The sequence below is a fragment of the Poecilia reticulata genome, linkage group LG15 (genome assembly GCF_000633615.1).
Source record: "Poecilia reticulata strain Guanapo linkage group LG15, Guppy_female_1.0+MT, whole genome shotgun sequence".
Classification (NCBI taxonomy): domain Eukaryota; kingdom Metazoa; phylum Chordata; class Actinopteri; order Cyprinodontiformes; family Poeciliidae; genus Poecilia; species Poecilia reticulata.
Genome location: NC_024345.1, coordinates 25,461,880 through 25,606,058, shown reverse-complemented (window position 1 = coordinate 25,606,058; position 144,179 = coordinate 25,461,880). Strand labels below are relative to the sequence as shown.

The 144,179-nt window shown below is 38.2% G+C and overlaps 5 protein-coding genes and 2 long non-coding RNA genes across 13 annotated transcripts in view; 4 read left to right on the top strand and 3 right to left on the bottom strand.

Moving 5' to 3' along the window:
• gng4 (G protein subunit gamma 4) overlaps positions 1–14,814 on the top strand; it is a 16,493-nt gene extending 1,679 nt beyond the window's left edge. Inside the window, exons 2-3 of the mRNA XM_008430249.2 lie at positions 2,042–2,147; positions 11,466–14,814. Of these exons, the coding sequence (XP_008428471.1) occupies positions 2,049–2,147; positions 11,466–11,594 (228 nt within the window). The 5' untranslated portion in view covers positions 2,042–2,048 and the 3' untranslated portion in view covers positions 11,595–14,814. The remainder of the gene's footprint in view (positions 1–2,041; positions 2,148–11,465) is intronic.
• A 7,291-nt stretch (positions 14,815–22,105) lies between these two features.
• Positions 22,106–36,225, top strand: b3galnt2 (beta-1,3-N-acetylgalactosaminyltransferase 2). Its single transcript, XM_008430250.2, has 12 exons — positions 22,106–22,382; positions 23,878–24,004; positions 24,425–24,525; positions 28,145–28,344; positions 28,504–28,599; positions 30,228–30,338; positions 30,431–30,509; positions 31,004–31,187; positions 32,200–32,325; positions 32,426–32,585; positions 33,254–33,310; positions 34,721–36,225. Exons 1-12 carry the CDS (start codon positions 22,262–22,264, stop codon positions 34,856–34,858), a joined length of 1,500 nt encoding a protein of 499 aa, XP_008428472.1. The 5' UTR covers positions 22,106–22,261; the 3' UTR covers positions 34,859–36,225.
• Positions 36,226–48,000: 11,775 nt separating this feature from the next.
• ggps1 (geranylgeranyl diphosphate synthase 1) lies at positions 48,001–70,619 on the bottom strand. Of its 2 annotated transcripts, none has more exons than XM_008430253.2 (4): positions 70,322–70,619; positions 66,318–66,416; positions 64,073–64,143; positions 48,001–49,403 (listed from the first exon to the last, which is right to left on the bottom strand). In XM_008430253.2, exons 2-4 carry the CDS (start codon positions 66,388–66,390, stop codon positions 48,600–48,602), a joined length of 948 nt encoding a protein of 315 aa, XP_008428475.1. In that variant the 5' UTR covers positions 66,391–66,416; positions 70,322–70,619; the 3' UTR covers positions 48,001–48,599. The 2 variants fall into 2 exon arrangements, with proteins under 2 accessions (XP_008428475.1, XP_008428476.1); XM_008430254.2 differs by having other exon boundaries at positions 70,350–70,619.
• Positions 70,620–71,078: 459 nt separating this feature from the next.
• arid4b (AT-rich interaction domain 4B) lies at positions 71,079–118,314 on the top strand. 6 transcript variants are annotated; one of them, XM_008430259.2, is made up of 24 exons: positions 71,079–71,257; positions 73,242–73,290; positions 88,217–88,327; positions 93,463–93,528; positions 93,838–93,928; positions 95,130–95,209; positions 95,523–95,614; positions 98,576–98,717; positions 99,776–99,855; positions 103,579–103,655; positions 104,234–104,382; positions 104,464–104,536; positions 104,619–104,713; positions 104,806–104,903; positions 105,473–105,671; positions 105,764–105,987; positions 110,562–110,744; positions 111,683–111,767; positions 111,865–112,060; positions 113,571–114,770; positions 115,339–115,449; positions 116,086–116,310; positions 117,565–117,711; positions 117,807–118,314. In XM_008430259.2, the coding sequence occupies exons 2-24, from the start codon at positions 73,285–73,287 to the stop codon at positions 117,950–117,952; spliced, it is 3,876 nt and encodes a 1,291-aa protein (XP_008428481.1). In that variant the 5' UTR covers positions 71,079–71,257; positions 73,242–73,284; the 3' UTR covers positions 117,953–118,314. The 6 variants fall into 6 exon arrangements, with proteins under 6 accessions (XP_008428481.1, XP_008428478.1, XP_008428482.1 ...); XM_008430256.2 differs by having other exon boundaries at positions 104,234–104,536; XM_008430260.2 differs by lacking the exon at positions 110,562–110,744 and having other exon boundaries at positions 71,080–71,257.
• On the bottom strand, positions 72,174–76,121 carry LOC103477263 (uncharacterized). Its single transcript, XR_535607.2, has 3 exons — positions 75,723–76,121; positions 75,534–75,599; positions 72,174–73,265 (listed from the first exon to the last, which is right to left on the bottom strand). It is a non-coding gene; the product is annotated as an uncharacterized LOC103477263 (long non-coding RNA).
• Positions 118,315–123,122: 4,808 nt separating the features above from the next.
• On the top strand, positions 123,123–126,884 carry tomm20a (translocase of outer mitochondrial membrane 20). The gene is made up of 5 exons (XM_008430261.2): positions 123,123–123,311; positions 123,612–123,658; positions 123,739–123,820; positions 126,013–126,155; positions 126,393–126,884. Exons 1-5 carry the CDS (start codon positions 123,188–123,190, stop codon positions 126,435–126,437), a joined length of 441 nt encoding a protein of 146 aa, XP_008428483.1. The 5' UTR covers positions 123,123–123,187; the 3' UTR covers positions 126,438–126,884.
• A 15,177-nt stretch (positions 126,885–142,061) lies between these two features.
• The window catches only part of LOC103477266 (uncharacterized), a 9,748-nt gene continuing 7,630 nt past the window's right edge, over positions 142,062–144,179 (bottom strand). Inside the window, exon 3 of the long non-coding RNA XR_535608.2 lies at positions 142,062–144,179. This exon is cut by the window's right edge and continues 1,519 nt beyond it. This is a non-coding gene — a long non-coding RNA (uncharacterized LOC103477266).

The window sequence follows — 144,179 nt, the reverse complement described above, 5'->3', positions numbered from 1 at the left end:
CAAACTATTTATAGAGCTGACAATAAATCTAATCTAATTGAACCTAATTACAATATAACAAAATGAGGCAAACATTTTTCCAAAGCAATTTCTTTCAATACAAAGAAGCTTATGACATTTTGGTGTGTGTCTGGTGAATGTTTGGCTAAAACAAGTTTGTTCTTCATTCAGTGGAGTTACTCACAGTGGGAAGAGGATCCAGAAATTTTACTCAAGTAATAGTATGAGTACTTCATAATAAAGTTACTCAAGCAAAAGTAAAAAGTGCAGCATAGTAAAATAACTCCTAAAAATACATTCTTTCTCCAAAAAGTTAATCAAGTAAATGTAATTCTGATTCATACTCTTTGATAAATAAATAAATTTAAAAAAAAAACTTTTTCTGTTTTTAGGCTGAGGAATCAGATTAATTGTTTTCTAAAGTTTTACAAATAATGTTGCATTCGCTCGTATGACTGCTTCATCCAGTGTCTATTCTTTTTTACAAAACAACTCAAGCTTAGTCAGATTGGACGAATAAAGCCAGTGAATATCAGTTTTTAAAATTAGTCAGAGATTCTCAGTAGAATCTAGGTCTGGACTTTGACTAGGCCATGCTAACACACAAGTAACCTCTCCATTGCAGCTCTTGCTGTAAGTTTAGGGGAAATCTAACGGGTTTTCATCCGGTATTGCTCTTTGTTATATCCATAACATATTTTATTAAAATTTTCTTATTCATGTTTTTATTTTCGTATTTAATGTTTAAGTTTTATTTTCCTCTTCTGTCTCCTGGTTTGATTTGAATTTGATTTGTGGAGGCTTGAGGATATTATATGTTTTTACAGTGTATGTTTGCATGTATACTTATGCTTTGTACCACTTCAAAACTATTCTACCTAACAAATTATAAATAAATACAAATGAATAAAGTAGACCAACCTATCTATCCTTACATCAACTCTGAACAGGTTTCCTGTTCTTGCTGAAGATAAAGCAGCCCACAGCATAATGCCACAACCGCCATGTTTCACTGTGAAAATGATGTGTTCAGGGTGTTGTGCAGTGTGAGTTTTGTTTCATGCAAAGTATTTTGGATAAAGATGTTTTTAGGGGTATCAGATTAAAGGAGGCTGAATTTAAATAAACTTTCACATTTTTTATTATAAAAAATGTTGAAACCATTTTTTTTCCTTTCCATTTCAGAATTATTTGTTAGCAGAACAGGTCGGCCAGCTGCATTAAGGCATGTTTTAAGGGGACCTATTATGGAAAATTAATATTTTAGCATTTTTTTGTACTTCCATTTGGGTATCAACTGTCTTAAACTGAGTCTTAAAAATAACTATCCAGCTGTTTTTTGGCAATAAGTTTGTATTTTTTGGTGCCTGGAAAACGAGCCGACTCAAAAACCTTGTGATTGTTGAATCACATTCCAATCCACCGTTACCTAGCAACCCCAACAAAGTCCAGATCATCACCTGGCAACCAAAGCTGAGCTCCAGGACGTTTGGATGCTGTATGTGCTGTACAATGGCCGTTAGAAATGACAAGTGTTTTGCTGCTGACTTACCATTCAGAAACCACTTGCTGGATTCTTCTTGGTTGTGCAAGAGGCTCCACTTCTGCTTTTCAAAGATGTGGGTGTTCATCTGTTTGCAGCCATTTTTATGTGCGGTGTTGAGCTGGGGGTCATGGCAGAAGTGAGCAGACTGAAAATTAATTATCTAAGAATGATTTTGTGCAAAGAAAATGTAAAGAACATGTTTTGTGTAGACCGTAGACAGATTCTAACTTGTTTACGGAAGCATAATAGGTCACCTTTAAGAGAAAACTGGACAGATTCCCTCCAATTGAGGCAGGATTGGGAACGTTACAAGCTTAAGTACTTTAAATACTTCAAATAAGTAGCAAATACTTAAAATTTAGCTGCTCAAAAATAAACTGCACTGCACAAAATCTCTTTTCCAAGGCGAATAAACAGGTTTGTCGGAACGGACTGCTGGAGACATGCAGAGAGTTTCCTGCTCACTTTCTTTTCTACCTCTGCTGTCTGTCACAGGCACAACATGAAGGACAGCATCGCCAACAACAGCACAGCCAGCATCTCCCAAGCCAGGAAAGCAGTGGAGCAGCTGAAGATGGAGGCCTGCATGGACAGGATAAAGGTACACTGGTTGTGTTTGGGTTCAGATTCAGCATTTGTGCAGGTTTTACTCTTCTTGGTTCAGATGCATGAAAGTCCTCTTGCACACTGAGTGTTAAAAATGATCTAGCTTTGTATCTGATACTTTTTGTAAGCATAGTACACTATAATGCACTCAGGTTATCATGTTGTGTCATTTGATGAGAGATTATCTACAAAGAACAGCCGTTTGCAGAATTGTCACTTTAATTTGCAGAAATCCGGTGGCGACAGCAGAGAGAATCAAAAGTTAGCTAATCTCAGAAGTAATCTCCAATAAAAGAAAACCATAAAGAAAAAAACAAAGTTCCTTTTAGAAACTCAAAGAGAAACAGCTAAACATGCAATCAATAAGCAAGAAATACTTATCATGGAAATAAAGTAAACAAAGTAAATGGCATCAGACAGGAATGACACTCAGCTAAATAAAGAATAAACGGACAGGAAGTACTTTGTATTTAAAGAAAACATTAGAAAGTACACAAAGTTAAGAGCAACAGTAGCTCTACAAATGACTTTGACTAGGAGAAGTTCAGAAAAATTACTCTAATACCTGATTATTAAAGCTAAATATTTGTTTTGCACTCAATTGACTACATTTCTAATGAGATGTTTGCACTATTCACCATCTGTCAGGTTAAAATTGTTGGGACTTGCAGAACAACAACAACAAACTGTTTTATTCTTTACTCTTCTCCAATTTTGCCTTATTTAACGTCAATTAGCCACTTTAATCAGACATTTGATTCACTAAGAGACACTTTTGACTTATCGTAGCACTCTAAGATATTCTTTTGTTGATTCCACATTCATTGTGTTATTTGTCATTCTAGTATTTAATTTGGTTATTTAAAATACTTTTTTGGGTTTAAATTATTAACAGGACCAATATAGAGAGAGGTTGCCTGGAAAAAAATGGCTGCTAATGAAAACGTAAGTTTGCTCTCTGACTGAAGGTAAACATTAGTATTGGTTGCCAGGCGGGGACGTTTTCATATCTAATCGCAGACACATTCTGCGCACATATGTCGATTTGTTTACACGTCTGAAGCTGTGGGTTGCTCCTCAGTTGGTTGGTCTGCAGACGCTGATGCCTACAAGTTTCCAGATTGCATGATGACAAGATTCACACTGTTCAGTTGTACCTGCCATATGGAGAGCTGAAAGAGCAAAGACCTGTGAGTCTCAGTCTTCTCCATGTTTGGATTTCCATAAAATGAAGCATGAGTATCGAGGACGATGATGTTTTTAGGTTTTAGTGGCAAGCTACTTTTAGCTCTGCCTTTATCAGGATCTATAATTTGCAGTATTCTTCCCAGAAGCATTTATTTGTGGGGAAATTTTACTGCCAGAAGTCAAGAGTGGATTTTTTTTCAGTTTTCAGCAAAGAGAATTTCATCTCTTTGCTCTCAAAACTTCTGCTCTCTTTCAAATATTCTCTGTCCTCCTCGTGCGCAAACTTTCCCTCTGCACAGAACAAATTTGTGCTTGCAAACCTCTCTGCAGGAGTACCGTCACCTAGCAACCATTCCAGCCAATAGAATGCCAGTGTTCCACTGGGGGCGCTTGATAAAATCTCCTGGTCGTGCTTCTGTGGCTACAACAGATAGCTGCATATCGTCTTCTGACGATTTAATTTTCTGCTCCTGTGGTTGTCGGGAAATCATGACATTTACAAAAGAGCATTTGTTTCTTTTTGTCAATTTAACTGTTTTCCATCTGGGCAAAACTTGAAGAAGGGTTTTTGGCCACATCGTTTGGTGCAATCGTTTGTCGTGTAAACACCAAACTGATATCATATCTGTGCTCTCTCTATAGCCTGTATCTGCTAAATCTATCTTAAACACCTGTTCCGCTTTTTATTGATACCGTTATAGACTACATTTCATGAGGCAAAAAAGGTTTTAGCCTGTCAACAACATGACTAACAAGAACAAAATCACTTCCTCTGAAGCAGATAAAGGTTTTTATAACTTGTGCCACATTACATTTTCTTTAGGTGAAATATTGCTACTAGTTGAGTCAGTTCCCCTCTTCATTTTCTTTTTGTATAAATTTTACTTCGTACATGTAAATATTATGAGCTTCGTTTATTTAGATATGGAGGTCGGCAATAATACAAATGCTTGAATTTTCTTTATATGTTATCATCCATAATTTGTACCTGTTTTATGCTGAAACGTTGGAGCTTTTATTCTTTACAGCCCCCAGATATTCTTCAACTTCAAATTAATTATATTAGTAGTAAAAACAAGATGAGTATTGAAGTGTGAAGAACCCTTAAAAAGTGGTTACAGAAATGTACTATATTTATACTGTTGAACATTGCATATGTCTTTGTAAATGTGTAATTTCAGATTAATAGTTTTATGATTTGTAAACATTTAGATTTTGGGCAGATTCTGCTATTTTTGGTGTTATTTGTAAAGTTACACAGTCAGAAATTAACAGCAACAGTTTGGTTAATTTAGTCTTTCATAGAGGAAAAAAATGTCAGTTAAAAACTAAATATTTCATTCACAAGCTAAATATTTAGCTAACTAAATATTTAGTGAGAGGTTATATAATTAGTTATTGATGGTAAACAACAAACAAAACCAACAGTATGAACAGGAAATGTTATTTTTTTCTACTTTCTCCACTTTTTGGTCCATGAGATCATGAATAAACATGAGAAAAATAGAAAATATTATTAAATTATGTTACAGGGTGACGTTTTTTAAGCCAAGAAACCGGTTTAAAATGGGAACGTTTTTCAAGAACAATACATTTGTATCATGTAGACAGTCATACCTATAAAAAGAGTAATACATAGTTGTTGTTTTTGTTGTTGTTATCACAATAGTATTGCAAAATATTAAATCATACCTATGCTGAAAATATTGAAATTGAAATGTTTTCCAAACTACTTCCAGCACTGTTTTTTTGTTTATGTTGGGACCATTTTGGGTTCTCCTCTTTTTGTATTTCCAAAGTTAAAACTTCCTACACAAAGCAAAAACACATGAATGCTTATAACGCAGTAGGGTTTTTTTTTTAAATTTCCCTCTTTAAAGTAAAGGTCAGTCTCATAACTGTGACATTTGAAATTTTGGTTTATTAGATAGAAGGTCTTAACATGTGTTATAAAGAGCTTGTTGTGCAGCTGAAATGACCGTGTCATCATGTCGCTCAGAAGCTCATCATGTGCTCCGGGAATCTTTTCCCCTCTTCCCCGAGGCTGACGGTGCAAACAGCGTCCTAGTTGAGCCGGGACGCATCCACAACTGTTTAAAAAACAGCAACAATATGAGAAATAGAGTTGAACTTTTGCTAGACTTGTGCGCCGAAGTGAAAACGAAGTGTTGATTAGACGGTGACGTGACGTGACTGTCGCCTGTCGGCTTGATGGGCCAGCTGCTTGTTTTGTCGTATTTTCACACATTGTGTTCGTGCCTGAAGTGAGTTACTGAATGAATTTGCACAACTGTGGTGAAGCTATTGCGTTGTAGCTGAAAAACATTTTGGTGAACCAAATTTAACAATGTTTTTTCCATTTCTGTGAAAGAAATACTATTTGGCTAGATCTAGTTTTAGCTCAGAATTCCTGTCTCTGTCGTACCTTAAGTGTATTAAAATGAAAGAACCTCAAAGTGAAATTTTATCACAGGTCAACTAACTTGGTTGCATCAGGGTGTTGGTGCTGTCAATCACTCTTGTGTACCCTTGTCACTCTCTGCTACGTTACAGCTGGTTGGTTCCCCACACCAAAACCAATGTTCAGTTTAGTTACCATGACAATAGAGGACGACAGATAAATAATTTTCCTGTATCAAAATGTTGTTTCTCCATTATTAACACACATTACTCTTGTGACAAATATGTGAAAAACATTATTTTTTATAAAAGTTACATACTGCAGCTTTAACGTAACCTGTCTACATTGGTGCCAGATGCAACCCTGACCCCCCATAGGGGTCAGGGTTGCATCTGGCACCAATGTAGACAGGTTACGTTAAAGCAATGTAGACAGGTTACGTTAAAGCTGCAGTATGTAACTTTTATAAAAAAATAATGTTTTTCACATATTTGTCACAAGAGTAATGTGTGTTAATAATGGAGAAACAACATTTTGATACAGGAAAATTATTTATCCGTGTCATGGTAACTAAACTGAACATTGGTTTTGGTGTGGGGAACCAGCTGTAACGTGGCAGAGAGTGACAAGGGTACACAAGAGTGATTGACAGCACCAAGACCCTCCTCCTAACACAAATGTGTAAAAAAAACAACATATATTTCTATGACAAAAGTTTCATACTGCAGTTTTAATAAATCTATGTTTACATAACCTTCCATCTGCAGGAGCATATCACCACTACACTCTTCACACTTGAGTTTCTTCAGCAAATCCCTCAATATTTGTTCCTCCGTAAAAACATCAAAATTACAGATTTTTACAACGAGCGTTTTGGCGATCTCTTAAACTTAATTAAGAGGTCTGATGAGAGGAGGTCGGTATCAGTGGAAGGAGCAGGGATCACCACTTTTTCATTAATTGCTCAGCCAGCCAAAGGAATGTGATCAGTGCTAATTAGAAGGACTCTCCCTCCATCATGGGGCTGAAGTGTAATTACAATCAGTCTGGGCCTAATGACACTCTCAGTGCAGTACCACTTTTCCTCCTGTGGGGCTCCTGCTCTCTGCAGTTTATATAATTACTGCATTTAGTTTCATTATGAAAATAATTGGGTTGGTTTTTTTTTTGGAGACGACTTTGTGAAAGTTCCACTTTGTGAAGGACTGAGCAGAGGTATTTCAGAAAGTAGACAGACGGCGACTTTAGCTTTATAGCTTTAGCTTAGAAATTCTTTATTGTCACTTTAAGCAATTGTACCCTTCGCTCACACAAATATAACTTGTGATTTCTGAGCTTTTTTTAGCTGCAGAGAAGTTGCAAACAGATCGCAGGTGTAGCATTGCAGACAGAAATAAAATAAAGCAGATCATCTGGAAGAAACTAGCGACGGTACTGTAGTTAGAACAGAAAAAAAAAACACAAGTGTGCAGATTATTAGCCATGCGTGATGATGATACAACCCTTGCAATCTGCTTCTTTGCAGTGAAATCTGTTTGGCTACCCAGTGGTAATTTGATGCCAGCAGCACTGTTTAAGTCATTGGGACGATGAGATCCTCACTGGTGGGCTGAGTCGCTTCTATAGTGGCTTTTAAAACTGTAAAAAAACTCCTGGTAACGTTGCAGGTTTTTAAGTGTTATACATTTGGCACCATCATATCTGTGACACATATCCCATAAAAGCAAACATTTGTGAGTTTCCAAGAACATGCTTAGAAAGTTTTCAGTTTTGAAAAATGTAATAAACACAGAAAAAAAACCACTTCTGAATTTCACGTAAACTCCTTCCTACTCCTAAAAACTGTGCCGTCAAACAGTTAAGCTTTTTCATGGGACTTTTTTTTTAAGGTTGAATGAGTCTGTTTGAAGAACGCTTTGCTTTCCGTTTTATAAATAAAAAGTATTGAGCTGTTTAAGTTCATAGTTCTGGCACAAATGTGGTATCACTTCTGGACCAGATCACTGAAGAGCAATTCAAAATCCATAAATACCAAGTAAGAGAGCGTGCACCGATCGAAGCAAGGCCAACTGGTAAAACGTTTACAGTCTATGAGCATGGAGAAAAAAAAAATCAATTAATCATTAAATAGATACAGAAACACTTCTTGTTTTCTTAAATGTCTAGCTTTGCTTAAGCGATGAACATATTTGTCTTAAGTAAACATCCCCTCTGCTACTTCCATCTTTTATTAAGCAGAATTTAAGCATGAATCATGTCTGACTTCTCACTAACCAGCTTTAATCTCATCCCAGAAATTCTTCATAAACAAACATCCATCATATTTATTATGTTTCCGTCAACATTTAGAGCTGGAAGATAAACAAGGGGAACTCAGGCAGAGAAAACCAGGAACTTCAGACTTTGTTCTGGATCTTATTTAGCTCATCTAGTTATGGTTTTGTGTACAGATGCAGGTTTTTAGTTTTTCAGAAAACAATACCGGCACACCAACAGATTGTTTTGCTGTAAGATTGTTGTATTTTGCGTGACAGAAACCCTAAGGTTTGTTTCTTTCATTTCAACTCTATATGTTGCAAAACTTCTTCAAATCGCTCAGGTTTGAGAACATCTCATCCACAGACGTCTTACGGGGTTTTTTTGTACTGTAGTTCTGAAATCAGTTTTACTTTTTCTTCCATGAAGTCATTTTTTGGAAAATTTAGATGTGTGCTTGTTTTCAAAATAATGCTGAAAAATAAATTTCTTTTTGATATCTAGATACTTGAAGGTTTTGGTCCAAAACTAAACAGAATAAAGAGGAAAAAATAAACATGTGTCACAGTCACATGTTTACCATATAAAACAAAAGAGATCCTATTTGCTAATTATATTGAGTTTAGTTGGAGAAAACGGAAAAGGAACAGGATTTATATCACTATTTCTTTGAATTGTATTTAGTCAAGTTTAATGAACTTAGAAAGATTTAGCTGCACCAAAGTCTGCAATTGAGTAAAGGTCACTGGGCAGATCTGTTCCTATACTGCAGTGGTCCCCAAACTATGGCCCGCGGGCCGGATCCGGCCTGCCTCCACATTTGGTCCGGTCCCCTGAACAATATCAGAGAGCATTTAGATTTTTTTTTATATATTGTATTTTCCGGTTTATATGTGGATTTTTCTTCAACCACCAGGGGGCTCTTTAGCAGGAAGTGTGTCCTGTAAACTGTGGGTGTTTTGTTTTGCATGGCGCATTGCTGCCATCTGTTGGACTTTTAGGGAACTGCTTGACTTTTATGTTATTTAATCAGTACTGTTGTTTGCTAGCGGTAGAGCAGATTAACACAAGTGTTTGTTATGAACGCCGCATTCCAGGTTGAGCGAGCCTTTATGGTAACATATGAGGAATTCATTTGTTAAAGTTACTTTCCCTCAATGGAATATATACTAGTCAGTCCCAGTGACCATTTCACTAACGGTTTTTGCCCATGTGCTTTCTGGGTAAAAATCAATCAGAAACAATCAGCGCAGGTGATAAACGTGTAACACTTTTTCTGTTACAAACTGACCCCCCACCAGAGAAGGGAAAAGTTATGTGGCCCTCACAGGAAAAAGTTTGGGGACCCCTTCTCTACTGGTTCAGAAATTTAAAAAAGCATAATTTACTGAAAGACAATTACTTTGTGTGTTACCTAATGTTTTATATTTATTTTGTCCTGTTGATTTTATTCAAAAGTAAAAAGCCTCAATAGCCAAGTTTTTATCATTCCTGAATTGCTGTTGGGGGCCGCACAAAATCAATCCGGGGGCCTCAAATGGCCCCCACGCCGCACTTTGGACACCCTACCTTGACAAATTACCCATAGTATACTAAAAGTAAATGCGTCTCTTTAAATCAGCGTTTTTAAGTGAGAAGATATGTCTGACATATAAATGCACATCAAATTATTCTTGAACATTTAAAGGAAACATCAACAATGGCTGTATTGATTTCTGAAGTCGTAACAGTTGCTGATCATATTTTTGGCTTTGTGCTGCATCGTTGTCGAAGTGAGTGCTTCACATGGCCGGATGATGAGCGTTGTGTGATGTATTCTCCCCTGAGAGCAGCAGTGGGTGAGGTGAAGTGGCAGGCGGGAGATCAGATGGCTCTCTGCTCCGTGCGGATCCCCGGGCCCCAGCCGTCCCTCCGCTGCAGCTGCTCCTCTGCTCTCCATTTGCCGCCCGCCTCCCCTCCTGTAACTCCCACTCCGCTCCCGAGTGGAAGCCTGCGCTCACATACAGTCTGGCTGTACTGTAAAAAGATCAGGGCTGCAGCTAACGATTAGCTTACTGAACGATTATTCTGGCAATTAATCGATTAATGGGATAAAGAAAAAAGGCACATTTTACAGGTTTTTCCTTTAAAGGAGCTGGTGTGTGTAACTTTTATAAAACTGTCACCATGTCGTGACTGTTTGTTATGAAACAGATAATCTGTGAAAAGATCGATTTCCTCCCTGAGCTTCTGTTAGTTCTGGATCTGTCTGATTGATTTTTTTTTCTTCTTTCAATCAGATCTGTTGCAGTAATCAATGCGACTAACGATGAACGCATGGATGAGTTTCTCTAGATCTTGACGTTAGTCCTTTAGTCCTGGAAATATTCTTCAGGTGATAGAGGGCTGACTTTGTAACTGTCTTTATGTGACTCTGAAGGTTCAGTTCTGTTTTTCAATATAGTTTAGTTTCATTTTGTTGTGACTTTTTGTTTGTCTAATTGAGTTAATTTAATTCGTTTTTAGAGTGTGTTAGTTGAATATTGTTTTGTTTCTGGTTAGTTTATATTAGTTATAGTAGCAGGTTTTAGTTTTTTCATACTTTGGTTAACAACATTTATTCAACAAACTGGTGTTTTCTGTCGCCAGGAGGAATATGAAATGCTGTAATTTGCCGACGGCTGATGTAAACTGTTTATGTGTTTAGTTCGAAATAAGTAGATTAATTAAATCTGTAATTTCAGTATGTTTTAGTTAGTTTAATAAACACACAATATAGTTCCAGTTAGTTGTAGTTTTCTTCATTAATTACCATTTTTATTTATTTCCATTAACATTCAGGATGTTCCACATCCATAAAAGTAGATGTAATCAGTCTAGCAATGTGGCTTTATTATTTATTTTAGATTATATTTTTGAAAGATGGTTTGTTGCAGTTTATTTAAATTTTTTTCTGGATTTTCTACCCAGTGAATAAAAAACAAACATTTTTTTAACTAGAAATTCACCAGACACAGACACACACCTGCAGTTTTGGCTAAAGATTCATAAATTTCTTATTGAAAGAGACTGATTTGTAAAATATTATTTTGCCTGATTAAAAAAAAAATTATATGAATTATTGTCATTTTGGTCCTTAAAATACTAACATTTCCATTTTAGTAATGGTTGATTTATGCTTTGGTCCGTCTGATGATGAAATCTTTAAATATTAAATGACTGTTTACTATTGAGTAATTTCTTGGATGGATACTTTTACTTTTACTTGAGAATATGAAATGCTGAAGCAGTGCTCTGGGTATTCTACTCACCTCTTGTATCAGCTGGTACTAAACCTCAGAGATCTGTTTTTGTATCAGAAGTGAAAAAAGTGGATTATTTTAACTGACTACTTGACAGTTAAAAAGTCAAATAGAAGATGGATTCCTGTAAATATGGAAACTCTTAACATTTTGATGAACATCTGTTCCCTTTACATCAACACCACAGGTCTCCAAAGCAGCTGCAGACCTGATGGCGTACTGCGACGCCCACACACGCGAGGACCCCCTCATCGTTCCCGTCCCCGCCTCTGAGAACCCGTTCCGGGAGAAGAAGTTCTTCTGCACCATCCTCTGATGAGCCGCCGCCGCCGCCGCTACGAGTGCAGGCTTGGCGTTGCCTGGCTTCTCTGTCTTCACCACACCTGAAGCTATTGGCCATCAAAGGCGTTGAGTTGAGTTTTGCCTGGTGGACACTCTGTTGTTGCTGGTCAGCTCTGTCTTAGTGGCTGAGGGTTTTGGGGGAGTCAGCCACTGAACTGGCAACCCAGTGAGCGTTACCATGTCTTGTTAAATAGGTTTGTTATTGCTTTGTTGTTAGAGAACAGCCTTGCTCAGTGCTTAATGAGATGAAAGATGTGTTTTTTTTCCCTTTTTCTTTTTAAATTTTCTTGTGCTAGATCGTAACTTGCCTCAGGAAACAGAAAATTTGCCCAGAGTTGAAACTTCTACATCATGTTTTCCCCTTTTACTTTATCCAGAGCAACGTTTACAAAGTTTTTAATTAATTTTCTAACGAGTGATGCAGTTTGATTTTATAGCACCATTGAAATTTAATTTGATGCCTCCTTTTAATCTGACAGGAGAGTCTCAGAAAGTTAACTTTCTTTTTTGGAGCCTCAAGCTGGCAAAAAGCAACTTCAAATATCATTTAAACTCGAGATTTGACTTGGACTCATTGACTGGGACTCAAGTCTGATTGGGATTCTTTATAATCAGAGGTTAAAACAAGCTGATATGACTGCAGTTCTGACACATAATACATTGTATTTGCATAATATTCCTATGAAAACATTAACTTGATTTATTAGCTCTGGTAGACCTTCACTCTAGCCACTTCCTGCTTATCAAAATAAAAGCATTTCCAACATTTTTATTCAAAAAATGTCAAAATACTTTTTTATCTACTCTTTCCACAGTGCCTAGGGCATAATGTTGTAATTTATACCTTACCTTGGAGCATATTTACCTTTTAGGCTTTACAAAACGGTTTTAAATCATTCAAATTGAGGTGGAGAAAAACTTGTAAACCCTACATAGTTCAGTATAGAGTTAAGGATTACATAACTTTAATGCAGGGAATGACAAAATAAAAGCATATGGTTTTATTCATTCACAAATTCAAAAATTTAAAGACGAGAGACCTGACGAACACTCTTCCTGTGACAATGTGACCTGATGTAGACATAAACTCTGAAAACTTGACTTAAACTCAAACCAAATCTGTTAGACATGGTTTGATTGGGAAGCTAAAACGCGACATTTGTTACATTTTTAGCTTTCACTAACTGAGTCAAACCGGTGCAAACCCTTTGAAGAACCTGTTCCCCATCTCACCTGTGGTGGCGCTGCACCAAGAACCTCTGAAGGAAATGACATGAAAACCTCTGAAGAAGACATTGTACGTAACCTCATTTTTCACAAAATATGAACAAAAAATGGAGTAGTGTCAGATTTTAGCAGTTGTAAGATTTCTCTCTTGTCTTTCGTAAAAGAACGCGAGTCATTTTTCCAGATAGCGCTAAACATTCAGGTTTGTTTTGGTTGTATTTACCCAGAATGCATTGCACATCCTGCGTCCTGCTTTTTGAGCGGTTTACAGTCCTCTTGCATTCAAACCGCAAAGAGCTCACTTTAATCAAACCGCTACCAAGCTTTTTAGGCCGACCAGAATTCATTTTTTTGGACAACATCAGAGTTTGATGACTTATTCACACTTCCATAAACAAACCAGACCTTGTAGACAAATAAGCTAGCGGACTTAACAGGGTTGCTATTACAGAGTCTCACTCTAAAGACTTTAGACTTTACTTAGTTCTGTGCTGAAAATACTGGAAAGAGTTGCGGTTTTAGACTTGAGTCTCTTTAACAATCTTTAACTCGTATAACAAAGCGATAATGTCACACGGCTCGGTTATAAGCCAGTGATATGCACCCGGGTGTTGATATTGTATAACTAAGTTCATCATCATAATAATGATCACTCAGGTGTCTCTCCAGCTGAATAAATATATTAAACATCATGTAGTTGATGAAAAAATTACTTTAGTTTTGAATTGAAACAAAATCCGTCCTTCACCCGTCAGGATTCGCCGAAAGCACAAAGAAACAGATTCCTGTAATAAATCATTTAATTTGCACTGAAAATAAGAGAGCGGAGACTGCAAATCAATTCTGTTGCAAGTAATTATATTGGATCAATTTATGAAAGGGCGCAATGACAACAATCAGGTGACTTTTTCAAGGTTATCACAACAAACACAAATTATTAATTTACTTTGGTGTTCTCTTTGATTCACTTCCAGTTTATTTCATCCCCTACAAATAAGAGACATTATGAGGTCATGTAGCTCCCAACTGCAGTATTATCTTTCAATTTGCAGGGGGAGTTTTCCTCCCTGTTTATTTTCTGGGCCTGTTTCCTGAGACTTGTTACTTTTATTTATTTATTTTTTGCCTGTCCGATAGAGTGAATGGCACGGCCTTTGACATTAATGCCGGACCAGAGGCCTGCATGTTTTCCCGCTCCTCCTCTTTTTGACAGCTTCCTCTCTTTCCGAGGGACTGTCGGTCTTTTAGAGTGTACAGTATGTTACAGTGCCAATTTCTGTGAGAGCAGCGTGATTCTCACCCTGCAGGCCCTGCAGCCCTTTCTTTCCCTTTTGTTCGTTTCGGCAGAGAAAGCACACTGTCGAAACGTTTCCTTTACATGGTAGTTGAATAGCATTTGCTAATTTTTACAATAACTTGTTATGATCGTTAATATTATTGTTATTATCAGTAGTAATATTGAATATTTGTTGCACAGCACTGACAGGTACATGACGTGTAGTGCTACTATAAGCTTGTATGAAGAAACAATTGTTTATAAATCATTGCAATTATTGATACTATCTCTGTATTTTTTAAGAACAACAATAAGGGTTGTTTACACGACATGATCCCTTTAGTGGTTCAGGCCTTTTTTTTTGCCTAATTTCTGTAAAATTGAGAGAAATTTCCTCCCTCCTGTTACTTGAATTTTACCTTCAAAATACGAATCACACCCCTGATGCAGGTTGTGTTTACGGTTTTATTTCATATGAAGATGGTGCCAAATCTACAACAAAGATTAAAACATCTAAAGATGAAACATGCATGGATTTGTTTCTGTCTACAACAGGGAGGACTGTTATAATGTAAAATGTTGCACCGTCATTGACTTCTATTGGTGTTTCAGCGCCAGATGTAATTATTGGTACCCCTGGTAAAAGATAATGTAGAAAGCATTAAAATCCAATAAATTTTTCAAAACAGAAGCTTTATCTCACACTGAATATTTGGGAAACTTTCAACCTTTAATTTTAGTACAAAAGAAAATCATGTTTTCATTAACATAATACAGATTGTTCAAATTATGCTGCAGGGCTCTTATTGGATATAGAATAAATGGCCAGAAAGTTCAAATGTTTTGGATCACTACTCCATAAAATGAAGCATTTTGTGCTTTTTCTATAGCAGAAAATGCTCTGCACTGCAATAACACAAAGCAATTTTGGTCAGTTTCTAGTGCAAATATATTAGTTCACTTAATACAAGACATAACTAACTTTTCAGCAAGACATAGGAGCTTAATAATTCCTTAATATTGATTAAAAAAATGTGTTCTATTGGAAGATAAATTCACTTATAATAAGACATTTTCCCATGTTATGAATGAAATAATCTGTCAATGGAACTAGTACTTTTTCATCAATATTAAGAAGTTACTGACTTAAAATAAACTCCTATTTCTTACTGAAAAGTTACTTGTAAGTTAGTTTTGTCTTATTTCAGGTGTATTAAGATATGTGCACTAGAAACCAACCAAAAATACTTTTGTGTTTTTGCAGTGTGCAACATGAAGCCAACCAGCTTCTTCATACGGTATGCCTAGAAAAATAAAAATAAAGCCAATAAATAAAAATAGCAAACCATTTTCAGCTAATGCAGATTTTATTTTTTACATTTCTTGGTATTTTGAGGAGCCGAAAATGCCATGCACTCTCAGAAGAAATGCAGGGCTGATTTTTAACAAAACAGACCTACAGCATTACAGAATCTCTATCACACTAGGTATGAAGTAAATTTTTTTTAATTATTGTCCTTTTCTATAAACCACATTTTAAAAAATCTTGGCCTAATCTGACCAAATCACACGTCTCCAGTTAAATTTGCAGAAGCATTTTGAAAATTCCCTGTTTACATTTATGATGGTAGGAAAGAAGACGTTTTTTTTTTATAACATGGCATGTGGATAACCTCTTCTTATTCTTACAAAGACTTGCTTATCCCAAGATGCCACTATTTTCTACACATTCACCTCACTTAAATGCCATGTTTTCTTGTTTTTACCATTTTGAAGAGTGGTTGGCAAAGAGACATTTGCTTTATTTTGTCATACCACATTCTTGAAAAATTTTATAAACTTTAAAAAAGAAATATTTGTTATTTGGGAATTATGCACCATAAAAAGAATTTTCTTTTAAGGAACTAATATCAAAAAGTTGGATTTTTCTAAATTTTTTAGTGGGATTAAAAAAAATGCTGCAATACGGGTTAAATTTTCTTTAAGGATATTTAAGCATCTTTACCAGCGGTGCCAATAAGTGCGGCTGGTGCTGTACTCTGCACAGTATGATCACGCTGGAGCCTGGATGTGTCAATAAAATGAGCAGCTGTATGAATGGTAATATGGAGGAAAAGCATTTAAATAGAAGGCTTTGTAAACCCTTTGAAGAATCAAATGAATTAAAGGAAAACGGTAACCCATTTGTGTCTCTCCGCTTCATGTCTCGCCTCTTTGAGGTTTCCAGCCAGTGTCTGATCACACTGGGAGCATTAAAGGCCAAATGGTTGAGTCTCACAGAGGAAACATGCTGCTGCTGTTGTGCAGTGGAGACCTCCTGTGGCTGAGCGGAGCCACAGGCCATCTGGATGCTCTCTACATCTGTTGTGACACTTTAAAAAAAAGTATATGATTCATTTAGACCTCAGTTAGTTTCCCCGCAAAAAGCACACAGAGGAGAAGATAATGCATGCAGAGCCTTTATTTGCATGAAGCATACATACCATAATACCCTTTTTTTATTATTATATGTTTATTTTGTAGCTGTTGTTTTTGTGTCCATTCATTCACAACCTCAGCTTATTTGAATAAAATAAACTCTTTCTACTAGTTTTGTTCATGTTATACCTCTTTCCACCCTCCTCAAAAAGTGATATTTTTTAGATATTCACTTTAAAAAGTCAAAACATTGTCATATGAATTCATTGCATAGTACTAAACTTCCAACTTTAGTAATTTTTATGATTATGTTCTTTTCTGTTCATTAATTTATTTTATTTTTTATCCACCTGCCTTGGTACGGAAATATATATATATATTTGTATTATTTTGTTTTGTTTATTTTTGCTTATTGTTTTGTCATTTACTGGTTCATATTTATTATTTTAATTACTCTGATGAGCTGACATCCTCCACAAGGAGTGTTAGGTCATTGCCAACACAGCTGGCTGTTCATTGAGCGCTGCATGATAACATAACATTTTAGGTGGTTGAAAAAATTTGGGAAAGCATCAGGGATAATGGTGCTTTCCCACCGCTAAGGATTTTTATACAGACATGTCACCCTGTGGAAAACTGTCTCAATACAGAAGGATAGAATAGAATAGAATAGAATAGAATAGAATAGAATAGAATAGAATAGAATAGAATAGAATAGAATAGAACATAATTCGTATACGTTTCTCCAACTTAAAATCAGTAAAGGTTTGTTGAAAGATTAAATAAAATAATTAAATAAAATGGACTCAATGAACGACTTTCACACAAAGTCAGTTAGAACATCTCTGATATTTATCTCAAAATTTCAGCATTTTTATTCAAGGAAATGTTTCACTTTCCAAACTCAAAAATGTCTCTATTTTTCCTATTAATGTTTTTAAGTTAATCTAAAAAATTATTGTGAGTTCTTTGCCAGAAATTTACTCCTTACAGTGGCTCTACTACATTGTCGTCCATAAAACATCAGTTTTATGCTGTTAAACTGAATTGCTCAAATAAATAAACCTCCACTGTACTTTCTCTCTCATTGAGATGCACCTGTGCATCACAGAAAAACATGAAAAAAAAAATAGAACCTGGATGCTGCAGCAGATTACGTTTGATGAAAACAGATAATTGCATGTGAGGGTTTTTGCATGATGATGCAAATCCTGGCATCTCTCATCGATTTCTCTCCTCTAATCTGAACGGATCAAGCTGTGGATAAAAACATGAGCAGCCATGAAGGAGGATTGTGAAGCCTTGGGACTGGCTGTGCTGCAGAGTGTCATCCATATATTTCTTTTAAATCAAAGGCAGCAGAAATACATTTTCTCTGTCAGCGCCTGACAATGAATGATGAGGTCCTGAATGAATACACTGTGTTCTGTGTGCAGCTGCTCACCGTTAGTAATATCTGATCAATCCACACCCACACAGTCGTGATGAAAGGGAATTTGGGTGCCGTTTCTCCAAACCAATAGTAATGTTTGTTGATGGATAATCCAAACCGAAGTAAAAAATACTCATAAATATTAAATTCAGATGACTAATTTACCTCAAAATGCAATGTTGTCTGAGTTTTTCCTTGCAGTCGACTGTGTCCCCAGACTGTTGGTTTTCTGAAACAGGGAGAAATATATATCCTGTGTGCCAAAAATAAATGTGAAATTCAAGAAATAGACTTGGTATTATGGGTAACATGAGTCTCAGCTGGGACTGGAATGAATAAAGAGAAATTTATAGAGAAAACAGCGAATTCTGGATGCTTGGAGCGCTGCAGAGTCGAGGGGAAAAGGGAGAAAACACACACACAGATACTCACACAAACTGAAACAGTGATGAGACCTTAGTGCATGCATATGGTGCAGTTTATGAATAAAATGTGAAGTGAAAGTAAAAGACATAGGGGACAAAAGTTGGATGCCACAGTAAAGTGGGGTGAAATCCTGACAGCGATACAACAGGCCTTTATCTTCAACTGCAAGAAAAGGAAATAAATCACTGGACTGAAGCTGCAAGGACAAAAACTAACTAAAAATCCTTTGCTACTGAAGTAAAATAATCCCACACTGAAAATTTAGAAAGCTTCCATTATTAATTTGCATATTCAGATCAACTTTTACTAAGTAATGGTCTTCTCTTCTCTTCTCTTCTCTTCTCTTCTCTTCTCTTCTCTTCTCTTCTCTTCTCTTCTCTTCTCTTCTCTTCTCTTCTCTTCTCTTCTCTTCTTTCTTTTTCTTTTATTTTAAATTAAATCACTGTTTCCAATCTAAATGACATCCTTAACGATTGCTATAAATATGCAACAAGACATTCATAAATATTTTTGATTGAATTTTTTTTTAATCTGATGAGAGTCACATAGGCACATTTTTACAACCACTTTTCAAAATGGGAAAAACAGGAGAACATGCTATTCAAGTACGATATTCTAAAACTGCAAGATAATTTATAAGATGCATTGCTTGTGGGATTAAAGGGGCAGTATTATGTAAAATTTACTTTTTTCAGCTTCGCATCATCTAATAATGTCATTGGTTCATCAAAAACACACCCAGACTGTTGCTTTGATTGTTTTAAGCATGTTTTAGAAATCCATTAACGTCCGTGGCAACCATTCAGCTGTGCAAAACGCCTGAGTGGACCTAGCCCCGCCTTCTAAGTGCAGCTCCTCTTCAGAGCTGCGGTTTCCAAACTTCCACTTCACAGAGCAGACTTCTCTGTGAAAAGTTACCACAGGGATAACTGTGGTAACTGAGCACCTTTCATTCTAGCCAGCAGCAATTAGCAAACACTTGATGGAACTGAACATCTGCTGAGCTCATTGTATGAGCCACATCTCTGTGCGACGCAGGGAAAAACCTTGTTAAAGAGTTAATAGTGGAGTAATATTGTGACGACTTCCTGCAGGTGTTGTTTCAGAAAGAGGGACAGTTTTAAAGAGACAGAGGCCCAATTTCAAAGTGCTAAATTTCAAAGTGATTTTATGTCATTGATTTTATGTCATATTTGAAATATATAGGAAATTTACAACTGAAGGTAATCTAGTTAGTTGATTGTACTATATAATGACATTATGTACCTAGAAAATATACAATACTGCCCCTTTAACTCCTCTTCACCAAAAGGATTGGTGATGACTCAGGCAAATTTGCAGTACCGTAATTCTGCCACACTTTGAGCTATCTGAAAAATTCCAATGGTTTCTGAAAGAGGAGACATTGCTCTTTCCAGCCAATATTGGGTTATTACGGTAATTTCACCCCCTGTAGCAGGGAGTGAAATCAATATGAGGGGCACTCAGATTGCAAAAATAGCTTGCTAGATTTTGAAAGTTCCAGTTGTTATGGAGAAATGGGCAAATATCTTTACACACAGGACTTTTAAAGAACTTCGTACAATGAAAATAAACAAAAATATTCAGGTGGGGATTTGAAAATTAGGTCTTAAAGGGTAAAGTAAAACATGAAATAATAAAATTTTGAGGATGAAGTATATGTTTCTCCTAACACATATTTGCAATATTTTCTGTTTTGTTTTGTTTTCTGTTATTCATGCAGCCCTCATCCCACTGGTTAATGCTGCCCTGGGCAACTGCCCATGTTGGTCACCTAGTAGGTCATCACTAAAAGCCTCCAGCAGTTTCAGGTGCTGCAGCAGATACACAGCAGGTACACAGAGGACACCCTTATTGATTTGCTCTGTGCTGCTGCCTGCTGCTGGATGTATGCACTAAAAGAGAATGAAATAACATATATATATGTTTTCACCTCTTGCACCTTGGAAACATAGTGGAAAAAACAAACAAAAATCTATCATTGCACGCTGAGACACACAAACCTACTACAAACATCAAGCTTTAAGAAAGCTTTCTAAACTAACAAAGTTTTATGCATCATACGCTCAAAGATTAACTAAGAAAAAATTAATTATTACATTTTCTCTGATGTACAGGTGACATAGAGGAATTGCATAAAATTTGGTGGCACCGCCTCACTTTTGAAAGTGAAGGAACTTCAAGTGCTTTTTGAGAGACGAGATTGAGATTGAGATTGAGATTGACTTTATGCCTGACGCAACATTAAGCTCAAACTCTTTTCTGTCCTCAATTTATCAATAACAGGGGAGAAAATAACAATACATATTTACCAGGGATGTCAATAAATGTTGTTTAAATTGCTAAGAAACCAAAGAGTTATTCTGAGAAAAACTTTTCTGGAAAAATAATTGTGTTTGTAAAATAAGGGCGTATATAGAATAAACTTAATTCATTTTATTTTTACTAACAACCACCGTATATTATTTTGAATCAGTTTCTCATTGATTTTACCCTATTACATTGTTATTCATCAATAGAAAAGGTGTTGAGTTTTTTTTAATCTGCCTTTTATGCAACACCAAATTTTATACAAATCAATACAAATAAAATCTGCTGCATCAAAGCTTTTCTTAAGGCTGCAGCCTCCCCTCCTCTGTATGAAAAACACTAATGCTTTCAGAGTCAGAGGAAATCATCTTCATGCATCCATCTCCATGCACAGAGGATTCTGCTTAAATGATTTATGGCTTGCACGAACAAAAGGGTTTGATAAAGTTCTCCTCTAAGCAAACCTAAATCTAAAACATGTCACTATGGGTTTTTTCCAAGATTAAAATGATTCATATTCTAATTTTGTATTCTGTTCACAGTGTTTTTCTGTTTTCATTAGATACTCGCAGAGCAAACTGAAGGGGAAAGAAGGGAAGCTGAATTAAGGAAACTGAAGGAAATTAAAGTGTTTTTATGCTATAAACACAAGAAGGCTGACTATAGTGCTTTAATTTATGAGATATCAAACTACCTATTTACTGTTCTTTATCAGAAAAAGATGTGATAGTAATAATTATAATAACAATTTTTTAAACTAAATTATTAAATTCTGATTAATCCCAGAGGGAAACTCAATGCTGTTATAATTTGTATTGTCCTGAAGAAGCCTCTGACTGAAGACACTCTTTTGCGTCACTATCTCATGAAGAAGATGCTTAAGGTTGTCTATTATGTTCGCCTTTTATATGGTACAATTCTAAAATTGCATTTTATTTTAGATGGCTAGCCTTCCATATTTTAAGATTAATCTCAGAAATTACTAAATAGAGAAGATTAATTTCAAAAATATTTTTTTTTCTAGAAAATATCTGAGATTAATCTAAAAAAAATTTCTAGCTAAGTTTTGACTTTTCTAATGGAAAAACGTCCAAGTTTTTTGGGGAAAGTTTCTGAGATTAATCTAAGAATTTGGGCGGAAACTAACTTTTTTTCTATCTACAATGTCCTTAGTATTCTGACGTAAGTGGGAGATTTATTACTTTAATTTAATTTTTATTTTATTTTATATAATATTTTATAGTTTCTTTTCTTTTCTTTTAATTTATTTTTTTGACTAGCTTCCTAGCTATACGCTCCAACTTCACTTCCCAGAATGCACCACGGCAGAATTCGCCGCCTCCCATTGGTCCAGCTCCCTGAGCAGCGGAGGCAGGACTAGAGGTAGTGCTGGGAGCCCGGCGGAGATCTGCGGAGCTGAAATGAAGCGCACACACGGAGCGGCTCACACCACGCAGCGCCGTGCGGCTCAGGAAGAGGCTCCACTCCGCTCCAGCTCAAGCCTGCTGCGGCTGAATGAAGGGCTCCGTCCATGCGGAGGCTAGCGCTCTTCCTGCTGCCCTGTGCTGTCGCCGTCCTGGTGCACTTGTGGTTGGCACAACGACCCTCCTTCTCCTTCTTCTTCACCCCGCTGGAGAACAGCACACGCTCGGGTACTTTTAATTTTTAGCCTCCCTATCCGGGCTTTACCTCTGCGAAGCCTCGGAACTTTTTTACGTGATAGCAGCTGGCTAACTTTGCCTGTTACCGCCCGGTGTGTTATTCAGTTTGTGTGCGAACAGGTAGTTAATGGCTAAGCTGCATAATAATGTGTGTTGTTCTGTGCGTTTTGTGGATAAATAATGTGAATATTCCAGTTCAGTAGTGCTGGGCGTTGCTGGGATAGTCAGGGAGCGCAGCATCTCAGCCTTTTATCCCCAGACTGTAGATAAAGACCCACTTTAGACCCTGGATTGTGTGTAATCTGGTTCTTTATGCTGTCTTTACACGGATTACCTCTTATAGAATCACGAGGAATCTTCTTTGACACTTGAGTATAAATAAAACTGCTCTTGATGGATGGATGGATGGATGGTTGATGAATAAATTATTTAATATAATTGAACAAACTAAATCTGTTATCTCTGCCTGCTTATATAAATATTTATAATTTGTCTATTTAATAATTTGTGCTTTGTTTTGGCTGTATTGTGTTCTAATCCTAATATTTGTTCATACATTTGCCTTTACTATTGTAAGAAAGGTAATTATTTTTTATTATATTATTATTATTTTTTAAATTGTTTTTCCAAAGAATTTAGACATGAAAATGTGCCTTGATTAGCATTAGTAAATTTGGTGACTGTCATATATGAAAACCTAGGTTATTAACGGATGCTAAGTTTAAGTTTGAGGAAATGGCACATTAAAAATGTGATATATTTAAATTATTTTAGAAAAGCATGTGTTAAATATGTACCTGTATTTTGCAAAAAAGATTAAATTAGAAATTAGCAATGATAAAACTAAGCTTGCATATGAAGTTACTGCCATTTATTACCCTGCTTGATACTTGTGTTTTTAATTAATTAATTAATTTATTTATTTATCTATTTCTCTGCATCATTCTTGGTTATTTTTTACAATGCAGTTATATTTGTTTTAATAAAGCTAGGTTTCCAGATCACTTTGTTTTGTTTTGTTTTATTTTATTTAGTTTTGTTTTAATTATTTGTGTTTAGTTAGCCATCATGTCATTTGTATTTAATGTTATTACACTTTTCTACCCACCTCAGTTGCCAGATCAGCTTGCAACAAAAAAGAAGTGACTGTTCAGCTGAATTTTGTGAAAACTGGAAACTCAAAAATACAGATTTCATAGCGTTTTCTGATATCTGAGCTGAGGATTCTGATATGTTGGGTTATTTATTTTCTAAGGAGTATAGCTTATAAAAGTGAATATGCTCTGCAGGATCTTTGATAGAGGCAGTCGCTTTCACTCTGACAGAAAATGAAGGAATTCCCAATATATCCTCAGGCCGATGCATTTATTTAGTTGCTGTTTGGGCTACGGACGATGCATTATGATCAATAGAAATGAATGAACAAATGGTATTAATCCTTAAACTTCAAACCGAACCTGTAAATATCTGTACATTTTCAATGCAGATGAGCGCTTGCCTTTCTTTGATGTTTTGGTGGGAGTTCTGTCCGCAAGGCACCATCATGACCTCCGGCAAGCAATAAGAGACACGTGGCTGGGCTACATTACAGATCACCCGCACTTTCAGCACAGGTTTGTTTGTGAGCCAACGCTCCAACTTCATCGCCCTTTCTCTCTCTCTCTCTCTCTCTCTCTGTTTTTTTTTTTAATATTTTCACTCTGAACTTGTATAGTGGAAATAAAGCCTCCAGCCGGCAACAGATGCCTGACTGTGGAATCCATCCTTTTATCTCCGCCTGACCAGTGGCCAATGTTGTTCTCTCTTTTCATTCTTCTCGTTCGGCGATCTGGGCACCGATAAGGTGTGGATGGCCTTTAAGCAACCCCCCGGTAACCATAGTAATGGAGGGTGGAGAGAGAGATGGACAGGCTTTTGAGATGTTTGTAGCTGGATGATGTTGCACGAAATAACAACAACAAAAAAATATCTAAATTATTATTATTATTATTTTTAAATGAACCGTGCTGCTGTGTTTCTGCTCGTTCTTCCAGAGTGGCGGTGAAGTTCATTGTGGGTCGACATGGCTGTCCCATCCCGGACGAGGACAGGGAGGATCCGTACTCTTGCTCCCTCCTGAACTTCAGCGAGCCAGGTGAGAGTAAAAGGTCGAGATCTGCGGACTGGCATTAACAAACACTCCTCTGCCTGCAGCGCGCTGTCAGAAGCAGCAGAGGCAAAACAACGGCAGAGGAGTTGGGAGAATGAAAAGAATGAGTATTCAGAAAAAAAAAAGAGGTGAAAAAGCGTTATTCATTCTCACCCACAGCTCAAGGACAACTTTCTTTTCTCCATCCAAGGCTTTTGCAGAAATGACTGACTGACTAAGTCTGCTGCAGATGAAACAAGAAACGGCTCACTAATATGAAAAGTAGAGCTTAGAAAATGAAGCTAGGCGCTGATTAATAAAACATCGCCCCTCCTCCACTTACTGCTGTGCACTGCTGCTCAGCTGGCCCACAAAAGGCTACTGAACTTCACTTACAAAATAGACAAATTACCTTTATCACCTCTAAGTTTCTCTGAACAGTGAACTCTAAGTTTTATTGAGCTCAATTTATCACATAAAAGTAAAGAAGAGCATTTCTTAATATTTTTGTTGCTTTTATTCAGAGGTAAATCTGAAATAAACACTTTAACTAAAGATTAAAAAGAATCAACGAGAACTGACTTCTGACACCAGCAGCATTTATTATTAATCACACTAAGCTTTGATTACTCATATCTAATCTCTACTGATTTAATTAAGCAACGATACTATATCCATTGCCACAGATTAAAGCAAAGTTTTAGATTATCAGTTAGTTACTTTTTGGTAGAAAAACAGAAAAGAGAAAAATGATAAAACATGCAGATTATGAGAATAATTACAATTTATTATGCGATTAATTGAAGGGAATTAGTGAGTTCAGATTGTTGGAATTACATTCTTTAGACTCAAAAACGTCGACAAGATATTATTTTGGACATAATACCATCTCAGAGCTCTGACTTTTTACACATTCAAAGATCCAGATATTCTCTCATTAACTGAATAAAAACACAAGTCCACACTCAATGTTTACCATATTAACAAACACTATGTAAAGTACTTTTTCTACTATTTCTGGATAATTTCAAAGCCTCTAAATGAGTAAATTCATATATTAGAAACTTTTTTAACTTAACAGCATACCAAATGGATATATTTGTCACATTTTTGAGATTTGGACGCCACCTGCATCAAATTAGAGGTTATCTGCAAGGACGTTTTTAATAAACCTGGAAAAAAAGCAGTTAATTTAAGTGAAATATCAGATGCACTAAAAAATATATATGCTTAAAAATGTTGCCACAGTAAATCAGTGGTGTTTTATTTATTTATTTATTTTTTATCAAGGTTATCCCTCCAGCTGTGCTCAGATGCACCATCTATCTATGCTGTAATTGGACAGAATCAATTGTCAGATTGGACGTCTGCAGTGATTGTTACCGTCTCTCACCTTCACAGAGTCGGTCCAGCTCCGTGTTTTCTGCTTGGCACAAAAACATAATTACTGCTCATCAGAATGGACTTTTTTTTTTCAGACGACAGCCTTTAAGGTCAGAGCAGCGTTTTATTTTCCCTCGCTCACCGCCGCCGTGTTAATGGCCACACGCATTGACGTGATTTGCCTCCGAATCGCAGGCTGCTTCAGTGTGAGGTGCTCAGTGTAATTGGAAGAGAAAAGAGAGACAGCGGCTGCTTTTAAAGACAGTTAGCCGCTGGACTCTGGATTCAGGTCAAAGCACAAGTTAATTTGTTGCTGAAACGTGTTTGTTTGTGCTGCATTTGTCTCAGGGACTACAATGAGATGAATGTTAATTAGCCCCTTAAAACTTTGCTCTAGTTTTTTTTAAATGAGCTTGTACTTTGCACGTAGCTCCTTCTGATATTCAGCTCGGGTAAATAATTACTCTGACCTACCAGGCTTTCAAGTTATATAGCAAAAGAACAAAATGCTATATTTTAAATCCTTAATTTTGTTAGAAAACGTTTTTTATTGTGAGGTAAAGCAGTTTTCATGGTTTATTTGAAAAGAAACCTGTTTCATACCTCAGTGTATCAATGAGACATGCTTAATAATGCTAATTATTTTCAGAACAAATGCTATTCTCTGCACTTTGGAAAAAACATGACGTTTAAGATTTTTTCCAGCTTTGGAAAAGAATGGAAAAAGAATGGAATAGAAATGGCATTTATTGCTGTGCAAAGGGGAGATTCAGGGTTAACAGCAGCAACAGATATAAAGCTTCACAAAAAAACTTAATTTTATAAACAATATGTAAAAAAAAAACAAAATTGACAAGAAAAAAATAAAGTATGAAAATGCTAAAAGGAGGAGAACATTATTTAAAATCAGCTATTTTATTTACAGATACTTCATAATCCATTTTTTTATGGTTTATACATGTACATATGTTGTTCATATATACTACACAGATGTACGCCAGTTTGCAAATCACATTTTATTTCAAAGTGCGCTATAAATAAAGCAGGTTTGGTCTTTGAAGTTCTGTGAGATAGACAAGCAGGATTACTATGTGAAAGTCTGCCTATTGTGTAACACTCACTTCATGCATTTCCCCTCTGTCACCACCGCTTAATTCAGGATGACTGTGCAGACGCTCTCTCCTCTGTCACACCAGGTGGATGTTGAGTGAACTTAGCGTTTGTTGCTTTTGCTGCTGCAGCTCTGTTGGCTCAGATGACATGAACCAGCGTTTCACTTAAAAAACATTAACTGTTGCTGATTTTTATTGCACAAATTCTCAACAAAACTCATCCAAACACACTCACCCAACAGACTTCAATTCTGATAATGCAGAATTGAAGTCTGTGTAGTTAATTATCATCGTAGAGTAGCAGGAAGAAAAAGTACATCTCTATGGTTCTACACTTTTGCTTCTTTCAAACTGCAGTAATAGTTTGGAAAGTCTTCAAATATCTGAACAAACTAACTTATGCTCATTTTTCTAAACAAACTATCAAAGCTAATGTTACTAAATACGCAGTAGGCTAATGCTAATAACACTACAGGACACGAATCATGCTCCAGCTGAATTGCTTCAAAACAAAAACAGATTCAAAAGTATCTAGTTGCCAAATCTAATTTAAATAAAATTACTGCAAATGATAATTAAGCTTTATTACTAATGTTACAGCGATTCTACAAATCACAAACAGGGCTTTGCAAGCAGGAGCTCCATTTGTTTTGAAAAGCTTGCACAGGCTAAGCTTTTGTATTTAATCAGCACAGAAACATCACCTACATCTTCAGATGCTGCAGTTCAATTCCAGTCTGTCAGGGAGAAAAACATTTGGTTTGATGAACCGCTGCTCACTCCCTGTGATTCCTCACCTCTAATTGCCTTTATTTTGGATGGAGCAGTGAAACTGGTGCAGATTGCATCTAAAGTGAAAACCCTGCTTCTCTTTAACAGCCTTGATCTTTCCATTGATCTCCCGAATAATAAACTTCTCTTTTTGTAATTAAGAAGCCACGCTGGTGAGCAGGAGCTCACTTTGAAGCAAGCAATCCAGAAAACCAGCTCCTCAGAGAGCTGCTAGTGTTGCTTTAAAGAGTTTTTTTTTCTCTTCCTTTAAAGATGCTGAGTGTTTATCACAGGAAAAAACACTGTGTGCATGTTAGTAATAAATATTAAATGCGTTTTTCCGACCACCTGTGATGCAGTGTCGGGTCAGGATGCGGAGATGGAGATCGTGACGGTGGCCGACCCCTCGCTGCTCGTCGCCGCCGACGTGTCGGCCATCGCTCTGGACTTTAAAGTCCTGCACCCGGTGGTGATCACCCGGCTCGGGGTGTTTTCCAGCGGGACGCGGCCGGAGCTGCATGGCAACGTGACGGTGAAGCTTCTGCAGCTGGACCAGGAGGTGATGGAGCGCTTTTATCTGTGAGGCTCGGTAGAAACTGAGCTTGGGGGCAGCTGGAGGACTCGGCTGACCTCGCTTTTAAAAAACTGATGCTTTCGTGTTTTGTTGTGGATCGCTCTTGATTCTTTAATAACTCCAGTTTTTCTTTTCTCTCTGCAGGAGGCTGTGGTTACAGCCCGCTTCAGCTCCATCAGCATGGGGACTTTGGTGAACTGGGTGTGGTACAAACCAGTGGAGCAGTTCATCTTGCCCAAGGTCAGTTTCTCCACTCAGGGTGCCGCACTTCAAAAAACCGGGGAAAAAAACCCTCAGGCTTGAGTCAAAAACATGGAATTTTTTTACAGATAGCTCATTCCTTGTTTTTTTTTTTTTATTGAAATTTTCTTTTAAATCCTAATATCTGCATATTTAATGTGAACAAAAATGATCCTGAGTGTTGTCAGGATTATATGCTATCTTTTTCCACTCTTTTTTCAATATATGTGTATTAATAAATAGCAATAAATAAAAAAAATGTTTAATGCAGTTATAGTGATTGAAATCATGCTTTATGTGTATTTCAAGAGCAGCCATATAGTTACCTAAAACAGTAATAGTTCTTACTGTCACTTTTCATTATCACAATATTACCACTAAATATTGTAATAAAACTTTTAAGTCCGCTCCTATTTTTAATTCAAGTCTGAAGCAGTGCTGCTCTGCATGCTGTAACATTTTAAACATTTTGTTTTACTCATTCCTCATTGAGAAAATCACTTTTTTTCACATGGCGGTGAAACCTCAAGAATGGAGTATCTAGGTTTTACATTAACCTTTAATGTAGTTTTGTTTGGAAAAATCTGAATCATACTAGATAACAAAGGTTTTTACCTTTAAAAAAAGCAAATTTGTGATATTTTATACACTACTAGACCAACACAATGTAGTGCAAATAAAAATATGAAACGTTCTTCATCACGTTAAATAAATACTTTGCTGGATTATTTCTTGCTGCAGTTATATGTCAGAGTTACAGCTGCATGCCATTTTGGGGTATTTCTCCACCAGCTTTGCATTTATAGAGATGATGGAAACATCCACACAACAGGCAAACAAAACCCAAGTCTTTTATTTTTATTGATTTCCAAGGAAGCAAATTTTACAGGACATACATCCACAATAACATAATGCCAATTTCAGTACTTAAGAAGAAAAGAAATGTAGACTTGTGCATCTTGATAAATAAAGCAGCTGTTATAAATTTGTTTTCCAGAGAAAGACTACAACATTCAAAGTTCAAAATAGAATAATGTAAGAGAAAAGAAAAAAAATTAAGTAAATAGTAACTAAAAATGAACAAACTAAGAATTATAAATAAATATATATTTTTTTAAATGTCTGTCTAAACAGACAGCTTTCCTGTTCTGGCCGAGTCCATGTCTGCATGTCGATGAATTTCTTTTAACTGTTTTTTCTTGAACTTAAGAGTTATTCAAGTAACTGATTCACACTGAATAAAAATTTGAATATAAACCTGACGTGATTGAGAAAAATGGGTGTCATTTTTGTATTTAGTGGTTCAGAATAGTCATAATTCAGTTGAAAAAACAAACAGACAAGATTGTAATCCAGTGTAACGGTTCAAAGGCAACTAAAAACAGGTGGGTTTTAGTCTTGATATAAAGAAACTCATTCGGCTATTTTGCAGTTTTCTGGAAGTTTGTTCCAGATTTGTGGTGCAAAGAAGCTGAATGCTGCTTCTGCATGTTTGGTTCTGGTTCTGGAGATGCAGTGCAAATACATGCAACCATATGACAAAATGTGTAAAAGTTAAGTCATTTGTTTTATTTAAATCATTGTAAAACCTGAACATCATGCACCTGAATGAATTAGTTTTTGTTTAGGGTTTTGAGGGGACGCTGGTTTGGGAGAGCCAGGACTCTGCTCCGCTCACCACCGTCAACTCCTCGTCCGTGGAGCTCAATGATGGCGGCGGTGTCCTCAAGATCTCCTCTGTAAGTATTTACGTCTCAAAGAAAGCCGCACCGGGAGAGATATTTACATATTTCAGAGTATAAAACCGTTGTTTTGCTCTTTGGAAATGTAGATTGCAGAAGGCGTCTTGCCTCACAGAAGTGCTCTTGGATTTCCCGGTTTGGCTGGAGGATTCACATTTACCATCTACGGTTAGTCCTGCGACAGCGTTGATTTAGCTGCACTTTTTATGAAAAGTGTTCAATCAGTATCCCTCCCAGAGCCATCTGTTATGAAAAAGATGATTCCAATCTAAAAGCTCCAAAAGACATCGCTCATTCTGGCAGGTTAAGAGATACCTGAAAGCTCCTGCGCTTATGCCAAATGGACACCTGTTGTTGTTGGATTATTGATTGTTACTCGTATGTGCTTACATCTGTTTCTGTCTGAGAATGAATTCGTAGCCATTTTGTGTTGAAAAAAAGTTAAATTAATCTTTCAGCATCTCTGAAAACAGACCTAATGATCCATTTTGTAACATGCTGCAGCTTTATCATTGTTTTGACAGCCAGTAATTAGCTATCATCTCTCAAGAATGCGCTTTTGTTGAAAATCTAGCAGAATAAATCCTTGCAGCATCTAAAAACTCTTGTCTTCTTCTATGGTTTTGCTCCCGATTACCTCCATGTGGGTACCTGGGTGTCAGATGAAGACGGATTGTCCGGGCTCCTGCGAGGCCGCGCTGCCAGGATGGAGAAGCACGCCTCAAGTTTGAGGCGGGAGGACGCCACTCTGCAGGAGGAAAGCCTCAGGCATGGCGATGTGGTGTTCGTAGACGTAGTGGACACCTACAGGAACGTGCCTTCCAAGTTGCTTCAGTTCTATAAATGGTATGCCAAGTGCTAATGACTCGATTCTCTGTCTCCAAATTGCCTGAGCCCTCGGAGGAAATCAGCAACCTGAAATGAAAGCATGCCGTCGCCTCAAAACGTCTTTGTGCTAAAATTACGGCTGCAATCAGTCAGTCGGAGAAGCTTCGCCGTTGTGAGTCATCAGATAGCAGAATGTACTCCCTGAGCGGTAGCGGGCTTTAAATTGACAGCTGCAGTGGGTCTAGAAAGTGTACGCATTCCTGTTTTTGAGATGCGATAAAACAGGAGTATAATAAATAATCTCCAACAGGTTAACTAAATCAACAAATCTGCAACAGCCTTAAACTGAAAGGTTGTTTAAGCATCTTCTGATTCCTCAGTATGGAAGATATCTTGCTGAAGCCTGCAGATCCTCTGCGAAGTAACAGTGCTACAGCCTTATTTCAGATTAATCAGATTGACTCTAATTGATGCCAGGAAGTACTAAATCTGCAGCAGGTTATGCAACATTTTTATTTATTTATTTTTTCTCTTCATTTCTGATCCCTGCTAGCAGCCATTAAACTCTCCTACAAACAATCATATCTGGATCTTCCATTCAGTTATTTATTTGACTCTATACATCGTTATATATTGTACAGTGTATAGATATTTGATGAAAATGTCCTTATGTTACTAATGCGCTCATGTTTCAAGTTTTCTGTGGGTTTTGTTTTAAATGGCTTCACTGCTGCTGTCGTGGCAACGACTTTCCTCAGGGGAGTAATAAAATATCTCCCCAACTATTTTTTATTTTATTTTTTTTGTCGAGTTGTGTGGGATTTATTGCACAAAACTATATTGGAAATTTTGTGTCATGGTCTCATTTTCTCTGGTATTTTACCAGGAGTGGGTGCTCTTTTAAGGTTATCTGCAGACTTCTTGTCCTCTTCTCTCTCTCGGTGGTATTTGAGAATAAATCTGCTCTGATATATTGCAAACAATCGAGTGCTTTTTTTTAATTAAAGTTGCAAATTCCCTTTTCTGACAGGTCTGTCGGAAACGCTGACTTTAATCTGCTGCTGAAGACGGATGATGATTGTTACATCGACGTGGACTCGGTGTTAATGAAAATTGACCACAAGGGTCTGAAGCGCAGAAACTTCTGGTGGGGGAAGTAAGGACAGCTCAGTGTCGGATCTTGATGATGATGATGTCTCTTTTTTTTTTTTCTTTCCTCGGTTCTGCCTTTGACTGTATATTACCTCCCGACCCAGTTTCAGGCAGAGCTGGGCCGTGGATCGGATCGGGAAGTGGCAGGAGCTGGAGTACGCCAGCCCGGCTTACCCGGCGTTCGCCTGCGGCTCGGGATACGTGGTTTCTCGTGACCTTGTCCAGTGGCTCGCCAGCAATGCAGAGAAGCTGAAAGCCTATCAGGTAGAGATAAAGTTATAAAGCTATAACTTTAGATGGAGATGGAAAAAAAAGAGCATATTTCTGCCAAAAAAAACCATGGAAATTTATGAGTTTGAAAAGTCAAAAAATTAGCTAGAAAACTGAGAAATTTTGAGATTAATCTCAGAAATTTTCTAGAAAAAACAGGAGAAATTTGAGGTTTGTAAAGTTGAAAATTTGCTACAAAGAACTCAGAAATTTTACGGAACAAAAGGGAGATTCCTGAGTTTTAAAGGCCAAAATATTTACTTTTGAAAGTAAGAAATTTTCCAAAAGCTTAAACAATTTGGCAAAAACCTCCAAATTTTGCAATTTCATTTGTGAAATTTTCTATAAAAAAAACAGTGAAATTTTTGTTTGAAAAGTTGAAAATTTGCTATTAGAAATTAATAAATTTTGAGATTAGTCCCAGACATTTAATAGAAAAAACATGGAAACTTATGATTAGACTTTTGAAACCCTAAAATGTGTGTTTTGTTTTTTTTAAGAAAATGTCTGAGATTAATCTCAAAATTTCTGAGTTTTTGGCTGAAATTCAGTCTTTTTTGCTTTTTATCTACAATCGCCCTGATAAGCCGTCATGCTTAGCGGCCGTGACAGATAATCATTACTAAAAAAATCAGCGACCCGTCGGGATTGTTTTGTTACAGGGAGAAGACGTGAGCATGGGGATATGGATGGCAGCCGTCGGGCCGCAGAAATATCAGGTGAAACAAATGAGATTCACATTTTCTGAGCTGCAAAACAACTAATCAGGCTTTTGATGCTCTACATTGTTGTGTCCGATGTTCACTGTACACCTTTATTACCACTGGATTCACAAAGGTCAGAGTTTGACATTAAGAGAGAAAAACTCAAGAAGGGAAATGAATAATGCATACAAATAATGTTTCCTCCAGAGGAAAGCAGCAGCATTTGCACGTAACATAAAATCAAAGCTGCATGAAAGAAAACTGACCTTTATACGTACATTTGTTTGTAAGTCATTATTTTACAGATACCATCTTCTTTCGTAAAGGAAATTGGAGCAGAAGTCATGTTTAATAACCTTTTATGATGTTATCAGTTTAATAAATTCAATTTCAATCAAATGCATTTCAGCAGAGTTGGAGGCAGAGCTTTGTTTCCCGTTAATCTAGCATGCTTCAACTAGTTTGCAGATATTTTTAAGTTGGAAAACAGCTGTGTAGTGCAAACAAGTTTTATAATACATTTATGTGGCATTTATTTTTGATGTCATTTAGCAACACACCGCTTCCTTCATTGACCCGCCTGGCAAAGATGTGTCAAAACTCTTAAAATAAATAAATCTGTTATACTAGTCTCTCAATCTCACATTGAAAATCTAGAAAAATCCCACCTTTAATTTGAATAAATCGAACAAATATTTGCTTATATCTTGTTAGTTTTGTCAAGATTAGGCCTGTCACATTAACAAATTTTGCTTGATGATAAATTGTCCCAGAAATTATTGAAATAAACAATAGTATTGTCACATTTTGAACAAAAATGTAATAATGGTTTATTGCTACACATGTATCCACTCAAAGATAAAAAAAATCATTTCTGAAAAACATTTAACAGTAGAAAATATTTAAATATCAAAAATTAAACAAAATGGAAACAACAATAAAGTCTCCTTAATTAAAATTGCACTTTAAATAATAATTATTCAGCTCAGACAGGGAAAACAGGCAAAAGTAGCAGGTAGTGCAAACTAATTACTTTGCACTGGGTGTCAAATGTTTGCTGTTTCTCAAAATGGCTTTTCAACAATTATAAAGGAGAACATTGTGATTAATTGATTTCATGCCATTAATTGGTTTACTGCTTATTGTAATCAAGATATTTGCACTAGAAACTAGAAGAAAAATTCTAGGTAAGATTTTGTTGTTTGTGCAGCAAAGAAATGGCTTAGAGAAATGAGACTCTAATCTTAAAAATATAACTTTTCTAATGTGGGATTGAAAAAATAACAATTTGATTTTGAGATTATACTCCGTCAACAAAAGATAAGTTCATTTTGAGGCATTTCTGAGTTGCGCATGTCCGTAACTAATCCACGCTCCATAATAACCAGAGTCTGTTGCAGATAATGAGTTGACATCTATCTGCAGGACGCCGGCTGGCTGTGTGAAAAGGAATGCTACCTGGACATGCTGTCGTCTCCACAGCACACGGCCAAGGAGCTGCGTGTCCTCTGGGACAGGAAGAGGACCTGCGGAGACCCCTGCGGGTGTCCCTGGGACCGCTGATCCTGGTCCGCTCCAGTGGCACTGTGGGTAAAAAGAAAACACTTCTTCACTCGTTCATTTTCTTAAAACGTCAAACTCAGCGGTGGTTCAATATTCTGCTACGATGCAAAGACTTGAAGTGATTTTCTTCTGAATTATAATGTTGAAAATATTAAAATAAACAATCTGCAGATAAAGGGTTTGTTTTAAAGATGCGGTATGTACCTTTTATAAAAAAAATATTTATATTTGTTGAAACAATCACTACGTGGTGACAGATAATCTGTGAACAAATCAAACTCCTCTGGCTTCTCCCAGTGCTCCCAGTGATAAGTAGAAACAACCAGTCAGAGTCTGGAGGTGCATCTTTGCGCTGCTCATCTTCCCTCTCCCTCCCGCCATTGCTATCTGCTATGCTGCAGCTAGCACAACCTGTCATGAATGCTCAGATTAGTGAGCATGATGGCAGAAAAACAATTTTCCTGAATATGTAAGTCGCTTCTGTGCCTTTAGCACATTTAGAAGCAAGAACACGAGGTTGATTGACAGCGCTAAGACCCTCCTCCTGGCTCTGATTGGTTGTTTTTGGTCAGGAGCAGTGGAGATGTTTTCACTGATTATCTGTCTCATAGCAAACTGCGATAACATGGTGACAGTTTTAATAGATATGTAAAAAAAAAACATATATTTTAATAAAAGTTGCATATTGCATCTTTAAACTCAGATTTACTTGTACTTTACTGTCAGTAATTCTTGTTAGTTTTAACAATTTTACAAAAGTTTTAGTGATGGAGAAGAATCATGTACAGAATTACTTCTAGAAGGCTTTAATAATGTGATCTAAAGGGAATATTTAATAGCATTTTAAAGACGAGTTGCTTTATTTTGTGAACATGTCACCCCCCCTTCAACGTTTGTAGATTTCTCACAAGCAGCAACTCTTTGTACTGTATCAGTTCTCGTGCAAATAGTGAGTGATGTGGCCTTACCGTGTTTGTTCGCCATCGTTCCGTACGTCTCAGACGTCTTGAGCGACTGAATCGGATGCTTCAACAAGCAGACGCTCTCAGAGGTGAACAAAGAACCCAAGAAGAGAGATGAAGACTTTGCTTGGTGTTTATTTCCGGCTGGAAACTCGACCTCTGCAAACATGAAGTCAGTAGACTTGAGTCTTCTTTAAAAGGAATAAGAAATCCTCCTCCAGTAATTGTGTTGAAGCGACAGGAAGCAGAAATCTGCTGGAAAATCTTTGAAGAACTGATCGATGTTGATCAGAAGACAGCAGATCGAAGCTGAGTTCCGACAGCTAAGATCCCCCCCAGGCTGTTTGTTTTCGTAAATAATGAAAGCTGATGCTTCATATTTTATTAAAGCAGAATTATACAACTGTTTTGTTTGGATTTTTATTTATTTTTCTCTGCCAACCAAGAGGTCCTGACATGGCAGCAGATATTCCTCTCTCCTCCTCTCATCCTTTCACTCGGCTTCACGATAACACATCCTGCCACATCCTGCATCTGTTCCACTCTCTCAGCTTAGATAAGCACGCCATTTTTTCCAGCCCATCAGCTTCTCCCTCTGATTTGGCTCGGAGCCCCTCGTCGTGAGCCGAGAGCGGCGTGGAAATGACACGGGAGATGAAAAATAATCTCGCTTTCTGTACGAGTGCCTCTGTAGATTATGGAGTTATTGATTTTTGTCTTAACTTTGATGAGCGATGTGGAAACGTTGTCACTCACTGACATATCCCAAATCCTCTAAATCCTTGATTTGCAGGCCTGCTCAGTCGTACATACAGATGATACCAGATGATGAAATCAGCTGAACTGGAACTGGGGACAAACTGGAGCATGTTTAGTTGCAGATTTGTGTAATGTATTGTGTTTGGATTCTCCTCAGGCTTCTCGAATAGAAAGTTTATCAGTCGCTATAAATGTATTCATACACTTTGAACTTCTTCACTTTTCCTCACGCTACAACTGTAGTGAAACTGTTTTTATGGGAGCATCACAAAGCAGCGTTACACTAGAAACAGCAGATTAACATCTGTAAAGATTGAACTACGACTAACGCGACGACTAACGCTGCGTTTACACTGCTGCCTGAAGTAACCCAATTACCTTTTTTTTTCGGTAATAAATTAATCTGATCTTTTCATGACAGTCGGAGCAACACAGGTCGGATTTTTTTTAATGCGACCCAGGCCGTTTGGATATCCCACACGTATCCCCATCATAAACCCCATAGCGTCCACGTCGCATTCATCCGACGTCATAGATGCTCGACAAACTTATTCTGCGCCCTGATGCACGCAAACGGGAATAAAAACATCCATCGCAGACAATAATGAGGACTAAGTTGTTAATATGTTGGCTTCAGTCGGACAACTTAAAAATCGTAAACTGTGCTACACCGTTAGCATTCACGTTTACTTCCGCAAACACTGAGCACTTCTTTTTTAAGGAGGTTGGCAAAACACTGAGCACGCTCTCTGTGTGACGTTATTGCGCCCTCTACTGCGCATGCGGGACAGTTAAAGCTTGTTTACAGTTCACACTGGAGCTCACGTACTAGTCGCATGTATTTGGAAGTGTGAACGGCCACGGCAAAATAATCCGATTTGACAAAAAATTAAATTGGGTCACTTTAGGCTGCAGTGTGAACGTACCCCAAGAGGAGTTGAAAAGGAGTCTGGAGAGAAGGAGGAAGTTCAAACTAAATCTTCCATCAATCATAATGGACGAGGATTAAATTAGGACTTAAACGATGACTGAAATAATTATCAACTAATTTAGTAATCGATTAATCACTAATTGGAGTATACAGATTCAAAGTAAGACAATTTGCTGAAAAAACACACTCAGAGCAGCAATCAAGCCAAAACTTTACAAAAAATACATAGATTTTCCATTTAAGATAAAAAAAACAAAACTTCTTTGTTCTATTGTAAAACTTCCTAAGTAACATTAAGTGACAGTTTTAGCTTTGTCTGGTTCAAAAATAAATCTATTAATTACCTTTTGCTCAGTTATTAATCAGTTAATCCAAAAAATAATGAACAGATCACCCCTACAGTGAACTGATGTTAGATTAAGCTTTTCACGTGTTGATGTTAGAAGTATTTTTTAACTACCGATGCATCTTTTGCTAAAAAGGAATAAAATGTCTATTTTTTTTTTACTTAAAAATAATTTAAATATTTATTAGCATCTTTTAATGTATTTCTAATTGTGTATATAAAAAAGCCTTAAATGAAAACTTTGCAGAAAGTGCACAATTTATTTTTTATCCGATTAATAGAATAATATAAAATAATTTTTAGTTTGCAGCCCTAGATTAGATTCTCGACTCTGTCTTTCTGCCGACTTTCTAACCAGATAGGGATTTGGAGAGGAGCAGCAAAAACAAATGAGGTGATTAGCAGCGTGTTTCATGATCCTGTGGAGTATCATCATCACTGCTGCTTGGATGGTTTTGAGGCAGGCTATTACCATTATGTTGGAAACTTTTCTTTTGTTTACATTATTTTCCCACAAATATCAGAATGTCTTTCTTAGATTTTAAACCTGAAAACAAATAAAATGGTAGATTTAAAAAAAAAAAAAGACCACAAATTTCCAACTGCAGATCATTAAACATTTTTAGTTGTCTTTTCACAAAAGTTCATGTCACATTTCTCACATTTTTGTCACAACTCTCTAAATGAGTTGCATTTGGCTGGACTGACGGCAAAAACGTCTATTTAAAGGTAAAGGTTACAGATCCCTGGCTTTGTCAAAGTCCAGGCTCTATTATAAATCCATGAGAGAATAAAAAAAATACATTTAAAGATGCTACAAACACGCCCTAATAGAGCTGCAGCTATGATTTCAGGTGTAAAATTAAACTCGGACAATCATTTTAAGTTCATTTTTAAAGATAAAATTTAAACTGCATCTTTTTCCTTTTATTTCATAATAATGCTCTACTTTACTTGTAATGTGTACTTGTAATGTGACAAAATTAATGCAATCTTTTCAGAGTTTCTGTGTCAAACCCCAGATGTAGATGCTAAAACGTTCCTAAACCGGCTTCAGATTGAAAAAACGTTTCTGAAGAATTCCGACAGATCAATAATCTGAACTAGTGGAGCTGTGCAGCTGTGAAACTGGGTTTAATGAAAAGATGTAATCTGGCTGACCCAGAATCCAATTCATCTCTGTTTGATCATTACAGACCCAGACCAGTTAAATTGCCTGTCCTCAAGCATATGTAGTTTTTCAAGAGAGCGAGAGAGAGAGAGAGCACATTGTCTAATTTTCACTCTATTAATATTTCCCAGAGAAAGTGCAATCATCAGTTTAGCATGAGGAAGGAACTGCCTGTAGAAAATAGAGGGGAGCATGCTGCGTTTAATTGTGTTTAGAAAATCCTTTTCATCTTGAGTCTCACTTCTTCCCCAAACTCATCTTCATGCTGCAGATTGAATAAAAGGGTTTGTTGGTGGTACAAATTTGAGTCCTGTTTTCTTTAATGGGTTTTGCAGACGCTCTATTATATGTTCTCTATATATGTAATTTTTCTTCGTTGAGGCATGAAATGGGTGCACAATTTTAAAGAAACTGCTAGATGTGCTGTGAGGCAATCAGCAGAGCTTTTTGATGTTTTTGTCTTTCCTTAAAGTTGAATTGTCCATCTTTACCTGTACCACATCCCCTAATATACAGTTAAAATCAGATTCTTTAGTTTCAGATTAGTTAGAATTACAAAAAATATTTTTATTTGCTAAATGCCAGAAAATCTAGTAGCAACGTTTTTTGTGCATTGTGTTCTCTTAACTTAACTTTGAAGTACGGAGGTGGCAGCATCTGCTTTTCTGCAGAAGAAACTGGTGCACTTCAAAAATATTGACGCAACATCTAAAGACATCAGCCAGAAAGTTAAAGCTTTGGTCTTCAAATGGGCAATAACCCTAAACATTCAGACAAAGTGGCTATAAAGTAGCATAAAGACAAAATTGATGTTTTGACACGGCTGTCAAAATCTTGGGAAAACGTCTGGGTAGATCTGAAGAGGTACGTATATAGACGAGGCAGCCTACAAATCTGTCTCGGTTCCACCAATTCTGTCAGAAGGAATGGACCAGAACTTCTGTAAACTATTAAACCCAAAAAAGTTTGACTCAAGTCGTACAACTTAAAAGACAGTTATCTTTAATACCGATCAGTTTTGAACTTCTAAATTCAAAGAAAGTTGCAGAAAACTTAACTGCAACTTTTTCTGCAACGTATTATCTGGAAAATATGTTCCTGCTTAGTTTTCTGGCATGTAGAAAATATAAATAATTTTGGTAATTCTGACTGACCTAAATCAGGGAAGGTTTGGTCTGATTTAATTTCTGAAATTGAGAAAAAAAAAATCTCTTTTTATTTGCTGTATGTGAACTTCTGGTTTCAGCTGTATCAAATTTTATTTATTTATTTTTACCATCTTAACATGTTATTTTCCCATCCTTTCATGCAGTTCTTTGTTTTAATATTAACTGTTTACTATCAAATAAGATCATTTTCATGTAAACTGAAAACATCAGCTTAACATATTTGCAGCATTTCACCATTTCATATCTTTAGCCTCATTTTCTAAACGACTCTCCTTTGTTCTGAAAAGATCCGCCTGACACAGGAGGCTTCACATCAACCAATGATTAAAACAAATTTTCCTTAATCTGCTCGAAGGAAATGCAGTTACGTGATTTTGATTAATAACGCCTACTAGCAGGAGGTCCCTCATTTTCTTTTTGAGCTGCTAGACTTTGTTGCAGTCTTTTGAAGTCCTCTTCGTAGTTCCCTCCATGCTCTCTGAAGCTCTTTTATAGGGTTTCTTTGATATTTTGCTTCATTTTTCTGGTCCGGCGGTACCTGACGACTTTCAGATGAATGTGTTTTTGTTAATTCACCGTTCTCTACCTTCAAATCCTTTGAGCTTTTCTACATTTTGTCGCAAGCCTTTCACGTTTTCTGTGGCAGAGCAACACAAAGTAGGGTTTAATTCTGACGAAGAGAGGAGTGTTTGGTAAAAAATCTGAAAGTGTGTAAACTGGTGTAAGCTCCCTTTTACAGTGCTGCTCTGTTATGCAAAATCAATTTTTTTTGTACTTCTAGTTGGGACTCTCCTGCTTCTAAAAACGGCTCAAGCGCTTATTTTTTAGCAATAAGTTTATTTCTGGAGTCTGGAAAAATTTCTTGATATAAGTGAAACAATCTGTCAGTGGAATTAATACTTTTTCATAAATATTAAGGAGTTATTGACTTAAAACAAGTTCTATAGCTTGCTGAAAAGTTACTTGTAAGTTAGTTTCATCTTACTAGAGGAAACTAGACCAAAATTACTTGCTAAGATTTTGTTTTTGCAGTGTAACATCCATTAATCCATTGTTTATCTCCGCTTATGTTTGGAGCATGGCTGCAAGTCAACAGTGCTACCAACTGCACCACCATTGTTGTTATACAGCATATAAATAAGGACAAAGGGAACTGAATCCTCATGCGAGGCACTGTATCATTCAGGAGGGAAAATAATGTCCCTATAAGCTCAAAAATGAACTTGTGTCTGTGGCTACACATAACTAACAACTTGGCAAAGAACTAGTGAATAAATAAATTGGAAATTGGGGCCCCTCTGGTACCAACAGTCTGTCTCAAAGCAACAATATGTTCCCATTTCTTCAGCTCAATCTCTAAAAAAATATATACCAAAGATAACAGTCTGACAGAGAGAAAATTGAATTTTTGCACAAACAAGCTGATTCTCAGAGCTGTTAGATGAAGACTTGGCATACGGTAGAGAGAACATCTCTGGTCCTGTTTCTGCTTTGTCTGATCTTTTTTTTTTATGTCTTAAAGACGCTGCTTATCAGATACTGCTCATGTGTTCTACGTGTTTTTGTTTTGAACCTGAATATTCTTCCTTTGTCTTAATCTTGTCCACTTTACCTTATGGACATGTTGTCCAGAGGTGGGTAGATAATGCAAAAATTGTAATCTAGTAAAAGTAGCACTACTTCAACATGTTTTTACTCAAGTAAGAGTAAAAAGTAGCCATTCAATGAATTACTCAGCAGTTTAAAAAAATATTTGATGAAAAGGCTAATCAAGTACTGAGTAATAAGTGATTTAAAATTTTTACATTTTTATGTGGAAATTATATTTCAAGACTAAAATGAAGAAATGTATAAACAACATAATTTCAAAATTTTAAGCCGAAGAACCACTTTTCTAAATCTCCTAATTTTTTTTAACACTCTTCAGGACAGATTTGTAAAAAGAGAAAACAAATACAACTTAAAAGGAGCTGAGATTTTCCAAAAGTGTAGATTCAGAAGAGCGACAATGGAAAGATGGATTTCAATTAAAGGTGTCATTTTGTGGAACAATCTTCACTGAGAGAGAGAAAAAAAACAATCTGAATCTGTCTGCGTTTAAAAGAAAGTTGTAAATCATTGTGATGAAGCAATATGGCATTGAACAAGCGGATGTTTTGTGTATTTTTGTGTTTTTTAAATATGTCTGCAGCAATCTGAGCTGAATACTTAATTTAAGTGAAAGAGGGCAGGTATTAGGAATTTATACTTCTTTCTGCTCCTTTTCATTCTTTTAGTTGACTATTCATATTTATTATTGAGTGAATGAAATAGAAAAAAAAAAAATCATGTAAAATTTGTTTAAACGTGACAATATGTGGCGTTTACTGAATATTCACTTGACCTCGAAAGTGACAACAGACTCGGTAGACAAAAACATAATGCAAAAACTTCTTTTTAACTAAAAAAAGTGAAGTGTTGATTATAAAATATGTTTGCGCTTTCTTCAGAATATACAGAAATGTTACTCAAGTAAGAGTAAAAAGTACTTTGTATAAAAACTACTCCTAAAAATGCTTTTTTTCCCTAAAACTTTACTCAAGTAAAAGTAGCTCGTACCCACCTCTGATGTTGTTGTAGACTAGGATGAGGACTGGAGAGATTAGAAACAAAAAAAGCATGACAAAGTATGAAAAATCAATCTGAGTGACCTTCAAGAATCAAAGGGAACCACTATCCAGTGACTGCAGATGCAAAACTCTTAATAAACAAAGTCTTTGTCAGTTAAACCTATTCTGTTTAATCAAGGCCACTTTTAAAGGATTTAAGGAGAATCTGAGTCCTTGGAAGCAAACTAGAAAACTCCCAGTCAAGTAGGAATTAAACACACGGTGCATTTAGAGGGAAATTGTGCTTCTGTCAGAGAGTAATGAAACGACGACAGAGCTCAGCCTTCCCAGAAAGGAAAAAAGGGAATTATGGAGCACCGTGCATCTGCATACTCATTCAAACAACTCCAGATTTTCCTCATGGAGTGCTACACATTCCTGTTAGTCAGCTCTTCCTCTGTGTGCACCAAACATTCAAAGAGGAAATCATTTATTCATGACAGCCAGCATCCAAAAGACCCACCATTTCTAACTGGTTCTGATTCACAGGATTCAAGGCGATATTATTAGACACACGGCTGGCTCTGTCCTACTGGGGCAAACAGTTTGAAATCCCTCCCACAGCTCCCAGTCTCATTTCCACAGCAGCGCCATTACGCTGGAGAGTGAGGTAAAAGGGCTGCCACTATCTGCAAACATTTGCAGAACACAGCTTTGGATCGTCTCCACGACACGTTTGGGTGAAAGGTCGGCTATTGGATGGTGGACGTAATTACACACTTTGAGGAAGTGAAGGAACCGCTGAGCGAGTTTCATAAGCCCACTTGACCCCTGCCGCAGGAACTTTGCAGATTTACTGCGATACTGTTTGTGAGAGATAATTAGCCCGGCCGTTACTGACAGTCATCCAGTCTGTGGAGGATCGTGAATTAGCTCGTCTGCCTGATGATGAGACTCCTGGAAACGGCTGCAGGGCCGTGTCTAGATTGTTTTTTTTCTTCGGGGGGCACAGACTGTAGAAGGGTGGCACACTACAGTGGCAATTTCATCTAAATGTTACGCTCGTCAGTCACCACTAGGACAAGTTATAGCCATCATGAGAACTAATACAATAAAAATTATAGTTATAAATTTCGCAGTTCCTAAACAGCAAAGAATTATTTTCTTATATATCCTGTGAACTTCAAATCATGTAATGATTATTCTACGCATTTCAGAATTATACTCATTTGTTCCTATCTACAAAGATTCTTAATATGTCATTGTAATGATCTTTATTTGCATGTAATAATATTAGTTAACGTGTAATGGCCCATTTTAAAAAAAATTTACTTGCAACAATTATGAACAAAAAAAATATTAATGGTGGCTGTAAAACGGCAAAAGCGGCATTTCTGTGGTGTGTTGACATGGAGTGTGGGCATAATGCTAATCTATGTACGGTATGAACAAACTGATTGATGGCTCCGCTAGGGGAGGACACTCAGGGTGGCGAGACGCTGCGGAGAAGAAATGTCATCGTGTCAAACGGACACAGTTGAGGGCTGGGGCCATTTGCCATTGCATTTGGTTGGGAGGTTTTCAAGTGATGGATTTGATGAAAAGAAAATTGATGCAGCAGACATAAGCCCTCTCCAAAAGCACTGGACCCTACATCTTCCCCTTAATGCACCCGGAGAGCATCTTTTATCAGACCTCTCCAACCCGGTGAACACTACTTCTTCAAAATCCCATTTCCCTGTTTTGAAACACAGGATTTCTGTCAGAGAAGTCTAAATCCCAGCTGAGATGAGACTGATGGTGCCATTAAGCTCCCCATCAGAGCCTCAAACAATAACACACATCTGTCCTGTTGTTTGTGTGCTCTAAAGCTCCCCATGGTGAATAATCTGAGCGTCACGGGTAAAATCTCGCTGTAACAAGACAGATTTATACACGTTACAGTAGCTGCAGGTGGGAAGTGTTTTGTTTTTCCTCTTCAAGCCTGATGGGACATGCAGACGCAGGGAGGGTCTTTGGGAGCTGGCAGAATTATGCATGAGAACATGTGTTGCTGTGGGAGCACCGACGACTCACAACAAGACCGACATGAATATTGCAAACTGAACCTCAGTTGTTTGATGAAATTTGAAGATGATTCTCTAAATAGTTGGTGATAGTTAAGTCGGAAAAATGTGTTGCGTGTAAAACATCAGTATTATAGGAGCTTAAATACGTCTCGATGTTGGAGGGGTTGCAGGTGGGAAATCACGTCTACATTTTTTGGTCCTGCACAAAAATTAAGACTTATTGGAAAGATTTTTTTTAAAAATATCTAATTTGGGATTTTAATTTCCAATAACCCACTTAGGAGCCATTCCTTATGCTGGGTTTCCTTATTTAGAAACCTTTTAAGCTACCTTGAATAATTAATTAACAATACTGTTCTGTTTGATAACTAGGATCAGTTGGAATGGATGTTTAAACTGAAATGCCATTGTGACGACATTAGTTGTGAATTGGTGCTATATAAGTAAACTAAATTGAATTGATGGATTGAAGATGAATGACAAATGAAGAAACTGAAAATACCTGTAATTATTATTTTGTTTGGTATGAACAGATGTATGACTTAATATCTACTCACGATAAGAAATTTAGACAAACTGGTAAGTGAAGAAAAAATATTTTTGGCCTCACTATGACAGAGCAGACCTGACTTCCTGTATTTATAATCCAAAGAACAATTTTTTTGACCCCAAATTTGCCTGACTAAAACTTTAGAGCTGCAAATATCACCCGACCTCTTGAAAAAAAAATAACATTTTAAATATCTACTACAGGGACTCCATTGTCATTTTTAAAGAAACACCATTTTATTTCTGATTTTTATAGCCGTCTCTGGCCCTAATCCATCCATTCTTCTCATCCCACCATCTTGAACTCTTCTGCTGACACAGAGTCTGACCCCCAGCAGCAGATCTCCACTCCTGCACGTTTTTGTTTTTTTTTTTGACATAAGTGTGACACATTTACTCATTAGCACGAGCTTGGGCATTGTGGGCTTATTTTGTCATCCCTGCTGGCTGTTATTGTCACTCACAAGTACCACCAATCTGCAGCCAGAAGATGCTTCCCAACAGTTTTTAATCTTCTGTTGCTGTGAAGCCGTCGTTCTGGCCCGAAAAGCCAATTTAAAAGAAAAGAAAAAAAAAAGGCTGTCACTGGACAAACGGCTTTATGATGAGAGCAAGAAGTAGATGGAAATCAGAGGTTCCTGAGGGATCAACCCCGCTGAACGCTGCACGCTGCATAATTGGATGCTCGCAGCAAACTAATAATTCTGTCATTTAAAGCGTATTTTATTCAGCTGCATTGACAGAACATGGTTTTAACTGGAAGCTGGTTTAATTGAAACCATTCAGCTGTCATGGACATGTTTTTCATATTTTCTCAGCCGGATTGAAGAGGAACACAATGCCCTGCCAGGAACAGCCCAGCAGTCCTTGATGGAAGGACGACTGTCTTTCTGCCAGCGTGGAGGTGTAAAAAAAACAAAACAAAACAAAAAAACACCTGTAAAAACTATGGCAACATCTCAGGACTTTAAAAGTGAAATTTCTCAACAAAAACACAGTAAAAACAAGACAAGTCTGTTTACACCCTCCAAATCAAGGTTGTTGTTTTGTTTTTTTTGTATCATTGTGGATCTGAGCGACGCAGCTCAGTGAGAAACAAACCAAAGCATGAGGGAGACGACGACTCTTCATACAAAAGCTATTCTGTTTGTTTCTCAAACACAACTCAAGACTCTGTGGGTGAAAAAAAAAATCAATCTCACCAAAGCAGAGAGGAGAAATGAAAGCCATGAGAGAGCTTTGATTTATGTCATGGACTTAAGTTTCTACAAAACCGACTTTATGCTTTTTCTTCTCCGTTTATCAAATCAGGCGTTCATTTGCATCGGGCTTTCCTGCGGCTCTTAACTTCTTAGCAGGGGCAAAGATTTTCAAGAAGTTGACATTTTGATGAATAGATGTGACGGCACAATGCAATCCAAAAAACACACATGATTAATTGAACCGCAGCTGTCAAGAGCTGGGGCTTCAGTGAGTCAACAGAGCTGTCTGGGGCAGATAGGCTTTATCAACAGGACTGTGTTTCCTTTCAGCAGCTGAGGGAGAAACTCAAATTAACGGAGACAGCAGATAATGCCGGATTTAGATGAATTGTAACCAACACAAGGACAAAAAATCCAAGAAAACCTCGGGGGGTCTTCATCTCTCTGCTCACTGGTAGTCAGAGCTCTTCAAACGGAGGTAGACGGCGAGCCGGCCGAGAAACAAAAACGGTTCTGGTCAGGAGGTTAAATCCACTCATCATAGGCGTGAATGTCATTGACTTTGGGTTTTTGGTGATTCATTTCAGCTGCTCTTTCTCGATTACAAAAAAAAAAAAAAACTGCTAGGATGTTTACAAGGCTGTTGAAAATATGGAATTTTTAAGACGTTTTCTAGATTTTGTGACGGTGTTGACATTTGTTTTCTCACTACAAATCGGGAGTTAATGCTGCTGGGTTTGATTAAATAGTTTTCATTTCAGGAAAGAAGCATTTTAATGTTTAATTTTGACGTTAGGACCAACTTAAATAATTTTAATTAGAAATATTGGATGATTATTAATTAAATCAGTTTTTTGATTAGCGAGTCATTTGTTACAAATAAAAAAAAAATTAGATGACAAGGATCCTCTATCCAGCTCATTTAGCTAGAAAATATCTGAATTTCCATATTTTTTCCTTTATTTTAAATTTGTGTTTAGACCATCGAAGAGTTGGACTAAAATTTCAAGATTTATCTATGTATAAATCACCAAAATATTCCAGTTTTTCAGAAAATCAGACTCATCTTTCAGATTACAAAATGAGAAATAAAGTCTGGAAACTCAATATTTAGATCTGCAAATTATAATTTATGAAGAAAAAAAGTCAGATCTATTTTAATTACATTTTTGTCATTCTGTTGTGGAACTCCAGTGTTATGATTTGTTGTATATATTTTTTTAAAAATGAATAATTTTTAGCCAACATTTTAGTGCAACAAATTCTATTTTCATACAGTTGACTAATATGTTAGGATGGTCCAGTCGTCAAAAGATGGCGCTGTTTTCCCAGAGTTTGAATAAACCAGACTAAAAGAAAAGCCAGTGAGAACAGATTTATAAATCAAAACACATAATTTAGATTTAAAAAATTTTTTATTCAAGAAATTCAAACAAGATCCTAGAATACAGCAGTGTCAATATATAAATATGTGAGCATCACAGTAGCTGTGAGGATTTGTGGTGTGAGACGACTGCATGGAAACAGTCACTAACATTGTTACAGAGCAATCAGAACAAACAGTCACACGGCTGTTTTTCTGCAGGGCTGAATCGACTCCCTGCTGTTTCAGCCATTATGGGACCTCAAATCACACGGACGCGGCTCCAGTTAGAGATTTAAATCAAAAACAACATTCACTTAATTAATTGGATTAACTGGAACTGACAAAAAGCACTTAGATCCACTGGAGTGTGCATCAGAAGAAAAGGCTTTCAAGATTTATGATTTTTTTTAAAAATAATCTTGTCAAGTGGTAAAGCAGAAACTGACTGTAGTTCTGCTGCTTAATTTCTATTCCTGAAAGCACTGCAGCACTTCAGATGTAAGAATTAGCTATGGGTACTATTTTAAGCCACACTTGGAGCTCGTCTGCCGTCACAACGGTTAGTTTGGAGCTTTTCAGGAATGTGCATCTTCTGCGTTCAGGAAAGCAGGAGTGTGAGGGAGTGTCTGTCAGTAGTTTTGGCTGGAGTGCGTCTCTCTGTTGGACTCTGCTGAGGCCTCTGCTTCATTATGCATGCGGCTGAGATGTTTGATCAGGCTCTCCAGCTGAGGGTTCCCTCCCAACTCCGTGATGAGGCGGTAAGCCTCCGCCTCCAGATCCCGCAGGGTCTGACGGGTGTATGCGAAAGATCCCACCTTCTCCAGGTAGTCCACGCAGTACTTCTTGATGTCCATGTTCTCTGTGCGCTGCCGCAGGATGTTCTGCACCTGGGTGCTCTCCGGGCGCGACCATATGGCGTGGATTGTGGGAAATGAGAATTTCCCCTCTGTCAGATCCTCGCAGAAGCTTTTGTTCTCGCTGTACTCGTCTGAGCTCAGGTTTGCGTAGTCGTCCCGGATCTGGAAGAACAGCCCCAGTGTGTCCAGAAGGGGCTTGAGGTCTTGCTTCCAGTCTGAAAAGAGCTGCATGAGCCCCACGGCCAAACCAAAGAGGCCCCCGGTCTTCTGCAGCACCATGTTACGATACTCCTCCTCCGTGGGACAGGTGTAGGTGTCCCTCCAGTGGATGTCCAGGCCCTGGCCGCGGTGCAGCTCCAGCAGCTGGCGGGTAAACACTCGTACGGCTTCTGGGTGCTCCAGGATCAGAACCTTCTCCAGCCCCAGGAAGTAAACATAGTTGGCAGAGTTGATCACCGAAGGAATGCCGTAGATGCTGTGAGCCACCGGGAAGCCTCGACGCAACTTGGAGTTGTCCTCGATGTCGTCTATCAGCAAGCTGGCGTTGTGCAGCATCTCCGTCACCTCAATGATCACCTGAGCAAGACACAAACATCTTTGTCGATTCATCTCAATATGTAAAAATCACCAGAGCAACAACAGAAAATATAATAATAAATAGTTCTCCCAAAATGGACCCTTACCAACTTACAATGGTCGATTAATGGTTTATTAGGTTAAAATGAGTTCCAACTGATTTATAACATCCATTTAGACCAGGAGTGCCCAAAGTCGGTCCTGCGGGGACGGCATCCTGCATGTTTTAGTTCTCTTCTTGGTTTAACGCACCTGGATCAAATGATGGCTCGTTAGAAGGCCTAAGAGGAACATTGACAAGCTGAAAAGGTTGTCAATGTTCCCACCAGTGAGGGAACTAAAACGTGCAGGACGCCAGGACAGACTTTGGGCACCCCTCATTTAGACCTTTTAGTGTTGTAGTTTTGGCCACCATCCAGCAGAGGGCACAGCCGGTCATCCTGAACCAGTTTATGCAGAAACAAAGATGGAGGAACAATACCAGAAGGAAAGAGAAATGGTCCAAATGTAAGAAAAATGTTTTTGTGTGTGTTTTTAAACATAAAAATCAGTTTCTATGTCACATAACATAGAAATTCATTTTTTAAGGATTCCCTTAAATAGTGAATCCTAATGCTAAGAAATGTATTATTGTAGAACATAATTTAGCAGCTTTGTAGTCTGCTATCGTTCTGTGTTTTTAATAAGGTTTTTTTTTATATACATTTGTTTTTCTTTTTAATAATTTCCTTGATTTTATTTTAATTTATTTCTGCATCTATGCCTAGTTTCTGATTTGTACATGAATGCTTGCATTACTATATGGTGGTTTGTACAAATCTTTCCAAATGGAGTGCAGTGTAGAAACTGCGCTTTATCCGTTTTGAAATATAAACACTCGACTAGCTCCTTAACTTTCACCTTAATAGCGCTCACTCAGCCGAGAAAAGCAGCGTCAACTTCTCATTTAAAAGTTACTGATGCATTATGGAGGTTAGGACGTGATGACTGAAAAGTAGAGATAACAGAGAAAGCAGAATGGGGAAAAAAAACATGATGGCAATGAGCAAGGTTGGTTTTGAGTTAATGCACTTTATGGAGCAAAGTTTTAACATTCCTTCAAGAGCAACCACAGTATGAACATTTCTCCATTCATGGGAAATTCAGTGTCTCGCATATTTTAATTATTTTCATCAACCCAAGAGGTTCCTGTTTGTTATATTTCATAAATATGTCTAAGTTTAATAACCTGAGAACCACAATTGTCTGCTTATTCAGTCAGTATTTAATACAGAGGCAAAATAGTGTTAAAATTAAATAATTTTGCTAAATTCATATAAAAAAAACAAGCCCTTTGTCCGATGAAAAGACAGTCAGCCCTCCTGATACAAAAGAAAACTCAGATTTTTTAATAAAATAGCTGCTTATAAATTGATAGTCGATGGGTAAGATAAACCAATTTTAGATCAACTCAATTGATAACTTTCATCCCTACCTCCTAACTGTTTAGAAACGGATTGTTTAAAATGTGCAGTACAGCTATGATACAGCAGATGGCGCCATATCTACATTTTTTGACACTGAATTTCAAGTAGAGCAACTAGAGCATCAAAAAGCTCAGCAAAGACCTACTGATGAGAGATTCCCATTAGATATCTAGCATCTAATGGGATGATGGACATCTAGCAGCAACTTTATTTGCTGTAAAGAGCCAAAACATCAGTCCTAGATTTAGACATTCGTTTTGCGAGTCTGAACAGCGTCTGCTGCCGGCAAACACCTAAAATCTGTAAAACCTTTTTCCATCTATCAGGAAGACATTCTACTTGTAAACTGTGTTGGACTCTGAGCACCATCAGGTTCCCGCTGTCCGCTCTGCTGTCTGAAAAGACGAGCGGCCTGTCCTGCTGGTGGAAGCTGCTAGGATGGGATCTGGCAGGACAAAGGCGAGACTCTGTACGTTGGGCAGATTGCCAAGGCCAAATCGGTCGAGTAGTTTATCCAAAAAGAAACAAAAACATGCCTCACGTTGGAAGCGTCCCAACATTTCTCCCTCCAGCATCAGTGAGCATAAAGCTACAATCTGCTGTTGAGTCAAAGAGCAAAAGGATCATTAAAGTACAACTGAATCTCCATGAAATCACAAAAGCAGGAACCAGATTTTTAAAACATTTTAGACTTAAAGCTGAGCTCCAACATCTAACCAACTTACTTCTTTATTTTATTGCCTCGATTTCCATCAAAGCTCCAGACCATAAGCACAGACTCACAATTTCTTCAAATGACACAAATCTGATTATTCCTCTATAATGGCCACAATTTCAATTCATATTCCATTATTTGGAACCAAATCTAAAACTTATTGGGTTATTTTTTTTTGTAATTCAAACTTTATTGATTTTCTGAATATTATTTCACACAAAACACAAATACAGAACAAAAGAGGAAAAAAGGCTGGTGCACCCCCCTCCCCCCCCAAACCCGGAGTACAGTCTTATATGTGTGTGTTACAGTGTTAATCCAAAAACATTTAGAAGTTGAGAGAAAGATAAATGTCCGGGAAAATCAAGCTTCATCCAGATCCATTACTAAGAGCCGCAGTCCTTTTCAATGAGTCCCAAAAGCTATCCCATTCCATGTCCCTGTTCCCTTTCATGTTGTTGAGCATGGCTTCATAAGAAGCTGTATCCGTCATTGCTTTAATCCACTCATTTAGCTCAGGACACTTTGTGGTCTTCCAATGTCTTAAGATGATCCTGCAGGCTGTCACCAGACCAACCATCACAACTGTGAAAGCTCTTCTTGGGGTGTTCGGCATTTGAGATCTGTCTCCCAGTAAACACAGTTCTGGGGCCTGAGGGATCTCTGAGCCAAGCCATGCTCCCAGGGCCTCCAAGATTTTAGTCCAAAATGGTGAAATCAGAGAGCAGTCCCAAAAACAATGCAAATATGTGCCCACTTCCTTCTTACATTTCCAGCACATATTGTTTGACATTATTTTCATTCTATGTAACCTAGTGGGCGTATGATAATACCTATGCAGCACCTTATACTGTATAAATTTACTTCTGGCCTCTTTCACATATTTACCACTCTCTGACAGTACACTCAACCATCTTTCTTTTGTATACTCTTTTTCCAGGTCTTTCTGCCAAAGAAGTTTAATATTTGAAGATTCACCACTCAGATTACCATTTAGCAGCTTATAAAATTGAGAGGCAGTGTGTTGTTCCCGCGGCATCTTAATATAATTCAATATATCATTTTCTGCAATCATTTTAAATTTTGAGGTAACACAATGTCTCATCTGTAGATATTTCCAAAAATTTGCTCTACCGTCCAAGTTAAATGTATGGATAAAGTCATTGAAGGACATGAATTGCCCATCTTTGTACAAATCACCAATGGTGCCTATGCCACGTGAATGCCACTGCCTCCAAAACACAGATGTTTTACCAATACATATAGCAGGATTATTCCAGAGAGATGCATATTTCTCCACTTGATGCGGAAGTTTTAACAATTTGTGTACTTTCGACCAAACATTACAAGAATGAACATAAACTGGGTTTGTTGTGTTGATCTTTTGAGACAATTTGTGTTTAGGGTCAAATGGCAAACAAATATCCCTTTCAATATATATCCATTCCTGCCTGTTCTCACCTTCCCAGTGTTTAACTAATTTTACCATCTCAAATGACAAACAGTAGAGCTTAGGATCTGGAAGTCCAAGGCCGCCCTTTTCTTTAGGAGCATACAATTTTTCTAGTTTTATTCTCGATCTTTTGCCTTCCCACAAAAATTGTTTAATTAAGTTTTCATACCTTTTAAAAATATCGAGTGGAATTGAAATAGGAAGCATCATAAGCACATAATTAAACTGAGGGGCTGTAATCATTTTTATAACATTAATCTTACCCCAAAGGGTTAAGTTTATCTTCTCCCACTTGTCAAAGTTTGTTTTAATTTTTGAGAGCACCGGATTAAAATTTAGTGAAGGTAACGCTTCCAACTCCCTGCTGAGTCTAATTCCAAGATACTTCATGCCTTCAGGTATCCATTTGAATTTGAAATCTTTGATCATGTGTGAATTACATAAAGAGGATAATGGCATGGCTTCCGATTTAGCCCAATTTATAGAGTACCCAGAGATCTTCGAATACATCTGTATAATGTCCATTAAGTGTGGCAGAGATGTAAGCGGGTGTGTTATAAGTGATAAAATATCATCCGCATATAAGAGCAGTTTATGTTCTTGTTGTCCCCATAATATCCCTTTTATGTCCTTATTTATCCTAATGCTCACTGCTAAAGTTTCAATAAACATGATGAATAACAATGGACTAAGAGAACAACCCTGMCGGGTCCCACGTGATAAATTAAAAAAGGATGAGATAGTACCATTAGTCMTGACAGCAGCCCTTGGTTCCCTATACAATATTTTGACCCATTTAATAAAAAAAGGCCCAAATCCAAAATTTGAGAGAGTTGAAAAGAGAAAGCTCCATTCCACCTTATCAAACGCCTTCTCCGCATCCAAGGAGATGGCAACAACTGGCTCCTCCTTTGACTGACTCAGCCACATCAAGTGCAACAATTTTCTAATGTTATCAGAGGAGGAGCGGGTTTTCATAAAGCCTGTCTGATTCTGGTGAATAATACTAGGAAGGACTTGTTGTAAACGCACAGCCAGCACCTTGGTTAATATTTTACAATCCACATTTAATAAACTAATTGGTCTATAATTTGCCGGATCTGTGCTGTCCCTATCTCTTTTGGGAATTAAGGATATCAGAGCTTCATTAAAAGTAGGRGGCAGCTGTCCTCTCTCGAAAATCTCTTGATACACCTTTTGCAACACTGGAGCAAGAATATCTATGTACTCCTTGTAGTATTCTGATGGAATACCATCACTACCGGGGGATTTCCCCACCTTCATCCCTGAAATTGCCTTCCTGATCTCCTCTTCTGTAATTGGTGCTTCCAACCCCTCTACATGCTCCTGAGATAGCCTTGGTAGATTGAGTTTAGAGAGGAAAGCATCACTTTCTCTTTGGTTTGTCTCGTTAAACACTGAAGATGTATATAATGTTTCGTAATATTGTTTGAAGCCATTGTTTATCTCTTTTGCTGAGGTTACCAAAGTATCTCCTTGTTTAATGGCAGGGATCGTGTTCAAAAAATCCTCTTTCTTAACTTGTCTTGCTAACAATTTTCCAGTTTTCTCCCCTCCCTCGTAGAATGAAGTTTTTAACCTAAATAGAGAATATTCCACTTTTTTGTTATAAATTCCATTTAACTGAAACTTAAGCTCACAAATATCTCGATAAAGTAAATCATCATAACACCTAGCCAGATTGTTTTCTTTAAGTTTGATTTCTCTTTCCAATTTACGAATTTTACATAAACTTTCTTTTTTCTTCCATGAGGTGTATGCTATAAGCTTACCTCTCAGGAATGCCTTAGAGGCCTCCCATGCAGATTGAACATACTCTGTACTGCCAATATTTATTTCGAAGAAGTATCTCATGTCCGTCCCCAACTGTTCTTTAAAGAGTTTGTCCTGTAAAATTGAGACATTCATTCTCCATCTTGAACCGCTTATATTCCCCAGTCCTAATCTTATGCATAATTCCGTAGCTGCATGGTCAGTAAGTGCAATAGTTTTAATATCACTGCTACGTACATTATTTACTATRAATTTTGAAATCAAAAACAGATCAATCCTAGAATAGGATTTATGACAATGAGAGTAAAATGTGTATTCTCTTTTAGATGGATTAATTAACCTCCAAACATCTACTAAACCCAAATCTTCCTTTAGCATATGAACTGCATCTCTTCCTKTAGAGCTAATTGGACCTTTTGATGTGCTTTTATCAAGAACAGGATCCATCACTTCATTAAAATCCCCTGCTAATATTATTTGTCCTTCCATATCCCCCAATATACTATTTGCTTTGTGGAAAAAGTTAGGTTCCTCCTTATTGGGTGCATATATGTTGCAGAGTATAACCTTTACACCTTCTACCATTGCTTCAATACAAACCATTCTTCCTTCTGTATCTTTAGCTTGTCTTATCAATGAAAACTGAATATTTTTCTTAATAAGAATAATTACACCATTGCGAGCACTTGAGTGAGAGCTATGAAAAATATGTCCTACCCAGCCCGTCTTGAACTTGGACTCTTCCCCTTCATTTAGGTGAGTTTCTTGGAGAAATATTATATCAGCTTGACTTGTCTTTAAATAAGCCAATATTTTCCGCCTTTTGGCGGGATTTCCGCATCCATTAATATTCCAAGATGTAAATTTTATATACTTCCCAGTCATAGAGGATTACAGATTGATACACATTTTAACCCTGTAATAAAACACTTTAAACAGATATATCTGTACCCCTGTCCCCTGAATCCCAACCTACTCTGTGAGTGCACCCGGCCAAAATGAAAACAATTTACGTGGGCAATAAACATTCCCATCATGTAAACGAATAAAAACAGCCTGAAAAAAAAAAAAAGGAAATATAACTTAAAACCTACTCTATTGCTGCTGTCTACAGCAGCTGAAGAGAAAAAGAATAACTAAGAGAAAAACCTTATCAGGTCCGTGGGTCCTACTTCGCTCTATTCGTGATGACAGGTGGCGAGGTCTGCCTCCCGACAATCTGACACAACATCTTCTATGGGGCTCCTAGTATCTATTCAGTTGAATTTGGGGCGTCCTTCCCCTGCTCGTTCTCCTCCTGGCTCTCCTCATTGAAAAACTTCTCTGCTGCTTTCGCAGAGCTGAAGCTTTTATTTTTACCCTTCCACCTCACACGCAGCGTGGCTGGARACGCCAGGGTGTATTTAGCGTTGTGCTCTTGCAGCTTCTTCTTCACTGCGGTGAAAGCCTTCCTTTTCTCCGCCAATTCTTTAGTCATGTCTGGAAACACTGATAGCCTGCATCCTTGCCACTCAAAACCGCGCTTCTCCTTAGCTGCCCTGATCACTTTATCCCTCGCTGATTGTCTCAGGAATCGGATAAGAACCGGTCTCGGGGCTCGATCCGGGTCGGGTAATGGTGCGAAGGCCCGGTGTGCTCGTTCAATCTCAAACTCCGCATCAACATGAACTCCAAGACCTTCAGTTAGCATCTTCCGTACACAGCTCAAAAGTGTCCCCTCAGTACCGATAGCCTCTTTCAGCCCAATGATTCTCACATTATTCCTCTTACTGTGGTTTTCAAGAGCTTGCATGCGGTCCAGCATGGCTTCCATTAGCTTGCTTCTCTCACCAACTGCAGTGTGCAGCCGCTCCGAAGTGTCCTCCAAGCGGGAGATGCGTGTTTCAGCCTCTGTTAGCCTTTCTTGGGTTGCAGCCACCACTGCATTCAGTTCCGACATTGCCTGCTTTATTGTGGAGACATCCGCAGCTACGCTCTGTAACATATTACTCATTTTGATTACTTCCGAGAACAAATTCGTTATATTAGGAGGAGATGTTTCCCCCCGTTCTTCCTCATGTGGAGGGCTGTTGCGGGTCGGCATGCGGCCTGTACTCTTCGAATATTTCGTTGCGGCCATTACAAGATTAAAGTGCTTTTTTCCCCAAAAAGAAGTCCACAAGCCTACACTGCTTCCTCACTTGCTGAGAACAGTATCAAAAAAGAGCCCCTTACTACAATATCGTCATCTAATTACATGTCGGAAAGGAGAGCCGTTAGCCAGCTGCCATCTTGTTCGCTTTCCCACGTGACTCTCGTCTTATTGGGTTATTTTTCAATGTCACAAAGCAAATATCTGATGAATATTCGCAATTTGTGAAAATGGATCACTTAGTGCAAAAACATCTGTATAAATTTGCATATAAAATTTGAGCCTCTCATAATAACCAATAAATCACATAATAAATTAAAACAAGCTCAATAGTTTTCATTTGCATGACTGATCGTTTTTCTCATATCTCCACCAAAGATTATATGAGAAAAATCCCTTTTTAAAAAGAGCAATTTTGTTCAGATTTCAGCATCTTTTTAAAATTATTTTGGATATTTAAAATGTCTTCTAACATTTGTTAGAAATTAAAGCTTATTGATCTTTGAGAGAGTGTACTTGCGTTATTATGCCAAGACCATTAGATTACTTGGAAATGGTCTCAAAACAACATCATTTATTGCAATTTTTTATCTAAGATTTGTCATTGTCGCAAGCCTACAGATTTATAATCTTTATCACAGGTGTCTTGTAATTTAGCTCATCTCAAAATGTTTTCATTTAAGAATACTATTTTGTCATCCAATCAAGCAATCAAATTTTATTTGTATAGCACATTTCAGCAGCAAGGCATTTCAAAGTGCTTTACATAATTAAAATAAAAACAGCATGTGACACTGAATAAACAGTGAGAAAGAGATTTTGAAAAATATTTAAAAAGATAAAAACATTAAAACCCGCACCCCTTTTAGAACTTCAATTAAACATTGTTTAACTGGGTCTCTATCCAGGCTCATAATGAACCAGAATATATAATTTAATGTCAATCAGGTACGCATGTAAACGCAGTAAAGCTCATCTAAACTTTCATTATTGTTGTTAGAGATACTTATGTAGGATGTTCCTCTGCAGCACCAAATAAAAACTTTTTACATCTCTAAAAACACCTTTTTTTTGTCCCAACTGTATCATCAAGTATTTTCAGGCAAACCAAACAGAGAGGATGTGAAGGAATGGACCCGCATCCAGTCTTAAGTCATCAACGCACCACAGCTGCAACAACCGATGACTCAAATACGACTTTCGGAGCATTAAAGTTTGGTTTATTAAGTGCTACAATTAGCAGACAGCTGTGTTGTGAACTTCTGTAGCGACTATTTTACGTTATTTTATGGGGTGTAGTCTTTACCCCATAAAATAACATTTAAAGAAAAGTTAATGAGAAGCTTGTTGGGTTCCTGTTCGTGCTGTGATCTGTTAATTAAACCAATCACAAGGCTGGAGCCGGTACTGCAAAGCGGGCTCAGAATAATCTGTCCAAACTAATAACCATTACATGCAGGATCAAGCTGGTCAGGGTCAAAACAGCGCAAATCAACTCCAGTCAACTGATGCGGTCTTTCTGTAAGGACTGCATGATTAGCTGCAAGCAGATTTAGAGAAATATGTTTTTCAAAACCAGAATCTGAAACAAAATATGTTTAAAATGAAGATGGAAAGAAGCAATTCAGGAAATGGAACAAGGCCAATGTTAATATAAAAAAAACAAGAAGTTTGACAGATAATGTGTCATACGTATTACAATTCCCTCATCATTATGCAGATGAGATTATTCCACTTTATACTTCCCTTTAACATCAGCAGCTTAGTGTTTTTTTTGTGTGAATCCATCTGCTTTATTTTCCTAAACCAAGTTGGTCATGGCAGGTGGCCATGCGCTGGTTCTGCTAGAGATTTCTTCTTGTTGCAGTGGAGGTTTTCCTCTCCACTGTCGCCACATGCTCATCCAGGAGAAGTGAAAGCTGATGCATTCTGCAGTTTCCCAAAATAGAACTGGAGATGATGAATGATTGGATTGAACAGACCTTTTGTTTTGAATGGTGTTATATAAATAAGCTGAATTGAATGAAACTTAATTATTTTTGATTGTTTAAACATTAAAACAGTGTTTGAGTTGTACATTTCTTCATCTGCAACAATAGTAGTGTCAAGCAAATGATCAAACAAAAAAAGCTAAAAAGACAAAATTTGGGATTTTGTATTTTAGTAACACAGTCATATTCAATAAATCTGAATATTATTGAAAAGTAAAATTAATGAAGCAACTTTGTTTACTATGCAACAATATTCAGATTAATTATATACAGGCTGATCCCTTTATTTCTATTCATTATGGTGATTGCAGCTCATAAAAACTAGACCTATAGGCGATTAACCAACACAAATATAAAAGAAACTTAGAATATGAGTAAATATTTGTCACTACATCCATTTTAACACATTTCAAGGGTGTAATTTTATCATGTGTTGCTACACAGCACAGAACATGTCTTAATGCGCCTCCTGCTTCCTACTTATTCACTAAAAGAAGCCACATGAGTTTCAGAAAAGCACAAAAACCTCTCATACCAAAGCAACAGATGCACTCATGTAGATATTTCAGAGTGAAAGAGCGCCATAAATAAACAACTACGCTTTTCAGAGAGAACCAAAGAAAAGCAAACGGCTTCAAAGCGCCGAACGAAACACGGGGAACATCCACGATCTGTGTCGTATCGGCACGAAAACCAGCGTCCCACTGTCGGTGCCCCGTCTATCTAAAGGCGCCGTTGTTTCCATGGCGGTGACTTCTTGGCAGCAGTGAACTAATGATGACAAGAGGAGAGCTCTCGGCCTGTGTGAAGGGTTCAGCTGGAGTTTACAGAGCTGTTACACAGATTTAAACCTCAGCTACCCGCTGTACCATGACAGCCAGCTTCTGCTGAAACTGGAGTTGCCACAAAAACACCAGTAGGTGTAAAGATATGACTAAGTCACCAGAGTAATTAGTTATCCTCGAAACGCTAAAAATAAAACATTTTAGCTTTAGGGAGTTGATGAAATCTTAAAATAGAAATGTTGACATGTTGTGTTTTTATATTTAGTGTGGAAGATGTGATTAAATGCAAAGGAATCCTGCAGTAAGATGTCCAATAATTCATCTGAACACACACACATTCCTACCCGAAAGCTCTTTCTGCTGATCGGATAATAAAATGGCTACAGGAGGCAACAGTGATGGCTGACCGAAACAGACCGAGTCAAAAGTTAGCATTCAGGACTATTTAAGATGAGTCATTTTCATTTTGCACCATATCAAGATCACAAATGTCCTAAAGGGCTGGTTGTGCCAGAATGTATTGATGAAATCCATTAACAAAACTTAAAATATGAATAAGGAGCTGTCTCTGCATTTGATAAGTACTTCTAAAAAATAAATACTTGACATCTTTTCACACTGATTTGTTTGCAATCAAAATCATAGATTTTATTGGTGCTAATGTAGAATCACTAGAAAATAATTTTTTTATATTTGCACTTATGTATGATAAATGTGACTTTGTTACTCGCTGTATTGATCAAGGACCATCAGTGTTGAAAAGGTAAGAAATACTGCCATCTGGAGGCACGTAATTTAAGGTAAATAAAACGTAAAAACTGATTAAAACCGTCAATCTCTTTGCCAATGTGCATACCTCCTTTTTGATAAGCAGCAATAGGTCAAAAGTGTAAACTACCAAACCAAGAAAAAAAAATGGCTGATTTGATTTATTCTTCCTGTAAAAAACAGTAATGTCAATAAAGCTGCGTCAGCAGGTCTGCTGCCCTCTAATCGGCCCCATCCAGAGTTTATCGATGCTGATGTGGATTAGGAGATTTGTCAGGATTCCTATGTGTTACGGAGAATCAGGATCAGCTGTTATTCTCTCTCTCTACAGCAAATAAACAGCCTGGGTCAACAACCTTTTCTACATATTCAATACATTGTAAAGACAGACAACTGGCTGAATACAAATATTCCAATGAAATAGGAACTAAAACAGTTCAGGCTTTTTTAAAAGTATTAATTAGGCTTACGACTGTTTGGTAGCAGTTCAGTAAAATGTCAAGGTTAAATTCCAGGTTTAATTTCTTTTAAACAGAAATCAAATCCAACATAGATGGTGAGTGTTTTAATTTGGCCATAGCTAATAAAATATTTTACAAATATTTCTTATTGTGGAGCTTCGTTTTAATCAATCACATTTATCTATTTCATAATGATGTTTTATTTTGTGACACTTATTTTTTCTGAGACTTTTTAACTTCACTCTTTATTTTATGTTCTTATATTTAAATTAAGGGGGTTTGGTCAAAGTACGGCAAACTTCAGTGACAGCAAAGTCAGAGTAAAACAGTACGGAGCCCTCCAGGGGACATGGGGAATATTTTTTCTTTAGCGTTCCCTCGCAAAAGGTTTTGCGTTCCCTCACAATACTTTTGCGTTCCCTCGCAAAAGGTTTTGCGTTCCCTCGCTATAATCTACTGAAAAGTTCATGCGGCATAATTGATACTGTAAGCCTTTTTTACGGTGGCCGCCGTACTTTCTGCTTTAATATAAGCTTATATGGTTTTTCCATGGACTATTGAGTTATTATTGCGGGGTAATAAGTCATCTGATTAGGTCTCTGTTGTGTTCGTAGTCTGAATGGTTTAAAGGGCTGCTTTCAGTGCCGTTCCATCTTAGCCTTAACAGACATAAACATGCAGTAAATGAATCGATTTTCAATCAGTTTTTGCACCAAAGAGTTAATAATAATAAACACGTTTTCACTAAGCCTCTTAGAGCCATATGAATGAAATAAGTAATTATTGATGTGCCAGGAGCAGCGGCTTTGACACCTGGTGGTGGGCGTGTCGATGTGGGCGTGGCTGTCATCAAGTATGAATGGGAAGGTTACTGGCTGCTGGCTTTGCGTGTATGAGGAAGCGGATGAACGGGGTGGTCAGTCCTCGCAAGGTTTGGAGCATGATAATAAAAATTTAATAAATCGATAATTGTGACAGAACAAAGAAGAGGTTTGGAGTTGATTGATACACGGACAGATGAGATTCTCCGAGTTAACCCAGTGCTGCCCTCTACCACCACTAGTTTTCTGTGTTTTATAATAATAAAACGTGTTTATTTTTATTAACGCTTTGGTGCAAAAAACTGATTGAAAATCGATTTACTGCATGTTTATGTCTGTTAAGGCTAAGATGGAACGGCACTGAAAGCAGCCCTTTAAACCATTCAGACTACGAACACAACAGACACAATCGGATGACTTATTACCCCGCGATAATAACTCAATAGTCCATGGAAAAACCTTATAAGCTTGTATTAAAGCAGAAAGTACGGCGGCCACCGTAAAAATGGCTTACAGTATCAATTATGCAGCATGAATTGATCAGTAGATTATTGCGAGGGGACGCAAAAGTATTGCGAGGTAACGCAAAAGAAAAAAAAAAATTCCTCATGTCCCCTGGAGGGCTCCATAAACCAAACCAACTGCAAAATATCAGCGGAGAAAAAAATGTCTTTTGCTGCTCATTATTGCATCTCTTAAGTCTGAGATGCTTTTATCAGACATTTTAAATTAGTTCAATAAATGTAGGAAATTCTGCAACATTCAAAAAAAGTTAGGCAAAAATTGTCAGCATTTTGTTTCTTCAAAAAATAATAAAAAAATGATTTTTTTCAGTAATTTACCTGATAATGACTGGGAAATGTCTGATTTCAGTCACTGGGTGGTTGATTATTGCAATGTAACTACTGAATGTCTGTTTACTGACTAAGAATAACAAAAAAAACTTTTGGTAACACTTTATTTGACGGGGTGTGCATAAGACTGACATGACACTGTCATAAACATGAAATAACACCTGTCATGAATATGAAGGAGTCTTTATGAATGTTGTCATGAAGTTTCATTCGGTAAAAAATGACACTTTTAATGCAAAGTTGCTTTAAAAGTTGCCTTCAAAGTCCATTGAAAGTCTCAACTTTGCATTATTTGGAAATAATGACACTTTAATGCAAAGTTTGCACTTTTAATGGACATTCAAGGCAACTTTTAAAGCAACTTTGCATTAAAAGTGTCATTTTTTACAGAATGACATGATAACATTCATAAAGACTCCTTCATATTCATGACAGGTGTTATTTCATGTTTATGACAGTGTCATGTTAGTCTTGCGCACACCCCGTCAAATAAAGTGTTACCAAAAGTTTTATAACACTTCTTAATTTAAAAAAATTTATTAAACTACAGAGGGCACAAAAAAGTGAAGTGGAAGATAGCAGCTTAATTCTCTATATGTTAGCTTTGATAAACTTTAAAATTTACATCCAAAACATTTGAAACAAGATAAAAATACACAACCGCCATCAGAAAACAAATGCACAACCACACACAGGTTGTGTGGTTGTGCATTTGTTTTAGATAAAAAAACAAATGCAAATAAAAAAAATTACTTATTGTCTTGTACAAAATCACAACAGTACCAAAACACCTCACCTTGCAAGGGGTAACTGATGTGAATCCAATATACTAAAATTATATTATATGCTTATTATATTAAGTAATGCCATAAAGTAGCTGTTTCAGTATTTTATTTTCTTTAGCAGAAAACAAATAACACTTCAAATTAAAAAAGTAAAGCGTTAAATATTAAATAAAGCTTAGTGCTAAAAGAATGTATTGAAGAGATTATGAAGGGTTTAAACAGAGACTTACTCAACACAGAGGCAGGTCATCAATGAAAGAGAGGAGCTCATTATTGGATCTTTAACCAGATTTCCTCCAGACTAGTTGAACAAGTTCAGACAAGTGTCACAAAAACTAACGCGCCCTGATCCAGCCCGATGTGAAGCCAGCAGGCCTCCCTGCTTGTTGCTCATCACCAGAGCAACATAAATGTTTGCAGCACAAAAAAAAAGTGTGAAATGAGCTTCAAATCAAATGTGTGAAAACGAGACAAATTCTGCATTTTAGTCGTGAAACCTCACAAGAACCTCTAAAAAAGTCACTACATGTCATGTAAACATAAATGGAGCAGTGATACATCAACAATCAACTACATCATCTTCCCACCTTCCGCTGAGACTCGCCTGCAACAGAGCAGCAGCACTTCAAATGTGCCGTTTCTCACCTGCAGTTTGTCTTCTGGTACATTGAGCCAGTGGTTAAATGCTTGGGCAAGTTTTGTCCTCACTTGTTTTCCTGCAGAGAGAACAAAGAAACATGTTGTTTAACTAGTCCGAAGTTAAAACTACATTTTACTTACAGCTTCACGAGTGATGCTTGTTGCAAATATGTGCAAGTACTCCTCACGCCTTGCTGACAATTTTCACATTCGACTTTGTTGAATTTTAGCTGAGCGTGACGGTTCGTCAAATCTTCAGTTTGGCTGCTTTTGACTTCACTCAAGACGTTTAACAACAGGCTCATGATTCAGGAGGTTGTACTGCTTCAGCAGCTTCCTGTCTGTCACCAGTCGTTAAATTTAAATATTTAAAAAATAAAGCCCCTCTTTATTTAGCAAAACAACTTTGTGTAAGTTGTGTGTGTACAGAATCAACTAAAACTTAAATTTAATGTGTTACAAACTGAATTATCAACAAGTTATAACACAGCAGACAGTAAACAGTCAAGTTAATTCCAGGGCCTAATTACTTAGATATTATTACATGTTAATCTAAAGTTATATATTGACAAAACAAGCTATATTTTCATTTCAAAACCCCCTTTTGCTGCTAATTTATTGAACAAATAGACACATGATCACAACAAACATATTTATTGTTTTTAGTTCATTATTTAGGTTATTTGACCATCAGATTGATGCAAAGTGCTGTTATACCCATTCAGCATTAAAGTGTTTTATCTGATCATTCATGCGACTTCTTTAAAATAATCCTTCTTAGAAATGCAAACTGAGGACGCCGACATTAGTTGAGGACGTCTGCGCTGCTTCAACATGTTTAGCATTCAGATGCCATTTTAGGCTTGAGTAGCTAAAATATAATCTAAATCCAAAATCCTTAAAAAGTCAGGATATATATTTTTAAATATCAGTTCCTTCAGAATGTTGGAATATTTCTTTGTGATTGTTGCAACCTAAAATTACAGAAGTTGTGATTAAAAAAATAAGGTAAATGTTGCTGTGTAGCACCACACATGCTTTGATCTTGCAGGTTAGGCTTTCAGGAGACATTGCTAAACAGGAAGCCAAATTAAATGGAGGCTAAAGTAAATGGTCAAAATTCAGCTAAGTTGCAGTGATTGGCCAGAAATGAAGGAAATACGGAAATCATTATTATGATTGGTTGCATTTGCGAAGAATTTCAAGTTTTCAACAAACTTTCCAATATGCATTAATTGTTGAAATTACAACTCCCTGGAGGGACTGAAACAAACTGAATGGACCTTCAGAAACTCCTGGGATAAAAACGGCAGCAGATATTCTTTGAAAGCCACAGACAACCCGACTATTTACCCAAATAACCATGTTACACTGGCAGCCTTGTCATTTAAATGAACAAACAATGCTGAAAACATCTATTTGTGCAACATCTTGCTTCAGAATCAAAACTTGCCATGCCAGTTGCATCAGCAGTAATAACTGTTTTACTGAGTTATAGAAGCATCTTATTATGGGATGTTCTAGAGAAGGGTGTCAAACTCATTTTCATTTTGGGCCAAATCCAGATCATAAATGCTCTTAAAGGGCCAGATGTGCCAGAATGTATTAAAAACACCTGTTAAACTGTTAAAAATATTAATGAATTCTTAAAATTAAATAATATTGAACATCTTTTCAGTCCCTCCAGAATTTTAATTGTTTTTGTGATTTGTTTGCAATAGAAATCAAAATGTTTGTAGTACTAATTTGGAAATATTTGCACTCATTTCTGACAGTAAATCATGGACTATAATCTGACATCACTGAAGGCTGTGGCAGCTGCTTAGTACCAGTCAGAAAGTTTTTGACAATTTTTGAGAAAAATTCACAATAAACTCCCAATTATATATTAGCACAAAAAAGTACATGGATTTGTTGATTGCTTGAATTTCCATGATAATTTGCAAGAAACTGGAGGGACTGATTAATATAATTTGACAGTAAACAGATAAAACTACATTCACTTGATAGATAATATAACATTTAACCAAACTTAATGTTTAGTATAGAATCTAGAGGGCCACATGAAAAACTAAAGCGGGCCAGATTTGGCCCACGTTCCTTGAGTTTGACACATATTCTAGAAAAACTAAATACACAAACTGGCTTGAAATCAAATGAGCTGCGGAGGATTCTTCAGCAAACTACAGTGTTTTTGGTCCTTTTATTAATTTCTTTTCTTCACATTTCCCAAAAAAACAAAAGGACTTACCTGGCAGCTGCAATAAGTACTTGTACGGTTCCAGCAGAATTCGGTCCGAGGCGGGTTGAGAGGAACCATCCATCGCTTCCTGATAACTCTCCCTTAAAACTGGAAGACAACAAAAGCAAAGAAAGGAAAATAAAACAAGCTGAAGTAGATGGCTGTGTGTTCTTTTTTTTTTAAGCACTGCAGGCTAATATGATTCATCTGTGTATATTTATCACAGTCGGAATAAACATAACCCAGATAAACAGACAGTTTGGGAGCAAATTGTTTTACCATAAAAACATTGACAATGTGCTTTAAATTAGTAATGCTCTTCAGTGATTGTTCAATATTTTAGGTAGTTAGATGTAGTTGATAAAAAATATATATATTTTAGAATTTTTTTTATTTAATTCTTGTTCTAGCAACTAATTTAGGTGGAACATGCTTTTGGGTGTTTTTTTTTTTCCTGATCTCAAAAATATTGTATAAATTCACAGAAAATTGTAAATAAAAGAAAAAAGCTTTTTGTCTTCTGGATTAATAACAGGAAGTTACTTTTCAGAAAAATGAGACATTGAGCGCCACTCATCGGGGTGAGAGCTCACTGATTCAGGGTACAAGTGACTTTTTAATGTGATACAGAAAATCAGATGACGCACGTTCAAGCCTCATTATCCTCAAAGTGTGCAGGTTAGATGAGACACTACAGAAATAAAGGTGAAATTATTACACTTTTTTTCCAAATCTAGTCGTTTTCCACTATTGCGCATAAATACACATGATTTGACCTTTGACCTTTGTGTTTATCTTCAGTGATCTTTGGTTTCTCAGCACAAAACTCTCAGCAAGTTTATTTGCATAGCATATTTCAGCAACAAAGTTTTAAAGTGCTTTAAATTATAAAAGCATAAACAAAGAAACATTGAAATATGCTGGCATAATAAAGGAAAGTGATGAAAAGTTGGAATACAGATTAAATCAATTATGTTACAGTTATTAAAGGCAAATCTAAACAGGTGGGTTTTCAGCCATGATTTAAAGGATGTCGGGGTTTCTACATTTTTCTGGACATTTGCTCCAGATTAGGAGAGGATAAAAACTGAATGCTGCTTCTCCAATGTTTGGTTTTCTGGTTCTGGTGTGCATCAGAACCAGAAAACCTGAGAGATCTGGAAGGTTGACGCCATGACAGATCTTTAATATATTTTAATGCCAAGAAGTTCAGTATTTATAAACTAACAAAAGTGTATGGACTTACTACTGGGATGATGTACTAGTTCTAGTGAAAATTGTTTAATTTTGTAGGCAGACGCATGGATGAGTTTCTCTAGATCTTGTTGGGACATCTGTCCTTTAATCCTGGAAATGTTCTTTAAGAAATCACAACTATCACAGCTTAAGTTATAGAAGACTGACTTTGTAACTGTCTTTATATCTTTATATCAGGTCAGAGTCATCACTAAAAACAGATTTCAGGATTGATCACCAGTTTCTAGCTGTAATAACTGAAGCTGTCTGACTCTTGATTGTTCTTCTTTAAGTCCAAAAATAATATAAAGTTACTGATTGTTCTCTTCGTCTATTCAATGCTTGAGTGGATCCATTGTCACCTGTTGAGATTTTAAATATAAAGCTTTGTATCATCTGCATACTATGATAACTTATCTTGTTTGTGCAATAATCTGAGATAGTGGGAGCATGTAGATAACGAATTATTCATCTGTTTTCCATTTGTGATTAATAAACTATTTTGAAATTGAATTATGAAAAATTTTAGACATGGGGTAAAAGTCAAAAGTGTTTGCACGAAAGAAACTCACTTTATAAAGGTTCACTTTAGGCATATGATTGCTTATCGTGGTCAACTTGTTCATTTTTAACCACATTTACAGTTGCTCTGGTTCTTCTGACAAATTTTACAATCAAAAAAACATAACTTTGACCACAGATGTGACACTGAATGTAGCCAAGTAAAAATCCCCACAGCAATATCAAATGTTAACCAACTTTCTCTAATAACCAGCTTGCATGATGCCAACAAGACATTTTTCCACTCGCGCAGCAGAGAGGGTCAATGGTAGACGGCAAACATTGTTATCTTAAAGTGTTTTGTTTTCAGTTTTAATGGTTCACTTCACTAATACACTAAAAAGTGAAATATATTGACAACATATTTTACTATCACAGTTATTTTGACACTGTGTGACCACACGCTTCACCTCACAACCACATGTGAAGGAAGAAATAGAATAAGAAACGTGTTGCTGCTGTCAAGTTCATGATTGTGTCGATCTGATATATAATAAGGTGAGAAAACATTCTGCAAGTATGCAACTCCATGCATCAAATCACCTACTGGTTTCTTACTTTTGGATGTGATGTTAGCCTAGGTGACAGGAATCAGCCCATTATACACTTTGCATCTACTTACTACACAGATAATTAAACACTTAGTAAAGCTAATCATTCTAATTATTAGTAAAATACACTTTGTTTTGAAAAATAAATCCCTGTTCAACAGTGGAGTTTTGCATGGATGGGAGGCTGTGCATCACATAAATAATGACCGATCATAGCAAAGGCTTCGTATGGCTTTTATAGTTGCTACAAATGCAAGAATGATTTAAATATCCAACAGTAAATCCAAGCATTTTCCTCTCAAATAGTTGAACAACAGTTTTATTTACAAAGACGTGTTATAGAAATACTTTGTGTTGTGATGTCTATTGAAATATGATGAGGTCACCTCCTACTCACAATACATTACTAAACATTTTGCCATATTGACAGAGGTTGAAAGAATGTCGAACATAAAGGCAGCGCTTGAGGGAAACAAAGCTGTAAAAACTAGTTATTAAAGTTTGAAAAGTTTTCAATAAACCAAACAAGTTACCAAGAATAGTGAAGTGGAGCTGTGCCATTTCATGCATAAATTACAATTTCATGAGGGAAACTGATGGGAAATGCCATTTTTATCTTCAGCTAAGACTATTTATACAGCTATATTAGGTTGTGTGATTGTTAAGATACAATTTCACCATGATTTGGCTTCAAAAGATCTTAAAACACCACCATGCAGTTCTTTCAGGGAGTATTGAGCAGCATTACACATAAATATTAGCCATTTTACATGAAAGCATGACGGTGTACCACAAACTATATGTACACTGAATATAGAACTGTACTGGGCCAGTTATTTGCTCAATTTAAAGCCAAGATCTAGAAGAACAAAGCTTTTTGTTCCATCCGATGATAGAACTTTATCAAATAGATAAAAACAGTTTTATCTTTTCTTGTCGTTAGTAATGTGACTGTCAGGACTATTTACAGAGTGAAAGTTTCCGTTTTATTGCTTGAAACATACAACCGGATGTCAGGACATGTAAAACCCAACAAACTGGAAATATAGGTCAAAAGCATAAGTACGTAACTAACTGTATTCTGCTCCATAATGAACTGCAAGTTATAATTTGTCTTGTAAAGGACGTAAAGAGATACTCTGTAATACTTTAGTTGGGTTTTAGTTACACAGATAGCCAAGTCCTATAATCCAGAAGATTTTGCTGCATTTGTAGGTTTCCTTTGATAAAAAAAAAGAAACAGCCCTCTGCTTTTGGATCATTTGTGGGGGGGAAACTGTTTAATTTAACATTTTATAGTTTTGTTTTAAATTAATTTCAAAAGCAGAAAACGGTGAGGGAGTTTTGATAATTTCTTTAAAAAAATGTATCCAGTAGACCAGTTTTTCACAAAAATAGATGATAAATTTGCCTCAAAAACCTTTAAAATGCAACAGTTTGTGGTCATTTGTGGGAGTTTAAAGGATTTCTATAACCCCACAATATACTAAATGTCAAAAATTAGATTTCACTTCGCAAGGAATTTAGTAGGCAATTCGTTAAAAACACCGTTTAATATTCTTGTTGCAAGTTTTGTTGGCATATTATATCCAATAAGATAATTTAAAACAGTTTTACCGACTTTATATATATATATATTTATTAACAGTTCCCAACCCCACCCACCTTAGCTGCCGTGTGTCGGTCTGCTCACCAGGCGTCCCCGAATTCCGGTTAGCCAGTCTGCTAATTACTTAGCGGAAGCAGGCTAACATAAACGCGTCGAAGACCCAGTTGAGTATTCCTTTCTTTCCTTTCCCAGAATTAAACCTCGCACTTCCACGCTGGGGCATATAAGGCACACGATATGACTTTCAGTACAAGACTTTTAAACCATTATAGCTCCGGGTGCTCATGTCTACTTCGAACGATGCTATGCTAAGCAGCACTGCTTATGTTACGCACCGTTCCGTGAACAGTCAAGCCTTAAAAGAGCCAGCTTTGATGAACTCAATATATAACCTTCGGCCACGTTAAAGCGCACGCGCAGAACTTATTGAGAAATAAATGTCATTTGATAGGTGTTGGATTTATTCCTTGATGTTGCCCTGTTAACACTTTTTGCTGTTTGCAAATGGGTAAGAGCACTCATATCACTATCGGGACGTCCTGCTTCATATATCAAACAAACCTATTCGTTAGCAGTGGGAGTTGTAGTCTTTTAGAATTTTTTTCCTTGTATTGTGACAACCACCCAGTAGGATTACATCAAACTCTTTACTGTGCATATTTTTCTCCCTGATCAACCAATCCTGTGTCACGAAGGCGTATGGTTTTATGGTGTCCTCCAATGGGCAGTCGTGCTTTTGAAGAGAGGCGGGATTATTCTCGACGTCAATCATTCTCAGAAGGCGGAGGATCACAGAAAGAGCTAGGTTAGAGCAGCTACTCAACAAGGCAAACAGCAGCTCGGAGCGAAAACCACTTTTACCAGTCCGCATCCAACATCCACCGGGATTCAACGGACGTTAAAGCCTGTCATTCTTTCCACATAAATGTCCCTATGGATTACTAATACATTATCGTCGAAGAGCAAACGCGTTCCTCAGCTTGACAGCAAAGGTAAGTGTTGCTTTTGTTCGCCAAAGCGGTCGCTATTTTGAACATTTTACTGGCATGCTTCCCTGCTGGTACTAAGCCAACCGTGACTGTAGCTAACTTGTTAACTAATGGTGTGTTGCACTTTAGCAGGGGGCGGCTTGAGGGGGAAATGAATGAGAGAACGGACAACTTGATGATAAAGTTCTGTTGTGGTGAGCACAAATTAGGCTGATGAGCGCAGTGAAAGGTTATGCTCCTTCGAGGTTGAATAGTTTCCAGGGTTTCTGGACGTGGCTAACCGTAGCGTTGTATTGCTGCTGAGCGGAGGAATCCTCGGAGAGGCTTCAGTCGAGCAGTGCCTGTCACGGACGTTGGAAAGTGATATTACTCGAAACAATCAGGGGGGACTCGTTGAAGGTGGGTTTTTTTTTATGTGTGTGTGTATTTGACATGGCTGCGGGACGCGAGTCGTCGACCAGCGATCCAACGGCGTAGTTTAACAGGTAAACTGCACTGTCAGGAGATTCTTTTGTGCCATCGGTGTCGTTAGCTTCTCACGACCGACTTGTCCCGGTGTAGGCTTGGAGCAGATGGGCTGCCTCGTTGTATCGAGGAACCCCGATCTGATGCGATCCCGTTTCGGAAGGGGAGAAGTCCCAGTGTTGTGTGCGTGATAAACAATGTGTGGGGGGAAAAAGGGAATCAATCAGTAATCGGGTTTAAACGGACATGTTTCTGGACTAGCTGCGCTGTCGGCGGCGGTCAGTCATTCTCTCGTTGAACTGTCTGGGGCGGATGATCTCGTATCCTCCGCGACCATTCCCGAGCCACAGAAATGCGGGGCTGCTGCCGACCTTGGCTCTTGTCTCAACAATAAAACGTCGGAAGACTCGAAGATGTGAGTCTTCTTTTTTTGTTGTTTTTGTATTTTTTTTTCCTTCCTCGGGCTTGACCTTGCTGCAAACCGCTCCGTCGACTTGTTTCTTTGTCAGCTCAATCAAAAAAACAGTCAGCGAAATGTCGGAGCTGTCGATAAAGAAAACATTTTCAGAGCGAGCAAAGTGAGTTTTCACATGCCTCTCACTTTGTTTAACTCAACGCTGTCGCTGTGTTGCGGTTTAACGACGTGACATGTTTATATAAAGGGTTTGTGACTGTGTTTCACGGAGTTATTATCGCTCAATTTTTTATTTATTTATTTTTTTGCTGTCGCGTGTACTCTGCAGAGAGCAAGCAGCGAGACGAGAGAGGGAGAGAGAGAGAGCGAAAATGAACAGTTAAAAAAAGACAAAAGAGATTTGTGTCGGAGGGGGAAATTGTGTTTAAGCATTTGCTAGCTGAAAATTGCGTGTACGGTCCCAGCAATTTTTTTTTAGCTCTGGTGTTCCTCCTTTCTGTCCGACTGTCAGCTACAGAAATGGCGTCATCCCTCTGCTGTACTGTTGGTAGAGTCAGTGCGGTGCAGACGGTGGAGGCAGAGCACCGTGAGGCTCTCAGCGAGTATTAAACGACCACATTATCCGTGTTATCTGTGCCGAGCGACGAAAGGCAGGGAGGACTTCCATGTTGCACAGCGAGTAGTTACTTTGTGTTCTTCGGAGCCAGAGAGCCGAGTCTGACTGACTTGACTGGCAACAGAACACCAGGCGTTACATAAACGGCTTTAAGCACTATGCGAACGAGAGAGTGATCAGCCTGCCACGGCTTTACTTTCTGAATGTGACTCGAATGCCCAAGCACACACACACACACACACACACACACACACTCACTCACACACCCATCCCTGGTCCTCCCGCAACAGATCAGTGGCTAAATCAGGATGTTTAATAATAATAGAGATAAAAATTTAAAAAACCACAGCAAATGAGGCGGTTTTTATTATTTTTTTCGTGCACCACTGTAGCAAAAGAAGTGATGTCATCATAACATAACCGTGTCTTGTTGTGCTAGACTGAAGTTGGCCACCCTCTGTAATGCATAATCTCCATCCTCCCTTTTGCAGCCTCGGATTCCTCACACTGGTCACCTAGAGGACTCATAGAGAGATGAAGGTATGTTCATTCATTTTTCATGCATTTGGGGCGTTCGAATAGCAAAGCTTAGTTTCTTTTTGCAGCTGTAATGATGAAATGTGCTTTTTCTTCCTGCTTTTGCTCAGAGGATAAATGCAGGTGTAAATATCAGCATTCATGAACTAGACTAGTCTTTTAAATAAAAATGTGATGATTAATATGCTTAAAATTAAGTTTTTGTTGCGTTTTAAGTTCTGCTGCAGGGTGTGGATGTAATTGAAAATTGTGTAAATGTTGTATACGTTAAAAGCATTCGAGAAGTGACATTGTTTACCCAGCTTTATTCTGTTTGGAGATGTGTCCCAACTGCCATTCACTGGGGAATATTCCTTCTTCTTCTTTAAGTGTCGCTGTGCCTTTAGATATTTTCATGTTATGGGGGCGACACACCATTCCTGACAAATTTCTGTTTTTATTCGCCGCTTGCAGCTCAACGGAGAGCAAATCACAAGCATGCTGATACGTTTTGTGATTGAGGTGATGGCGATGAGGCACAGATCAGACTCTTTTTTTTTCCAGGCAAATACTGACTTGAGGTCAGAATTGCTATTTTCCCCAAGGACTATAGCACAGAAAAGACAACAATATGCTGCAAGCGCTTTGAAAATGAAGGACTTACAAGATTATCCCCATGTTTCAAAGCATATTTCTCTAACCTTTATCTGGTTCTTATTAAACTTCCAAAAGTGGCAAATGAGAGTGCATGCTGATGGATGACGCATTGAACAGAAAGTGTTGGCTGTTTTTGATTTTGATTAGTTTAATTAATAGAAAAAGTATTTTTCAGAATGTGATTTCCTGATGAGAGAAAATTCTCCGGTTCCGATCTCTGGTCTGTTGGTGAAGCAGCTGTGATAATGACCTGCAGTGTGGCGCTTTGCCCTCACTGTTCTTTCACTTCATTATCATCCGCCACCGGCTAACAGACAGGTGAAAAGGGAACCACAGAGTCTTTCTTGATAAACAAAATATTCTGAAACGGAGAAATCTCACTCAACTCTCCATATTAAATGGGGAAGTTAATCTGATATGATACAAAACATTTAACTGTCTGTTTCCAGACTGCATTTAGACTTGTAGCACTGACTCGAGCGACAGTATGTGTGACAGCTACGACAGATGGTTTGTGTCATAGGCGTGTGTTGAAAAGCTTTTCACCTTCATAGAAATGACAAAATTCTTAAACTAATGCTTGATTGACACTCAAACTATCTTTGCTGTTTCATTTTCTACAGCCACGTTTAAATAGAGGTGTTATCACCATTTAATCAATATCTATCTTTTTTTATCGCTGCTGAATATAGTGGCGGTTTCCACTTTTCCCTTTGAGTTTTCTGACTGTATTGGTGCTGGAGGAGGAGGAGGAGTCAGCTTCTCTCAGTGCTGCTCTGTCTGATGTTTGTTTAGGACTTATTGTCACTCCGCCTTATGATTCCCAGCCTTTTTAAATCTGCTGTGCACTCTTATTTCACTTTAACAACTGTTTCAAATTTATTAGACACTTGTTTAGATTTTAAGGTCAGGCTTTTACATTATTAGCCATCAAGTTAATGCTTTACAGATCTGGAATAAAGACTAATATGAGCTTGGGCTTGAAATTAAAGCAAATTTTTGAAAGGCATTGTTTAGTGTAATTTTGTGCAAGTTGTACATTTTTGCCCATAAGTAAAACACTTTATTACAGTGATTTGCAAAATTATTGATACTCCTTTTACTTGTTCACATGTTATTATATTACAACTACATACTTCAGTATAGTTTAATAAGATTATATTTTACATGGTTGTGAGGCTGCAAAAGATTCAAACTTGGCTATGGGTACACCTTGCAACATTACAACAAACCTAAACATTAAGTCAGCGCTAAAGGGAATGGTTTGGTTCAAAGCATTTCCATGTGTTGGAGTGGTCCAAAAATATTTGGAAGAATGTGTTCTTTTCATATGAGATGATCTTGGTATATATGCTAATCAAAGATGGGCAGATGGGATGGAAAAATGTATGGAGCGAAGTGCAAGAATACAACTTTTTAAGAACTGCTTAAGACTGGGGAGAAAGTCCAGATTCCAGCACTACAAAGACACTAAACATACAAACAGAGATACAATATTGATGTTGGAATGACCTAGTCAAAGTTTTGTGTATTTGATTATGGCCCTACTGTCCAATCTGACTGAGATTGAGCAATTTCAGTCTCGATGTGCAAAGTTGATTGAAATGTACCTTATTTGGATAATTTGTAACTCATATCCTCCAATTATCTTCAAAAAGTTGCAATGGATGATGATGCTGTGGGCAAGAAAAATCTCCAGTAGCAGTCAGTCTCAGAACAAATCTGAAAATGTCTCTAACTTAAGACGCTGTGTAATAGTGTCTTCTGCAACATAGTCAAAATTCACAAATATGACATACTAATATCACACTTTACAGGCAGCAGAGAAGATATCCCACAGTAAGATGTCCGGGATGACACCATCAGTTGTTGGCAAGCTCAGCTAATCCACGTCATTTGCTTTTGCCGCTCCTCTTTAATCTCTGTTTGGCTGTATGATTAGAAACCCGGGAAGAGATGGTTTGAACTTCCTCCTTTTTCTCTCTGCTCTTTGGTCCTGCTCTGCACCGATGAAGCCTCCTTTTTTAACTCCTCTCAGGTTTGGGGTTGTAGTTCAAGTATTTGTTGAGCTTTTGAGATGCTAATCAGCTGCTCCTGGTTGTAACAACGAAACCACATTGTTGCCAAGGTTACGCATCATAACAACTGTCTGAAAGTAAAAAAAAAAAAAAAAGAGCAAAAATCCTTCCAGCTGCACAGCATCCAAAACCAAAAGAAATATGTAATGCTTAAAAGAAAAGAGGGGGAAAAAATAATAAAAAATCTGCAGAAAGAACAACACGGAACAACTCCAACAACTGCAATTTTATTAAACTATGGCTGTACAAGTTGATTTAGTAGAACTTAATACAAATGCATGCCACTTGTTTCAGATTTTTATTTATACATAAATATAAGAAAATCATCTCTCTTTCACCTTATATGCAATCCTAATAAAATGCACTGAGGTTTGTTGTTGTGAAGTGACAAATTGTTAAAAAAACAAAACAAGAAATCCCTGAAGGGATAGGAATACTTATACAAGGCAGTATAATCACATTTCTTTATGATGTGGATGAAACATTTTTAGTGGAGTTACTCATGCTTTAGCTGCTTCAGTGATAGTTAACAGCATGTGGTGCTGCGGTAATATGCTACATAATCATGCAGTTGAAGAGGGCCTCAGCAGGTCAGATACATTAGTCTCCTTAACGTTCTCTTCTGGTAAAAAACGTCTCTGTTAGATGTACATAAAGCACCTTTTAAGTGTGTAAATATACATTTGGATCTACACAGTAAGGTGTAGCGTTTAAAATCCACACTTGGAAATGTGAAGATAATGTTTCAAGTGTCTATAACGTAAATGTTGCAGAGTTTCTTTTCGACAAAGTTGCAATATTGTTCACTTTAATAGTCATGCATCTTGGAGTTATGTACTCCAGATTTCTTTTATTTTTATTTTACTGTTTGGAAATTAAAAAGCGGTTGCTTGGCTGGAAAAGCAACTTGGAAAAGGACAAAAATAATAGTCCTTCATTTATCCTGGAGAAGGGAAAATCAGCATTGATGTTTTCTTTACCCCAAATGTTTGCAACAAGTGCCAAACTAAAGGCATTTAAATTATTATTATTTTCCCCACCGAGTTTAGAGCTGCCATGGCATTGCCAAGGTAACTCCCGCTGAAGCGCCCGTCACTGGGGCTGTGGTCATTTTGGTTCGCACAAAGACGTGATTCACAGCAGGATTATTGTATGTGTGAGCCCGGCTGGTGAGGGAGCTTAATTCTTTCCTGCATGCCCCTTACATGTTCCTTTGTTCAGCCTACAAGGCTGTTTGCTGGGGAACAATGCAGTGGATTAGACACTATTGCTTAGTGCTTTAGCAACGTACTGTTCCTAAATGTTATGTTTAAAACATGCAGATCTTAAGCATAAATAAAATTAGTGCATTGCAGTTCCTCAAGTGAAAGTAAATGGGTGATGTAATGGTGTTTATTGGACCACCAGATTTAAGTTTTTCAATGTGACGCTGCTTCCTTCACTTCAACCTGACGGCTGTACGACAAGGCAGGATTACAGGCTTAGTAAGGTAACTTTCAAACTGAACGGTGAGTTTGCTGTTTCACAAAGCTGATAACTAAATCTTCTCAGAAGTTTCAGTTTATGAGACAACTCATGTGAAGTGCTTTAATGAAACGATGAAAAAGACATGGATACATGAACAGAGGTTCGTCTCACCCCTCTTTCTCTCAGAATTTAACCGTTGACTTTTGGGGAAAGTAACCCTCATTGAGGGTAATTAATGCCTAACCTAGAACAGAACCTGATTACTAAAAATCTTACTCTGTTACTTTTGAGTTCTTCTTGACTCCTCATGAGTTTTCTTTATTAGGATGTAGAGACGAAACAAATCAGGCCTTTCTTTGGCTTTTGCTAGTTTCTGAGTTTTTCTGAGCTTTGATATTCTGCTATTAAACTATATTGCACATCAACAAAAAATTGTTGAAGATATAGAGCATTAAAGCAAAAAATTTGCTTTTAAGGCCAACCGAAAGTGAACAAATTACATGATTATACTTGTTTGTATATCAAAGCATGTCTTTAAATTCTCAATACATTTTTTTAAAACTAAACTCAAAACAAAATGCAACAAAGTACCTTTTGATCGGTGCTGTGTTTACTGACAGAAAACTGAAGCAGTTAATGAACAGAAAATATATATTTGACCTGCCAAAGGATAATTGGCCAATTTTTTGGTGCCTCACTGGTTCTAATAAATTTGCTTTTTGTTTGTTTATTGTTATTTGGGCATGCAGAACATCAGACTTGCAAAAAAAAAGTAAATAACCAAATTATGACCATGCATTAAAAACTCACAAATCCCCACAGCATAACAACATTGTGCAACATTTTAAATACTCTTTTGAGAGTTTAAATCACCAATTGGCAAGCAGAATATTGATAGCTGAAGATCATATTTATTGTATAAGTTAAAGATGTTTAATTTTTTAAATTATAAAATTAAAAATACATTTCATCAGTGAGCATTTTTCTCATCAAGATTTTGCATCCAGCGGCGCTCTCTGGAATTTCCTGGAGTTTAGAAATGTATCTGAAGCCATTAGTGTGTTTTTTCACCAGGAAGACATCTTAAGGAAGGTCTCTTTGCTTCAGTGAGAAATATTTTTATACACCATCAGTTAATATCAAAACAGGTGAATTGATTTGTATGTTGCATCAATGCTTTCTAATTACTGACGGATTTCAGCTAGTTTCTAGGCTTTTTATGCCGTTATGCACATCTTTTTCTTCATGTGTTGAATATTTAATTCCTTGGTGTTCTACTTCATTATACATGCCTTAATTTATGATGTTTTTATTTTCTTTGTACGTATGGATTACTGAAGTCGTTTGAAATGCATTAACTTTAGAGAAACTTGTATGGCATTTGGAAAACGGCGCATCTGAGAGTGGCATTTACTTTCCTTAGTGCTGATCGGCTGTATCCCCCAAAAAGTGCAAATAAGCATCAGTGTAGACGTTAGCGTACGCCTAAGACAGTTTCTACTGTTCGTGTTGATGAACATTAAGGTGCATTTGGTACTTGAACTATTAAAATTAAAGATATCATTGAAACAGTGAAAGCTTTGAAGCACTCACTGAACAAATCCATGGAGCCGATGGCAGGAGTCAGTCACTTACAGTATGAGTGAGGCCACAGCTGCACCATCTTTATTCCAGCTTTAACCTTTTATTGGTGGCCAGGAAGCATCTTTTTTGCTAACCTTTACAATAAGAGGTCTGTTGTCACTCATACTGTCCAAGAACAGAACTATAGGCTCTAGCGTGTGTTCAGCTGTGGAGGTGGTTGTTAAATTTTTCATGACTTGATAGTTTTTATTGAGCAGCAACTGATCTCACTCTGCAGCTGCGAGTGTCACCTTGACATGCTTTGGTGTGTTTCTGTAAACAGCTTCCCTCCTTAAATAATCCTGAGAAGACATTAGGTCACTTGTAATCAACAATTTAAACACTTCTTTTTTTATTTCAGCCTTTTTACTCATGTTATTTTGACTTTAAAAGTAGCTAAAGCTAAGACAAATTCTTGTAAGCAGTGCAGATTGGTTTCTTTCCATGTCAGCCCCCGGTGTGTTTTGTCACTGCATGCCAAGTCCCATTTGTATGTTTAATCAAGCACATGTGCCTGGAGTGTCTTCCACATCAGTAGCATTAGATGAACGTCTTGATGGCTCCTCATTGAGTCCTTGCACATAGCAGCAGAGGTGGTACTCAAGGCTTGTAAAAGATGCTGCTGTTAGTGTTAATATTCCTGACAGAATTGTAGCAGAGAAGAGGACGGTATTTTTATACTTCTCATCGATTGAGGAGTTTTCCTCCATTGAGCTTAGTCATCCTGAATTGTTATTTTTCTTTGTCTTTGAGGAGGACTCGTTGTCAATTAGTACTATTAGATTCCGTGAAACTAAAAATGTTTCTTTTCAGACAGCTGGAGGTTTAAAAGTAGTCCTTGCAATCTGTGCAATGAATGGAATTTTCTTTCATAGTTTTACTGAATGCGGGGAGGCGGGGTAGGACTAGAAACAAACTGTCCTCTGTTATTGTTGGCATACAGGAGCATGACAAATGTAAGTCTGGCCTCAGAAGACAGGCTGTTATTTCTCCTCATTGTTGAGCTGTGTAGGTTTGGCTACGCAGCTGTCAGGAAAACCCAAGCTGCCCTCAATGACTAGGAAGTAAAAATGATGAACAGCATTAAAGAGAAATGATCAGAGTCAAAAGTGTTGCAGCTCTTCTGCTCTGACTGGCAGAAGAGCTGCTCTGCTAGTGGAACTGGTTGATGGGTCACGTGAAACTGGAGACTGCCGGTCCTCAGACCCATCGCCTCCAGACGGCCATGATGGGCTCTGAAAAAAGAGGCTAAAGTTCAACGGCATCTTTTTCTCAAACCTACCTGTTTTACTTAAAAAGCAGTTAGTACTAGATGTGTACCGGTCAGAAATTTGTGTCTGATTTCCTAGCTCCAGTTTTTTGCAAACATGACCAATTCTGATTTCACTTTGATGACTGTAATTAATTTTAAGCTTTTTTTTCCCCCAGTCTTTCTGCCTTCAGTGGCCATGAATGATTTACTTAACAGCAGTGGTGACGTCACACTGTGTGTGTGTGTTTGAACAGTTGCTGTAAAAACTTTTCTTTACTATTTCAGAATGAAGGCAAAGTGCCTGTGGAGTAAATATTTATAAACTTCCCTTTGCTAGCACAAATTAGCCTGGATTGATATCAGTCAGAGTCTATTCCCTTAGAAATATATAGTGGACCCCAGTCTGTTCATGGTGGAGTATTTGTAAAGCCACCTATTCATAGATTTTTGTTTTTATAGAGCATTTGTAAAATATTCTAAAGAAGAAAGCTCTGGAAGGTGAAAATGTAATTTCAATGTACTTAACATGCTATTGGCTGGTACTAATCCAGCAGCCAATCCAGTAACGGCAACCAGGAAAACTGTGAATGTTATCTTCTGAAATACCGCTACGGCAGTTTGCATGGTGTGTATTCATGCATATTAAAGTATATTTGGTGTTTTTACTATTAAAATAGACAATTATTCCTGATTTCCTGCTCCTTTTTGCCCCCCACAATGTTGGGTACAAAACAACAAAAACTACTAAACGGTGAAAGAGTGAAATCTTATGGGAGCCTGGATGAACAGATGGCATGGCTCTGTTGCAGTTTCCTTTCAAATAGCTTCATTTTAAACTCTTAATTGATACTAGTTTTTTTCTTCAAACAGCAACTTTAACTCTAAATAATCTAAACTCCTGTACAACTTGCTAGATGTTAAGTTGGGAGTGTGTGTTCATGCTCACCAATTGGGCTGTTCAAGTCGAAAATGGTATGATTCTGTTGACCGCAAGATTTCGCTGCACATCTGTTTTTTACTATGTTTCTGTAGCTGTTTGTTGCTGATGTTTCCATTAAAAAATGCACTGCAAAGCTCAGCAGTCGTGCATGTCACGAGTTCTCAGAGTACTTACATTACTTTGAATTTATGGGGGAAAATGACAAAAACAGTATTACAGCAAAATGCATTGTGCGTGGGTGATAATAAACCACTTTCTCTGGCATGAGATATGCACTGCATTTATTAGATTGATGAAGTCATTAATATTACATTTCATTTGTGTCAGGACTCCTGAGTGCAGAATTGTTTTTTTTTTGGTTTCTACAACAAGATAAATTATGTAAAGTTCTGCTTTTTGAGTCGACTAAACATCCTTGAAACTCCTTTTATAGGGAGACGGATTACAATAGACTGCCACACACTCTGCTTTGTCGGAGGCATGACACCTGTTTTTATGAACCTCTCAATTCTAGTTACTTGCCTGGCATTAACTACAACTCCTGGCTGATTTATGCAACTTTGTTGTAAAAACCGAATTGAGTAAAATCTTTCACTTAGTTGGAAAGACCTCTCTTGTTTATCTTGTAATTATTAGTTAATAGAAAGAGGTGTTACTTCTCACATTTGCAGAGTAGCTGTAAAGCAGTGTTTTCACTACAGATAAGTACATACAGTTTGATATTTTCTATGTTAGCTTGTCCTTAATCGTTACCCATTAATGACAAAAGGTTGAGCAGAATCTCAGACTCTAACATAAGCTCAAAGTACTGTGTGCCTGTATGCAGGCATCTGTTCATCTGATTTGTTGTTTTTCCTGTCTGACTTTTTTGTTTAATACTTTTCTCTCATGCTGTGTAAAGTCGGTAGAGGTTCCAAGTGTTAAAAAAGCCAAATTTCTTAACTTCTATCTTGGCTCTAAAGGTTAAAAAAATAAACCTTTGTAAAGCTGATCTCCGAAAATGTTTTTGTTTCCCCCACCACAGAACAACTAAAGGTGGTAAAAGCTTAATAAAAAGGAAATTCATATCTAATCTCTGAGATTGGATGAGTATTTAAAATTGCCTTTTCTTTCATTGCTTTGTAAATGACTCTCAGCTGGGATTTTTAAAACGCATATATCAATAATTCCTACGACTTTTCAGTCTCTGGCGGTGGAAGTGTGTATGGTTAAAAAATGTGAAGAGGGAAGGGGGGGGGGCAAGAACAAGGCAGCTGAAAATCTCTTTGAAGGTTGCTGAAGAGTGATGACATTTAATTTGGGAGACCAAACGCCCCTATTAATGCGTAATATAATCTCTACCCAAGACAAAAGTAGTGATAAATTCTGCATCTTGAATGTGAGCTCATCAAGTAAAGATTTATAAAGTGTGGAGGAGGTCAGAAGAGTTGTCTGAGAGTAGCTTGGTGCCCTAACAAATCGGCACGCTGTGGATACATTTAAAGATGCATTGTGTTTTGCAGTTTGTTTTCGATTCACAGTAGGGGAAATAAGTTGAAGCAGATGCCAGTTATCATGGATTAATATTGTTTTGAGAGAGCAGCTATTGATTTAACAAGCTCTACACACCTCAGCAGATATTTTATGTGAGGGAAAACATCTAAAAATAAAAACCACCCCAAAAGAAGCCATTTCTTCTGGAATAGACTTTTTGTTCATAAACTGAACCTCTGCCTGTGCTATATGTCCACTGCTTAGACAAAGTTAGGTACTGGGCACAATTCAAAATATTATTTTTAAGCTAAGATATAAGCTAAGATATATTCATGCAGTAGTCTTGTCACTGTTGTACTGTCTGCATGAAATGATGCTAGCATCACTGCTAGCACATCTGGTTGAATTATGGAGTCAGAGAGATTGCTAGGGAGTCGATCAAAAACAGAAGTACTTCCTTGTATTACTTGTTGCTGCATGTGATGCATGTGTAATTACTGTCATAAATAGTACATCATTGAACAAAAAAGCAGTGGTGGTGGTGTTTTATTCTTTAAGCCACATCTGGCTAAGCAGCTCATTTACCAAAAGTTGAAAGTTGACGTGCGGGGTTATTGTATCTCAACACTTGGTTAGCTGGAAGATCCTCCTCGACACCAAGACGCCTGTAATCGTTTTCTACAACATGGAGGTTTTATTATGGTGTCTATTTAAAACACAGGAACCTATGTCTTGCCATAGAGATAAAAAAAAACTTGACAAGTTCCTCAAACTTTTTATCCTCTTTGAATTGTTTCAAGTACTAAAAATTTGAATTAATACGCAACATATCAATTTCTGTTGTCCTTTCCGCTGTACTTCCTCTGCATCTATTTGCGCCTCACCAGATTGGTTTTCTTTTACCTGTGGTACATAAATATATGGCCTTGCCCCCTTTCAGATTACCAGACAAATCCATAACATTTTATAATAGTTTGACTATGAGACTCTTCCTTGTTGTTTTGCTTGTAGGAATTAATGGGAAGCTGTGTTTGTTTCTAGGCCTTCAATTGATGTTAAGGTTTCTCTATATCAGTTCAGTTTGTTTAATAAGTGTCAGAAATAGGGCTTCCAAAACGTAAGATTTAAACTGGCAGCATGAAAAGTGCAAATGCATCAAACTTGTGATATAAGATCCTTCTAAATATAGCAACCAAGCAGTCGATTGCGATTGCGGTGTTGCACACACTCATTTTGGAATGCTGGTTGCGATTCTTTAATGTCTACACATGAATTCAGAATCATAATCTATGGCTAAATACACGCCGTATGTCTCCCATTTAATTTATTTTAACAGTTACATGCTTATAGCAAAAGATCCCAACCTGCAAGCAGTTTCCACATGTGAGCTGATTATCTCCCTAAATTCGTATATCCACTGTGCAATTATGCATCGCAGAGGCAACATCTGGTGTAAGTGATTAGTCACTTTTAATTGCTCTTTGTGCTGCTAATCACTGGTGTAGTTTGTAGCTGCGAACAGTTATCTGCAGCCTCTCAAAGAATTCTGTTTGCTCCTTGTTAAGTGTGCACAATGAAAGAACAATCTTAGTTTCTTATTCTTTCTTAGTCTTATTAGCAGCTTGTAATATAGAAATATACTGAGAAGAGCTTGTCTGCAGCGAGGGCTTTAATTTCAGCTTGTAGTGAATAAAAGCACAACTACTGTGGAGGATTTTATGGACATCCTGTTAATGTCTTTTTTTCTACTAATCATAATAATCCATTTAATCACATATTAACTTTTCTAACCACAAAATAAATGTATTTGATCATCCTTTGATGTAATGCTGGATCAATAATAGTTTCCACAAAGTTAAAACTGGCTGAGAAGAAGCAAAAGGTGTGTCCTATACATCTTCTAAAGAGAAGAACCGCTGGACTGCATTAAAACAAAATCTAACATTACAAATTGATACTTTTATCTAATCTTTTAACAAAAAAATCTAAACTTGTACAGCTGCAAATTAAAGCTTATCTATTGTTAATGTTATAATAATGTTGTCTTACCATTTGTTTCCATTTTTTCTTTTTCAGAAATAAATCTAAAACTTTTCTTGAAACTTTTTAGGTTTCAATGGTGCAGATTATGCTCCATTTTCTTCTCTTCTGCTCTTTATTAAATAACACAAGAACATCCAGTCAGTCTGTTTGCAGACAAGCTCAAAATATCGCATACCTGTGGACGATTCAGGTTAAACTTACCCTTTTTATTTTGCGAGCCTTTTTTTTCCATTTAAAAGTAATTTTAGCATTTTGAAGTGTCCCAACTTGAATTTGTGGGGACAGCTAAAGATTAGGATGATGGCCAGGAGACAAAATACCTGTGAGAAAAAAACTGATCAGCACTTTGTAAGAAAGGTTTGCTGTAATGCCAAAAAGCTTCATAGTTTTTGAAGTTACTTTTTTTTTCTTGAAACATAAATAACACAATTTTTTTCAAAACATTTATCTCATTACACATCATTTTATTATCTCAAAAGAGGTTCCTGTTCCATTTCCTATCAAACAGATTTGCTGATTGAATGGAAATCATTTATTTTTCAGTAATTTTCGGCTTAACTGTATGTGCTTGGGTAGAGACTGGAGTCTGCTGCTTTACACGTTTTTATGACTGTGCTTATAAGTGTGTTTTTAATGGAATTACAGCTAAAGCACACTGGAGCAACTGTGTCACACACATCATTTCTTGCCAGTAACACAAACGGAAAGGGTCACGGTTAAGATGAAGCTGTTCATTGGACTTTAGCCAAGGGTAGTTCCTTCATTAGTAGTGATGCTTGAACACAGAACAACACTGAAAAAGCACTGGTGTGTTTCTCCCTGTAGTAAGCCAGACGTCCAACACCCATTTTATGTGCAACTCTGTGTATTGACTCAGCCAAGTTACACCCCATGTGTTTTTTGTTTTGTTTTTTTTTTTGACAAATGTTTGTGTATACTGTATGTGATCAGTTGGGGGCTGCTTTGTGGCGCAGTTGGTAGAGCTGTTGCCTTGCAGCAAGAAGGTTCTGGGTTCGATTCCCGGCCTGTGGTCTTTCTGCATGGAGTTTGCATGTTCTCCCTGTGCATGCGTAGGCTTTCTCCGGGTACTCCGGTTTCCTCCCACAGTCCAAAAAACATGACTGTCAGGTTAATTGACCTCTCCAAATTTCCCCTAGGTGTGAGTGTGTGTGTGCATGGTTGTTTGTCCTGTGTGTCTCTGTGTTGCCCTGCGACAGACTGGCGACCTGTCCAGGGTGAACCCCGCCTCTCGCCCGAAACGTTGGCTGGAGATGGGCACCAGCAACCCTCCCGACCCCACTGAGGGAAAAGGGTGCAAGAAAATGGATGGATGGATGGATGTGATCAGTTGTTACAATCTTATGGGAACTTTGTATAAAGCCATTTAAATCTGAGTTAGAGGAACAAAGACTCCAGAAACTCAGGGAGGATCAATTTTGGGTGTAATCAAACTAAATCAAAGCAAAGCATTCCAACAATAGATGAGTGATTATTTGAGGGTGAGTTAGGTTGAATCCAATTAAACTATTGTTGACTGTGTAACACTGATTAAACTTGCTATGAAAACCGTTAATTTCCTTTAAAACAGAAGTGCTATTTTTTTTTATAATCAAACTTCTTTACGAAAGAAAACATTTAATTTAGATACAACACAATTGTATGTAGAAACCATACTGTTAGATACTTTTTATTAGGTGAAACTGTGTCTCTGCTTTGTAAAACATGGCAGTCGGGAAGGTAAAACTGGAAACATGAAGAATGTGGGGGAAAAACTAATTTTCAAAGGCGTGAAATTGATATCTAAAGCCCCGATAGGTGGCGCTGTTTTACTTTCCATGTGATGACTGACTGATTTAGTTGGGGGAGAGGAAACTCAATGGACCCCAAGCATTAATACTAATCAGTAATTTAAGCAGAACACAATCAGGTTATGGTAGACAAAGTAATAATGATGTTATAAATTTTAAGTGCATCTTCTTAGTTTTATTATTTCTTTAAGAAACACGTGTAAACAAGAGCTTTACAAAAACTGTAACTTTCACAAATTTTTTGCATTGTACTGTTGTTAGATGAGTCTTTTTGCTAAATAAATTCAGAACTACAAAAATGAATTAAAAAAATAAAATATTAATAAAAAAAATGTTAAATTACGTTTATCATTAGCAGTTTTCTGGCCACTCTCTGGTCTACAAAAAAACTGACATGAAAATACTAATATCGATTTATTTCTTGTAACCGACAGTCAGGTGTTGTACAATTTACCTTCAGTGTTCCAATCTTATTTTATTGAAAAACACTGAACAATAGTTGTGAAACAATACAAACGTCTTTTAGCTGCACATGAGGTAATTTTCTCAAGTGTAAATAAAAAGTTCGGAGCATTGCTGTCCAAACTACTAAATTTAATAAATTAAACTGAAAAACGTTCCCCTAGTCTTTCTCTTTTCACAGTTTGAAAACAAGCAAAAGTTGCACAACAGGTTAGACTACAGACCTGTTTTGAGCCTCTTGCCCCAAAAGTGCACTGCATTACTTTCACAAAGTTTTGAGGTTAGTTGAGGAAAACTAACAAAACAAGTTAATCCACCAAGTGTCCAGAGTTTTAGTTTCCTTGTCGTGCACAAAGAAAATACCGACATGCAGCAGCTTTGTGGCTATTTAAATGTAAATAAGATTGGTTTCACACGTAAGCATTCGCAAGATTGCATTTCATCTACAATTAAGGAAATTGGGGCTGATCGATCAGTGCACCCCTAGTTTTTTTGTTTTTAAGGACGATATGTGGCACTCCTTTCCTTTCCGTGCTGTGACTGTGTTTTTCACGACCGGTAGCAACAAGTGGGGGAGGAGCTCACAAGAGGAGGAAACTTTACTTTCTCAAGAATCTCATTAAAAGGAGTATAAACCACAGAAGTCATATAATAGACATTGTGGGCATTTTTTTCATACTTTTTATGAAGATCCCTGCCTAATACCATTGATATTGGTGCTTTAATTTCACTTATTGTTTATTTTGTTGAAATACTTCCTTTAAATCTCTCAACACATTTTCTAAATCAGAAACATCCCCTTCCTCTATTCACACACACCCTGCTCTCTCTAAATATGTTCCTGATTGGGGGGGGGCTTGATAAACATCCAATAACGACACAAAATGGTGCTGCATGTTTGGAGTAGCTTCGTCTTTGCAATAATGAAAGCCACAGTGAAGTGGCGTTTTTTTTGTTTGCTTCCTCAGAGGCTTGTTTTCCAATACCATCAGCAGATGGTATGTGTTTTCCGTGGATGAAACCCTGAGCTTGGTGGATTTTTCACAATGCCGGCCTACGCTGCGTAAAACACCAGCCTTGGCTCGGAGAATGCACTTGTGCCAGTAAGCTACATATCGATTAACCGAGTTTGCTTTCATTTCCACAGACTCTAGAGGAGCCCCCCTACCTGACGGTAGGGACGGACGTGAGCGCAAAGTACAGAGGGGCTTTCTGTGAAGCCAAGATTAAGACCGCCAAGAGGCTTGTCAAGGCCAAGGTAAGTCGTGATTCAGAATGCTCATGTGGCGAAATTAAAAATTAATTGTCTGCCTCGGCTGCTGTTGGCTTGGAAGCGCGCGTCTTTGTTTGGAGTGGCTACAGTGGAGATAAAACGGCTCTGTAGATCTAAAGCCGATGGCGAGTTGGACACATTCAAAGCCCTCCTTTAAAGATCGGCTTGTTGAGATGATTAGACTGTGCTTATGGTATTAGAGTCTGCCACATTGATACTCTTATGATTAGATGCACATTTTAATTACTTCACTGGAAGAAGTCCAGCTGTGTTGCTTGCAGGAGCTCCACCACCTGGTTCGTGTTGTTTGTACTGCTTGTATGTGGCTGAAAGAGTGATCAGGATCCCAGCTGCGATCAGTGCCCACTCACTACCTCCGGTTCCCCTCTTATCCGCAGCTTCTGCGCACTTTGTGGCAGACAGAACAGCTGCCGCCTGCCAATCCCCTTCCTTCGATTTTACATCTTTCCTATGAAGGCATTTCATGATACACATAGTACTGTCTCTGGTTTCCCAGTGGGGCAGAAGCATCTGGATAATGCAATAGAGACCCATCTTTCGTTACGCCGGAGTGTGTGGGAGGAACAAAGATTGGCTGCTGGCTCTTTCACCGAGTCAGTTCACTGTGGTTCCCCTTGTAGAAACAAAGAAGCGACGACATCCTGCTTCTCTGCCTCACCGACTTAAATCATCAATGACTTGCTGTTTCGCTCCCATTCACAGGATCAAACACCCGTGACGAAGCAAACCGCAAGATTTTCTTAGTGTAGATGATGTTGGCTAAGAAGAAGCAAGCAGTGCAGCCTCAGCTAGTAAATTCATTACCATACTAATTGGCTCAGTGTCAGATTTGTTTTGGGGAAGCTCTAATGAGAGCATGAGCTTTGTTGCACAAATGTTGAAACATGACTATTATTCGGTGGTTGGCTTTACCATGAATATTCTACTGTAATGGAGTCTTCTTCACCTTATTTACTTACTGTGCTTCATTAATTTTTGTCTGCTTGTTCAGCTAAGTCAGTAACTACAGCGGTAACTGTTGTTTTACGAGACAAGGTGAAATGAAGTGAATGAGTCTCGCTCTGTATAGTGCAACCTGTGCTAGAGGACCTGTAAGGAGGCAATTAATGCCTCAGAGATCTATTATGCGTGAGAACCAGTCCAACAAATACTGACAAGTGTGTAGAGACATGTTGTGTATTCATGAATTTACTTTTTGCACTGATTTTGTGAAAGATTTTATTTATTTTTTAATTACAGTTGTTGAGGTTTGAATGTGTAGAGCAGGGCAGTGTGGAAATCCTATCACAATAAAATATTTAATATTGATATCCATATATATCATGATATAAAATATCATGATATAACTAAATATAACTATTTTTGTTCAGTGTTCCATGGTACTATTAAGTGAGATCATAAGATATCAGGTTGTTGTTTTTTTTTTTACATTAAAGATTTATTTTTAAAAGTTGAACATGTCATTGAATATTATACAGTTTCCATTGAAAAATATGAGGTATATTTAAGCCTGTTACAATGATCAATAAATCAATTAATTGCATGATAAATGAAAACAAACTCAATAATTTTCATTGACCTGATTTACCATTTATTTCTCTTTCTACCAAAAACTGGATGATGAAGGTCTTCAGTTTGGTAGTTTGGTCTCAACTAGCCCTTTTTTGAAGGGCCGTTTTGTTTACAAAGACTTCAAAATTCATTTTATTTGTCGATGTTTATTTATTTTGGATATTTTCAAAATGTCTTCCAGTTCCACTGTTAGAATTTAAAATTTACCGATCTTTGAGAATGTGTTTATTATTTTGTCATTACCATGACATTATTTTAAAAATGGTCTCAAAACAACAATATTATTGTTTATCGCAATAACGTCTGGATTAATTTATCGTTCAGAAAAATTTGTTCTTGTGACAGGCCTAATTATATTATATGCTAAAATCTTCAAGCGTTACAGAAAAACTTAACAAAAATGGACACATTGTTTTTTTTTTTTACTGAAGTCAAATAAATAAAATAGGGATTGGAATATAAATTCTCAAACTCTCTTTTCTGTAGCTCATTTTAAATCTAGATAATTTTTTTTAAAGAATAAGCCATGAAAACAAACAAACAATGAAGTCAAAGTAAATACAATTTCAGTTTATATTTCAGTGTAAACTTCGGCAACAAAACTTAAAATGGACATCGTCTTTGCTCTGAAAAACAAATTCCAGCTAGGGGAGTTCTGTCTGTCTCAGTGCTGTCAGTCTGAGCTGGATCAGATATTACGCTGCACAGTCCATGTTTTCTCAGGGGGGTTAGCACTTGTTCTCATCTGGGATTGTGAAGTTTTACATTCTGCGTGTTCCAGCAGGTGTCACTGGTTCAGGTGGTTAAACAGATTGGTGTAATTCCCTGACTTCTTCCCAACATTTGTGCTACATGTTGTTTTGTCCGAATTTAAGTAGCCAAAATACCTCCAGTTAACTGAACCATTCAGGTCCTTGTTGTCAACAGTGTTATTTGCTTTTCATCTTTCCTGCCTTCCGGCTATTTCTTTACTTTATTTTTTATTTTTTTTAAATTGCGTCCTGCCTATTACCTGAAGTGAGCAAGGGCGTGTCTAGATTTTTTTTTCTTTGTTTCTTTTATTTTCACAAACTGTAGAAGTACATTGACATGCAATTTTATCTAATTGCACTGCACTTAGTTCAAATTAATGTTGTCTTGGATTACAATGAACAGAACTATTTATTTACCAAACAAAAAACACACGAATCTGTTTGCAATAATCAAGCGGTATATTTGTTTGTTACAGTGCAGTAGGACTGTAACAGGCCTAATTTTTCTTGTCACACAATTAGCCTTTTTAGCTTAAAACTTGGCTGTATACAATTCTTTTTTTAGCACCGTTATTCTATTACACTATTTAACTTAATGTCAAAATTGTGGAACCATTATAGACTACAAATTGCAAACAACTGCTTAATTATGTCCTTTTCTACTTTTATGAGGTAGAGATGGAAATTAGCCACTTGTCTGTTTACATGTAATTGTTAATTGTAATTGCTGCCTCTTAAAAAATGACCAAGTCACTAATATTGATATTATAGACTACCTGTTGCATCAAAATACAGGAAACAAAAAAAAAAAATCATGGAAATCAGGAAACAAGGAAAAACAACTGGAGTAAGTTTGGGCTGTGATAAAAGCGAGGCAGGGATAAATGTTTTTTATGTGATATACTTTCTGAACTAATGCTATGTTTTTATGGGGTTTAAGTGGCTGCGCAGCTCTGTCTGCATCAACCATCATACTGTTAGGTTTGTCAGTGTGGTGAGGTGCTATTGATGTTGTCTAGCTGCGGCTTTGGACCACAGCTCCTTCTTTTTGCCTTTAGAATGAAAAGCATCCCGCTGCTCCCTGTTAAAAAAGGAATTTCTTTATTTTTGCTGGGCTAAAATGTCATTTTCTTGGAACTACTACCTCAGTAAGCTTTTGTTTCATTTCTTTCCTGTCTTATTTTTTCTTGACCTTACAATTTAGTATGTATTTCTTTGCCTTGATTCTGCCTTCACAGTGAAATTTCGATTGCTTTTTTTTTTTTTGGTGCTGCTGGTTTATTTGAAACTGACTCCATGTCATTGCCTGAAGCTGTTACCTGCTGGAGTTCTGTCTGATTGCAGCTATTTAACATTTTGTTCACCGCCTCGCATGTGCCATTGATTTTAAATGGAGTTGGATTTTATAAAAGCTAATTTAATTAGACAGTCAAAATTATTTTGTCATTTTATGTGCACATTCTCAGAAAAATAAATTTTTAAGATCTTCTTGGAAAATCATATGCAGGCGAGGGAAAAATGCTAATCCTTGGTTTCTGGCTACTGTTAACACATTCAATGCATATAAAATAAGCCACTGTAAACATAGGGCCTTGTAATAGTTAAACTTCTTAATATTTAGCTCTGTTGCAATTACTGTTGGGGCTGGACATCAAATTTCATTCCAATATTTTTGCAGTATTATTGTGATAACAGTAGAAATTCTGATAAAAAAAAACTATCTTTTAGTGACTTTATCACTGTAACTACCTGGCACATGATTCATAGTGCCGCAAACATAAATGTTTTTCTTGAAAAACATGAAAGAAGTTTGATTCATATTGCTTTACATCACCAAACTTCAGAAAGTAACTGGATTTAATCACACAAGAAAATAAAATAAAAAAAAACATTTTTGTTTTTAATTTAACATCATTAATTGAAAACATATCAAAATAATAAATCTAAATTCTTTTCGTAAGTAATTTTTCACAATGTATGCTAACTGATACATAAAATGAACCTCCCTAATCACTATTGTAAACATTTTTAAACAAAAATCTGAAAGTATGACTTGCATCTAAGTTTACCAAAGTTTTACTGACATCACAGTAAATAAAATTCAGTCCAAATATTTACCTTTAAAAGTCACCTAGTTAGTAAGTACAACACAATTGAATTAACATGGGGAATAATCTGAGACACATGGTCCCCTCTGGAAACTATGGGGGTGGCAGTATAATGCTGTGGGGATGCTTTTAGGGAGTATGGTTAAAGTTGATTGTGGGGATATTTGGGTCAATTCAAGCCTGTCAGAAGCTGCAAAAGTTATGAGACAGGGCGGAACTTAAGTATCCAGCAGGATAACGACCGTAAACAAACAGCCAGAGCAACAACTGAAGGGGTAAATCAAAGCTTATTCATTCATTACAGAGGCTCTCGTGTTGTTGGTCCATCACATAAAATCCCAATAAAACACATTAAAGTTTGTGCTTCCAACATGACAACAGGAGTGAGAATATTTTAGCAAGTCATTGTCGCTGGCCTTTTTTTTTTCTGCCTCACAGTGACTTCGCTAGCTCACTTAGATAATGGTATTACCACTGTGGCTCATTTAGGGCAGCGGACAGACCTAAGGAAGGAGGAATGGGTTTAGGAGGGGGGTTTCTGGTCAGTGTTCCCCTAATATCCCCCTTCACAAAGCAGACGTCTGCACTTCATTCACAGATTGAAAAATAACCTGGCCAGGTAATTATTCTCATTACTAATTCTCTTTTTGCCTCCTGCCTCCCCCAGGTGACCTTTAAGCCTGATCTGTCTACAGCTGAGGTCCACGATGAAAACATCAAAGGACCTCTGAAGGTGAAGCTTGAAATATGAGCAAAACTAGTGCATTATGTACCTTTTTTATTTTCTCCTTTTGTCTTTGGTGTTTATTATTAAACCCATTTTATCGTAGATTTACTCCTTCGCCTTCTCCTAAACACCCTCCCCTCTTAAAAATCCACAGACTGTGAACATTAGCATTTTAATTTGATCTCAGTCTCTTTAGTTTCTATTGCTTTCTGTGTGATTGTCTCACTATGTACAAATAACATGTCATTAGATTTATGATCAGATAATAATTATGATTTGCAGCATGGTAATAACAGCTGTGCATCTGTGGAACAGGTGGGTGCTGTTGTTGAAGTGAAGAATCAGGACGGCGTTTACCAAGAGGCCACCATTAATAAGCTGACTGATGCCAGTATTTATACGGTTGGTAAGTCAAAGAGGAACCACTCTCCACCTGCAAATCTGTGCCAACTAACGTGAAAAAGAAGTATTTGTTAAAAAGACTCACAGTACCGACAAGTTTCCAGTTGAAAAGTGTGGAAAAGTGTCAGCTTTTGTGTTTATAATTTTCCAGGCCTGGTTAAATGTGAAGAAAAGCAAATTGGTTTTAGCACATCTCAGTTTGAGTTTAACATCTTAGTCGTCACTATTTTAGTGCTTCAGTTACAGACAGAAACTCTGCAAATATAGCTTTTTTGCCCACTACATCCTTTCAATCAGGGCTTTAAACTAAAGCCGTTTTTCTATCTGGCCGTTTTTGCAGTGGTTATAAAAAGTATTCACACCCTGGGATCTTTTATCCTTTCTGTTGCTTTTACAAATCTGTCATGATCAGCAAAATTGGGATTTTTTGACTAAGGAAGGGAGTGAATATTTATTTAAGCACTTAATTTATGTTAAATATTTCTATTTAATTATGACTATTTTATAGAAGTCAGTTTTCATTTCACTATTTTCATGATTGTTCAAAAAAGCAAATTGTCTTCCTTATTGATTGGTTCAAGCAATGAAAAAGGGGTGAGTACTTTTTTATGGCAACTGTAAGGGGATTCAGATGTTAAAGCGTTGAATAATTAGTTTTTATTTTTTATGACTGTAATAAGTGGTATATTATTTACTTTAAGTATGCTTATATATGGTATCATTAAAAAATAGTCAAAAGAATGTCAACCACAAATGTTCCCAAAGATAAAGTATCTACTCACCCAGAATATTTGAGAAAAGCTGCAAACTGCAAGTTTACTCAAGTTTAATCTGCTCCCTTTATTGAAAATCTATATCTGCGAGTACACAGTGCAGCGTGTTTCTACTGCTGCTTTGATCAGAAGTTTCGCAGCTTCTTGTTGTCACTGAAATGCACCCAGAGGGATTCCACTGTAGTGAAAACATCCTCAACCCAGATTAATAATTTTCATTCACTGACTCTCGCGCGTGTAGCCTCCTCAAATGTTTCCTCTCCGTGACGTCAGTGGTGCGTTCGAGGAATTGATGAGCCTCTCCAGCAGCTGAGTGCGGACTTGTTTTCATTATGCAGACATCTTGATGATGGGACGGGAATGTATTTGTGTCTACTCGTGTTGATGGAGTTCTGTTCTTCTTGCAGCAGCCTAATGATTTTGTTTTTGCAGTTTTTGACGACGGCGACGAGAAGACTCTGAGGCGTTCTTCTCTCTGCCTGAAAGGAGCGCGTCACTTTGCAGAAAGCGAGGCGAGTAGAGCGCTGGCCTTGAGTTTAATAGCTGCCTCATTTTATTGCTTCAATGAGAAAGCTTAACAAATGAAGCCATGAATGTTCTCTTTTTCACATTTTAACTATATATATATATATATACATATATATATATATAAAATTATTATTGTAATTTTTTTAATATATATCTCCTTTGCTAAATAAATCCATTTCTAACTCCTTGAAGTCCTTTAAAAAAAGATTTCATGTCATGTCAGTGAACACTTTGTTTGGATTCTAATTGGCTGAAGACGCAGCTGAGGCCCTTTGTTGTGCTTCGTTTCATCTGCAGACACTCGACAGACTCCCTCTCACCAACCCTGAGCACTTTGGCACACCGGTCATTGGCAAGAAGGGGAACCGTGGCCGGCGATCAAATCCGATGTGAGTATTACCCTCAATCTCTGGCTTATGCCTGATTGCTACAGTGCCTTGAAAAGGTGAACAAACAATAACTGTGAAGACAAAGGAAAATAGTACATGGTTTATTTTTTTTAAATTTCCAAATGCAAATCTAAGAAGTGTTGCATTCATTTCTATTCAGGCCAACAAGTCAGCGCCTTTAAAGAGTGAAATGTTTACTGTTAGCTGAAGTTCAGTCAGATTGTGTTTGCTAACATTAGTTATCAAGTTTGGTCAGTGATTCTAACTGGACTTTGATTGAGCCATCCTAACACATATTGCATATTGATCATAAACCTAAATTATGAATTCATCTAGATCCTACGTAGCTTTTATTAAATGGGTTTTCTTGTGGCTTTTCCCCAACAGTTGCTTTCTTTTCCATAAATGCCAGATTTGTTGATGGTCGCATATCTGACTTGGACTCCTTACATCAGATGTGTGTTGCTTGGTCCATGCGTCTCCTCCACTAACAGACACATCTGCTGTACCTTTGTTGATGGCATGTGAAATGAAATATTTGATTTAATCTCTTTAAGTTTCTGAGGCTTGACAATGAGAGAAGAACCAGCTCACTGATTCCCGCTCCTTCATCATGAAGGCTTATGAATGTTTGCATAGTTTGGTTGAAGGCTGCATTTTTCCATTCCTTTTTTTCTCTTCCTTTCCCTTTTCCCTTTACTTTTTTTCTTTTCTTTTCCTTTCTCTAAAATTGAACCACTCATATCTCTTAGTTGTTTCTGATTTGATCTTTTTTGGGTAGTTTTACAAACTATCCAAAAAAGATCCATCTATCATTATGGATCCTTACTTTATTGTCTCTCTGCCCAACTTTCTAACCATACAGCCAGACAGATGTAAAGAGAAGCGTCAGAAGCAAAAGAGGTGGATTAGCAGTGCTTGCCAGCAACTGACAGTCAGCCAGGCCATATAACTATAGAGCATAGTCACCACTGCCCAGCTATTGAGCTGTTAGCATGTCATGGCATGCTAGCAGTGTGGAAAATCCAAAACTTACAAAACAAAAATGTACCAAACAAAATGGAATCCATAATAAAAGAAAATCTACACATTAGATGAGGGGAAAAGTAAACCTCAGAAAATAATCAAAACATAGGGCAGACGGCAATGCTATCTTCAATCAGAGGCTTCTTCAGATCAGTTGCAAGACTGACTGCTACCAGCGTCACCATCCACAACAACTGTTTGAAGATACTTAAATGATGCAAGCTATGACAACATCAACATTTAATTTCCCTTTGGCATAAATAAAGGATCTTTGAACTGAATTGAATTGAACTCGGATGTTCTTGTAGTTTTTTTTTTCTTTCTTTGCTATAAAAATCCCCTGATGTCTCTGAGCTCCTGGGAAATAGCACAGTTTTCATTTGGGAATAGGGACTGCTCAGGCTTTATTTGGGTTATAATTGCGTTTCATCCCTTATAAAGAGAAGACTTGGCTACATAATCTTATTCTCCTTTATAATTGCACCCAGAGAAAAGTCAATATTGGCCTAAACGCTGATGCACTATTGATCCACAATGGACCCAGCTACACATTAGCACCTTGGGTCTGTTATCCCTCTGCTCTATAAAGTTTTATATCAGGAATTACAGAGGTTGACTCCACTGTATAGGCTGAAACGAATACAGTAGCAACATCGACGGCTGCGCTGCAGCAAGTACTGAAGGATTCCTTTAAATCACTTCATGCAGCAGCTGTCAGTTAATGTTGAATTCTGTTTCCTAAATGAATGGTAGTCTCTCTTTCATTAAGTCGTTAAAGTGCTTTGTTTATGACTTTGAGTCCCAGCTTGTTGATGTTGTTGTTGTAGCTGCAGCAGCCTGACTGATTTACTGAGCTCTCGTCGTGCCAGACGCCGTGTTTATATGTACACAGAGCTGCGCACAGAGCCGGCCTAGTGAGGCATAAAAAGAGGACAGAGGATCTGTTTGCCTGCTGGTGCTGCTTGCATGATCACTCAGAGACGTGTCTGTCTGTCTGCTGGCTGCAGGACAGAAAATCAGGAAGAAGCATCAGAGCGTCAACACACTGATCCTAATGAGTGGGCTCATCAGTGGAGTCTTGTGTTTCACTCTGCGCCGCAGTGATAAGAGCACAAAATATGGAGCTGGTTTGTTGTACTTGAGACTGTTCATGTTTTATTGCCGAAGATGTCGCTAAATAAGGAGATGGTTGGTTTGGGGGAAATTAGTCTCTCCGCTTTTATTGAAAGAGACTGGCACAAGTTGCTTGTTTTCGCTGTTTTATTGATGATTGTTGTGCTGCTTGGGTTTTATTTTGCAGATCATGGCTACTGATGCATGCTTAGCAACAACGTTGGTGTCGTTTGATCTTTTCTTTTCCCTTTTTCTCACTTTATAGCTTCAAACTTTATTGTATTTCATTGGGATTTTATGTGACGGACAAAAACAAAGCAGGGCAATGTTGTAAAGCAGAAGGAAGATAATATATGTTTTTCAAAATATATATATATAAAACAAAATTTGACCAACCCCCTTACGCTGATAACCTTTAATAAAATCAGTTGCCTCACTTGTAAACAAAGTCCACCTTTGAGTAATTTCATTTTATTTAACTTTTCATTGTGAAAGCTGTGCATCATCTCTCTTCTTCTTCACACTTTGTGTATGTCATGTCACGTAAAATCCCAATATAATAATTTGTCAAAATATGAAAAATATCCAGTTATGAATTCTTTTGCAACGCCCTGTAAATGTACCATTCTGTTTACACCAGATGTGAATAATTGGTTTGTTTATAGACCGAAACATGTTCCCTTCAATCCTAGCTGGTCCAAATGTTCTTTAATTTTTGTAGAATCAGATCTAACGCTCAAGTCTTTACGTGCATTCTCCTCCTCCCTCCGTCTTCCTGCCATAAAGTCTTTTTGAGCAAATTGTCCTTTTTTCCTCCCCCAGTCAAGAAGAGGAGTTGTCCTCCTCCTCCAGTGAGGAAGAGGAGAGTGACCAGCGGCAGAATGAAGATCTGTTCGGCAAAGTGGTCTGCGTGGAGGGGGTTGCCGCCGGCGACAAAAAGAAGAGCACGTGGTATCCCGCTCTGGTGAGTTCATGCCTTTCTCCCCCAGCTGCTCCGTGCCGCAGCAGAGCCAGAGAGCGCTGCTGCTGATCTAACAGAATAGCCACAGCGCTGTGCCATTTCATCAAAACGCCTGCTTACGTAACAGCAGCACTCAGCAGGATTATGTGATTGCTTTGGAGTTCAGCTGCTTTGAATTGCAGTAACATGCATGTTTTGGGCGACGAAGGAAGGAGCTAATTTCCTCGAATGGGGTGGGGGGGTATTTTCCTTCATTTTCTCTAGGAATTAGATCTTATCTGAGCAGCAGTGCAGCACAATCAGGTCTGTTGCTTTTAATTCACGTCTCAGATCCATTTATAAACTCTGTCTGTGTCAGTGACTGCTCTTTCTCGTTTTGTGTAAGTGCTAGCAGTAGAAGTGTGAGAATGTCAGAGGGTGGGGAACGCTGTCCTTTTAACTGTGCTCAGCTCTGCCCCGCCTCCTGGATTTGTTGTTCTTGGCTTGTTGTTGGCTGAGCTCCATGCTGCCTCCTTGTGACCGAATAGGGGAGAACATTACACAGCAGCTTATCATTGTTTACACTGTTACCTTATGGCAGAGCGAGGCTGCCAGATGTGTCATGCAGCAGATGATCCATAGCTACAACAAAAGGGTTTGTTTCCCTCCCGACTCGTACGGTAAAAGGAGGAAAGGTCATGTGTGCATATGTGAGCAGAGTGTTTACCTTCGCAGAGCAACATGTGAGTCTGTGCTTAGGTCAGAGTATTCACCCTGCAAGCGTGTTTGTGCTGCAGAGTCCAGGAGGAAGTGGGCAGAGAGCGAGTGGAAATCATGTTAGCAGGGCTGCCTCCTGTCATCGTTTTGCTTCTCAGCTCCTTCCAGCAGCAACACATGCTGCCATAAGTTGCTTACTCCTACAACTACAACCATCATCTCCCTTTCCTGTATGTTTTTACGTTCACAGAGGGCATAATTCTACATGCCATCTTGCAGAAACCTGTTTGAACTCCATCAACACCTCAGCTCCGTCTCTTGTTTGCATCTGATTTCCTTTTTCTCTTGTTTCTTTGCATCACAAGGTCATTTCCCCGGACTGCCATGAAGACATGACCGTGAAGAAGGACAACATCTTCGTCCGATCTTTCAAGGATGGAAAATTGTGAGTTTTTTTCTTCTAGGCATTACACTTCTTCTGCTGTTTGACTCTTTGTGCTGCTTCTTTCTGACTTTAGTTAACATTGAAACGAGCTAAACTTAGCAGAAGTATTCAGTATTGTCAGAAAGTATTCACACCCCTTAAACTTCAATGTTTAATTGGGTTTTTTTCTATTGTTTTTTTTTTCACAGTAATTGTGAAGTGGGAGGAAAGTGATACCAGATGGTTTTCATCAGTTTTCAAAATAAAAACTTGAAAAAGGAAACTGAGTCAATACTTTACACACCTGCCTTCTGCTGCAGTTACAGCTTTAAGTCTGCTGAATTTTGTACATCTAGAGATTTATGTCTTACCTTCTTTACAAAATGACTCGAGTTCAATCAGATTGGATAGAGAGCATCTCTAAACATCAGGTTTAAAGATTTTAAATTGGCCAAGGGCAGCGTTGAAATTTATGTAGGGTTGCTGAATACAGATGCAGGCCACACTTTTCAGATTTTATTCATTTAAAAAATGAGAACTATGCTCTCTTTTCCTTTCACTTCACAATGAATTTCTCCTTTGTGCTCTCTTATCACATAAAATCTGAATAAGTTGTTTTTAGTAGTGACATAATAAAGTGTAAAACATTTAAAGAGCCATGGCTAAGGTTCTTTTTTTCAAGGCAATGTGGATTAGTGTAGATCCATCTGTACCTTTAAGGATTTGTAGCTACATGGTAATTTTTCCAGTTTATTACGCCTAAAAAGAGAAACTTATTTTTAGGCGTACTCAACTGTATCTCAAGAACTACAAAATGATTGTCATTTATACTTAACAAATTAACTAGTTTGAAATTTATTTCCTGTAAATCTGCCGCAAGCAAGCCTTTAAAACAAACAAATTTTTTATTAAACTTTGATTAAAAGAGAGGTTTGATAAATTCCTTCACTATCAGGATAGAATATTTGCAGTTTTATGTTAATTGTGTGTATTTGATCGAAAATTCATACAATTTGACAAGTAATGCATTTCTTAGATCATTTCTTTCCTTACTTTGTTTAAATTTTCTAAGAATACAGCTACAAACAGCAGTGCACTTTATAGGGGCTCTGTGTGCAAAAGCTATAATTTGGGAGTAGAAGGAAAATGATGCATGGTTTTTACAAATACAAATCTGATTATTTTTGACTTTCCTGTCGCATCCTACTGCAGCCAAGGTCCCACTCTGTCTCTGCTAAAGAAATTTATTATCACAGGATGATGATGCCATTACAATGTTTTTGAGATGATTTAATTTCCGAGTCTGGACAAGTGTAGAAAAAGTAAAAAGTGTGGGAGAAAATATAGACTTTTCATACTCAAATTAGTAAACGAGGTGCTATGTTTGTTGCTTTGCTGGCCTAGTTTGTAATGTTCTACTTACCAAGCGCTGTGAATTACTGCTGAGGCAACATATTGCAGCTTCCCTGCAACCTACATTCAGTCTGGATCCACACAGTCACATGTTGCGTCTAGTAAAGATAGAGAGAAGTTGTGTCATGTGTCTGCACTCAGCCAAAGGTTTATGTTTATGTGGCTACAGACTAATCCCGACATTCAGCGAGTGTTTTAACAAGACAACCTTTATGCATTCTTTAATAGATATCCTGCTAGAGTCGTCAGTGTGACCCTTAATCTGCATTTTCAGCACAGGAAGTCTTATCAGACTAGTAGTTTGTTGAAGGCTGAAGGTGATGAGAGCGATAAGATGAGGAATGATAAATGAGGCGAGAGCTGGGAGTCAGCTACTTCTCCAAGCAAACCAACACATCATAATTAAACACATTGTATCAGTTTTACTCTCCGATTTCACTTGTTTAAGTCATCACTGTGCATTTCGAGTGGCTGTCAGAGTAAGAAGAAGGATAAATCTATATTACTGCTAATGAGATTTTCAGTTTTATCGCCCTGCAGGCCTCCAGCTGAAACGTTGCTGAAATAACATAGATCAAATTCTTGCATCATTGTTACTCATGCGTGAAATGCATATGACTTACAAATATATTTCCGTGTTCTCTGCAGAGAAAATGTACTTAAAATTCAACTGTAAACGTTCAACACAAGCGTCTAATTTGAACTGATAATAGATCAAACGCTGCTCTGGTTTAGCCTGGATGAGAGACAGCTGGTGCAGAGACTGACGGTGCCTGTGGGGTGATTGCTGCTGACTTATCCATTGATTTTTCATCTCTGACGTTGACATTTGTGGTCCAGGGCTAAATGTCTCTTCAGTAGTTTGCCTTGACATGCGCCACTGCATACGCTGTAAAACGGGTTTGGGTAAAAGTCAGACATGACCAAGAGTCCAACCCGGTTTGGATCAGTTGAAGAAGCACGTAACTTCTATAGCATCAACTAATTCACTGAAAACAGAGTTTGAAGAGTTTGGATTGACCTGAAACTCATTAAGAATTACATGTATGACATTTTTTTAGCAGAATTTCTTAACATCTTTTGCTCTCTGAAACTGAAAGTCTCCAAACATCATTCGCTTACTTCCCTGTTGTTAGCTTAGCCACATGATTAAGTCATTAATACTGGTTATAATAGTTGCTTACACCTCATATTATTAGTCCAAAAAAAACTTTGACTCATTTCCACCATACAGTACCCCTTTAACTTATCCAAATTTTCACATCATAACCACATCCTTTAATGCGTTCTATGAGCCTTTCATCCATCCATGTATCAACTTTGTCGCTGCCGACATGCCAACCAGTTGACATGTATAATACCCTACCATTATAAATGTAGACATATAAAGTTTGCTAAACTGGGAACTTTAACTGGAAATGCTTTTCGCTCCAGGTGGGTTGGATGGGAATCGATGGATGAATACATGGAAAAGCACCTCATGCACACTGTCGAGTACGGTGGAGGATATGTGATGCTGCGGGCCTGTTTCTCTTCCAGAAGTCCTGCAAACTTTTTTGGAGTGCATGTCATTATAAGCTCTTTGAAGTAGAAACCTGGTTACCTCTGCAAAAAGACTGATAATTGATAATTAATGGAGCTTTTCAAACGGATAATGGTCCAAAGCCAATGGCTGAACAAACAGAAATGACTCGCCTTACACAAAATCAACTCCAGATCTGAAATCCTCTCAAAAAACTGTGGAGAGGAGCTAAGACAGAGTGAAGGATCCAACCTTGTGAATCTGCCATGTATTTATCAGCATTAATAGGTTTTTAAAATTATACAAATAAAATCTGAAAAGTGTGGCATTATTTGTATTCAGCCTCCCAGAGTAAAGTTGGATATTTATTGTAGTGTGTATTTATTTCCATGACAACAATAAATTACACTTAATTATTCAAATTCAGAAACACTTTGTTGATCCCAAAGGGAAATTAAATGTTGATGCAACTCACTTTAATTTAAATTCTTCATAGTTATTGTAGATGCTGATGGCTGTTGGCAGGAAAGTTTGTTTGATTTAAGACTTGTTTGAAAAGCTTTACTGTACAGCTCTTGGTTACATGAAAACATCAATAAATAAATACCAATAAATTAAAGCGTATGAGTAAATGCAGTTACTGTGTGGCTTGGTGATAAAAATCACACTTTTTGTTGTAACTGGTGTAGAGATGTTGGAAAACGAGGCTGTAAAAGCTTAAGTACTGGCGTTTCCCTCTTTATTTACTTTCTACACCTTTCATAGTGCATTTTAATGCATATTTAAACCATTTTCACCATGTTTTGCAGCTACATGGTGCTCCGGAAGGACGTCAACGAGATAAACAGCGAGATTCCCCCAAAAGCCGACGCGGGACTCAAAGCAGGTAACGCTCTGAGAAAGGGATCTGACTGAACTGGCATGGCACGTTCCCAGTTCCAGACGTCTTGTGGGCTGGATCTGTGTGTTTGCACACTTGGCAGGAAAAAAAAGAAACCACTCAGAGTGGGTTTCAGTGAGGCAGAATGAAGAAAGATAAGTTTTTGTTTTTGTTCTGAGAAAAAGCCAGCGATTGAGAGCTCCTGTCACTGTCGAATCTATTTTTATTTGAAGTCCTCACAAAGCTTCTCCTGCAGTGCCCTCGTTTTGTTTTTTGTTTTTTTTTAAATATATTTCCCCCCTCCTTTCTGCTCTGCCACTCTTACTCTCTCTCGTAATTACAGCCAGGAAATGGCTTTGCATTATCTCAGCCGAGCTATTCACAGGTGGTTGACTCACAACTGTGATGTTTTCGACTATACAAAGCCTGAAACGAGCATCTGCCGAGGTAGTGAGGCCCCACCTGTGACACGCCGGCTCCTGCAGTCACTGATACATTTTAATCTTTCAGATTTAAAAATGTCTAATTTTAAAGCTGGTGCATGTTTAGGTAGTTTTCTTTTTTTTTGTGTGCGTTTCTGACAGCGTTGGATGCGGCGTTGGAGTTCCAGCGGAAACAAGCCGTGCCCGGCTCCTGGAAGACAGAAGTGAAAGAGGAGAGCTCCAGCAGCGAGGAGGATGACGAGGATGAGGAAGACGAGCAGGAGGAAGACGCCAGCGGGGAGGAGGAGGAGGTTAGCGCCGGCACAGCGAGCCATCGCTGCATCCTCCGAGTGGAAATGATCCTCATCTGCTCTCTTGTTTCCTGTCTGCAGGAGGAGGTGGAGCCGTTCCCAGAGGAGAGGGAGAACTTTCTGCAGCAGCTCTACAAGTTCATGGAGGACAGAGGTGAGTGCAGAGACCAAACCGACATTTACAGAAATCATCGGCGTCGCAAAACCTCAACCTGCTGAATGTTTCTCTTCTGTAGGAACCTCCATCAACAAGCGGCCTGTTCTCGGCTACAGGAACCTGAACCTCTTCAAGCTCTACAGGCTGGTTCACAAACTGGGAGGCTTTGACAACGTGAGTGTTTGACTGTCACTCATCACATTTCACTACAGCTGGGTTTGATTTGTTTCTCTGATTTAAATCTGCGATCGTCTGTCGTTGAACAGATTGAAAGCGGCTCTGTTTGGAAGCAGGTCTACCAGGATCTGGGCATCCCTGTGCTCAACTCGGCCGCTGGCTACAACGTCAAATGCGCTTACCGCAAGTATGTACTAATGCTGAAAACCACACAAGAGCTAGATGGATAGATACCCTAAAATAAATTCATCATAATATCCTACTGACTTTGATAAACTCACTTATGCCATATCCATTGGCACACCTAAGAGTTTCTATGAAATAAATGTGATTCGTGTTTTTTTTAAGTATTAATGTTACTTTTATAAGATGGATCAGAAAATGTTAAGTGATTCACAACCTCCTGTTTTCCCTTGTGTATAAACCTGAGAAGACTCTCATTCATCAAAATAGGAAAGACAAGAAACCATCTCTAAAAAGATACAAGAAAATAACTGCTGACTAAAATGTATCCATATTACCCAAATCTACAACTCTCTAACATTATCTACCATGCACTGACACAAGGCATTAAGCCATTTTCAAATTATTCTGCTTTTAGATGTCTCTTAGGGTTTTTTTAAAATCACGATTTCAATTGTATGATTTCTGTCCCTTTTCAGTTTTAGTTTGTTTCTTTCTCACTTTTGCTTTCTTTCTGTCTTTTTTTCTTGCTCTCTTTTCTGATAAATTTATGAGACATGTTTTATTTTACAGGTATCTGTATGGATTTGAGGAGTACTGCACCTCCACTGCCATCACATTCAAGATGGACCTTCCTTTGAAGCAGGGTCCCAAGAGAGAGGTGAAGTCTGAGGAGGAAGCAGGAAGAGCGGCCCCCACTGCCTCCATCTCAGAGGAGCAGAAAACTCAGACGGACGGAGAACTTTGCACTCCGCCATCTGTTCTCTGCAAGGTAACTTTTTGTTGGGACACTTTGAGTAAAATGTATTTTCACTTTGATGCCAGGTTGGGTTTTAAGTAAAACCCTCCCTTTCTCACACATAGGAAGAAAAAACAGACTTCACCCAAATCAAATCAGAGTCGGAACCATCCAAAACGGAGGGAAAGGACTCCGACGATGATGATGACGAAGAAGAAGAAGAAAAAGAAGAAGAAGAAGGAGGTGCTTCGAAGGCGGACGCAGACGAGGGGTCGTCTACATCCCGCCTCGGAGGTGATAACATAAAAACGGAGCAGGATGACGAGCAGGAGAGCAAAGATAACTCCGGGTAAGTTCTCTCATCCACACAGCTTTAAAACAACCGTCCCCGTAGTCCAAAGACAACCTCACCCAAAGAATGTTTATAGTTTGTTGCCAGGCCTTCCCTTTTACTTTGTCACAGCTACAAAGTCTATTAGCAAATAAGGAGCAGGGATCCTTGTGACCTTAACGACACTAATACCCACAATCCTTCTCTGCCTGTCTAACCAAAGAGCTCTCCTCTCCCTCCTCTAACTAAGCTCTCGCCCTCTGTGCTATTATTATTTTGGTGGCTTGGTCAGGATCAGCTGGCAGAGGCCTGTTAGAGCGCCTGACTGCTACCTTCCACCTGGCCTTTCACGCTGTGCTCTCTGTGTCTCTCTGTGTTAGACTGCTTAACCGTGGCAAAGCCTCACCCACTCAGTGCACACAACATGGCTGTGCACACCTCCAGATCTCTCTGTCTCACTGCCTCTCCTCCCCTGCCTTTTCTCTCTCTTGGCTTCCGATCCTCAGCTCTTGTTAAATGTTCCATGTGTATGAATGTCGTCACTGAGACATCCACCCTCTCAGCGCTTCAGATGCAGTAACCTATAGCTACATGAGGACCTTGGTGCAGAGGCGGATGGATGTGCTGGCTTTGGTTCGACCTCCTGTGTTGATGTGAAGGAGGGCAGATTACTACTTCCTGTCTTTAAAAAGCTCTTAGTGTCTCCCTCTGTGTAGACACAGGTGTGCTGCATAGGTCTGTGGGAACTCTCCGTTTGTTGCGTTTTGTCGAGATCGCGGAGTGTTCGGTAACTTGCAGGCTGTCAGATTGAGTCTGTGGACAAACCAGAGGCTGATCTGATCTCTTCTGATTGCATCTCGTCTCTTTGATGTGTGCGCCGTCTAGTCTGGAATCCTACATTTGAATCCAGTAGCAGATTTCCATTGTGTGTGACTAGCCGTATTTGTTTTAAAAGGAGGTTAAACTGTGCTGTTATTTTGGGGTAAAAATAAGTAATTAGAGAGTGGGGGGGGGCAATATGAACTAAAAGTTTTATCACAAGATTTTGTGGTACAGTTCTGATAAAAGTGACAATAAGAATAATTTATTTCTGTGGCTTTAGGACAAGAGTGTGATTCGTATATCTAAACTGCACACAGTAACTGCATTTAATCATATTTTCAAATGTTTTGATATTTATTAATGCTGGCATTGAACAAACAGTGGGGGGAAAAGTCAACTTAATCTTGGCAATATAGACAGTTTTGGGTTGTTTTTAAACATCATTCATTGTAATTTATTGTGACAAATTCTTATCCTGAGTTTAAATTTATCACAATAAATGATTTTAAAATGAATGATCCTTATAACCATTAATATACCCAATATCCACTACAGTTAACTGGTTTTATTTAGGGGCATCTGAGTAAAACAGGCAGAATACAAGTACATGTCACACATGTCGGATTTTTATTTTTTTTTAGGGTTGTTTAGTTGTTTAATATTTGCATTCCTTGTGAGTGCCACAACCTGGTTTCCGTAGAAACAGATAAACAGCAACAGGACAGCTAAAGACAGCATTTTATTTTGTGTTTGTGGTTATAAATCTCTTCCTGGTGTACAGAATTGCAATGTCTATATTTTATATGAACTTAAACTTAAGAAAAAGTCACGAAACATGAGTCCCTGGGCTGAATTTAAAGGGGTTGCAGGAAATATCCGATGTGGTGACTCTAGCCATACTGACTTGTTTTGTTTTTGTTATTGAAGAGAACTGCTTATTTTGCATTCCTCATGGATTTTTATTTTTAATATGCAATGAGTAAAAAAAAATGTTTTCATGTATATATTTATCAGTGTTGAAAGTACAGCACTTAAAATAGCTGCTATTTCCTTTGTTCATTTGTTTCTGTGCCAACAGAAACCAAACAGCTGTGAGTAGACATGCAAAGTCTGGTGTTTTCGCTGAGTCTATCCCAGCTTGTTTCCTCTCCGAGTGTTAAATGATGTCATGTTGGTGGAACCAGAGAACATTGTTGTGGATCTCAGTGCCTCCATCAGTGCTACAGACCTACTTTAAGTTGCTGCTGAGCTGCCCTGCAGAGCTGCGTTTTGCTGACCTAACTTGCTCTTGTGTCCCTTTGCATCTAAAACTCTGACTGCACTGCCAGACTAGCCTCCAGCTTTGTTTCCCACTAGCTCCTTCTTGTGGCTGCTTTATTCCTCACATTGTGTGTTTGTGTGTGAATGAGAATCTCAAGCGCTTCATGTTTGGGTGTAGGGCTAGTTCAAAGTAGTGTTTTTATTCCCTTTCTCATTGAGTTTTGCCATACAAGAATGTTTTACTTGCTTGAAACACATACTGTACTGTGCCCTGTCATGGGTTACTATTAATGATGTAGCTGTTTATCCTGCAGCTTGCCTCAGGTTATACTGGACTGGAGTTAAAGCAGGACAAGAACAGGAAGTTAATGTTTCCTTATAGATAAAGGCCATGTGTTGTAATGGGACAAGGCAGGCGAGGGTGGAGCATATAGTCAGGCTTCTTTGCAGCAGTCAGTAGGTTGGGTGGATGGATGTGAGGGTGGGTCTTTGTTGTCATAGACATAGAAGAATAGATGCTGCGTTAACACCCGGATCACACGCCAAGTCTATGGCATACTGTGAGTGGCATTTTTATTGAGACACAAAGACTGCACTGGACATTTCTGCTGAATGGGTTTAGGTCGAACGCTGTTCATGTTTGATACTGTGAAGCGTCGTCACCACAGGTACTGTTATTTACATGGCTGAAATTCTGAACATCACCAAGAGTGATAATATAATGGAAAAAGACTAATCAGTTTAATCATGTAATACATATTCAGCCATAGTTTTGCAATTAAATGTTTTTATTATTGTTGTTCTTAGCATAATGGTAGAATTAAGAAGTTAAGAAGTTACATTAATGAATTAATTTAAACCACTTTTATTTTAGTTTTCAGATATCAGTACAGTATTTTATTATTAATGGTCTATAATAATAATAATAATAATAATCATAATAACCACTGTTATTGTTACGACTAGTATAATTATAATACATTTCTGTTATTACTACACGTAGTAAAATGTTACTACATCTATTAGTAACTAGATGTAGTAACTACTAGATGTACTAACTACATCTAGTTGTTACTAYATCTAGTAGTTACTACTAGACTACTACATCTAGTAGTACATTGYAAGTAACTACTAGATGTAGTTACTAAGTTGTAGTACTACAGCTTATAGTACTACAGCTTAGTAACTACATCTAGTAGTTACTACTAGACTACTACATCTAGTAGTACATTGCAAGTAACTACTAGATGTAGTTACTAAGYTGTAGTACTACAGCTTATAGTACTACAGCTTATTATAACGGCTTATTACTGTTATGATCAAAATACTATGAAAACACTAATATTCTTAATAAATTAAACCACTTAATTTTATTTTTATGATATCAGTACAGTACTTTATTATTAATGGTCTATAATAATAATAATAATAATAATCATAATAACCACTGTTATTGTTACGACTAGTATAATTATAATACATTTCTGTTATTACTACACGTAGTAAAATGTTACTACATCTATTAGTAACTAGATGTAGTAACTACTAGATGTACTAACTACATCTAGTAGTAACTACATCTAGTAGTTACTACTAGACTACTACATCTAGTAGTACATTGCAAGTAACTACTAGATGTAGTTACTAAGTTGTAGTACTACAGCTTATAGTACTACAGCTTATTATAACGGCTTATTACTGTTATGATCAAAATACTATGAAAACACTAATATTCTTAATAAATTAAACCACTTAATTTTATTTTTATGATATCAGTACAGTACTTTATTATTAATGGTCTATAATAATAATAGTAATAATAATAACAATAACCGCTGTTATTATTATAACAGTAATAATTGTGATTATTACTGCTATAATAATCGCAATGAAATTTCTATTATTATTAGTTATTGTAAAATAGTTACACACTTATTATTATCATAAGACTTTGAATATACTATTAGCAAATTAAATCACTTAATTTTATTTTTTAAATTACATTAATTATTATGAATATTAATTAGAATTGTATAATACTAACATTAAGATCATTATTAATATTTTTAATAATTACATTTATTTTTAATTTGTCATTGCAAGACTTAGTTTTAATAATATTGACGATATTATCATTGATTATTTAAATTTTTATTAATATTAGAATTTGTAGTAGTGACATCTAACTAAAAAGATCAGTGTTTAGCATCCACCCATGAATTTAAAAAAAAGTTAAGCTCTGTACAGTTTAATAATTTAGTTCAGTTATTTTGTATATAAAATGTTTCGTTTATTCATTTATTTACTCTATCTTTAGAAAATCTCCTTTCCAAGCATACTCACTTTGTTTTCCGAGGAGAACTTGCCACTCACAATATGGCGGATTCACTGGCGCGTCGTTTCTACGGGGCATGGAAGCCAACGTGGCGTCTAGCTCTCCTACGTCTATGGTTGTGGTGTTCAATGGGGGCAGCCTAGGGCCAGGAAGTGCTGAACTGTTTTTCTTGCAGGGATGACAGCAGTCAGGAGGGGGAGGAAGGGGAGGAGTTTGAGTGTTACCCCCCGGGGATGAAGGTGCAGGTGAGGTATGGGCGAGGCCGCACTCTGAAGACGTACGAGGCCACTGTGAAAGAGGCAGACGTGGAGGGGGGAGAGGTGCTCTACCTGGTGCACTACTGTGGCTGGAACGTCAGGTAAGACAGGACCTGGGGAGAAATCACCTCTGTACACCCTAAAAAATAATAATTCAACAAATTTTATTTATGAACTTGTAACTCAGGTCAGGGGATCACCGCTACATGGGTATCCCTGCAGGAGCAACAGATTTATCCTTCACCTCTAGACAGTGCTCTGATTCTGGAGAATAGTGCGCCATCTAGTGGCAGAAACAGAACTGAGCATTTTGGGTTGACTCCTGGCTCAGTTTTGACTCAATCCTCTGTCCTTCTATCCCCCAGAAGTCTGTCTTTCTACAAAAATAAAACTAAAACTACAGACAGGATGATGATTTTGTAGCCAATCAGAGTTCTAGAATTGGTCCAATCAGTGGTTTTGGTTGTAAATAATCTTTTAATTCCCATGAGCTACTCTGGATCTTTTGAATGGCCAAACAAAGTGCTGCTACACTCACCTCTACCTCTCAACCCTCTCCCCCCTCCCCAGCGGGTTAGGGTCAATGCAGGAGCGTTAGGGCTAACCATGACCCAGAAGTCAACTGGTGCAATCAGCATTTCATCGTCACAGTGTTGTTGTGTGGTCCTCCAGCACTCTTTAAGACAGTGGGATGTTCTCTGCATCGTCTCTGTTGTGTGTGATGTCGTAAAACGTTTCATTTTCCACTCACACGACCCCCACACCGGCCCCAATAGCTCCCCTTGGTACCTGTGGAAACATAATTTGTGTGGTGGCTGGTGTGTTTCTTTCCTCATCGTAAAGGTTTGTCTTTTTCTACATGATTCCTTTGGATTTTCTCCGTTTGCTGTTGAAGCTATATTGTGTCACAGCAACATGTCGGTTGGTTGGGCGGGTGTCTGTGTGGTGGCTGCTGTCGGCGTGGATGTTTGGCTCTTTGTCGATGACCTGAATGTTAAAGCCATCTTGTCTCTTGTACTGATTTTTGTTTTTTTTTTAGATATGATGAATGGATCAAAGCGGACAAGATTGTGCGCCCGGCAAATAAGAACGTCCCAAAAATAAAGCACCGCAAAAAAATAAAGGTACGACCGACTGTGCGGAGGGCGGGCACGGTTTCGGCGAGAACCGGGTTCTGATGTTCGCGGAATAAAACGCCGGCTGTGTTTTGAATCCCGACAGAACAAAGCCGAGAGGGAGCGCGACCGACTGGAGCGGCTCGGTGACAGGGAGGTCCTCGGCCCGAACCGCGTCCCGCACTCCAAATGCGGCCTGAGTCATGACGTCTTTTCCAAAATGAACGAGAGCGAGGACAAAGGGACTCAGCAGCCTCCAGTCAAGTCGATAGAAATCACATCGATCCTCAACGGATTGCAAGGTAGCAACACTCAAAATGTGGCTCTACGTAGAAGTTTAAGTGCGCTCCCCACCGGCAGGAATGTTCTGATGATTTTGGGCTTCTAGCGATTCGGAATACTGTTGCTTTGCATCAAAAATGTCCTGGGTTTGAATCCTGGCATGGGGCCTATCTGCATGTATATGTCCAGGTATTCAGGCTTCATCCCACCATCCCAAAAATATGAATGTTTGGTTAATTGAATCTCTGAACGTTCCTTGGGAATAACTTTGCATGCATGTTTTTAATGTCCTGTTCGACCTGTCCTCAGTGTGCCTAATGACCCCTGCAAGGACCAGCCAGATGTTTCTTGACAAGTTGAAGAAAATCCATATCATTTCAATATATCAACAAAGTTCTAACATAATTCTGCCTGGAACTTTAGACACTTTTATTAATAATAAAAACATAATTTCTGTGCTGTCTGGAATTTAGTTCTTGCATTTTCCCAGTCTGGATTGGTTTTGGAAAAAATAAAAATACACCATCAAATGTGCATTTTACTTTCACAATAATGTTTTTTCTTTTACATTTTTTGTAACAAAAAAAAAAGGGAAGGAAGGAAGTGAAACTCAGTAACTCTGGTGTTACAACAGTTCCCACTTTAGCTTGAAACATGCTGGGTCCTGGATTCTTCCGTATTTTTCTAGCAACTTTTTTTCATCAGAAGGGGTAAACCAGATGGCTGAAACTTGGGACACAGTTGGGTTCTGGAATGGATAAAGCAAGCATTAATTAAAACATAAATTATTTAGAAAAACCCTGATTACAACCGTATTGGAAATGCACTTAAAGCTTGATTCAATTCAGAATTACCAATACTGCCACAAAGAGCGGCCAGATATCCTGACAGAGCTATGAAGCGTCTAATTGTTGCACAGCATGTGGCCAATGTGCAACTTACCAAGAAACATTTATAATAGTGGTTAGACCTTGTGTTGGGTAAAATAAAGTCACAATTCAAACTTGTTTGCTCCATTTTTGTTTTTTTCCAAGTCGTTGAATTTGTCCGTAGTTGCGTATTTATTTCCACATTGGTAAAATAAATTATTGAAAGCACACAATAATTTACATTCTTGTCTGAACTGATTACTGTATTTTATCTTTCTGACCATGACTTTATTTTTTTTTTATATGTGCAAAAAGAAATACTCAAATCATGAAGCTTAATATCAAAACCCTTATAAATTCAAGGGTGGAAGTTCAAACTCATCAATATTCCAATTCTTATCCAGTTACATAATCTTATATTCATCACATGTATATTCCACACATATAACAACTAACGCCATATTCAATAGTTAGCCCATCAAGGCAGTTTATATTTAATTTTAATTACAGTGGATGAATAATCATTATTTCTTTAAATGTCACCAGCATCAATAACAAAAACGCCAACAATAATTGACTAATATACATTATAACCAGTAACTGTGAACTTCTCCTGTCTTTCGACTTATTCTTGAAGATAACAGAACTTTTCGTCTTTTAGCTTCCGAGATGTCCACAGATGAGAGCGAGTGCGAGGATGAGGAGCAGGAGCACGATGAAGAGGATCAGCCCAGCAGCAGCGCCAGGCGAGGTCCGACAGAGCCGCCACAAGCCTCCGAGCGCTGGGAGAGCGGCGTCCCCTCCGAAGGGTCCAAAGCGTCCTCCGTCTCCGGGAAGAGTCTGGACGCTGCTGCCACGGAAAGCCAGGACGTTGGGAAGCACAGAGGCCAGCCGGAGACGGAGAGAGAGGCGAGCACCAGGAAGAGGAAATCTGATGGTGCCGCCGAGAGGAACACGAAGGGTCTATCCAAAGTAAAGACCAGGAACACCAGGAGTGCCGACTGGTTGCCGAGCGGCTCGCCTCGGAAGCTGGAGGACAGGGGGGCTCTGTCCAGCAGCAGCTCAGAGGACGAGAGCGCAGCGCTGGCCAACATCCCGGCTGAGGAGAACGAGCGAAGCCGCGCCAAAACCAAAGGTTCCCCTTCCAAGAAGTACAACGGCATGAAGGAGAAAAGCAAAGCCGGGAGGCAGGCCGGCTTCTGGGAGATTCCCGAAAAGAAGGCCAAGCCATCTGGGAATGCCGAGGAAAAGGCGCCGGCCGTTCGGCCCAAAGGACAAAAGGACGTGTGGTCCAGCATTCAGGCCCAGTGGCCTAAGAAGACGCTGAAGGAGTTATTCTCCGACTCAGACACGGAGGCAGCCAACTCTCCTCCACCCCCCGTCTCGTCGTGTCTGGATGAATCTGGGGCGGACCAGGAGGCGGGACCCGAGGATGAAGGCTCCGAGGAGCAGCTGGAGAATGACAAGCTGCAGGAGTTTCCCAGCAGCGGGAGCAACTCTGTGCTCAACACCCCTCCTACAACGCCAGAGTCGCCCTCCGGAGGAGGAAGCGCAGTAGAGGAGACCAGTCAAGCACCGCCTCCTTCTCCACCGCCGTCGCTGCCTCCTGTCTTACCCTCAGAGCCGGTTTCCCACGATCTGCCTCCAGATCCGACTCAGGAGGAAGCAGCGGGGGGGCGCAGCGAGACAGACAGCAGCACGGTGGAGGTGGAGAGTCTGGGCGGAGAGCTGCAGGAGCTCCCGCAGGACGACGGCACAGGTTCCCCCTCCAAGGTTTACAACGTCAGTCTGTCCTGCAACAGCAGCAGCAGCCTAGAGCTGAGCAGCAGCAGCCAGCAGGACAGCGAGCAGAAGTCCAAAGGTACAAACGCCGCTAAATCTGTGGTCTCAAACTCCAGGCCTCCAGGGACAGAGTCCTGCAACTTCTAGTTTGTTTTCATTCCTGATGGTCCCGTGGAATAGGTTCGATTGGGGACCAAAACTGCAACATTTGTTATATTGTTAGCTTCTGTGTTTTGCTTTCACAGTACAATGTGTCAAAGAAACCAAATCCTTTAATAAACCTATTCCCCCTTACCACCAGTGATGGCACTGCACCAAGAACTACTGTAGGAAACGACACAAAAACCTCTAAGAAGACATGGACCCAACTTCCTTCTTTACAAAATGTTTTTACAAAAATTTGCAGTGCCATCAGATTTTTGTCGTTGGTAAAAGACCACAAGCCATTTCTCCCGCTAGTGATAGACTCACGTGTGTGTTTTGGTTGTATTTACCCAGAATGCCCTGCTCTGTAGTCCATTTCCTGCTTTTGGAGAGGTCTCCTGTCATGCTTTGAGACCACTGTCCTAAATCCTTCCTTATATTGATACTCTTATTTAAAGTGAACTGCTGAGAAGCTGAAATCTCTTTTCTAAATCTGTTTGTAGCATCTGTGAGTCAGAAGAGGCAGAAGGAATCACAGACAGGTGGAGTCTCGAAGAAACACAAGTCTAACCGCAAAAGCCTTGGTGTGCCTCCCAAAAGGAACAGGAAAGCAGGTAGAAGATCAGAACCGTCTGAGTTTAAATCTAATCTGAAGAAGTTTGGAAAAATAGTCATGAAACAATAGCTTTATGCTGTTTTATTTTTGAAAATGTGCCACCTTTTTATCATTTCTTCAAGTTGGCAAGGTCTGTAGATCACTAAGATTAGTCCAGCTTCATCCATCCATTTGTTCCATCCATCCATCTTTTACTTAATTAATTCAAGTAACAATTTGTCTCTTTTTCACCTATTCTGTGCATCCATCCATCTAGTGTCTGTATCCATCCATCCATCCATCCATCCATCCATCCATCCATCCATCCATCCATCCATCCATCCATCCATCCATCCATCCATCCATCCATCCANATCCATCCATCCATCCATCCATCCATCCATCCATCCATCCATCCATCCATCCATCCATCCATCCATCCATCCATCCATCCATCCATCCAGCCAGCCAGCCAGCCAGCCAGCCAGCAGTCTGTTCTTTTCATCGATCAATGTCAGCCCAATTCTTTCTCCATCGTCCATCACATTCATTCAATCATTTATCCATTTTTTTCTTGTCTTTCCAGTTGACTTTCTTTCCATCTATTTGTATTAATCAACTAATTTTTCCTTTCGTCTCTTCATGTCTTCCTCAGCTAACAGCAGTGATAGCGAGGACCAGTCTGTTGTTGAAGGCTCGGCCAAATCGGCCGCCTGTAAGAACACTTCATCGGACCTGAAGGCCGCCGCGTCGCCCAAGTATCACGGCCGATCCCCGCCCTCCAGCCATAAGTACCACAAGCAGGGAGACCCCGATCACTCCCAGCACCGAGACAGCCATGTAAGATCGCCGCGCATCTACAAATGGAGTTTCCAGATGTGTAAGTAAAAGTTTCCTGACCTCTTTAAGTTTTTCATTCAATGTACCTTCTGGAGCCTCTTAAAAACTTTGACAAAAATTCTCAAAGAAAATGTTTTGAAAATTCTGAAGTTTTTTTATTTTTCAGTTTGATTATTTTATTATATTTCTTTAATTTCTATGGAATAATTGCATTTAATTTCCACAACAGAGTGACACTAAAGGTACCTTCCCTTTTTATTTATGTTAACTTTTCTTATTAGGTTTGAAAACGTCAGCAAATATCAACATCCCATGTAAGAAAATGTAGCCATCATTCCTTTGAACAAGTTTTATGTTTTTCTTTACATTGAAGCGTAGAAACAGGAACAAAATTATTGCTCTTTAGAAATCATAATAGATTTCCTGTAGTAAATATTTATCAAAAATTATAAGATGTCTTTTAACAAAAGATAATGTAATATTTGTGACTCTAAACTTGTTTTATTTAGTAGAGGGGGTACAAATGTAGATTTTTAGCTGTAAAGATGTTAAAGATTATGTATCATTTTCCTTCCTTGTGTTGCACAGCAAAAACTCAAAATCTTATCAAGTATCTTTGTACTAGTTTCTAGTTTCTAGTGGAAATATCTTAGTACTCTTTAAATAAGGAAAGACTAGGTCACAAGTAACTTGCCTTAAGCTGTTTGTAAGTCAGTAATTCCTTAATATTGATGAATAATTATTAATTATGAGTAAAATAATCTGCCAGTGGAAGAGGAGATAGATTTTCCCGTGTTGTAAGTTAAAATGTCTTGTTCCACTGGCATACTATTTCACTTATAGACAATACTTTTTCATCAATATTAATGAATTATTGACTTAAAACAAGCTCTTGTTTCTGACTGAAAACTTACTTGTATGATAGTTTTGTCTTATTTCAAATGTACAAAGATATTAGCACTAAAAACTAGACCAGAAATACCCGATTTTGTGTTTTTGCAGTGTAAGTCCTGGTGTTCCACCATTCTGCAACTTTTGCATACATTCCTGCTTTAGTACACCCAAATTAAATGAATGGTTAACTACCAGGCATTTACTAAACTTGCTGATGTTCCAAGGAGGAAATTCAGCCGTTTGGTTCAGGTTTGTTGGAGCAGGAATGCATGAAAAGTTGTAGGACGTTGGCACTAGAGGATGAACATAAAAATGTGACGGGGTTCATGGAGTGTCGGTAATTAATTATCAAGGCACTGTGCTTTGTGTTACTAAACTCATTTGTTTTGTTTCCACTTAGCTGATCTGGAAAAGATGAGCAGTCTGGAGAGGATTTCGTTTCTTCAGGAGAAACTGCAAGACATCCGGAATCACTACCTCTCCCTGAAGTCGGAGGTGGCCTCCATCGACAGGAGACGGAAACGCATGAAGAAGAAGGAAAGAGAAAGTAAGTCAGCTGTCTGAATCTTTGCTGGGTCAAAATACAGAAAAAAAAAAAAAACTCTTTCTAAACTTTTCTTTTTTCTTTTTTTAAACCTGAAGGTGCAGTGGCCGTCTCCTCCTCCTCCTCTTCTTCACCATCCTCCAGCTCGCTAACAGCAGCAGTCATGCTGACGCTCGCCGACCCTCCGGTACCATCTTCGTCGTCCTCGTCTCAGAACTCCGGGGTGTCAGTAGAGTGCAGGTGACAGGACGAAGCCGCGAGGAGCCACCGCACGAAGCACTTAACCAGCACCCCGAGGTCGCCGCCCCCTTTCCTTTTCAGCAGGATGGCGAGACGGATCTGACCGGTTCTCCGCCGCTGCTGGGGCACAAAAAACCAGACGAGAAACGAGCACTATTTTCTACTGACAACTGTTTCCTCGGCAAGCTATCCGCACTTAAGTGCACTTTTACGAAGATTGTGTTAAAGGAGAGGGAGGTTGGGGGGGGTGAAAATTGTCAAAAAGATTATCTAGATTTCACTTTAGCGCTTTGTTTCTTTTTAGGGCTGGGCGATATGGCTTAAAAATAAATTATGCAATTTTTTTCATAACAAATCCAATTTCCAATTTTAATCGACTTGTTTTTGCTCTTTCTTTTCCAAAAAAGAAAGAAATTACATAAAATACTTTCAAAAAATGGCTTTTATTTCCTTCTGTGATGCAGTAGGGCCAACCTACGATAAGTTTTGTTTAATTATGAGAATATAGTCATAATTTTTGAAGAACAAAGACGCAATTCTACCAAAAAAATCAGAAAATTACTAGAAAAAAAGTTTTTAATGAGAAAAAACCTTACGTTATCAGGATATGATGTGACCACCTCATATTGTGTAGATCTTTCTTGAAGATCTTTGAAGATCTTTCTTCAAAATGTACAGATGCTTGCACATTTTAAAAACATGCTGTTTGTAATAATTTCTTATTTCTTAAACTTATAGCACTATATCTGTAAAATGATGGTACACGTTAACGATGTATTAAAGCCTTTCTAGTACTAGATAGTACTATAGTGTCCTTTGAGCTTCTAAAGATAAAAGATTCCTCATTTTACATTTGAAATGAGGAATGTTAATAACATTAATACCTTATTCTTCTAATATTACGACTTTATTCTCATAATAAAAAAAAAATCTTGGCCTGATTCTGATATTTTGCCGTAGGGTTGAAATAAATTCATAGTCCAAATAAACAGAAGCGGTAAAACATGCTTGTCAAACAAAATGGCCGCCCTGGGAGTGCTGACATCACTCTGAACTATTGAAACTGAAGGAGCGCATTGGTAAAGAAAAAAATCCAGATTTTCCAAAAATTAAATTAATCGATACAATTGATTTATCGTCCAGCCCCATTTCTTTTATCGAGTTATTTCCTTTACAAGCAATAATGGCTTCCATTCGTTCGAAGTTGGTATCGGATCATTTCCGCTCCGTTCTGCGGATCGCCGCCTCTCCGGCACTAAGGGCAAACAAAACGTCATTCTGCCACATCTCTCTGTCCACGCTCTTCATCTGAAGCGCTCCGTTCTCGCGTGCAGGAGGAAGGAGGAGGCTTCCGCCCAGCTCATCTAACTCCACCGGATGCAGATGGAAAAATGCAGTAGTGCCTTTTGCTCCTTTTGAGAATGACGGTCCGTTTTCTAAAAAAACAAAACAAAAATAAAAACCAACACACTGACGATCGGCTTGTGAGTGAGCGGCCAGCGAAGGGCTACATCTGACAGATGCTTTCAATGTGTTTGAGAATCTACTACTGAATACTCATCCATCTTGGGTATCACTGTGGAGTGATGAAATCGGTGAATGATCACTTCATCTATTTTTTTTAGAGCCTGTCTGCTTTAATTCGTCACGTTTTCTCTCGGTCCATTAACTCTCCTGCCCTTCCGCCTTCGCTGAAGATGTGATTCTGTAACTGCATCAAACTAAATACAGCTGCATCCCAATACACTAGAATATAATCAAAAGTTTGATTTATTTCACTGTATAGATTAATTTTGCTCAGAGTAATATGTGTTTATACTTTAGGTGATTCTGGCTTGCAGCTAATAAAACACTAAAATTATATAAGACCAATAAAAATGGATTTTTAGTGCAGAAATGTTAGGTTGTGACCTACAAAAGTTAATTGCTGAAGAAGCTGTTCACAGGGGGTTTTTATGCAAACAAATCATTGGAAAGTTTTGTGGAAGGAAAATGTTGAAAAAAGGGGATAACTGAAGTCTTATGATTAAAGATTTTTTTCTTTTTGAGGCTCTTTATGCATGAATTACTGTTTTCAACCTGCTGCGCTGCTGAAGTGTAATGGCAACTTTCATCCTGTCTTTAATTGTCTCCCTCTTGACAACATTGATTAGATTCTTTGAGGTTTAGGTCAGATAAATCTGTTCTCTAATTAAATAACCAGGTGTTGGTACTTTTGACAGTGTAATCAGGTTAGAAGTCATATGACACAGCACTCTAAATCATCTCGAGTAACTTTAAAGTGTGCCTTTTCTCTCAGTTTTTCCTTCCACTCAACTTTCCATTAATGTGCTTGAGCATAGCAGCAGTCCACAGTTTGTGAATCTCCTCCAAACACTTCACTGGGCTTTACTTCATAATATTCTCAGTAGGATTCTTTCCCTGCTGCCTGTGCATCTCTTTCTATCACAGTTTTTCCTTCCACTGAACTTTGCATTGATTTATTTAGATGCAGCACTCTGTGAACATCCAGCTTCATACAATAACATTTCTGTATTAAAAATCCTTTTTTTTTTTTTTTTTGGTTGGGGGGGTGGGGGGGGTCTAATGGAAATGTTCAAATCTTTGGTGAAATTGAATATTTTCATTATCTGTAACCATTATCTTGAGCAAAGATAAATGTTTTAAAAGTTTCACTCTGTAAGAAAACTAGAGTTTTTACCTGCCTTACTGTCATAAACAAACTTTTCAATCATATTCCAATTTATTGAGCTGCGCCTTGTATTTAAGTACTGCCTAAAACATTAAAAACAAGAGTCCAACATTTGCAGTATTTCAAATATGAATTTTTACAGCTGTTGTTTATTTTTTTGCCACAGTAAGACTTTTCTGATTTTACTCCTGAACAGTAACAGTATGCAGGCCTGTTCTCGTCATCGTCCCTACCGAAACCGTTCCCTGTACTCCGAGCAGAATAAAGGTAGAGGTATTGTAAATGTGCATTTATATCACAAAGTGACGTTTGTGTGAACATTTCTAACGACATCCCTCTGGTGTTTTCCTTTGTATAAATCCCCACACTGTATGATATCCCGAAGTTACATTTTTGTCCAGCACTTGTATGTAATTGTATGCTTTTGTTATACATTTGTATATTGAGAAGTGTTTTGAGTCGAGCTATTTAATATCTTGCACTGTTAATAACATGTACTTTTCTGTACAGACAGTTTTACGGTTTTAACTGTAGTCAGAGTGTAAATACTGAGGGTTGCAGCATGTTTATTCTCCATGAATTTAAAGTTTTTTTTCTTTCCTTCCTTTATGTTCCGTTCAGTCCAAATCCTGATTGTCCTTTTGTATTTTTCCTCTTTTTTTATTTTATTTCATTTTTTTATTTAATCTTCTCTGTAGTTTGTATTTTCTTTAGTCTTTGTTTGATTTTGCTTGTTAGAGAAGAATTATGGTGTTGGATGCGGCTGAACTGTTTTCCAACAAAACTCGGCCTGAAGCATCGTAGATTAAGACACAGTAAAGGAGCTTGTCTGAATAAAAATAAATAAATACATAAAAAAAAGCTCTGTAGTATTTATTAGGCTCATCTGATGATGGTCATTGTGTAATTTATTGTAAAAATGTAAGCAAAGCAGAAGCCTCTGTTTGAAATAAATGCCATAGTTTGTGAAGTGTCTGTCTTTTGCATCAGTTTATTTATAAATATTTATAAGTATTTTGCATTTCAAGTGTCAGAAATATGAACCATTAACCTGAAGATGACAGTTCCCCCCATTTTTATAAGATTTTTTAATTATTCACTAAATTGTTAACTTATTTCATACATAAGTGTGAATTAGGTTTTACTGGATATACATAAGTTATATACATTTATGTTATTACTTTAGCAAGGTTTTTTGTCACTAATTTAAATAATCGTACTTTCCTTCCAGCCTCATTGCATCGTTGTTTATTCAAGAGAAGTGCCCACTTAAAAGAAACTAAGGATTAACGTGCAACAAAACACATAACGTCTGAGTTGGATTGTTTCATGTTGATTAGATTTTACAGCAGATCTAATTTTGCCTTTCAGCTAAAGAGTAATGAGCTTAAAAAAATTAGCTTTTGATTGCTAAGTGGATCGTATTGGACATGCTCTCCTGTCAGGAAATACGCCACTTAATTAATCTGCAGGTTTGTGAAGTAATGACTCTTTAAGTGAATGGATTTATAAATGTAAACTTTAATTATAGGCTGTCAGATTACCAGCTCCAAGCAGAGGCCTGGTGTTAAACTGAGGAGATTTCAAGCTGATAAACAGAGATAAGGGAAATAAGTCAAAAACATCACACATACAGACTTTATATTTTTAATTTGAATTTCACAACAGACCTTTTTTTATTACTAGAAAACTGACATATCTATATTTTTGATTAGAGTTACAAAAGACTGGAAGGGCTGTTTTATTTAGCAGAGATGGTATGTCAGGACATTGTAACATTTAATCATTAATTGAAGCAGGTGTAAAAAGGCATGGATTAATTCTATCTTAAATTACATTTTTAAATTTCAATATACTCATTTACCCATTTACTTTCTTTAAATTAACATCTATCCTGCAAATCAGTCACATTATAACGCCAAACTTCCTTTTATTTTACTGGGTTTTCATGTGATACACCAGTGCAAAGTATTGCTTAATTCTTAAGTGTAACAAAAGTCCTAGAATGTTTTATATAAATATGTTTTATATGTAACAATTTGAAAAGTATGGTGTGTCTTTATTTGTTGTATTTTGCGTCACAGAGAAACTTCCAACAGGTGGTGCCATTGTTAGCTCACTGTTACCATGGTGCATGATCTATCTGTCTGTGTGCCTGTATACGTATTCTTAAATAGTACAATAATAATATTTACTCTGATGATATATGTTATATATTAACATTCCCTTTTTATTATTATTCATGCTACCTCTAGCAACTTCATCTTGCTGTGCATTCACGATATTTTTTGTTTTGTTTTGCTTGTTTTACTGTTCATTGTTATAAATAAGATTACAAAAATAATATATATATATTTTTTTCAATTAAAAAAATTGTAATTCCAAATAAATACAAATTTTAAAAAGTCAACAGCGCCATGTTTGTAGGAGACGAGCGGAAATGACCTTGTCCTGTGGACATTACGTCTGACGTCAGGTGGTTCGTATTTCCTTTCCGCCGCAGTGTGCTAGTAGCTAGCCGTGCTTGTCCATGAGCGGTTTTTAAACATGATGAGCGGCAGGACGAGTGCGATGGTGGCCGGGATGTGTGGGGCCCTGTTCGTCGCGTACTGTATTTACTTTGACAGGAAGAGACGGAGCGACCCGTTGTTTAAAGAAAAGCTTCGTGAACGTAAGTTTTTATACCGACCGTGAAGTTGTGCTAGCACCGTTAGCATCATATAGCTAGCTGCAGCCCGCAAGGACACCGCACTAAAAACTCTACATACACGCTCCCCGATGATAGATATTTTCTGTATTCAAGATGAGAACGAGATGAGAACATTATTATGCATGTTAGTTTCACATGTGAGATAGTTTCGTAATTAAACCTGATATACCTGATTTAGCTTTAGTCTTTCTAATCCTGTAACCACGTGTTTTCAAGTTTATTTAACTCGATTCGATCAAAACACTGTTTTCTTTCTCACAGGTAGAAGAAAACAAAAAGCGTCAAGCGAGAAGACGGGAATGGCAAAGGTGAGGCGTCTATGACACTGTTATTAAATCAATTATGTCTTGAATATAAAATGGGTGATCGTGGACTGTTTGCTGTGAAGTTGCCTGACCTGAAGGACGCAGAAGCCGTTCAGAAGTTCTTTTTGGAAGAAATCCAGCTGGGAGAAGAGCTGCTGTCACAAGGTAACCCGCCATCTCACATGGCGCTTTTATTAAGCTTACATTTCTACTTCAGTTTATTGATTCTACGTCTAATCAAATCTTATTTTATCTAAATCTCATGAAACACAAAATGTTCAACCAAAATCTCAAATTCTAAAACATGCAAAGAAAAGTATATCACTTAAATTTGGTGTTTTCATGAAGTGCTAAACAACTTGGTCCAATACATTTCCAGATATGCTCCGTCCACCCACCAGGCAACATTAGCTGCATTCCCATTGACCATATACTTGCAGAAATTGGAATTACAAAAATAAATATGCTTAAAGGAAACGCGTCATTTTCGCAAAATGTGAGTTATTCCACTAAGGTACTTTTGACTGTTTCGAAATTGGTATATTTTGGAAAATTGCAATGGAAACTCTTTTTTGCATCACACAATCGTGATCAACAACTCGATGTTACTGCTGGCAGAAAAGATGAATAAAAAAGACAGGAAGTAGTTGGAAGAAGATGGCGTAGCATGTGAGGTGTGTGTGTCCAAAAAGCTCCAAAATGGAGACAAAGACATTGTAATGAATAAAAAGTCAGAAAAATATTGATTAATAGTAATTAATATTGTTATTGCAAGCTTGAGGCAGAGGCCGTCCTATTCAGATTCAGTTGCATATATTCCAGTTTGGTCCAGTTATAGTGAGGGTTTAAAATTCAGATAATTGTTTCTTTTGTTAAAATGTTGAGCCCAGTTGCTTTCCATTATGTCAAGTTGCAAAAATCTTTTCTCCTGAGAGGAGCACAATCAGTTTGAGAGGACAGAGCAAATCCAGGAATAAAAAACAGAAGCAATGTTCTCTGAGTTTATTCACTAATGTTACTAATTAACATTAATCTTAAACAGATTTCTAATCCATCGAGTAAATGATTGTCGGAACAAGTATACCAGGAAAATCTCCAGCACCTCGGGTGCAAGCTTAAATCTGAGATTCACTGATCAGTTGGAAATGATCTCAAGTTGAATTAAATCATTTTGTGCTCATCATAATTTTCAGCTCTACACTGCTTCGTTTCTCTGAGTTACAGTCGCATGTCAGTCAAACTTGAAAATCTGCAGGGTTCACGCTCTGCACACCAGTCAGATTTCAGCAGATGGATCAAAAATGTTTAGTCTTTATCTTAAACCTTGATGCAGGTTGTTAATGTTCAGTGTGTGGTGGAAACATCAACGATAGCAGTGGTTGTCAGTGTTGCAATATTTAAGAAATTGCCAAATTTATTGAGCTATTTGTCAGTTTTGAAAAGCAAACCATAACTCGAGCTGTTGAATAAATGGTCAATATGCAGATCAGAGTTATATACAAGATATAAAGCTGTTAGTTCAGGAGCTTGTGATTAAATGCAGCTGATGTTCGCCGTGTATGAAAGCAAAGCGACAACAGCTCAGGAAATGTGCCTCTTATGAAACGTTGGTAGTATTCAATAGAAAATGTCATCCAGTAGAAATGAGTCACTTGGTTAAAAACCCTTCTATAGATTTAGGCCCATAAATTAACCCAATTCAGGTCAAATAACTTTAGATAGATAAGAAGAATACAAATCTCTGAAAAAGAGGAAGTTGAAGCTTTAATGCACAGTAATAAGTGTGGTTGGGGGTTTGTCATGACATATTTCTTAAAAGAATTTTGATTTATCTTTGTCACAAGAAACTCCAATTGATGTTTAAAAACTCCCAAAACTGTCAGGGTAATTAGCTTTACTATCTTATTCCACTGTATGTTCAGTGTGGGCATCAATGAATTAGAAAATATGATTAAATACAGTTACTGTTTGCATTGCAGTGATAAAAATCACACTTCTTTATGTGACTGTAATAAAAAAAAAAGTTTTACAAATGGTTTGAGAGACTCGGATTGCTGTCATTTAGTCACATAGTTACCTAAATAATAAGTAGTTCTTATTGTAACTTTTTTCTCTTTATCACAACAGTACCACAAAATATTGTAATAAAATACAATTCCTTGGGATGATTTATAAAAAAATCTAGTTCTCATTAAAAATGGCCGCCACAAGTTTGAGACCAGAGCAAATTAGAAATCTGAAAGGTGAAGCAGGGTGTCCAAAAGTTTTTTTTTTTCTTTTCTGTTTTCAAAATGTTATCGTTTCTGACTGCGTTGATGACCTTATGTATAATTTCCCTCCTCTTCACTTCGACCCAGGTGAGTTTGAGAAAGGTGTCGACCACCTGACCAATGCGATCGCAGTGTGCGGTCAGCCGCAGCAGCTGCTCCAGGTCCTCCAGCAGACGCTGCCTCCGCCAGTCTTTCAGATGTTGCTCACCAAACTGCCCACAATCAGCCAGGTGAGACTCTTCTTCCAGTGAGAAACGGCGCTGCAGCATCCTTAGAAAACCCCTCAGTGGCTTCTGTGGCTTCTGGGACAAGAAAGGGTGCAAGATCAAACTTAGAACCATCCAAAGCTGAGAGCAGAGTCACTGTAGCTCTTTGCTATTTCACCTCTAAGACAGAAATACTTTGAAAATAATATATAGTTGAACAGCTTAATAAGGTGTTAATTTTTTGTTTGTTTCTGTTTTCAGCGAATCATCAGCTCCCAGGCTTTATCAGAGGATGACGTCGAATGAATGTGCAAACGAGTTGGAGACAAAACTGCTTTTACTTCTCCTTAAAAGGGTTTAACGGTGATTACCGCAGCATTGTTGAATATTGAAGACTGTTGTGACTTATCAGCCTAAATACGACATACTTTATGATATTCTGGAGTCTCTCCTCACTCTCATCAAACATTGTTTTCTAGTCGTTTTGTTTGTTGTTTTTACTCAATGTGTTTTTTGTTTTGGTTGGAGCATCATGGCAATAGTAATATATTGAATTAAAGTAGACAATTTGTCGTATGTTGCTATGAGTATGACATTAAATTTGTCTACGGGGAGAAGAAGAAAACAACAAAGCGTGTTAATTTCTGTGAAAATGCGTTGGCATTGTTGGTTTAATGTTATTTTTATATTCTAGTCTGTCACCTATTTGTGTAAAACTCCATAATAAAACATTAAAACATGTTTCTGACTGCAGTGGCTCTCTGCTGCTTTTTTCCACCCAATCTGGTGACATTCCTCTGAAAACAAGCTGGCCTGTAGAAACGAAAAACTACAATAACCAGACGGTGGAACCACAACCTCGACTAGAACTTGTTAAAGCATTCGGTTTTCTTCACTCTTACCCATCAAATAAGCTGAATCTGATTAGGATATTTCAAATACTCATTTATATCCTATTAAGTCGAGGTTTGCAGAAAGGTGATGAAAAGATCATCCAGGTTGGAAAGTTTTTGAGAAATTGGTAAAAAAAAAAAAAAAGGCAAGACAAACTGGTTTTGTGTTCAAAGTCAGACTTCATAAAGCTGGAAAAATAAGGAATTTGCTTTTATTGTCTTCCGGTTCTCAATCAATATTAGGGAATTATTTACTTAAAACAAGCTCTTATAAATTGCTGAAAAGTTACTTGAAAATTAATTTTAAGATATTTGCAGACAAAAACACCTGGCAAAATGTATAAGATTTTGTGTGTTTGCGGTGTAGAGTTTAACCAGGTTTATATCGGGGCAGATTTGGTCGTTTTCCAGTAAAACTACGCAGGATCTACGTCACATTAAATGTGTGATTTGAAAGGATTCATCAAGGGAACATGATCCACTTTGAACCAGCAGATGGCAGCAGTCGTGCATAGGAAAAGCCCTGCTGTGCTTTTGCAAGAATCAAATATTTTGATAAAATACCAAAATGTGGCATGAAAACATGCGCACAGGGGAGCATAAATCAAACCCGGTGGTGCCTTTTTGTTGCCATTCATAACATCCAGGCACCACCAGAATAATGTACGACTGCTGTCAGGAGTTTTCTATTTCTGTGTCCGGCCAGCATGCGGAAACCTCAGATCCTGTGAGTCCCCTGACCCACAGCGAGTCTTCGGTATGAATGGCTGTATTGTGTGTGCATGAGAGCAAAAGTGGAGCAACCAAGTTTAGGAGAAGGGAGTGGGTCTGGTCCGGTTTGGAAGACAAATAGAGGCGTAATTATTTTTATCCCAGTCTGCAGCTGTTATTCCGAGAGCGCTGGCCAGAGGAAACTGGGCCACGAGGTTGCCAGGAAACGAGAGCAAAGACGGAGGGGAAAAAAAAAAAATAGTTTTTCTACAACAAGGAATGAAAAGTGGAACGACGGCTCAGAAATGTCAAGTGAAGACTAAATGGTGGTCACTGTTCCATCCATTTTCCATGAACTCATGAGCTGCTGTTAGAGTCATTTGGTGGAGCTGGAGAAGCCTTTTTGACTTCAAGTCTCTGTGCGGGAAAAACGAGTTAATCTTTCGTTTTGGAGAAAGATGCAGAAGGTAAATCTGAAACTGTGGTCTGCTTCTGGCTGTGCTACCCTCCCAGTTTACCACAGCTCTGCTTCTCCCATAAATAAACAGCCAGCCACTGGCTCTGGCTCTGTGGTTCCTCCCCTGCAGACTGGCTGAAGGGTCACTGAAGGATACCAGACCACTGCTGGATGCTCTGGGGGTTTGCAAACTGAGAAGAAGAAGAAAAAAGAAAAAAAAACAGTAAAAATCTTCACAAAAAAAGCAGACATTGTTGTTGATTATGATGACACAGCAAAATGTTCTGTTTTTGTGTTGCACAGTGGAATTTTTACTGCAAAAATCACAGACGTTTGTGGTCTCGTCCGAGCGGGAAATATTTTTAATTTTACTGTATTGTCTGCATGGTGATAATGAGTCAGCGCTAAAATGAACCAACTACCTCTAGCCGGGCAGTAGGGGGCGCTGTTGCTCCAGGCTGGGCTCTAACCTGGGAGCGCAGCAGCTCCAGTTAACAGCAACAACAATGGCTTTGCCTGCAGCAGAAACTGTGTTTTCACCAGTTGATACACATTTTTATTCCCCCAACTTTCACATGGCGACAGACTCCAACCTGTTAGTTTAATAAAAACAACCGGAAATAGCCCGTTTTTTTTAAATACACTACACCCTAAAACTGGTGGAGGGCTTAGAAAAGCAGCCAGAGGCCATCCACACTTGGGAACGTCGTAATTACTGTAATAATTTGAGATCTTGTCAACAAATTATCCACAACAGCTCATGACCTTTTTGCATGGTGCTGTTTCATAGTGTGAGTTTAAATGTCAGGCGCTTGATTGCAGCCTCTGTACAGCGAGTGTCATCTGAACGAAGCGGTGGAGATGTCTGGTTATGTAGGAGCAGCTGTGTTTGGGAGTTCAAGGCAGCCAGAAATAACTCGGTTGTGTGCAGTTTCTATGGCAGCTTCACGTAGGCTCTGCTGCACTGCTCCACATTTGACATCCTCAGAGTGTTGCCTCTAAGTAGTTTTATACTGGGAGTAGCGAAGGACGATGTGGCAAAGACTGTTTTATTTGCAGTGAAATTATGATTTTATAGGCTGCGTCACTTTGTGAATATATTACAATTACTTAATCAACTGTAGTACTCCAGATCTCCAAACCTCCAAACCAAACACTCAGAAAACATAGACTCGATATAGCCAACATTTTTAAAGGGAAAAGAGGTCAGTAATCTGCCTTGGATTAAGACATAGTGAATAATGTTTTCTTTCCCATATTCATCACATCAGTTTTATTTGGCAAAATTCAAAACAGAAACTTTACTTCAACTAAAAAATATCAAATCAGTATACAGCGGATTGGGTCACCTTGAGTAATGACTGAGTGCTATCAAAGTATTTATGCAAAAGTTTTATACAGCCATAAAAGCAACAGATGTCCTTGCTTCTGTTGAATAATAACATGATTATTACAGTTAGGATAATCAAAGATCGTCTCGCTTTTGATGGGAATCTTTTAATGAGGAGTTTAGCAGACACTAGCCAGCTCCCTCGCTCTTTTGATAAGACTTGTTGATAATTCAGCACGCTCAGTCAGTTGACTGAATGAAAACTGACTTTGTTCGCACTTACATGAAAGTGCTTTAAGCATTAAATTATGTGGAATTGGAAACTAAAGCAGTGCCACCTATCGCTGCTATTAAGATAGTGGTGTTTTTAAGGCTAGCCAGCATGTAGCGCTACTAAAGAACCAGCTCTCTAAAAAAACAAGTCGTCAAAAAGGAATGACATTATGTACAAAGAGCAATTGAAAGTTGAACCCAACTATTGACGGTGCGGTATTCACAGATTCACTGACTCAATGACTGTGGAACATGTCTGAAAATTATTTTTGGATAAATCGCCTGTTTCCCAATTTCCTTGTAGAGATTATTTAAAATATTCAAAAGAAAATGCAACTTGTGATGTTGGCGCAATGTTAGTTGAAACGCTATTGGTTGGGGTTTGCAAAGCAGCCAATACAGCGGCGCCATTCATTGTCCTTTTCGCTGATTGGCTGTAAGCTGTAAGAGCAAAAAGTAGGAAAACTATGGATGCTAGTTTCTGTGTTTGTGCCGATTTGGTTTCCACTCTGCGGAATAATTCATGTTAAAGTTATTAAAATGGGAAGTCATCCTTAGCTGCGTTTCTATTACAAATATGCGCAAAACTTCGCAACTGCGGTGTTGTTAAAGTCACGCGAATAAGGTAAGCGCTACCATCCTCCTGTCTTCTTCGGCAAAATGCACTAAATTGGATACCGCTATAGAAACACCTCCTTTCACAATGTCTTTTCGAAATTGCCGTACTTCCATTAAGCTATTTTATTTTCACAGTTCCAGTTCGCGTAATTTTCTAGTTAATAGAAACAGGTTTCAACTATTCGCAGGCAGTTGTGCTCCCAAATACCAGCCTGTGTCAAGTCATATCGCAAATGTGATATTTTGCTCTGCTGTCGGTGTCCTGCGGCGCGTGTCGTGGTCGTGCTGCTGGTGTCTGCAGCCTGGAACTTTACTTTGTCATGGCGAGGGCAGGAGGCTCGGGAGAAACACCAGCCACGTCAAGGCTACCTGGAAGGCCCCTCACGGTAGCAACACGCTTTATTTAACCGCGAGTTTTTTTACTGCCGTTCACCACTAAGGGGGGCGGAAAGTAGGAAGAAAAAATTTCCAAGGCACGTCCTAAAAATAAAGCGGCGCTGTACGTGCTAAGAGTATTAACTTTCACACAGAGATGACCCATTTTCCGTCTCAAAGGGTCTGAGGTTGGGTGGAAAAAAAAAAAAAAAAGCGTGGTGATGGGGAGGGTGGAGTCAACAGTTTAGCCAATCACGTGAACGTAAAGCAGGCTACAAATCCCGGTGGATTTCTCTTCCTCTGTGGGGTAATATCTTTCTGTCATCTGTTTTTTCCATTCCTCTGCTGCTATCCCCCCCCGCCCCCCCCTCCAATCTCCTCCTCTGTAATTTTGCTTCTTCTCCTGCCCTTCCTCCACTCTCCAAGCTGGTTTCCCCCCTCTGAACTCACTTGTTTACATTCTTTTTCAGTGTGAGCCGGAGAGCTTGGACAAAATCCCAAACCATAATGTGTGACTTCTTCTCTCTAATAATGTCACCCGTCATCCGCCCACCCACGGGGCCTCCAAACATGGATCTTCTCATTGCCAAATTGCTTGATAGCACCAAAAGAAGAGAAGCAAACGCATCACATGACCTGTGAATTCCTGTTTACGCTCTGCGGTTTTTGTGCTTTTTGCTTTGATAACGTGCCTCGTTGTAACAGCTGAAGAGAAACGAGAAGGGTAGAAGTGAGCGGGGCTGCAGTGACAGAGAGATCGTGTCATGTGTCGTCAGCATTATGTTGCATGCACGATGTAGGCAAGAGGTGAAACTAGACGTGGGGAAGCAGGGTTGCCAGATCTGACTGAAAGTTTCCAGCCCAAACACAATGTGGAACCCGCCCAACTCCAAAATAATCTCAACCGCTAATGAAACGCTGACGGTAATAGCACCAGACGTGGATGTTTATATATAGTCATATATGCCTTATTGGTTATCGACTGCATTTATGGACTTCATGTTTTTGTTTTTGCTTTACTAAATTCTGACCAGGACCTGAATGAAGTTAGACTCCCCACCTTCTTCAAATGTAACTAAATTAATGTCAAGTGTCTGTGAAGCAATTTTTTATTTATTTTTTTGCTGCTGCTATCATTGTAGAGATATTAATAGATAGTTCCAGAGGTCATTGAAGGTCAAACAGCCAGTCCACACCTACAAAATCAAATTGGTTGTTAATTAACAAATAATTTAGTTGCACAAACATAAAACAGGTTATTTATAGCAATTTTGTTTGATTTTCTTAATATTTTGGGGATTGATCTCTGGTTAACCTCTGGACTTTTTTTTAATCTTAAAAGTTAAAAGGACACAAACAAAAATTATTTTTTCCGCACAAACATAGCACAGTTGATTTACACCACATTTTGTTTGATTTTGTAAATGTGGACTGACTGGTTGACCTTTTGTGACTTTGGGAAACACTTAAATATCTTTAAAATGATATTGACAACAACAACAAAAATTTGCAGCACAAACATTTGGATAGAACCCGGTGTCTAGAAAGGACTTGAAACACAAGAGTTGAGTGTTTTGTGGCGCTGTGTCCTTTTAAAACATGAAGTTGACATGGGATTTCTGTTTTACAACAATACTACAGAGTGACACCAATGACTAATTGTTAATGATGTCACGATCGACAGATTCTAGACATTTCAAAATAAATGAACTAATAAGATTTTATAAATAGTTCTGCCAACTATTTAAAAAAAAAATCTCTGAACACTTTCTAAAGACAATTGATTTTATTTTATTTAAATGGGACAGTGGGTATTAATGAACGTACCACACTGTCGTAAATATACCGGATTTATCTAAATGCTAATTTCTACCAGTAATCCCCCGAAAAACAACCGCAAATCTTAACAATCGTCGATCTAGGATCGAGAAAAAAAAAAAAGCCCAAATGGGCGGAAACCAGCCCAATCTGGCAACAGTGGAGCGAAGTGGCTCGCTTGCACCGAAGCAGAGGGTGAGGAAAGGGTTAACATGAGCAGACTGTGTGCAGTTATTTCCCCCCTCTCTGTCTCTGATCTGCCTTCCTGTCTCACCAGCAGTGCAGAGGCTTTGAACATCATGAGAGAGTCAGACAGGCTTGTTTTGCATACTGTAGGTCTCCTGCATTGACTTGTAGCAAATCCCTGCCCTCGGGAGGCACGTCAGAAGGGATTAGTGGGGAGGGACGGGGCCTCACAGAGTTTCCCGTTGTCGCAGCTCAGCCTCGCTCTGTATTTTCATCCTGCAGAGTGAGAAAAGAGCGAGCAGGTGGGGGTGGTGGGGCGTCAGCTTTAGTGTGCAACGTCGTGTGTATGTGTGTGTGTGTCGAGGGTGGTGGGGGGAGTGTTATACAGTGGTGTTATTTCCCTCTGCCCTGATTCTTTGGAGCTGTGCTGAAGGGAGGGGTGGGGGGTGTAAATAATGTATTTGGAGCGGCGGGGTAGAGGGAGATGGAGCTTAACCGAGATGAGAGCGCGGGAAGGGAGGGGCTGAGCGGCCATGCTGTTGCACAGGAAGCTGGGGGCAGGAGGCGCCGGAGGGGGGCTGTACGAGTTATAATGCTGTTTTGATGCTCAGGGGAATGTGGGGCCTCCACAAGAATGTGGCAATCCTCTGCTTCCGCTTTGCTCGCTCCGTTTTAGCAAGACCGATATGGTTGGCTGTTGCAGGCTGCTCCTACTAACGCATTCCTTAAAGGGGACGTGTTACGCAAAATTCACATTTTGCATGTCTTTGTTCTTCCATTTGGGTCTCTTCTGCTTCTAAAAACATCCTAAGTGCTTAAAAGAACACACCAACGTTTCCTTTTCTTTTTTTGGTAATAAGTTATTGTTTTTTTGTTTTTTTTTTAGTATCTGGAAAATGAGCCCTTTCAAAAACCTTTGAATGCCTCATAAATAAGCAGGAACTGCCCGTTACCTAGCAACCGCAGCAAAGTTCCAGTCAACTGGTTTTACTGCTGTATTTACAATGGCTGCTGGAAAAGACAAGTGTTTTGTTGTTGACTCAGAAACCACGTTCTGCATTCTTATTTGTTGCGTAGGAGGTTCTACTGCTTATCAAAGATGTACGGTTATATAGCTCCACATATGTTTGCAGCCTTTTTCATGTGCAAATGTAAACATTGAGTTGAGGGCATGGCCAGCAGCAGTGGCGTATTTCGATTTAAAGTGACAGAATGGCTCATTCTGAAAGGAGCTCAAAAGAGGCAAAACTGAGCAGAGTCTCAGAATCTCATTATGTAAGAATCATTTTGTGCAAGAAAATGTGGTGAAGTTGTTTTGTATAACCCAGTATGGCCTAAACCTGTTCAAGAAAGCATAAGTCGCCTATAATTATAATGCAGCAGCAGCAGGAGCTACAAGATTCTATTTAAAAGCTTCACACTGAGCTGATTTTCACCCTCATTTTGGAAAATAGTTTCTTTCAATCCAGATTTTTCACAGTGAAGTGCTCAATGGAAACAGCATCGACTCCTCCAAAGGCAGGACAAGCTCTTTGCCCGTTCAATATTAGCACTAAAAGCGGGCAATGTGACTGAGTGTTGCATAACATGCTTAGGTCAGTGGGTAAATATTTGGACTGCAAACAGGGTTGATTTTTTGCATGAATGGCGCCATGGGTGACCCCCGCCTTCTGCCACCCCATAGACAACCAAAGATCAACTAACTCCACTGGCATAGTCCATTGTGCAAAAGCATAAAAATACAACATTATTTCAAGACTTAAACATTCAAAATTGAAAAATATTGCTCTGATAATTTATCTAGATGAAAAGGTGTGCACTGTGTGACAAAATGAATAGGTACCACATTTAAGTAAGCTGAATGAAAAACTGATTTTCTTGGTATGTCAGTATAAGACATTTTAATAGGTCCCCCAAATATATATTTTTTTATTATTAATTTGTCATAAAAATATGGTTTGTTTATTCTTTGGATGCATGCTTTTTAGCTAGCAAATATTTAGCTTTTGTTCTCTTTAAGCTCATTTACACAACAACCAGCTGACAAAACTATGTAGCAAAGGTTGCACACAACAAATTAGTTTAATGGATGCAAACATATGAAATATTTATCTTTTATATGAAATTTTTTCCATTACACCTTAATGGAAAACTGGCTATTGTTAGTGAGACGAGTTAGCATATAGCAGAAACGATGTACCATCTTGGTTTTGTTCAGCCCTAAGTTTTGCTTAAACTTAGAAAAAAATGAAATTCTCCATGTTTTTTATGCCATTTCTTCTGCAATGCTATCCACACTAGCCTGTTTCCAACAGATGTTAGCTGAACTCTTGCTCGCACTGCATGCACCAGCAATGTTGGTTTTTACACATCATTTGCTAAAGTTGCACAGACAAGTCCATTTGTGTTTCTAGATGTTTTTCCAGTTGACTTGTGTGTGATGGTGGCAACGATTCACTTCACAGTCCTTGTTTTTACGAGGATCAACATTCTTTGAACCAGATTTGTGTGTCGCTCTGATTCCCCGACCTAATTTGACCCAAACTTCCAAGTCCAAGTTCACAGCAGAAGTTACTATCTGCATGTGTGAACCATTCAGGACTGTTTGGATGCGCTTTCTGATGTATCCCCAGAAAAAATACTCCACTAATGTCATATATTTTTGGGAAAGCAATAAAAAAGTCACATCATAAAACCAAATCTTCACAAGAAAAGCAGCCATATTGTTTCTACTTTCTTATTTTTGGTGTTTTTTTCTGCTCAACCTACTTTTATTTTTCTGAATTAAATATCTCTACCATGTAAGATATCTAGTTGAGATCTGAGTGGTCACACGTTGTTGTTGTAGATTCTCCATCATCCAAGGATAAGACAATTCGTAGCAACTGAATAGAAGACAACTAGGGTTCTTGAAGATGATTCGCTTCTAATCCAAAAGGCATATTCAGTTCTGAACGTAGGCGTCAACCTTTTAGGTTGTAGTCAGAACAATCACCCTAACAGGGCTATTAAAGTCACTAATAGGGCAGTTAAGGTCCTGTTTGCCACTGGCCACATCCTCTATGTGGTATTTAGCTCATCTATGGTCACTAGTGATCGTCTCAAATTCGTTATATGAAGTTTATTCCCTCTGTTAGCTTAAATGTGTACATTAAATGAGTAACTTCTTTATGTAGAACCCATTGTTAAAATACTGAGCTTTGGGAATGTTCACTTATAAGCTCTCACACACGTTTGGCCTTTCGTTTCTCTTATGTCTGTTATATTTTACAGCACCGATAAACATAGAGAAGCATGAAAAACGACAGCACAGCGTCTAAACAGCGGTAGGTGTAAAAAAGAAAGAAAAAAAAATCACTCCTGTTTCCTTTTGTACACACTTCAGCCTTGATGTAACAGTTGTATGGTATCGTATTTTTTGGGGGGCCCACAGAGCTGCAACTGTTTCACCTCGGCTGCTAAAACGCCCACTCGTTCACCCGAGAACTACAAAGTGGGTTTGACGCCTTGCATCTTGTGTAACCGCGCTCTTTGAAGACGCTGGCTTTGAGCTCTGTGTCTCATCAATTCCCCACGCAAAGCTAAATTTGATTGTGAGGCGAGCACATGAGGGGGCAGCCTATCTGCCCCACTCGTTTTCACGTTATTCATTCATGCCCTCTATTTTTGTGACAAGTTTTGCTCGGAGAAGTATTTTACTTTTTACTTTTTTTTTTTTCTTTTTTTTTTTGCTGTTTATGTAACCATTTTAATCTGTGTATGGATGTGCAGAGAACGATGGCAGAACAAAGTTTGATTTCAATGTCTTCTCATTGGAGCAAAAATAAATGGCCGCCTTATTTTACATGAGAACATCTAAGTTCTGACATATTATCCACTCTGACATGCTAATAAAACTCGTTTAATCAGTAAATAGGTCTAATTTTCTGTTCTGTGAAAACTGATGAGGTTTGTTAGAGAACATCAGTGAAGAACAGACGGTTCATAGAGAATGCTGTGAAGAAGTTTAAAGCAGGCGTATTTCTGATTTGGCTGAATAGACCTTCACAGAAGACATTTTTAGATTTTTATTTGGTTATATTTGAAAATAATGTATTTTTTTAACCCCTGGAAGCTTCACAATTGTGCAGTACTTTGTGTTTGTCTAGCTCATAAAATCCTAATGAAACTGAGGTTTGAGATGTGTGAAATAGTTCAAGGGGGGGTGTGTAGTTATTCCCAACAAAGCTGAGCGCTTTCTGGGAATTAAAACAACAACAAAAAAATAAACAGAAATCCACACGTTGCAGCCCATGGAGGATCCTCCTCCTAAAATGAGTCCTCATCACTGTGCATTCCCGCCTCATTTGTCACTGGGGGACTTGGATTTGTCACATCCGATCTGCTTTTCTCAATGAGCTGGAAAAGGAAGATTAGAGGCTCATAGTCAGTGAGATAATAACTGTGAGTTGAGCTTTGATTCAAGTCCACAAGTGGATGATGCATCCTACGAGAAATTTGACTCTCACGGTTCGACTGAAGCCCATCTGGAAATATGATGTTGACTGCCGGTTAGCCTTGCAGGCTTTTTTTTATTTTTTTATGTGGGCTGCTGCTGAATAATACATTAATCACTTGATGTAACTTCATATCTCTGTGCGGCTGCAGAGGCAACACTGACAGCTTTTTAAATTTAAAGGAGCACTGTGGGGGTTTTTTTTTTTGGACTATAATTATAAATGCATGAAATAACTCCACAGTTACGCACTGAGCCATCTCAGGTCACAAGGAAAGAACCGGTGGAAAGCAGAGCTGCAGATGAGTGCAGCAGCTCAGATTGAGTTAATCTGGTGCCTGGAAATGCAGCAAAGGCTTTTAGTCCAGATGACGCTCAGCGTGGGACCTATCTGTTACACAGCTCGGCGAGAAGCTTTGCGAGAGCCTCCCTCTCTCCTCCGCCGCCATCACCACACCACCTCCCCCTCTGCCTCTTTCTTCCAGAGAGATGGCTTGTTGACATCCATTAGGAGGTTTTCCCAGCATTGAACGGGGCCAGGAAAGAGGACTAATGATGTAATTCCCTCAGAGATGACATTAAAATGTCAAAGTGCCGCAGCTGACATCATCCATTTAGCACACATTTTCCTACAACATCTATTTGTCTTCCTCTGCTCCTCCAGCAGAAGCTGGAGCTCCCCTCCCAGCTCGGTGCCTCCAGGCTCTTCCGAGGTGTGCTGCCAGACAACGGAGGACAGACTACAATCAGACTGTGTCTTCCCCTGCAGCTACGAATGCCCCGCTCCAGAGGACTGTGTTCTCAGCATGATATGCGCGTCACGTTGTATTTCCCCGTCCTGTTTTAAGGCTTCATCTGACGATGATTTATCTTGTCTTCACACCCAGGTGTGTTGTCTTTGTACACTTCTTCTACTGGTTTGCGACCATCTGCGTGTGTCTCTCCAAAGTCATTTTAATCATAGTTATTATCATAGGCCAGAAATGTAACAGAGTCAAAATGTGATACTTTTCCAGACTCAAACTTCTACGGTGTCTGAGTTTTTACAGCTATTTTTTATTTTATTTAAAACACATTCATAATACATTTAATACAGATATTATACCAAGATCAGAGCCATCGGGTGGTGCGGAAGTGAGGAGGAACAGTGACTTTAAGGCAGATAGTCTGGCTGGCTGGCTGGCTGGCTGGCTGGCTGGCTGGATGGCTGGATGGATGGATGGATGGATGGATGGATGGATGGATGGATGGATGGATGGATGGATGGATGGATGGATGGATGGATGGATGGATGGNGGATGGATGGATGGATGGATGGATGGATGGATGGATGGATGGATGGATGGATGGATGGATGGATGGATGGATGGATGGATGGATGGATGGATGGAGGGATGGATGGACAGACGGACAGACGTTTGGATGGATGAATAAATGAGGACTGTAAATCAACATTTTTTAGTCTCCATTTTGATCTTCTCATTCCTCCACTGATCACCAGAACATCTAAATCAAATTCCACACCTGCATAAACTGAGTTGGACCCCGGCAGAACCAAGAGTCCATCTCTTAAAAAATGTTCATAAAGCAGGTCTTTTTGTTTGGGATAAAAAGTAATAAAAATAAAAATCCTGAATCATATTTCTAGGAGGGGGAATCTTGACATCTCTCTATTCTTCGGTCCAGTGAGTGGGCAGGCGTAGATGTCAATAATAGATGCTAGGAGGCAGAGTGAGTAGACGTGAACGGGAAGCAGAGCAGGGGGCTGCGCCTCACTCAATAATGAATCAATTGATCCCCCTGAAGATGATGGATCGGGTTGCCATGACGACAGAGGCAGTGTTAACCAGACCGTGGCGAGGAGGGCTTTACTTCCTAGAGACACGCAGTCGGCGTGATGTGTCGATCTTGGCAATGAATGTACAGCGATGATCGAAAGCAGAGTGATTTCTTTTCTTCTTCTTTTAAATGTGAAAACAAGAAATGATTACGGGGTGGATTAATGCAGCCAGATGGCTCTCCTCTGCATGTAGCGCAATACCTCCGTAGGATCAGCAACACATGACATCATTCTTTCTGATTTCACCCTGAAACACAGATGTCAAGATGTTGCAGGTGCATGAGATCATGCTGGCAATCATTCCCGCTTTGATTAATCTGAGCGCTCGCACTTTGATGGATGCCTCTGCTCTGAGCTGAATACACATGTGGGTTTTTTATTTTGCATGTTGAGCCGCTGTGCTTTGAAAAGGGGAAGGTGGTGGAAGTGTGTGGGGAGGGGGGGACAAAACAACATCAACAACAACAAAAAAACATGTTTACCGTGTCTGCATGTGTGCGTTCTGTTGCCGTAGCAACGCGGCTGATGCTGGGTCCAGCTGGGACCACGTTGCCAAGTAACAGCTGAGTTATGATAGCGAGGGAGAGAGTGGGTGGAGGGGATGAGGGAGGTCTACAAAGGAGGCAGCTAGCAACAAAGACTGGAAGCATAGGAGGCGAAACATCGCCGAGGGTTGTGAAAAACAACTCTTGCTTAGGTTGAGAGTTTTCCTTTTCTTTTTTTTTTTTTAAAGAGAGTGTTTGCGTCTTTTACTGCCAGGGAATACTGATACAAAGCAGCTTTGGAGTTTGGGAAAGGCACAAAAACAAAAAGTCCAAAGCTAGTTTCACGATCAGACAGTTCTTTGGCCTCTGAAGGGGATAGTTTGGGATTTTTGAAGCGAGGTTCTGTTGAAAGGTTAGTTGATTTCTTGCCCACGCTACATAACTGTCTTGGCATCGCTAGCATAAATTCAGATCAGTTGTTGCAAAGTGGAATATTCTGCTATTTGCTATTTAATATGCTATTTTTATTTATTTTTTTAGCGGGGTTAGCCAACGGTCACGTACACAGAAAATGGAGGTAGGAGGTGCTGCACAACATGCACTGAGAATAAAACAATTTCTTGTCAGAATGCCTTCCTCTTAGAAAGTAAAAAATACTTTTTATTTAAACTGCTGCAATAAATTTTTTTTCAACCAAATCAATCCAGATTAGCAGGTTGTGGAGGCTAACGCGAATAGCTTGTCTGAGTGGGCTCAAAACCAAAGCAGACCGTGACAATCACAGACATTGAACATTGTCACATTTGCAGCCAATAAATTTTACACAGGAAATGGCGGTAGGAGGCGCTGTGCCTTCATTTCCTGTGTAAATAAACACCAGCAGCTCTGTCCATCCAGTTGCAACGTGGGAAACAAGATAGCAGTCACCTAACCATTTATGACGTTTTTGAGATTTTGTTTGTAAGACAGCAGAAGTTTGTTTGGTCATGACCCACCTAGCGCTAGCTGTTAACGTTAGCCTCTAGGACAAACTAGTCTGATTTTAAAATGCAAAATAACAAACAAAAAAAAAACAGTTTAAGTGAATGCTATTTTATTTATTTTTACACTACTGTACATTTAAACAGGATAGTTATTATCTCAGTCTGTGTTTCACACAGGAAGACATTTAGTGGCGCACCACCTCCATTCTCTATTTCCAGAGTAGTTAATCTTTTTTTTTTTTTTTTGCATGAAATTGCCCAATTTAACATTTAATTCAGCTTAAAACAGTATTTGAATGAACCACTTGTTTTAACCTTAGAAGTCAGAATTCAATTAATCTGAATTTAGACAAAATAACAGACCAGAATAATTAACTACCACAGGTAGGATATTAAATGCACATAACCTTTCAACAATACCTCATTTTAAAAAGTTCTGGACTATTTCTTTAAGGCGAAGACATTGGTTCATCTTTTTATTCCACATTTCTGAAATGAAACTCCCATGACTGATGAGTCAGTGTCTCTGGCATATTTACACACAGACATGAATACTGTGAAGCCTTACAGAAACCGAGGCGGGGAACAGGTAAGTGATTTGAATGTTTAATGGTTTGTGATGCCAGCAGCTGGTCGTGTTTTTCCAACTTCCATTAATATCTTTCCAGAGACAAGCTATGCTCATTTAGGCCTTGTTTTTATGACACGATGGAAAACAAAGTGGTTCAACCATCAATCCAGTCGGCCATATTATAAATCATCACCAGCCTCAGATTTTATCCTCATCGTCCCATCTCCACTTATCTTATTTTGGACATATCTGTTTTTGTCTCAGGCCTGCTCGTTAGGAAAACACTTTTTTTTTTGTCTGTCCTCGACTGAGCAGGCTGATTCATCACCATGGAAACCAAACTTGAATTTCCTCAGTGCTTCATTTGGGACTAATTGTCATCTCTGAGCAAACACACACTTCCATCACACTCTGTACAGTAAAATTCAGCTTTTGCTTTTTCTCTTTGTGATGGGGAACAACAAGAAACAATAAACCTTTGTCTGTAATAAGAGTGAATAAAATCACATGTAAACTTTTAAATTTTTTTTTTTATATTTGATGCTTTTTTTCTTCCAGTATTGCTCTGCTCTGTATTTCACTCCATCTATATTCCCATTAAGTTTGTTTAACTTTCCAGTCTCCAGTGATGAAATGCATCCTCAGATTATGTTGCTGCCACCACCATGTGACACCATTGTGATAACTTTGAACACGTAGGTTGAAACTTAAAAAATTGACCACATCTGAGTAGATTTTTCTTCTCCCAACTTGGCTTGTAGAACATGTATTGCCAAAAAAAGAGCAACATTTGTTTTGAATACAAATGCAGTGCACCCATTTTTTAGATATTTATTTGCAAAACATTTCCGTCCAGGTCCCAGTTATGCATTGCTTAAAGTTTTAACATAATATTTTCTGGTACTATTACATCATTTTTAGGTAATTTGGTGGCTGTGACTGCATTACACAGAAATTATAATCTCACAAACACAGATACTCTTGAAAAACGTTTGTAATATGCTTCTTTAGGTCACTAGTCACCTAAAATGTTAGACTTGTATCACAAAAATTCATACAGTAACTGAATTGAGTTATATTTATTAAAATAGGTTTATTGAACAATGGAGAAAAGTAGTAAAAATAACAATCCCAACAATACAGTTTTATGGGGTTAATTAATTAGAATCCATACAATAAATCAAAAATCTTCTCATAAAAAAATTATAACGATAACTGATAAATGATACGATAAATGCCCGCCACTAGTTGGTGTATCACATAAAATCTTTGTTGAGAACATCTGGATTTGTGCAGCTCGGGCTTATAGGTAGAGAAGGAGGCCTGAGATGAGAAACAAAAACAACAGAGCCAACGTGGCTCCACACTTTATATAACAGGCTGCCTGTGGCGATTGTGCAATGCAGTGCAGTTGTCTGGGCTGATGTAAACAGCGCCTTAGTGCCTCTGGAGGCTAAGCCATGTGCCTTGATGCAGCAGTTATGGGCACATGCCCTACTTTCATAAATCAAGAGCTGGAAAAAAAAAGGAAAGGAAACGGCGTGTTGGGAAGAGGAGGGGGGGATGCCGAGTGAGGAGCGAGCAAGCAAGGGAGGCGGTGATGGCGGGGGGTGGAAAGAGGCTGAACAAGGCTCATATTGATGTTCCAAACACAGCTGCAAGCGTCAGCTGACTGGCTGGCCTGGAAGCGGCCCCAAGCCCTGCCTCCTGCCTTTATCAGCTTACACTGCGACCTTTCTCTCTCCGTTGGAATAGATCCCCTCCACCCCCACCCTTTAAACTTGATGCCCTGACCCCCCCGCTAGCCCAAAGCGGGGCCTTCTACATGCTGTCCACGTGGCTTCGAATGAGTCCGGACCTCGTCTGTCCTCTCTGACATCTGACTTCTACCCAGGGGGTGCTGAGTTGGGCTGAGTTGGGTTGAAGGGGGGAATATCTGCAGGCTTCCAGCAACACTAGCTCTCTTTTTGGCTCATCAGCACTTTCGTTTGTCTCACACGGCTCGGTTTTCAGGCCTCGCCCCGCGCTCTTACACAACCCCACCATGAAGTCACTGTTCCTCCTCACGTCCGCACCACCCGATGGCGGCGGCGGCGGAGGATAAAGAGGGGAGACGAAGGGTGAAAATGTTCGGGACAGTACTGCCAGATTAAATGGTTGTTAAAATGTCGGCCGCTTTTCACAACATTTGACGGGCTTTTGGAAAATGTTCAGAGGAAAATTTGTCCAAAATAGATGCCATTGTTTGGCAGAAATCTTTTAATAAAATGCTGTTATTACACTTATTATCAAGGGCAGTCCCAGCTTGTTTGCTGTCCCGGGCAAATTACATCCAGCGCTCCCTTCCTGCTTTTCAACTGACCATAACACATCATTTACATTTCATTTCGTCAGCACAGACACACTGAAAATTTCTTTTAATATCTCATTTAACAAACGTGGAAGTGTGATGCAGCAGAGGTTTATCTGAAGCAGAGAATAAAGAAGCTGTGGTCGTTTTTACAGTGCTGATAGTGTAAGGTACTATATGCAATCTATATGACATTGGCAAATATTGGATATAACACCAGTATTATCAGCGATCAGGCCAAATTTCCATATCGACATCCCTATTTAATAGGCTATAAAATTGTTTCCAAGAAGTAGCCTAAAGTAATAGAGTAATAAAAGCAAGCTAACATAACTTGTGAAGTGATTTACATAGCATAGAGAAAACAACACCTCTTCCAGCTAATGGCTATTTAACTCGGTCCAAACTACATCACAAGATCATTGCCTTTAGTAGTTTTACTTTCCCATGTTTTAGTTTAGTTTCATAAGAATTATAATCTAAAAAATATACAATATATATTGCTAAAAACCAAATATGTCATCTCAAACAGCTAAATGCAAATAACAAAGCTCCTGCCGCCCCATTTGAAAAGCCACCCAGGGCTACTGCCCATATCAGAAACTGCCACCGCTTATTAGTTCATTTATTTTGAAATCTCTAGAATCTGGCGAATGTGACATC

Coding starts and splice junctions, on each gene's coding strand:
- ggps1 (XM_008430253.2), bottom strand. CDS start 66,390: ATGGATGGTTCCTCTCAACCCGCCTCGGACCGAATTCTGCTGGAACCG. Junction 64,144..66,317: donor GTACTTATTGCAGCTGCCAG/GTAAGTCCTTTT, acceptor TTCTCTCTGCAG/GAAAACAAGTGAGGACAAAA. Junction 49,404..64,072: donor TACCAGAAGACAAACTGCAG/GTGAGAAACGGC, acceptor TGTCTTGCTCAG/GTGATCATTGAGGTGACGGA.
- tomm20a (XM_008430261.2), top strand. CDS start 123,188: ATGATGAGCGGCAGGACGAGTGCGATGGTGGCCGGGATGTGTGGGGCC. Junction 123,312..123,611: donor TAAAGAAAAGCTTCGTGAAC/GTAAGTTTTTAT, acceptor TCTTTCTCACAG/GTAGAAGAAAACAAAAAGCG. Junction 126,156..126,392: donor AACTGCCCACAATCAGCCAG/GTGAGACTCTTC, acceptor TTCTGTTTTCAG/CGAATCATCAGCTCCCAGGC.
- b3galnt2 (XM_008430250.2), top strand. CDS start 22,262: ATGCGGAGGCTAGCGCTCTTCCTGCTGCCCTGTGCTGTCGCCGTCCTG. Junction 24,005..24,424: donor CACCCGCACTTTCAGCACAG/GTTTGTTTGTGA, acceptor TCGTTCTTCCAG/AGTGGCGGTGAAGTTCATTG. Junction 30,510..31,003: donor ATTCACATTTACCATCTACG/GTTAGTCCTGCG, acceptor CCTGGGTGTCAG/ATGAAGACGGATTGTCCGGG.
- arid4b (XM_008430256.2), top strand. Junction 88,328..93,462: donor AGAGGCTTGTCAAGGCCAAG/GTAAGTCGTGAT, acceptor TGCCTCCCCCAG/GTGACCTTTAAGCCTGATCT. Junction 111,768..111,864: donor AGCACCGCAAAAAAATAAAG/GTACGACCGACT, acceptor GAATCCCGACAG/AACAAAGCCGAGAGGGAGCG.